This window comes from Atractosteus spatula, chromosome 4, assembly GCF_055471065.1.
Source record: "Atractosteus spatula isolate fAtrSpa1 chromosome 4, fAtrSpa1.hap1, whole genome shotgun sequence".
NCBI classification, from domain to species: domain Eukaryota; kingdom Metazoa; phylum Chordata; class Actinopteri; order Semionotiformes; family Lepisosteidae; genus Atractosteus; species Atractosteus spatula.
This window is the reverse complement of record NC_142709.1, coordinates 72,699,293-72,843,471: the sequence shown is the minus strand read 5'-3', so window position 1 is coordinate 72,843,471 and position 144,179 is coordinate 72,699,293. Positions and strand designations below refer to the sequence as shown.

Sequence of the window (144,179 nt, the reverse complement as noted above, 5' to 3'; positions counted from 1 at the left end):
ACAGTTAGCTGGGGGCATTAGAGGCCAGATTTAAGCACAAATATGTAGATATAACCCACAGAGGGTATACTGGGGACAAGAGAACAGCAATGGGTGGCTTTCTGAAATGACCAGGGAAGAATCATGTCAGGATAGAAGAGAATACGTGAAGCAAAATCGAAGTGGGGCTTCTGCAGGGGAGTAATGGGCCAGCCAGAGGACAACAGCCCAAGAGACCTCCTGAGTCGTTTCCACCCAGGCGTCCCAAGCATGCCAGAAGGGTTGAAATGAGCACTAACTCCAGCCCCCAGGAGCCTCGTCTCCGAGTACCCCTACAGGTGAGGACAGAAGATAGCAGAGAGCTCTCCCCCCCACCCCCGCCTCTGAGATTGACAGCAGCTCTTCTCACAGCTCAGCTGAGGGCGACAGTACGAGCCAGCCGACCCCTCCTGGAACCTGGCATTTCCACTCAGCACCATCGTGGGACCAAGAGTCACTTGCAAAGGAAGCAGATTGCAGATTATCTTTAAGGCTTGAAGAAAATTATCAAAGCAGCAATAGTAAAGATTTTTCTTCTGATAGTTCTTAAAAAAACATTGAACTTTTGTTCACTTGTGCTCTTCCTAGTAGAGCAGCAATCAGTTGCTGAATTACAGTGCTATTAGGCCAAACCTTTGACCAGCTAGTGATGCACACCAGTCCAGAGTCACAGACACATTATCATTCACCTCTAAGGGTGCTAACAGACTTCTGGTTGATTTCTTGGTGTTAATTAATTAAGTTAATTTAATTCATCTGTGCATTGATAATGGAGTGAAATTAAGAAATTACTCCTGGAGTTTGGAAATTAGGTCCCTGTGTCAGTTGTTTGCACAGATTATTTTTGTTACATTTCTCTAAGTGCACTGAGCTGGAACGGTAGAGATAATAGGTTATGATAGCGATGTCTGGGCTTGATGTTCTCTGTGTATCTTTCAAATCAATTACATCTACTCTGTCAGAGACATGGAGTAGTAGCTTCCTGTGGTTTTATTGGAAACATGCTGCAATTATTGCAGCGAAGCTGCTGCTAATAAGATAATTGTTACATTTTGAGGATGCTGAATCTGTGCCGTAATGGAAGGATGGGTTTAGAGAGGCTGCAGGGTTTCCTTCTGGAGTTGCTTTACAAGCAAGAACCTTTCATTGTGCATGAAAAGGAGCTCATTAACTAGTTTAAAACCAAAAAGAATAGCCTGTTTACTACGTTTTTTATCTTGATCTGATCGTAAAATTCCTCCAAGCTAAGTTTCTTAGATTTGTCTACTTTTTATTCCCTTGTACTTTCTTAAACATAAATTCCTTGGTCAGAAGAGTCATTCTCCACTTGAGTGGAGCAGCTGAATGTCACAGAGAGCATAACTCCTAGAAAGGTCTGAAGAGTTAATTCTGTGCATTCATTCTAAGTGAACTTTTAAACACACACTGCTTACTGTATTTACAAATTGATGTATTTCTTTAATTTATTACAGGTCCATTTTGTCTTTTTTTAATAGATGGGAGAGAGAAGATGGAAAGTCTTGTTTTTTATTATTAATAAAAGATGCCAAGTACGTCTGCTTTAAAATGCACAGCAAATGAGGGAGTTGCAGTGTATAAATCTGTTTTTGAAATTGTACATGAGAAATGACATGCCGTAAATGAAAACTAGCAAATTTCTGGACTGTGAAGCTTATTACAGCGAAATTTATAACGAAATAATTTGATTTAGATAGCAGATTGCTACTAGACCATTCTTGTGTTATCTGAACTATGGATTTATAGTCATTTTAGATGTAGAGTGTCCTCTCTTTCCTAATAACCACTGATTCTAATTTATCACTCAAAGTCTGCTGACATGAACCAATGTGGTGTTTCATAATTTGGGACAGGGAAAAAACAGAAATATTCAGACTTTGACTTTTAGATTCAATCATTTGCTTTTGCTTTGTGTCTTTTATTTAGCAAAGAAAAGAAATCACTTCATATCTGAGCCCTAGAAGGTGTGCACTTCTGTTCTAGGCAGTGGGGGCTCGTGTAACATGTTAGAAGCATGGCTATGAAGTGCGGTCTCTGTTTATTTGGGTTTTGGCTGCAGTGGATTGAGATGTGAGGCCAGGATACACACATTCTTTCAAGACTGGTCAGTCTGCTTTGGTTCTAATTCTGTACTGGAACATGCCACGTTGACAACATTAACCCAAGGCTCAAGGTGCTCAACAGCAGTGGCCCAGCACGTTTGTCCTTCTGTTGTCATGACTCGTGCAGAATTACATATTTTATGTAACCTGGGTTTTATGTGAACCTTTGAAACTGCTAGGAAGAAACGACTGCATTGCAATGAAAGCTACTGTGTGAGCCGAGTGCTTATGGATGAGAAAAAAAAGTCAAGTTTGTTGTGTGTGGAGAGAAAGGGTCTGGAGGCTTGAGCGCCAGGATTGTGTCCCCTTGTGGGCCAAACAGCTGTTGTCCGCACACAGCTGTGGGCACCACTGTCGCAGCCCAACAGGGCTGATGATACTTTGGAAGTGGTGAGAGCTTTACTGACCAATGGCCTCAGAAGGAGGAGTGATTGACAGAGCCCACACACATGCCCAATCCCTGAAGGATGAGTCGCCTGTTCGCACTGGTGGAGAAGAAGGTGCACTAGGTAACCAGAGAGATCTGATATAGGGACTGCTGGTTCTGTCTATTCTCTTGTGGAGACGCCCGTAATTACCTTCAGTTTCAGGACATCACACACACAGCGTTAGCGAAATACAGAGCAGGAGCAGCATATATCCAAGTGTTTAACCATCAGCAAGGTTATTTTCATGGCTCGTGAAAGAACAGAATGAAAAGAGGAAAGATTTGGTTTAATTATTCACACAATAATTGTGGACCAGTGGATTCAGGCAGTGACCCGTTAACAAAGCTGTACGGATAAGGAGAAACACCTGAAAGCCAGAAAGTTTTCAGAAGGCACCTTCTGAAATGAAGCTAAACGAAGTGAGAGGCGAGTGTATTGACAAAGAGGTCGAGGAATTTGGAACACAAAAATTACATCTGAAGGCAGACAGAAAGAGAAGAAAATTGAAGTAGATGTGTGCAGTATTTGAAAAATCAATATAGATACAGAAAAAGAAATTATAGCAAAGACAAAAAAAATGTCAAATCTATTGGCAGCCTGGCCAGGAGATGTAAACCGCAGAAACAAAATATTGCAACCTTACATGGATCTTCAGAAGACAGGGCAAAATGAGAGAGGAGAGAGGAGCATCAATTCAAGCACATTTCATCCTGAGTTATTAGGAAGCCTAGAAGCCCTGTTCTTTGTGTGGTAGATGGTTAGAAATCTGGAGCTTAAAGTGTCATAACAGACGTCTCTCTGTTGCTTCTCTCAGCTGAAGAAAGCTGCAGAGGAGACTCAGTCTTTTCACAGACTCTTACTGTTTGGCATAATATGCCACTAAGTAATTATACTTCTGAGAGTGCTTGACATCTGCAACATCATACTGTGAAGGTCGTCATTAATAACCTTTTGTATTTTCCCTAAGAGCTTGAATCCAGAAAATTGTCATTGCTCCCAGATGTTTTTACAGCAGAAGCAAAATATTTAATTGTGAAGACAGTAAGCCTGCGAATAATATTACAAGTATTTGTGGTATTTAGAGGAGTCATGTCTTACCTTACGGCACATTGTTTTGGCCCATAACAAGCATCGTGCATACCTTTGCCATTTTTAAACAGAAAAGATTTAAATTCTTTCTCCAATTGTTGATAGAGGCTTCAACTTGGCACAGTCCGGGCCTGTAATCACAGGTGTCCTGTTGTCTCTGGGTATTCCTGCAGTGCGCAATTTGGTATTCTTATGACTGTGGAATGTAGCACAGTTGGAACTTGGCTTCAGCCTCAAGACAGGCTACACAGAAGCAGACAATTACTGGCAAACTCTTCACTTCTGTCCTTTAGCGTCAGGGAATTTTTTCCTTTATCTGTTATTAAGTAGATGAAGATCTAATTTTGCCAAAAAAGCACATACTGCATTGTCATAAATTATTTTTGAGAATGAAACCTGGCAGGCGATACAGTAACATATAGCTGTATATTTGTAGCTTACTAGGTCACACATCAAACACTGTTAAATGCTGGACAGTCCTGCTCAGGTTGAAGGAATGCTCAAGGACAAGGTGAAAGCTGTTTTATTTAGCTTCCCTGCCTTGCATTGTTGGGGCTCTGGGTTCAAATCTGGACCTGGGATGGTGTCTCCATGGAGTTTGTGTGCGTTTCCTCTGGGCTCTGGTAACCTACATACTGGTGGGTCTTGGGAAAAGTGGCCCTATGGCCCTAGTGTGTGTGTGTCTGTGTCTGTGTGTGCCCTGTGATGGACTGGTGTCCCGCCCAGGGTGTATCCTGACTTGCACACTTTGCATGCTGGGATAGGCTCCGACTTCCCAGTGACCTTGAACTGGAAGAAGTGGTTAGGAAATGGAAGGATGGATTTTTTTTCCCTTTTTCCCCCATCTTGCGGAAGTTAATTAAGAAACATTTCCTCCATCCAATAGAGCATAACCCGTTTCTTTGTTTTAAATGTTGATTGACCATATTGGCGGTCAAAGCCCTGAATATGTTTTTTCAGACTTGAAAGTGCTTTTCAGCTGCATCTGAAGTTGTCGGTTTCTCGAGTGCTGAACTCTGCTCCCCCTGACACAAGCCAGGGTAATCTGTACAGCAGCCTTGTGCGTCAGCTCAGACTGAATGGCCAGAATTCGGAGTGACCAGTTGGTGCCATTGAACATCAGATCCCTGCTGCCCAGATCTGTCTAAAGAAGCGAGTCCATGCCTGGGAACACCCAAGATCTCCACAGCAGAATAGGTAACGGAGCTGGAGCCTTTTCCAAACAAACTCAAGTTAAAAAAGTTAAAACAGCTGTTACAGTGCAGGTTTAAATGTCGGTTTGGTGATATGCCTGTAATTGTAACCAAATAAAAAGATTAAAATTGTAAGTGTAACACATTTAAATATGAAGCTTCACCACAAACAACTCGCGTGTCAACTCGAATCTGACATCAGCACCTCATGACAGCAGTGACTACAGGCATGACCAACCTCAGCTCAGACCCAACCAAACGAGTCACGAATCCTTCTGTTTCAGCACCTTGTGTTCTTGCACACAGTTTCTAGGAAAGCTTTTTAAATGAATAAAAAAGCTTTAAAAGCAACATTTGCTAAACAAAAGTCTGTTTTGAGGATGGATTCCCATCTGCCAGTTCCCAAAATATTCTTCAAGGCTAGTCTTACTTTTTCAAGGCACCAAAGCTGGCAGCTCATCTATTCTGCAGCTAATTCAAAGCCCTTAATTATGGAGGTGTGAATTAATATGTTTATTAAGTGTGTGCCAATTCATTCTTGGCTTAAAATAGAGGAGAGGAGAAGGTATGAGAAGTTACTCCTGGATTTGGTCCATGAAGACTGCGGAGCGCTGACTGCCTGCGGATTTGTCACCCTCATCTTCTTAGCCGCGTTGTCCTGGTGCTGTTGTCCTGGCCTCTTGCCTCGGTACGGTTTTGAACGTGGTGCTGTTATAGTCGGACTCCGAAGGCATTAAAGGCAGCTGAGCAGGAGTCAGCGGGTCTGCCTGTCCTCAGAGCCCTTTATTGTTCTGTTCGTCTCTTGCTGGGCCAAAGCTAGTTTCCATGGAAACTAGGTTAGATCTGGAAGCTAAATAATACAAGCACGTGCCTTCATACAGTATTTTCAGCAAAGTAGTACGTTTATTTTTGAAAGGATTATATATACTGTATATACTGACTGTAATCAACAGCTACAAGAAATCTTTCCATTTTGTTTCCTGTTCTTAAGCTTTTTAAAACATACTATAGACACTGCTTCAATATTGAAACATCAGTACATCAGTTCTGTAATATCGCATGATGCTTTGTCAATACAACTCTTAAAAAATAAGATTCCATAAAATAAAGTGGTGTTTTCTCCTCTGTTTAACCGACTCCTAATACCTCACTCACCCGAAGTTTTGGTTTCTAATTCTGTCATTCGTATATGTTGATAATTGGTACCCCTGGGACCTTTTGTTTTTGCTGAAGAAGTATCACAGCCTTGTTTGACACACAGAGCTCTGTCATGTGTAACACCTGCAGTTCGTCAAGCCTCACAAAGGTTCTTTTGATAGGATGGTAAATAATGTTAAAGAAGTGCTTTACAAAGCTGTAGCTGTCTGATACTCTTCCTCTTTCTGCAAGCGTCTGTTTTTCAGGTGACAGAAAGAAGATCTGGAGACTCTGTCAATATAAATCATCTTTTGAAAAAAAATGAATAGGAATTAAAAATAAATTAAAACTAATGTAGGAACTAAATGTCAGGCACTTTTGGGCTAAGAAATGTTTAGCCATATAGCCAAGCTGTCGCTGGCTATATTTAATGTTTTTACTGTCGATGATTTACTGGCAACAATGAGCAACAACGAGTTGCATGTTTTTAATACCAGTGCTGCAGTCTCTTGTGTATAAGCGAGACAGTTCGATGACCCTTAGAGGCTAATTTGGAGGCTACAGTACCGCAGGCAGAGCCGATAGGTGTCCACAATGCAGTTGATCGCATTTAAGCAGCTGCAGAGAAAGACCCGTGCCAGTTCTCATTTCCAAAACAATAAACTGGTTTCATACTCAAAGATAAAAGAGTTGACTTCTCTGGATCAGACATTATATATTCTTATACACAGAAATGTTTTTATCTATTTAAATATGGTCTTCAAGCCCCTGATTTGCAGTTTGTCTAACATTTTGTGTGGGGGCATGGATTTCACCAACCAGACTACATCTATGAGAGCCCACACACAGTCCTGCTCCCCCTGGAGTGCTGGAGCTCCAGGAAGATGGAGAGCACCGCGAGAGGGGGGAGACGGGTTGGTGTGTGTCCCCTAGATCATCAGAGCAGCAGCACAAAGGAACCAGCTGAGAGGGGCTTGTGGGGGGGGGAGATCAAGTACAGCAGCCCTGCCCATCCCATCCTCCCCCACACCTTGACATCAGTCCAGCACCTTCGCTGCCCCAGAGGAGCTCAGGATCCAGCCAGTGCAGGAGCTGAGGCCCAGGCACCAGTCAGTTAATGAACACCTGCAAGTCCCCAGCACCGCCACTTCAGTCAGAATCGGCGACGCTGAGCTTAGATGGCTGGAGACACTGTTCTCAGCAGCACCATGTGCATTCAGAAGTGTCAAGTGTATCGTGGACTCGATGAGGAAACAGGCTGGAGCCGAGATGGCAGATATTGTCCAAAGAGCAGACTCTTCCAGTAAAGACCCAGCTGTTATTGTCCACGTTGAACAGACAACAATTGGCATAAGCAGCACACGCTCTTGTTAGAAACAAAACCCGAGCTCTTGGAAACAAACTGAAGAGCATGACCAGATTAGTGGTTTCCCCAGGGATGCTGCCTATGCCACACAAAGCTGAACCACTGCAAGTGTTAATCTGTAAATGCAACACTTGGCCCCAGACCTGCAGTGTGGAGGACGGCTTCATCTCTCACAGTCGCTGGATGCTTCATCGTGGCACAGGCCAGCCGCGCAGACATGATGGATTACACCACAGTGAGATGGATACCAGCTGGCTTGGGGCAAGGAGACACAGAGAACTGCAAAAACAGTCAAACTGGAACAGAAGGAGGGGTAGCAATCTGAAGAACATCTGCCTCCTGGTGTAAAAAAAAATGTCAGAGAAGCAGGTAATTACATGGCTGTACCTAAAGGCCAGGAGTATTAAGGACGCAATACAGTAGAAGCAGTAGCAGGTGATTACAATGGAAAAGGACTCACTGACACGTGACTCACAAAGTGGTGACGTTGAATCCAACAGTACTGGCACAGCACTCCGAAGAGAGAGGGAAGGACAGGGAGGACAGAGAAGTTAAAGGGTCATCAGTGTCCTTGTGAACGAGCATTAAGGTGTTTCAGGTGTATCACTGTACTTCTGAAAGACCAGCCAGGGAACAAGAACATAACCTAGAAGAATCAATCTTTAAACAAGTGTTAGGAGTATGCTGCAGTCCATTATAACATCAGTTATAGTGCAGTCTTCTAAAGTGGATTGCAGGATGTGTAAAGGAAGCAGTTATCATGGGAGATTTTCAGTTTGCTCATGTGGATTGGGGAAAATCCCAACAGACATGTCAGTTCCTCAGCTGAGCTGGTAGGCAGAGCTAACGATTACTTCCCTATTCTGAATCAGCACACCTGCAGGGGGGATGGGCATGCTTGTATGAATGTAGTCTTAAAATCAAGATAGAGAATAAAACAGGGGTAGGAGAACCATGAGGGAGCCGTGATCACATGGTGGGTGTGATTTCATGTACATTTTATACCTGAAACTAACCCAGTGGCATCTGGAGCCCTTAAATAAACAATCTGGCCTTGTGCTAACAAACACCTGCAAGTCTACAGAGCTGCTCCAGCCTCTGCTAGATCCTCCTGTATCTCAGATACAATCAGCTCCGGACTGGGAAATCATAAAGTTCTTTTCAAGTCTGTGTGTAGAAGCGTCTCTTGTACCCCTTGTTGTCTCTTTTCTTCGGCCATATTCCAGATGTTCCTGATGTGTGATTACTAATATTCCTCTTTCACAGCACTTCATCAACTCTTTTTTTTTCCTGTAACATCTTGAAATTGTCTGAAAAGTGGAAAAAAGATTTGGACACCACAGAATGCAAAAGACTTGGAAGCTGCAAAAGTGACTTGAACCAAAGTCTTTTCTTTTCTTGTCCTGCCAAGGCGATAAAACTAGAGATTAGCCAAAACCCTTGTGGTAGATGGAATTGGATCTGTGCGGCTCACTGTTAGTGTCGCGCCGGACGCCTAAATATTTCTGATGTCTGCTGTTGGCTTATCTCTCTGTTCTATCAGCCTCGAGGGATAAAACTGAAAGCCATTTGCAATGTTTTTTTTTCTTCCTTCTGGTTTTCACCTGCTGTAGAAATAAATCAAAAGGAATTGAATCGCTCCTCTGTCAGCACAGGTTAGCACTGTCTTGCAGCAGAAAATGAGAAGATTCTCAGTGCGCACACTGCACTGTGCCTGCACTTTGTGCATAGTCCAAGTCTTTCTCCATTGCTTTAATAGTTTCACAATTCCAACAGCACATGCAATAGGTCTTGAAAAATAAAAATCCATGAAGACATGAAGGAAGATAAAGATGAATATAAGGGTGTTACAATATGATATTGTATCAGTTTGAGCCTGAGAAAACATGAGCTGCCTCCTGGCACTTTTGCCAGTTAACACCTAGAATCGTCTGTCTGACTGTTGTGGGACTTCTGCTTGTATCAATAAAAAGGGCCAAGGCTGTGTGCTCAGGACTTCATCTTTCTTTTCTGCAGGCCTGTATAGTACATATAGTACTGTATATACAGTATAGTATAGTACATTTATACAGTACTCTCCTGCAACAGCAATGCCGTGTCAGAGAGGCTTGGGTTGAGCTTAAGAGCTTTGCCAACGACTGGAAGAGGAGAAAGTTACTAAAATAAACAGCAGGAAGTAAAACTGTTTTTATGGACTTTCATATGTTTTTTATAGAAGATACCGTTGTGTCATTAGATTAACAACTTTACAGGTACAAAGCTTGTTTTGGTTTAATATTTAAGGCTTAGACTATTCCTTGAAAGAGAAAACAAAAAACCCAGGAAACAACACAGAGGAACTGTAGATATACTTTAATGAAGAACCGCTGACAGACGTCAGTCATTCCGGGCTCAGAATGTGCTCTGAATCTGCGAGCTCCAGAGGTTATCTCTGTGACACAAGGAAAACTCTGAGGCCTGTGGAGTGTGTTTGATGAGCACTAGACAAAGGAAAACCCTCATGTCACTCAGAACCAAGCTGACAGGTCTGTGTCTCGAGATGACGTGGGGGGACTGAGCGGGAGCTGGTGTGGGCTGTGTAAGATTTATGGAGTCAGACCCCTCCCTGTCATCTTGTCCCCATTTGTCATAGACTCTGCGCGGCTCTCGATCTCCGGCTCCCTGGGCCTTTGGCTTCTCTGGGATTAGAGATATTAAACGAGCAATACCTGCATGTGGTTCTGGAATTGGAATATGCTCGTCTCTGCTGTTCCCGGAAAAGGAAAGGGAGGCCTACGTCATCATATCGTGTCCTTTATTTTAGTCCGGTATGCCTACAAGACTGGAATAAATGCGTCAAGTAGTTTATTTCAGTGATTTTGCTGTAAAAATGTGTGTTCATTAGTTGGACCATTTTTGTGAATAAATGTCAGGTGTTGTGGTGTGCTGAAACTGAGATGGGATGGGGTGTTTTATAAAGGTTTGTGGATGACAAGAATCAACACAACATTCAAATCCAGACCCTCAGCACTAATAATGAATAGTTGTATAACAGACTGACTTAAAAACTGTTATTAAACTGCTAGTACCCACAGTCAAAGAGATTCATGCTCTCTGTAGTCAGATGGATGTATTTGCTCCAGAAAACCTTTAACCTTCAAATGATATCAAAGAATGCTCTTGTGCAATTGTGTGACGTACAGTAGAGCATTATTTTTAAAGAAAAGAAGAAATCTGTTTGCTAAGTTTCTCATTTGCCAGACATTTCTGTTTTTATTTTAGTAGGATGTATTGTTGAAATCTGCATGTGTCAAAAGTGTTTTAGAATAAATTCCTGGTCCTTTTGTATGACTGAGACTGAACAGTACAGCAATTGAAATGAAAGAGTTTTCTTTTCCCTGCTTTCTTCATTGAGGATATTTATCTGTTGCTAGTTTATATTTAGATCCGGGCTTGTGCATCGTGTGGCATGAGGGAAAGAAAATGAATATTAACCTGACATTTTGAAACTGGTGTGTCTCAGATTCAAATATCATTTCACTTGTTTCTCAGGGGGCTGGATGAGGTGGTTTTGAATGTTAATTTCTAGAAATATCACAACTGTTTGTGTATGAATGCTTTGCAGAAAAACATAAATTGCCTTTAAACTATCTTAAAATGGTGGCCTTCTATTTATTTCTTATTTAGCTGGTATGTGTTTCCTTAGAAGCTTCAATACAGTGAGGGACATTTAAATCATAGAAAATATAATATAACTCAACATACAATGCCAGGTGACTGTGAGATGCAGAAATTGTTGTAATTCTGAGATGAAGATTTAAAAGTACAGCCTGCAAGCCCCTGAAACAAAATCAGAAACATAAAACTTGCATTTGTGATCAATGCATAATGATCAACAGGTGGGTTGAAATGATGTTGAAATGACGGGATCTGGCTCAATGGCAGCAAGTGCATGGTTCATGTTGATTTCTTTTGGTTCGTCTTTGAGATGAGGTGGGACTTTATTTTTCATCATGAGGGAATGGAGGTATCTGGCGGACAGCAAGGTCACAGTGCCTGGGTCAACTAAGAGAATTCGGCATTGCTATAAACTTTACCATTGTCCATACCTTCTCATAAAGAACAGGGCTTCGACATCGTGGCTTCGACACCATGGCTGGGCAGTTTGTTCCGTACTCTCGCAACTCTACTGTATGTGTAAAGAAGTTCTTCCTGTTTTCCTGTCTAACCACACTTCCCTATTGTTTCTGTGTCCTTTGGGTCATGACACACCGTTGATTCTGAAGAAACCTTGGAAAAGACTTTGAGAATTCGAATACCTGAATCAGCACTCCCTTTCAGTCTTTGATGTCCACGACTAAAAAGATTCAGCTGTTCGGCTGCCAGTGTAGGACGTTCAATTGAGCAAGTGACTGCAGCCACTGTAGCTGCTTTTCCCTTGACTGATCCCATAGTAGCACTATCATTACTGTAACAGTCACAATACAGCTTTACAGTGACGCCTTCAAGTGGGCTTCTACAGCCATCTGTATACAGAGAGTCTAGGATGAAGGACAGCACACAGCCCTGAGGAGAACCAGTGAAGAACAAACCTACTCTAATGTAAGACCATTTGCCCTCACTCCCTGTGATCTGTTGGATACAATACGAGAGTCTGGATCAAAATGTGAGAGTAATCTCTCCTCTAACAAATGTGGCTGAATTGTGTTAAAGGCTGATGAGAAATCTGTAAATAAAAGCCTTGCATGTGTCTTAGCACCTTCTAGATGTGAAAAGAAGAGATTCAGTAATGTCAGGGAAGCATCTTCGACTCCTCTTTCAGCCCTGTAGGCCAACTGCGTGGGATCCAGTAGAGGCTGCCTGTGTATTCTTTTTACAGTATAGTGTCCTCGTCAGTATACTGCGCCAGCATCTATATCACTCTGCAACTCACAACTGGCAGCCCACTGAAGATCAGCAGGTGTGAGCCTGGTCAGTACCGGGATGGGAGACTCTTGGGAAAACTAAGGCCACTGCTCACCCTGCAGTCCATGTGGGTCCTAATACCCCAGTATAGCGACAGGGACACTATACTGTAAAAAGGCGCCGTCCTTCGAATGAAACGTAAAACCGAGGTCCTGACTCTCTGTGGTCATAAAAATCCCAGGGAGTTTCTTGAAAAGAGTAGGGGTGTTACCCCGGTGTCCTGGCCAAATTTCCCCCGGCCTTTACCAATCATGGCCTCCTGATAATCCCCATCTCTGAACTGCCTTCATCACTCTGTTCTCCTCCCCACTGAGAGCTGATGAGTTTCCATACAATTAAAAATGGTGGCCTTCTATTTATTGCTTACTATCAGAATCTAGAACACTGATATCAAATAGGAAGATGAGAAGTCCTAATGCAGATCCCTGTGGTTCTCCTGTAATTACATCTGTACTGTACTGTGTGTTTTGTTCACAGAGATATGTAGTTTCGGTTGAGATATAGACTGAACAGTGGAAACATCATTGAACTAAGCTATACAGTATTTGAATTTCAGCTGCTTTTAATATACTCTCAAGTTCACCTTGAAAAAGTGGCTGTTGAGTCAAGTGAGTCTTTATTTTTTACATTAAAGGCGAGTGTGGTAGTTTGCAGAGTGTGGAATTTGCTGATTGTAGTTTCAACACTGGATTGTTATTAATGTATTTTCTGTGCATTAGAGACTGTGCTGCGTATACAATGTAAAGGCCATTGTGCTAGAAGCTCTTTAGAGTCAGGGTCTTTCTTGATTTCCAGTCTCCTTAATGACCACTTTCTGAACAGTGTGCAATTTGCATTTCTTTATGTAAAACATACAGTGCTGTGGGGAGCACAACTAGGGAAGTCATTATGTAGATTTACTGTTGTAACTAGTCCTCTGTGTTCCTGCATTTGTGGTAAATAAAAAGCCACAAACCGTAAAATAATACAGTGAATCGCTCCAAAAAAAAAAAACGTCTGCACATAACACGTCTAGCGGATCATCAGAAACATTGTTTTGAATATTTCCCGTTTTGTAGCCCTCGTTCGGCATTTTATTGCATATCATCCGTTTCAGCACCCTGAGTCTGAGATCATTTTATCGATTTAATTCATATTTTAATCTGCATTTTCAGCTCCTAGTTCTGAGATGTCTCAGCGTGGACCCAACAGAGCTCATCCAGGGTTTTAGATTGTAATTTGCACGGAGCTCTGCCTGTGGGGCTGTGACTGAGACAGTGCCATCAGCCGGGAAATTTGTGATCTAATTTAGGGGCAGTGAGGCGTTCAGCCCTCTCTCTGCGGGCCGGAAGCGCCGAGTTCCCTTCCCTCCGTACAACACAGAAAGAAGGTTCGCCGCTTGTGCGATATGTGCTGCGCGGGAGCTGCGTGATTCTGAGAAGAAAAGGACAGCATTTGGAGATGTTTTTGTGCGGCAGAGTAAACCAGGTCTTCGTGCGAGTCAATTACCATTGCAGTGACCGGCTGCCAGCCTCCGCCTGCGCTTGTGGATCATAACACGTCTGCTTTGTGCGTGTGAAAAATCAGGAAATGGGGGAGAAATACTACCAGATGTATATTTGGTGCACTGAAAGAACTCAGCACAGCCTTTTCATATACATATATTTAAAAAATGCACTCTAGCAAAAAACTTTGTGAGATCTCTTGCTTTTCAGTTCCTCCATATTCTACCACCTTCTCATGGAGGCTGAAGGCTTCTCTTCTGGAGACCGCTGTTCACGCACTGAGGTCCAGACCGTGGCAGCAGAGTGTCATGCCCATACCTTCATTGCCCGGTGCTGAAGTTTAAACCGGACAGTAGCCAGGACTGAGGTCATGAAGAAACAAACACTCCACACGGGAAACACGCGTTTATTTCAAAACTCAGCAGCCTGTCCCAGATTCCGATTCACCAGATATGATGTTTAGATGGATCTGGCAATAAAACAATCAGCTTGGTGCATCAATACATACTCTGGTATTCTTTTTTTATAATATCTGAGCCTAAATGTGTGCCTTTACTTCCCCCTGCTGCAATAAATATCCCTAAATAGTACGATTCAGCAGATAGCGCGCTATCATTGAGAATCTTGTCATAATTTTTTATCTTTGCCTGGAGGTTTAAATTGTCCTTTCTGAGCCTCAAATTGACAGTTGACATTCACTGTTGTGCTGTTTTCAGTAGCCAGCGCAATACACTTAATGAATAATTCACATTCACAATCAGATATTGCATCCAACATTCAATTTATGGGTACAGTAATTTATATTATGTGCTTAACTGAAAGTGCAGAGTACAGCAGAGCAGACATAACATAAACTCCTGTGATTTATGATTTACATGTGAAGGACTGTAGAATGGGCACAGCTCCTTAGGAAAGCCACAGTAATAATCCCAGGGACATGAACATCGTGCGTAACAAACCCGTGCCTTTAACTGCCATTGGAGGAGACAGCCAGTGCTCTGACGATATTGTAACCCCAGGAACACAGTTTTGAACTTGCTCTGGCCAGTGCCGGGGGTCCTCTTTAAAGATCAGCCCTCCTCTTCGGAGCTCAAGTACATCATTTTGTTTTATGCTGAAATGTCATAACAATCTATCCCTCGAGTCAGGCTTGGCCTTTAAAACTTCACCTTTGAGTTTCTGGAACCCAGAGGATGAGCGTTGCTTACGGGCTGCATTCAGCGAACCAGGGGCGAACGAGAATGAGCAGCGAGTCTTCGAGGGGTCGGCTTTCAGAGCCCCTGACTGCACAACACCCTGGAGCACAGGGGCACAGGGGCACACGACCACACGGGCACAGACATGCGTGGAAACAAGGCTGTCGATTTCATCAGATGTTCTCGTTTTCTTGTTGGCTGAAGGGGGGTTGGCTGTATTGCCAGGTGTGCAATATCACACATGGCAATACATGCCAGACTTTGTATGCTGTTACAATAGGTTATAGGTTTGTTTGCAACAAGTGACATTATTGGAGCTCGCTCTCTGTAATTTCAGGCCAGGTGACGTTTTTAGAGTCTTTTTACCCGCAGCTTGTAAATTAGCCTTTGTAGTTTGAGAGTAATTGCTCGTAAGGGTACATAGAGAACAGCTTCAAAATCTGCAGGCTGTTGTGCATTTACATATGTCAGCAGTATTCAGAGGACTTTGTCATCATCATTATATGTCTGGTGAGATGCAAATGACACTTAGGAGCTAATTTGACATTATATATATATGGTTTTTTGATTTTTTGTTTTTAGCTCATTCGAATCAAGGGCTCTGTCTGTGACTCACGGCCTGTGCTTGGACTAGAAGTGCTGGTATTGCAGATGACTGTGGCTCCGAAGGCCTACAGTGCCCCCCAGTGGAACACTTGCTGCATTCCTAAGAGATCACCTCTTGCTTGTTTTGTCTTTTGTGTTCGGATATTCCAACCACTGGCCCCAGAATCTTTCACGCCTGGAAACAATCAACAAATTCACGAGGAAAAGGCACTCGCCTTCGAGAAACCCTGCACATCCCTGAGCCTGACAGCCCAAACACCTTCTCCTCCGTCCACAGGGAGGGCGTTTGTGGGCTCATGGCTCGCTCGGGGCCGGGAGGCTTGGCCCTGGCAGACCCAGTCCGGGACACAGGCAGTCTAACAGAAACTGTAGCAAGAAGCAGGAATCCTTTCTGACAGATCTGCCAGTCCTGCAAAAGAAGCAAAGTGTGTTTCTTAAAACACAGCTAATGGCGATGTTTGTGCCCAAAGTGTTTTACAGCCACAGATTTCAACATGAGGATACATCTGTCTCACAGAAGAGGAGTGTGTGTGTGGAGATGAAAGTGTACCATGTGTCTGACCACCACGGAAATAATAATAATAATAATAATAATAATAATAATAATAATAATTTCCTACACTTACATAGCGCTTTTCTGGACACTCCACTCAAAGTGATTTGCAGGTAATGGGGATCCCCTCCACCACCACCAGTGTGCAGCCCCACCTGGATGATGCTCCAGTCCGCTCCCCACACACCAGCTCTCAGTGGGGAGGAGAGCAGAGTGATGAAGCCAGTTCAGAGATGGGGGTTATTAGGAGGCCATGGCTGGTGAAGGCCAGGATACTGGGGTAACACCCCTACTCTTTTCAAGAAACGCCCTGTGATTTTTAATGACCATAGAGAGTCAGGACCTCGGTTTTACATCTCATCCAGAGGATGGCGCCTTTTTACAGTCTAGAGTCCCCGTCACTATACTGGGGCATTAGGACCCACACAGAGCACCTCCTACTGGTCCCACTAACACCTCTTCCAGCAGCAGCCTCAGCTTTCCCAGGAGTATCCCATCCAGGTACTGATCAGGCCTATTGCTGCTGAGCTCCAGTGGGCTGCCAGCGGTGAATTACTGCGCAGCGAGGTAGCAGGTCAGCCCAGTTCTCACATGCTGTGCCGGTGAGGAGAAGGGTCCGTTCGGGACACAGCTGAGTGAGTCCCTCCCAATTAAATGAGCAGCGCGCTGCTTGCGGCTCTTTACAAATCCACCTTGCATCACTGTGATGGAAATAAATCCTCTGGAGATAAAGATTGCATCTGTGAAGGCCCTCTTTTCAGACAATTTCCCAGTGTCTTTTGTGGAAGCAGATGAAATATTCATACATGTAACGAACACTGCCACTCTAATGGGACATTTGCCTTGAATTAGGGAACTGGACCGCAAATCTCCACATAGTAAGAACAGCAGTTTCTTTATTTTTTAAACAAACTGAAACTGAAGACGAAAGGTGGGGGAATTAACCCCCTAAATTTACTGAACAGTGGCAATGAAAGCTGGAGTATGCCGCCAGGTGTTTCTTTATTATTTATCGCACTGAAGCTGTGGTTTACAGGGACCAGGGGTTGTACCTCCTTAGCTTTTATTCAATGGATGTAGTTAACTAACAGATACTGGAATTGCTTGAGAACAGAAAGATTGGAGTCCATGTTCAGTGTAGTCTGCACAACATAAAGAAGCAGTTCTAAAAAAACAAACAGAATTGTAGGCCACAGAGCCACAAATGTGGACTGACAAATAGCGGATCAAGCTCCGATTGCTCTCTGGTGTTTTTCCGAAAATCTAAGTCTAAATGGCTCTCTAAAAGGGTGAAAAACACAGGACTCAACCTGCCCTAGGACTAACTGAAGGTGAATTCTAAGCTGAAAGAAAGGAAGAAAAGAAACAAATAAACAAAAGGGGAGAGTAGGCATTTAGCAAATAAAGGCTATTGTTATCATGTAAATTACTCTGTGGCAGGACAGGCATAAAAATCCCACTGCTACTACCAATGTGCTGCACAATTCCCAAACAATCTGTGGAGCAGGCAGTGGTTTTACTCATTCAGACAGCCTTCCTTCTCAAGCTTTGTTCGTCTTAATCAGAGGAAAACAAGATGGCAGAGTGGTGCCAAAATCCAACAGGCATTTCAAATGCTATCCCACAACTCAGAACAGCAAAAGCAACATAAGTGTCATTCTATTTTCCTTTAGAGGGAGGAAAAAACAAATAGGTACAAGCATTTCTGACTGCCAAGTTCCACGTTGGTGAGCAGTCTCAGTCTACCCAGACAATAAAATTGTTCTAACAAGGAAGTAACAATAGACGAGGCTTGATAGACCAGCACTTTCTGACACTTTTTTCTTGCTTATACATCTCCGAAGTTGGGGTGTTCCCCAGACATGCTGCAGCTGCCTTGTACAATGCCACCATGGGAGCTCCAGTGAACATAATATTTAGAAAAACAATCCTCACCACAACAGTGCGTGTATAATAAGAAGCCACTGTTCTTCTTATCTTTTACAAAAACACAGCAAATCAAGCAGAGCACTTAAATTCTATAAATATATCTGTACTCCTTGGGTGGATGTGAGTTATACAAAACCTCTCCAATCTAAATCTCACACCTTTCCAGTCATAGAGGGCAGTCTACGTTTGTCTAAGAGGCTACCTCACCTAGATGTTATCTCACATTGATTGTGCAGTTTTAAGGTGTTTCCTGGCAACACTTTAACCCCCTGCTGTTTTGATTTTGATAAAGTCGCACTTTAGGTCAGAAGTGCGCTCAGAACTCTGTGGGAAAGGAAGAAAGAGAGGATAAATTCCAGTTATATCACGAAAACACATGAAGAGGATGAAGTAAAGTGTGAATTATAAGTTAACCATTTCTTTGACAGACTGCCGACCTGGAATCAGTGGTATGTTGTGCCAGGTTTCTTCACATCAGACATTCTGGTGATCCAGAGCTGCTCTGTGTTTCCTGCCCATTTCTCGAACACCGCTGTGCTCTGTGGATGGGCTCCGTGGCCACTAGAATCGCCGATCAGCCACGTGACAGAGACGCTCCTGCCTCTGCCATTGCAGCCCCCTCTGGCCAGCTGTGCTGTTGCTGCAGAGGCCTCAACCTGCGAGAGCTCATCCTCGCCGAGAGCCCGCTCTTATACAGCACCGCTGTCAGCTTGCACCGGCTCACTTCAAATCATTTTTCGGCAGGACACAATTCTAGAGTGACAGTGGCATTGTAGGACCCCCGGCTCTGGGTGAATTCTCCAATTCGCCTTCCAGAGGGACCCACCTGCACAGTTAATCCAGGGTTCTCTCCTCCTCTCAGGAGTGTTTTACAGACAAGTCCGTCTTCCACCTGAAAGCAGCAGCCAGCACTAGGCTGAAGGCAGTATCTCACAGACTATTTCATCTGACTTGGAAAAAAACACCAAGCTTTAAAAAACAATAGCAAGTAAACAAGAGAACCGGAACTATGCCAATCCAGTGGTAATTAAAAATATTTCACTGCCCAGTAATTTTTTGACCACATGCCAACTGTCAAAGTGGGTTAATATTTTTGCTTTTCTATAATCCAAGTCCAAATCCTCAGCAGCTGTGGATATCATTTGTCTGGAATGCTGAGCAGCACTTGGGAATGCTTTCCGATGACCTTTTGGCAGGAAATGATAGTGGGAGTGGAGAGTTAATGGTCAGGAATGACGTCGGCACACTCCCTGCTGAATGTCTGTGCATGTGTGCAGAAGGTTTGAGATCACTGTGCGCTTGTTAGTTTTAAAAACTGTTGCTTGTTCTCTCTGTGCTCTTCTAAATGTGCAATGTATAAAGTCGCAGGTTTTGCAGAAAATTATGTAGCAGTATCAGTACTCGTTCTGACTGGCAGGATGAACTGAGATCTTTATTGATATCATTTTTGTGACAGTTTTATTGCTGGTGAAGGGTTCTGCAGTAGCACACGAGTTTTGGAAAGAGGTTAAGTACAGCGGACTTGAAGCCAGTACAATGAATACTGCAGGAAGTCAAGACAAGAGAGCAATTAGTCAGAAGTCATGGTGTGGACATAGTACAGGAAAGGATTTGGGAGAGAACATTCAAAGTGAATGAAAGATCAGTGCTGTTTGCAGGAGGCTTTAATTAAACTACATTAGTACTGCATGCATGTTGGCTGATACTGACAGAAGGATAAAGACAATTGAAACATTATATTGAATTGAATTTTAAAATACAAATTTGGTTGGATGGAAATTGGTTTGTCTTTTTTATTGAATCATGACATGTTTTAAATAATAACGGATATTAAAGCTGTTACCCTGGAGTTCAAATACTTACATTTGCAAAATTAAAATTTGCACTGAAGTCCAGGAAAGAAATTAGCTCCAGACTTTGCCTGTTTGTCTCTGACCCCTTTCTTATCTTTAATCATGACTTTGAATCGTGACCAGGGAGTGTTGTAGCTGATTGCCAGTGGAGCAGCAGGCTCGTGCTTCATAGCAACCAGCTCATGTCGATCTGCACAATTTTGTATCTGAACTATAAGAAAACTGCATGAATATCACCGTGGCTCTGTGGTCTGTGGATGCTGGGTTTGTGTGCCACAGACCTCTCTGGCTGGCATGCACACTCAGAACCTGAACCTCACTCAGAACCTGAACCTCACTCAGAACCTGCACACCGTGCCATAGGTTCGGGTGACTGGGCTGTGCTGCTAGAAGGGACCACGTTCGGGAGTGCGTTGTTAAATGAGATCTTGGGTGGCATCAAAAACTTGTCGCCGAGCAAATTACAGCAGCACTGCCGTTAAATCTGACCCCTTTTCTCTGTCTTTCTGAAAGCAAGCAGGGTTGATTTCATGTGCTGCTGTTTGGAGCATGTTTTGACTGAGCTCATTGTTTATGGATCTGAACACACACTGTATCTGAGTGTGGTGCACACCGCCTTACCTAAAGTGTTATCATCTACGCCTGTACATGTATCTGTCATCACTGTCCTCAGGTTAAATGGGTTTAGCAACACAGATCAGCACCTTAGTACTAAAAAATGCCTATATATCTTTACATTTTAACACTGAAACCTTTGAAGTATTGGCAAATAAAACTGTTACATGTAAAACACATTCTGTAATCAAGAATGGAGCTGTCATTAAATACCCATTACATTTTTAAAAAACTTAAATTTTCATTTAAATTTCATAAAATTTCAGAGGAATTTTAATTATAAAGAATAGTTTTATGGCGTTTTTTTGTCACTGTACTCCACTCAAGGTAGTACTTGGTGTCCAGAATGAATCGCTAAATGAACTCATTAGTGCAAAATGCTGCACAGCTCTTTGTGAGTGTTAATGTTCAGTTGCCTCTGGCTGAATAATTTATTTTGAAGTTTGAGCCAGTGTAGTAGCCTGGTTACAGAATTGTCTCAAAGAATCTGCAGTAAAAAAAATTAATAAGCATCTGAAAACAAATCATGCAGTGTATCACAGCCCATCCTGTGCCCTTATTTGTTGCATTATAGCAATCATTTTTTAATAAAGATTTAACAGTAGGAGGAGAATACCATTAATTCCTCATCTGAAGATTTTATCACATCATTAATATAGAAAGGCAACAGTAATCTAATAGTTTGAATTGTTGTTTGAGAAAAGGAGTATAAATACTGTAGAAACAAGATCTGACACTTTTAATGGAATACTTCACCATTTAATTTTTTAATTTGCTTTGCTGTGCATAATTTGTTTTTCTCCTTTACTCTTCAGTTGTAGCTGATGTTTTGGTGAACACAATGCACAATGCGTGAGGTGATACACAAAAAAGGTGAGAACCTGTTACCTCTTTTCTTTTTAATCTCCAACATTAAAAACTGTAAATTGCTGGGAGCGTTTTTTCCTGCCTCTTTAAAAGTGTTTCATCTTTTCCGTCTCAGTTTGAGATTGGGAGAGTTCTCTTGCTGGATCACAAGCTGTGTCAGTGGCAAAACATTCTTTCATCCATGATTACAAAACTGAAATTGCTAAAAAATCTAAGCCAAGAACTCACTAGGTAGTGGAAAGCCCCAGGTACAGTATTTCTGGGTAGGTTCCTAGCAGCTCTGCAGTCTGTGTAGGTGCGTCGCTTGCTCATTGTTTTGGCGGATTGGCTCAAGCTCTCTCGTGTTGGAAGTTGAAGACCACTTGGGGAAACTCCTTCTGCAGCTGCGAAGGCAGAGCTTCTCTGTAACATCTGAGGGTACTTCTGTCCATTTAAACCTTGTGTGTAACACAGAAGCATCCTTTTGTTTCTCAGCATATTTAATTGAAGGGTGCTAAATTCAGTCTGCTCCGAAACAGTGGTTGTTAATCTTGGGGCTGTGGATCCCAGAGTGGTTGCATCATGATCTTAGGGGGTCATGTGAATTGTGTCTTAAAATAAATAAATCAGTGTAATACTACAATAAATTTTGAGATAAGTGCAATGAAGAGTAATTGTGAAAAACAGCACCACAGTTTTCGTTTTTCGAACCAGTTTTGCTGTCCTGTTCCCAGATGCGCTACCGCTGAAAAGCATCTGCTTGTGCTGGACTTGTTTGTACGAAAGCATTTTATTGATTGGCAGAAATGTGTGGGTATCTGCACCGACGGAGCTTAGCTAATAACTATTCAGATGCAAAATGGTTTGCCCTTTTAACCTACTCAGCAGATATTTTCGGTTGGCAAATGACCTGAATGCAGCACTTTCATGGGGAAAAAACACTCTTCAATCTTTCTGACAAAATTCAGTGGTGGATCAGACATCATGCATTACGGCAAACACGTCTGGGAAATACACGTGAGCACGTGTGCCAAAAGCTGATTTAAAGACCGCTAGCGGGGCACATTCGGATGCACCTAAAAGACAGTTTTGCGAGCATTTTCCTGAAAACATGGTGGTCTCCACCACAGACGGATGGATTAGAAATCCATGTTCGGGGACAGCTTGCACAGGATTACCGCCTGAATGTGACGAATCATTGCTTGGTCTCACAAGGGACTTGGCTCTGAAGCAGATGTTCGCGGAGTTTGGCTGCTTGTTTGGATCTCAGTGCGAGGAGAACGCCAAGGCCTGAGTAACAAGACCTTGAAAACAAAGTCTCCCGTTCGCTTCAGCCTCTCTTTGTGCGTCAGGCTACCCAGTGCCAATGTGCATGAAGAACAAATCCAGAGATCCTTTCAGGGTCGGAGGTGAGCTGTGTCTTTGACTCAGCCCAGCAAATCCCCAGCATAGTCGTCTTCTCTGCCTCTAGGCAAGTGCAACTATCTCATTGAGTGAGGGGGTCGCACTCACAGAAAAGGTTACGAACAACAGCTCTAAAACGTATATGCGTTAAGAGAAAGAATACTAATGGGCTCTGCCCATTATATGTTAATTGAATGAATATAATTAGCTCTGGCCTTTTGTCATCATTCATTCTGGAGGCTGGACTCCAAGTAGGTTAGATGTCTGATCCCATTGAGTTTCACAATGCTGGGAGGCAGGATTGTCTGAGCGGAATTCTAATTGCACCTTTTACATGCAGTAAACCATTGGCGCTCATCAGCAGAGCATATCTAACTTTGACCAGTGAAAGTGGCCTATACATGTATCTGACAAGGAGCTTCTTTCAGGGTTACGAGGTCACAGCAGTTGCTATGAATAATGAGAATGAATATTAAGGAAGTTTACAGATGAGGTCATTTGTCCATCCACAGGGCATGGACAAGAGTTTCTCCCTTGCTAGTTAATATTCATCATCAATTTTATTTCCAAGATGTAAGTTTCCTCTTACATCACCATATCCCTGAAACATCTCTTGTAAGATGTACTGTGTATATATATACACACACACACACACACGAAGGAACCTCCAAATTAGTCATATACGTATACTGAGCTGTAAATACAAGAGGATTTAGCATGGAAACCCAGATGTATTTTGGTGCACCAAAAACTGAAGACTTCCATGACTTTCAGTCACATTGTATGAATAAATAAGACTGAAGTAGCTGGAGTAGGGAGTTGCGTCAGCATGCGTAGGCTGCAAAGGAACAAGTAAAGGTTTATTCCTGCTGAAAAGAGAAGAAAAGAAAGACAATGTTTCGGCTGTGGAGCCGTCTTCGACTCGTAAACACTCACACCCGAAGAAGGCTCCACAGCCAAAACATTGTCTTTTTCTTCTCCTTTCAGCAGGGAGTAAACCTTTACTTGTTCCTAAGTAGAACGCACTCTAGTAACCATAGTGTTTACTGCCTTTCACTCCAGCTGAGCCCTCATTTACTTAATTAAAACTCTTCATTGAACCAATTATTTGCTTAATGAGGCATTTGTCATCCTATAAAGCTTCTTAAAAGTTTGTTTCAAATTGTATTTACTTACAAACTCTAAATGTTAACTAGAGTACAGTTAAGTTAGAATAGTAAAAAAGATATAGATATATAAAGGTATGCATAAAGATGTATAATATTATAGCTGATCTATAGGATAAGAGAATATTTAAGTGGAGGTGAGCATCTCAAACAAATGCTTAAAAGAATAGAAAGTGTGAGTAATGCAATTGTTCAATACAGGGATCTGTTAGTAATGAAAAGCTAGAAAACACTGGGCTCACCCAGTTGAACATGTTCACTGCTGGCGTGAGGCACAGCCAGGCCCTGCATTTGTAGGATAACTATTATTTTGCGCGTAAGACGCCATGAACACACGAGCGCAAACGGAAGCAGAGGTCGATGCGGGAGACGAGCTCCTTGCAGTTTTCTCCGGTGCCGCCAGTCAAAGCGGCTTCTTTCTCGTTAGACTCCAAGGTTAGTTCCTCTTTGTTAGTCGTTCTGCTGTAAGGAGCATTGTTTAGGTACGTACTTTGAACTCCGCACTCGGGAATCAAGTTGCATTGTGAAATATTCGCGTAAAAATATTTTGCATAAAACGAGTCGATACTGTAGTTTGTTTTTACCAACAACATGCGATTCCCTGACTGACCTGCTTTAAACATCATCATCATCATCATCATCTTACTGAGAAGACCAATCCAATCTGGTTTTATGTGGTGCAGCAGGTTGGTGCTTTAGTACCTCGGTCTTATTGTGAAACGTGTAACACATTTTCAGGGTGGGCTCCTATAGTAGTATATTATCATCTGTTTAAGGTGCAATGGGACTTATTGGAGCTCATGGTTGGCGTGGTGCACACTCAGTATACATGTGTTATTCATGTTCTAGGTATGCAAGTGTTTTATTTCAGCTGTACATCAAATGTATATAGTGGGATGGCTAAATGATTTTCGAAACAGTAATAAAAGACATCTTATTGCAAAGCAATGGATAAAAGTGGAAGCTTGTGACTTTTTGCCCCCAGTACTAAATGGAAGCATCCTGGGCATCGTCACTCCTGTTGATCTGCACTGAGGAGGGGGTTGTCTGGAGACAGTTTCCACTTCCACTCCATGTCCAACGGTTACTTGCAGGCCTTACACTTAAAAGGCTATAAAACTAACTGCCAAGGGCCGGTGGAAAGGACCGGGACCTTGAAAAGGCTAAGCAGTCCTTGACATTAAAGGGCTGACCCAGCCAGCGACCTGTGGCTGAGAGGAGGAAATATATCATTTCCAGTTCATTATCCTTCAGGACAGAAGTCTCTTTCCGTCTGCGTGCACGCTTTCAGGTCTCCCTCCCGCTCCAGGCGTCTGAAGTGCACAAAATAAAAAAAGGTTTTGATGTGGTTGTTTTTCAGTTCTGCCTGGAGATGAAAATCCCTGCTTCCTGCTCCTGATGCAGACACCTGCCCTTGGCGGCGCTCGGCACCAATCGGTCATTCTGTCTGCGTTGTCACTGGCCTGTTGGCTTTCTCTTGGCAGTGGGGTACAGTGTCATCCGCACCCTGCCTCTTCTGACTGGACAGACCCGGTCCTGCCTGCCCAACATCTCCATCGGGCGCATGAGGTCATGCAGTCTCCATCGGCAGCTGGAAATACTGCGGATCTTATGCAATTAAAGGTGATGTATTTTCCTGGCCTAAGCCTTCTTAAAAGCATCCTTGTACAAGAGTCACAGCTGAGAACAGCCCTCATTATCTGACACTTCCATCCCTTTTTAAATCATCCTTGAAGTGCCGTACAGCTCTGCTGCACATTTTAACAAAGCCCATTTCAGCTCATAAAGGCAAGTTATTACAATAATGGCTTCACACTACACTTCAGAAACAAAAGCAAGCCACGTAATGAATAAGATTCCATCAGTGGTTTTATACAAAGATGTACTCTGCTCTATTGTACTTGTAATTTTTTAATGCACAGGAGATTATTTGCTATGCATGTTCTAGCAACTTTAGTAAACAGAGTTGTGGCCCTTTGTGAATATATGCATGTGCACTTCCGTTTACCAACTGCTCACTGGATTTGCGCTGGACGAACACAGTGCAGGATACAGGCACTTACTCCCTGTTTCACAGTGCCGCGTCAAGACCTCAGCTGCCCCACATGCTGGCCTCTGTGAAGCGGATACACTGAATTATCGGCTGCATTGCAACACCGCGCAGCCAGGTGGCCCCTGAGTGAGAGAGCTGGAACAGGAGCCCTTTCCTCCACTGTCAGTCCTCCTTTCCCACAGTCTGGCCACTAAGTGGAGTAACGTCCCTGGAGCACAACATGAAAGGACACTGGAAGAAGCTTCAGTGATGCCGCACCGATGTTAAAAAGGAAACCACTGAGATAATATCAAAATATATTTTATTCTGGACTTCTTTTCAGATCTGAATCAAATTACAACTGTCAGATCAATACAATGCAAAGGGAATCTGCAACAAAAAGTGATTTCTTTTAAGAGAAAACAAAGGGTGGGCGTGGGCAACTATTATGCAACGTGGAACCCAAAATCTTTAATCTTGTGTGATATTTACATGATTCAAGATAGTACGGTACACCTAATATTTTCTCTTTTGCTTCGACAGCTACAAAGAAATCATAATTATAAAAGTTTTCAGAGTACAAAACTGTCCTGGGCCTGGTTGCACACCTCATAAACGTAGGGGGAGAGAACAGGGGAGGCAGACACTGAACTCCAGTGTAGAAAGCATGTTCATTTAAAAAACAAAATTATAAAATACCATTCCACTGCCATAGACTGCAAACAGAAGTGTCCAGATGATACTATCCACGTTGAAGTAGACAAAATTAAAGCACATTTCAAAATACTATTTGTATAAAATTTAAAAGACTGTAAAATTAAATGATATTCTAACAGAACACATCATAAGGCATACAAAAACAAATGTCGCAGTAGTTGTGTGCTCATTACAGTAACATGGAATGCTGCTATGTAGAAGAAGTGCATTCCGTCCCACATCTTAAAGGAAAAACCTATCTAGTAAGACCTCTGACTTGAAAGTATACATAATTATTTCAACAGAAAATACAGGGGCCATAAATGAGTATGGTGACTCAGCCTGACAGACAATTGAAGTGCTTTTTCTTCAGGCAAATATAATTAAAACACCAAGGCTGAACCCAACACTGGGACATTTAATTCAAGCAGTATTAATTCACTATGGGTGGCTCTATAGTAAGAAGGGGGGGGAAATCATAAAAGATAAACCAGGATTTTTAGGACTTTGTTCACATTTAATAAAAGGGTGTTGTTTTGCTATGACTGTCTAATGGTATTTTATAAAGGCGATCCTCAGATAAGCTTGCAATCGCATGGTAAAGACTTCATGTCCACATAATGCATATAGCACACAGTAAAGTGTGTTCATTAAAAGGTAACAATACAGAGTTTAATTTAAAAACTACCCTTACATATGAGTAGTATATAAAATCATATCCTGTGATAACTCGGACATATATAATTACATTGTTGTTCCATGTCACAATTACCAATTACACACATTCTCCCTGCCCAACACCCAGACTTGCTTTAAGTGTCATTTTTTATTCTTCAAAAAAGTTATTACTGAGTAAAGCTTTGTTTCAACAACACTAAAGATGCAAGGACTGATTAAAATAAAAGTGGATTCCAGTTCTTACTAAGCACAATGTTTTAGAGCTGATCAAGAAGGTACAGTGCTGGCTAAGTAAAAATAAGGTTGTTAAAACAAAAGACGAAACATTTTAAGCACAAGAAAAGAATGCTACAAGTTATTTATCATAATTAAGCAAAACTTCTGGATCATGAAAATTTACTGAAAATAAAAGCTAGAGTATACAAAAATGCAAGACCCCAACACCAGTCCAAAATGCATAAAATACTGTCGGTCATAAAAAAAGAAACTTAGAGCAAGTCTTCCCTTTTCTTCATGATGTACTGAGAGGGACCACAAACTGTGGATGTCACCTATTCTTGTGGACATCTTTTTAAAAGTTACCAATGTCATCAGTCATTAATACTGGAGTCTAGTTACTCACTGACTAAAGTCATCTGCAGTTTACTAATGAATGGTGCATTCTAGTAACAGCTACAGCAGTCAACCTTTGTCCAGAAAGATCGATGAACATTTTTTTAATAATGTCGCTCTATCAATAGTGCACAATCCAACCATAATTATGGTTTTAAAGCAAAATGATGCAGATTGCATCTTCTCTAATTTTTTGTGCCCATTTTATTTTTGTAATCCTTTAAATCTGGCTGAATAAATGTCCCCTTTAAAAAAAACTACTGCATTTAGATGTCACCAGTAAAACCATAGCATCAAAACTACCATTGAAGAATAAGTAAAAGTGAAACTGATCATTTTAAAACCTTGGAGTCCCCCACAATGTTAAGAACCATAAAACAAAGTACCAAAGACATTTCTGTTTTTTCATTTAACGTCTTCTGTCCAAGGAGAAAAGAAACAGAGGAATCCAAATCATTCCTCTACTTCATGCAGCTGTAACCTAAAAAACTGTTAAACGTTTCTAAAGGAAAAAAAAAGAGTTCAACGGCCACGGGATTAAGGGAAGCCGATATGTCTGCACACACAAACTGCTCTACCAAAGAGATTTTTTTTTAAATCATCTCGCTGACTGGTCTGAGAAGGAAAATAAAAAGATCTTTCAGATTTTGGTACTTTTACGGTCTTCAATCGGAAACGTCCCTTTCCTTGTAATTCCGTGTGGGAGGAAACCCTTCCAGCTCCCGGAGAGCCGATCCGGAGGACGCTCCCCTCCGGGCCGTGGTTGCTGGGCTGTAGTGGCTGGCCATGGTTCAGGTGGGACTGTAGCAGTACAGGGGGCAGGGACAGTCATTTTGGCTATGTACACATTCATAGTCGGTCCATGGCTTCCAACTTAGCAGCGTTATTTCCGCAAATCTAACACACAAACCTGCGAAAACAACAAGTATTGCATGTGTGAGGTCACGCTCCTCGTGTGCCTTTATTTTAATAATTAAAAACTTTATCCACATGATCCACAATCATTCCATATTACACTTCCCACACTGAGTACCATGCCACCGACATGAGTGAAAAGCAGGGCACCCTGCCAGCACCTGTGCGAACAGACAGGCAGCAGGTGACCCTCTGTAAATCTTGACAACTTACAGATCCGTCTGATGCGCTTGCTCCCACTTTGTCTCCTGCTGCATTCCAGCAAACTTCAAAGATGCCACCCGTCCCCCTGTAGCTATGGACTAAAGCACCCGTCTGGAAAACAGGTACAACAGAAAATTACTGGAATCCTGCCACCTGGCGCGGCAGACTGAAACAGCTCTTCACACGGTGCGCGCCATCTCAACCAGCACGTGCGACTTCAGAAACACCTGGCACCACAGAGGCCCGCGATGTATCAACACTTTGAGCACCTCTAGAAAATTAAACACCCCTGCCACAGCAGCGGATCTTTTGTAATGATAAATATAAAGGATGTATTAAAATGCTGCGAATAACACAACTGGCACAGGTTTTGCAGAGAGAGTCTACGCGGCGGCAGAGCACGAGCCTACCTGTGTGTTCCAGATGTGGACACATTTGTCGAAGGAGCCGCTGGCCAGGTACCTGCCGTCTGGGCTGAAGGCTACGCTGTACACGGGCTCCTGGTGTTTGGTCAGCGTGTGGATGCAGATGCCTCTGTCTACATCCCATAACCGAACAGTAGAGTCAAACGATGCGCTGCGGGGGAAAAAAACACAGACATGAGCAAATGTTACGCTGAGAAACAAGGAGTCTTCCACTAACAGGACACACAGGCTCTGTCAGCCACCTGCCCTTTGACACTCTGCAGGCGGTCAGTGTTACATGAGCCACGTCTGGGGAAAAAAGAACAGTCCAGCATGAAGTAGACAAGCTCAGTCACACAGACCTGGCTAACATAAGGCTGGCGTTTGGGTTGTTGGTTCCAGGTCCAGTCGGGCTCCATTTGATAGTGTATATTTCTTTGTTGTGCGCTTGCAAATCATGGACACAAGTATCCTGCTTCATACTCCATATCTTAAAAGAAAATAGAAAAAGTAAGATCTCCATCATGTTAAACATAACACGCATAATGCATGACCAACTTCTAAACAAAAGGCGAAAGGAGGAAAAACTCCTTCAGTTTACCTTCAAAGTCATGTCATCAGAACAGGATGCCAGTAAATTGCCAGTAGGATCCCACTTGATTGCATTTACTTCATTCTGGAAATGAAAGAAATGAACACTGAAGCCTGTCGTTGACCGTTCCCACTGCAGAGCACACAAAAGGAAATGACAGGATGCTCACTGTGTGCCCTTGGAATGTCTTGATGGGTCTGTCTTGTCCAAGCTTGCAGACATGGATGCACATGTCTGTACTGCATGACGCAAAGGTGTTGTTGCTCTGCCAGTCCACATCTAGTGCAGGAGCTGTAAGTCATACAAGCAGTACGTCTTCAGGTTATCCAGCATGGAGGACGGAACTGTTACTGTGGGCACTCTGACTGAAACTTTATAACATTCCGCATAAAACAGGTAAGCAAAAGATCATTTATTTCATGCATTTACAGCGTATACACATAGAAATATTTATATAGACCCCTGCAATTACACTGAAGTGCGGTTTTACAGTTCGCAACCAGGAATCCTGCAGCTCACCTGAATGAAAGGGAAACTGCTGTTTTGCCTCTCCTGTGTGCGCATCCCAGATGATTGTAGTCTGTGGGGGGAGAAAAAGCAAGTGCAGCTGATTGAATCTGTCTCAACATCCCTTGTCCGCGAAGTGCTGACCCTGACCAGTAGGAGTCAGACCTCTGCTCTGGGGAAACTACCAGTATAAACACACAGGAAAACATGCCCACACAATAGGGACATGAGCTGCGTAACGCCCAAATCACACAGAATGGAACAAATCTAGCACTTCTCTGCCAAAGCACCAGGCTTGTAGCGAGCTCTGTGACGATTACCCAGTCCCCAGCAGAAACCACGTGTGTTTCAAGGACCAAGGGCCACAACAGACTAAGTGCTGGCAGTGTTGCAGATGATCACTTCTGCACAAGCTGTACCATTTCCTGGGTTAGTATAACAACACTAATACATTTTAGTGTAGAAGTATTTTAAATTCTATCAATAAATTATCTTACCTTATCAACGCCGGCACTAAGGATGAAGTTTCCTTTTTTATTCCATTTTAAAGCAAAAATAGGACCTTTGTGCTGACCCAGGGTACTGGCAAGATTACCTGGAAATTCAAAATAATTTCAGCTGGTGTTCGTGCAGAAAACATTTGTTTCGTATTTACAAAATGTAAGGGGGAACACACCATCTTTTGTCCATATTCTGGCAAATCCATCATAAGAGCCCGTTGCTAGCAGTGTACCTTCACTCTGTGATCAGAAGAACATAGGTCAGTGAGGTGGCACTCCAACAGACAAAAAAAGGACAATGTGAAACGCACTTCAGCATGCGATGTGCACACGGAGCATCTCAGCGCAGGAATCTCCCAGATTAATCTGGGATTCTGGAGTCTAAACGACAGTTCCCTCAGCACTTAAGTTGTAAGCACCTGAGACCTAAATGGGTACGCTTAAAAAAAGCGACATTTATCAAGCCACACTCCTGTACACTGATTTACGAGAGAACTGGCTTCACATATTAATACCTTAACCGAAACGGCACCTGTGGTGGGAAAGGGCTGCCCACTGGCACGGCACTCACATTCCAGTCTAGCGACGTGACGTCCTTGTTGCTGGGCACGTCCTGCCCCCCCTCGCGTATACAGTGCCGCAGGACGAGCTGGGTGGAGCTGCCGGTGCTGTTCTCGCTCAGGTTCCAGATGCGCGCCGTCGAGTCGCCGGACCTGGGGACGCGCGGGTCAACACACGTCAGCGGGCCTGCAGCACACAGCTGGCTGGACCAAAGCCATGATCCTGCCCTCATCCGAAATGGAGCTTGGCTAAGTGATCCCCCCACCCCCCCCATGATCACTTTATTCCGAGTTGTTTTTATATCCAAAAAGATTATTTCGTCTTTGATTTCACATCATGGTGCTGTAACTGCAATACTGAAGCTCACCCTGATGGTGGCAGTGTTGCACCAGATATTAGCACACTAGCACGGTCTCACTTGAAGCCGATTACAGATGCTACATACTTTTTTTTTTTCAGGACTGTAGTTGCAAACCTGGGAGAGAAAAATCAAAGAATGCCAAAATCACTGCGGGCTCAAGTACGTTCAGCCTGGAAAACCTACCCAGAAGCCAGGAGGTCGCTGACTGGGTTCCAAGCACAGATGAAAACCTCTGACTCATGGCCTCGCAAAACCATGGCCTTGTTCTGGGGAATTTCCACATCACCATCCACCTCCATCATATCGGCATGGTTGTCTGGAAAACCGCAGTAAGAACAGTGAGCTCCCTGAGGAAATCGGGATGGCATCGTGTGAAGCCTTATGAAGCCGCAGAACTACTTCAGCTGCAACATACAGCAAACACCTGTTGCCATGTTTGAAATGCTTGTAAGAATCCCATGTGGTTACTGGTGTGCCAACAGGCCAAGCCAACCAGCTGAAGATGGGCCTTGGCATGCTGGCCCTTCAGAGCTCCACACAGCTGGCGTACTCACTGGGCAAGGCGTGGGCTCCGTTCTCTTCCCCGTTGGCGGTGTTTTCGCCGTTCTTCGCCACTCCCTGCTGGTTGGCTGTCGCCGAGGCGGCGGCCGCGGCAGCAGCGGCGGCAGCAGCCTGCTGCTGGGCAAGCTTGTCCCTGTAAGCCTGCTGCCGGGTCTGCACCACGTCGGGCATGACGGCGTCTATCAGAGACAGCGACTCGATCGGCCGGCCATCGAAGAGAGTGCCGTCCTGGGGAACAAACCGCAGGCCGTCAGCCCTCCCCCTTCCGCAGGAGTTTCCAGAAGCCCCTCGGCTGCAGCGCTGGAGGGACACCTCAGCCTGATCTCCCTGCTTTTTAAGACTTAAATACTTCTGAGGTCAAGCAGAATAAAAGGACTCGTCTGCTGGGCGCCTGGAAGGAACGTGAGCACGAGCAAATTCCACCTCGTCTTTCCAGATGAAGATGATAAAAATGTCCCTCAGCCTAGACCCTACATGTCTGTGCGTTTTCCGATCTGCATGGCTGGACACGAACACACGAGCTGACCCGACTGGAGGACAGGAGCCTCACCTCGTTGATGCTGACTTCTGCTTCCACATACTGCAGGCCTTTCTGGATGATCGAAATAAGAGCAGCGGGGGGCACCAGGGCGCCGTTAATGTTGGACTGGCTGATGTGGCTCTCTATGCCAAAGGTGAATGCCGAATGGGAAAACCCTGCCAGAGGCACCAGAACAATTAGTGTGGAATCAGTTACCTGTTCACAGACAAATAGAGCTCTTAGCCATCTTTATTTCTGCTTGAATGTACATTTGGTGGCACACAAGTATTTGGTTAAAATTAAAATGAAAATCTGCGTCCCTCATTATAAAACAAAAGGTCATGACTAAATCTGCGATGGAATTGAACTGTTTTTGTGTTGATATCTTAACTTTTCATAGCCCCAGCCAACAGTACAGAACCAAGAAGGGTTTTCTGCTTCCTGGGTGCGGATGTCAACATCAGCAGACAATGAACTGCTTCATCAGACAGCTCACAAGTCACCTTCAATATTGTAGCCAGTTCATTATGGTTAGAAATTCTAACTGAAAGAAATGGCATGCATATAAAGTCTGATAAAAAGTCCCGCCGCACTCTAAAATAACCGTCGGCATTAGCAAACATGGAATCTAATAAAGTCCGTCATTTCCCTGCGCAGATTTTCAGTGTTTCTTTAGAAAATGAAACCCAGTTGTGGTGGGCCTACCTGACTCCTGTAGGTATCTGTACACCAAGAAATTGACCTCATCACTGCTTATGCTCATCTTTACTCCTGGTTAAACCATGAGGTCAGCACAAGGGTCCCTGGCCTGCAGGCAGAGAAACCCCTGTATCAGATACATTCCATGAATGGACAGCAGCAGGTTATAGATATGAATTACAAAACATTATTCAAAAATTATTATACAATTTCTTACTAATTAAAAAAAGTAGTTGAGTCCCTCCTGTTTTGTAAATTGTGTTGCAATGTAAAAAAATTCTTCTATATTACGTTTTCATTATGTAGCTTGCAAACATTAATTTTCACAAATGTACAAAGGTGGCAGACACATTAAATACTTCCTGCTTAAGTTCCTTTTCAGAGTACACAAAGCCACTGTCAGAAGTGGACAACCAAGTAACACCTCTTCAAAAACAAAACTGCAGCGCCCACTGCCACTAGAACGTCGTGGCAGAATATCAGTTCTAAAACCCATGTATTAAGTATTATCAAGTTGTTTCTAAGGATTCGAAAATCATCCAGCATTATTTGTTTTTACCCCTGAATCGTCAAAGTATGAACACTGATGCTTGTGGTCAATTCTAAAAACGGTGATTATCCCTAGTACAGCAAGCAAGCTAAAAACGTGCAGCAATGCACAGAGGACCTGTGCTGGGGGAGTTTGTACCATAAGGATGGAGGTTCCCTTCAGCTGCTATGGACACACCTTCATTGTAGCGATAATCTCTTCACAAGTACAAGAAACAGGTATGAAAATGCACTGGTGTTCAGAAATTGAAGGATGGGTGGGTGTACTTGAACTGACTTAGTGCCACAAACAAACCCTAAAACACATAAAACAGCAGCAGGTGTTTTAGCCATTGTGATGATCGTACTTATCTATGCACAGATGCCTTTCCAAACAAGCATTTGAGCCAATTACCAGTTCTTGCATAAGATCAGGTAGAAGTTAAGTGTCATGTTATATCACATTATTTCAAGCTATCACACTTCATGCTTTCAAATGCTTACAGCAAGGTAGCTAGCAGAACACCATTAAGATTAACCCACTTGTTCTCAGAAAAAGCAAAAAACAGCAGTTTTAAGTTCACTTTTCTAAGACAGAAATAGAAAAAAGATATATGAGCATAACAAAGATTGCAGATAAAAACAGGATATAAATCCCATTTTGCTCATGTGGCGGCTTAGTAGCGGAGTGTTAAACTTTGTCCAGCTATTTCTGGAATGACCGCAGAGTTTGGTCCTCTGCCACTTGACCAGGAACTCTGTTCAAGACAAGTACAACACTGTGCGTAAAGAAGCCTGTCCTGTATTTATAGCCTGCATTGTCCGTTTTAGAAGTAAAATCATGGTTAATTCAATTTCAGACAAACGGTATATCAGGAAACAGAGATCAGCATGATATTACACAACTATAAAGCTATAAAACTATATTATCATCACGATAATATTTCAGTAAACCTCCTATTACAAACCGGAAGCACTGTTCTGTAGCTCCCGGGAGCACGCTGTGCATCTCTCATGTTTGTCAGGTGGTTCCTAAACAAGGGCCAACTGTTGTCCTATGAGGCTGATGCAGCTCCAGAGGCACGGACTTCTCCCTGCTAATGGCACTGCCTGCACAGCCCTTCAGGCTCTTGGGCAGCAAAAGGCTTTTAAAAACTGGAACAATAGGCCTCAGAATCACTACAAACGGTTACATCAGTGGAAAAAGTGCTGCTGAAAATGAGCAGAAACCCAAACATGTTTCCTTTTTTCTGCAAAAAATACACAGCTGATAAAATAAGAAAAAAAGCTCAAGGGAATTCTAAATGTTAGTGATGAGATTAAGTGCTATCTATATTTAGACATTAAGCTTCCTATAAATAATGTGACATTTTAATACTCTATTATATTACGAAGACATCTCTACAGTTGGAACCACTACTCGACGGACAGATTGTGCGTTAAATGACGGATGTGGTGCCGTAGCCGACGCAAACGTCTTCCTGCCAGGCTTATACTGAGCATGACTTGTAGTTCTCACAGGATATTCACAGGTAACTTTTAGTACCTGAGCAACAGAATCACTCATAGCAAAAGACACTTCCGGAAGATGATGCACGATGTGCAAAATATGACACTGATTACAAATGGACTGTCTGCTTGTATCAGACATCACTCATTCATGTTATGTTTCAGTAGCGCACAGATACAGATCCCATACACCACAGAAGGATCTGAATCACCAAACAGTGCTGCCAAAGACAGAATTTTTTTGTGTCTACCAGGTGGTCCAGTAACAACTGAAATATTAAGCAAAAGGTCATTTGATCCTAAAAAATAAACATTCCAGATAAACGATTTTAAAAATGCGAAATTAATATATTTGTCTAAACCAAACCGTATTAAGAGCTCCACATTTCAGAATCAACTCGAGTACCTGAATCAGTGCATTTTACCTCCAAGTACGCTTGCATTAAATCCCCATCAGCGTGGTGTTTATCCTTATCCTACTGACCACATTCCTCAGTTAAGAGTGCTGTTCCGTTCAAAAGGGAAACGACTTTCTACATCTGCTGTCACATGTATCAATATAAGCCTTCAAGCACTGCAATGTTGTGGCTTTACAATGATGCGCCTACTGTCTAATTTACAGTATATTACAGAATCAAAGACTACCTTGCCTAACAGTAGCCATGTGGCTACTTTTTATTCGTTTGCTCAGGAACTGCCCTTTTAGTTAATATTGTAGTGCATTAAGAAATGACTGGTTTTTAATTCACGCCTGGCAAAACATCCCACAGGACATGAGCTGAAAAAGACATTGTTAAGAGAGCAGCTATGTTAGAGCTCTAAGCTTCTGGCTGGAGAGAGTGCAATTAATCTGTTTACGAACAGCCCTAGAAGATGATGCAACGGCATCCACAGAGCCCAACTGTCAACAGCAAACATTCCCGGCAGATTAACTTGATTTGGGACCATTATTCAGTTATATATCATGTATATTGTATATAAACGTACTGATAAGCCCACTAACCTTATCTGAACGATCAGAAAAGACAAGGAAAGCATCGAGCAGAACACAGACATCTTCTACAGGATTAGGAAGGAGAGGAAGATTAGCAACAGGAAGAGACCAAATTAATTTAGTAATTATACATGGTTTTTAGCTGCCTTTAACAGCACTTCATTCAAAAACGCACAAATTAAAAATGAAACTTGTGACGTAGCATTTTTGAGGAATGCATCTCCAAGGTCAATCCATTTGCATAATTTTGCCATTTAACCCTTTTAATTTAATTTAAACTGGCTTCAGAGACAACAGAACACTTGCAAAACAAATCTTATCATAAGCACTTAAAACAGAAAAAAAGGTTAAAAGATAACTAGGAAACAAAATAAGGCAAGTGCTTTTATGATTAATGTGAAATACGAAGTTGAACACTAGAACTGTTGTTACAGTGATACACCAAGAATTTAGGGATATGATTAGGGTGCAGACGAAACAGGCAAGCCCCAGTAATGAGGTTGCAAGAACAGTCTTTACTGATATCTGGACATATATCAGGGGGGAAACTAAAAAATAAACTCAAACTTAAATATGACAGGGCAGGGAAACGCGCGTTTTGTAAACTGCTCACAGGTGAACGCAGCAGGACTCCTGACAAGGCGCTATACTGAGGTCACTGACACTGCGCTTGACCGGGTTCGAGACCACTGCACCACTGAAAGAGCACCTCATGGCACAGCAAAAAAAGCCGCCTCCCCACACGGTTTCATTCTGATTACATTTTCAAACTACACCCTCTCCACCAACCTCCTGCACAGGCAGGTAGGTCAATACTTTCCACCGAAAACAACTGGAAATAATTAGTTTCTTTTAGGAGACAAAGCTGTGATCAAGGCCGACAAATAACTGGAGGGCATTTTTCTTCCACCCAGTAAATAAAACCTGATGTGTCCAAGATTAACCATCTTTCCGCCCAACCTGTTGAAATTTAATTTAAGTCCATATAAAGCGACTAGAACAGTGACAGCGACATATTTTTGTACTTCCAAAAGCTATGTACTCTCTTGGAGATGTTTATTTTTAAGCTTCTGAAATAACCATTACACAGTATTTCACTCACGCAGACCTGTAGTCTGCGTAGTATGCTAAGAAAAAAATCTATAGTGAGTGAGCTGAATCATATGAAGGTCCACACGCTCAATTCTAATCTGCCATCTTTGTTTGCTGGCTGACACGCTCTTGCAGGTCAGTGCTGGTGAGCGAGGCTCGGTCCCTCTCGAACCGCCTGGGGAAGGCAGGGGCGATCGCCAAGGTGAGCAGCTCTCACCACACCTGCCGCGTCAGCTCTGGCAATCCCCACGAGCCTCACGGACTGCCGTGCTCACAGCTGCGCCCATGACATTTAGTGAAATCACTGCACTGCTGTTTCATATGTACCTGTAACCAATTCAGAAAACTTTTTCCACACTATGAAACATGTCCTTAGCATTTCGTTTTCAATACAAACCGACAACAGAAGTGACAAAAGAAATCACTGGATGTTTTTCCTTAAAACTACTTCACTGCATTATTGTCTGTGTCCAGTCTAATATTCACATATTCATCTTTCAGGCGACAGATCTACACATTACATACACATAATGTATATATAATTATATACACATAATGTAATTTAAACCCAAGACCAGAATCAGGCACATTCAGGTCTGGTGATACTGCTAACATGTCATGACAAAGTGTGTTACAAGTGACTGTTTAAAACACATTTAGTCAGGGTGTAAAACAAAACAGAGTTAACAATTAGTTAAGAGTTAGAGGTTGTAATTATTAATAACAATTGAAGTACTGTGAGTACTTAAAAGTTCAACATAAAATCTACTTTTTAAACCAAATACAGTCTATATATTCTACAACAGGTATTGTGCTGTTTAAGCTTTACATTTACATTTTAAAACAATGTTCAGCATGCGCAAACCACCAGCCTGCAAAACCACACATGAATTCTGATCAACCAACTAAAGAAGTCAAACCGTGGTACGACAGCTGAACAGCACAGCAGCTAAACCATACTCAACTCTCATTTGCAGTACAATTTGATTAAAAATGTCAAGAGAGAATTAAGTAGCAGGAGCTTTTAATTTGTTTCCTGAACTTCTGTTTATAAAATCCAAAGCAGTGTTTACATGTCAGAGTGCAGCTGACAGCCTGTTATTTTACTATGCACGTCTTGAATGTGCAAGAAGAGGGGTGGAGGTGAATTAACAGGATGTGAAGACTCCTGCTTATCCTCAAATTAAAGCAGACTAAACGAACGGAAAATCTGCAAGTCATAAAGGTCTGGATCAACTTGCCCCTGCAGATAAAGCCTAATTCCTACCCGCCTTTTCCAGGAGGTTTGTTTATTCTTCAGAGTGCTTCCATTTACCCATCTGGACATCTTCAGTGACCTACTAAGCGAAAGCTCTTGCTGAGCAAACTCTCGATCGAGTAATTTTCCATGAGGTTCTGGAGGTAACCATGAGAAAACAGAGCATGAAGAGCACTAATGGACATTACATCATAACGCCCCTCCAGCTGGAGCCAACACCTGCACTGCTGCTGCCCCGGCAGCACAGCCATCCTGCTCTGAGGGTACCCAGGGGAGGGCAGGAGGCCAGTGGTAAGCAGACATTAAAGCCCCTGCTCCACCTCTGACTCACCGTCACCCTGAGCGAGCTCCCCAAGCTCAGTCTGACATCAAACCAATCGCACAGCTCTCACTGTTCTTCCAACCTCCTCTAAGTCACTTTCATTAAATGCACTGCTCACCAATTAAAGGTTCATCTGATCTCAAACGGTACCATCATGTGAAGTCTTGGTCTTTATTTAAAAAAAAACGTGCATCTTTGCATTGCCTGTGTCAGAATTCAGGCATGTCACCTTATAGCACTTGTGTCATCTGTGCAGATACCAGTAATAAGGCAGCACATGGACAGTTTGGTTATTTTACTTGACCCTGATCACAAGGCAACCCTGGGGCTCTTGTATTTCTAATGTCAGAGCAGTTGAAAGGGAAAGCCCAACTATACAAATATAAACTATTTCCATTGTACCACGATATGCTTTTCAAAATAAAGCTCATCTTAATAATTGATTGTGATAATAGTTCACATCGGTGTACTCTTTTTTTATTCATTAACAGCAGCATCAATGGCAGAGTGCCAACATGTAAAATTGCTTTTTAACTGCCCAAGAATAAAATGATTAAGACACACCATCATCAACCCCAGCAGCATCATAGCTATTACAGTCTGGCACCTCCAAGCCTGTCATTTACAATTCTGACACGGAAAAACAACCCTCCATCAGCTCAACCAGTTCGGCTGCCAGTAGAGCAATACAACACAGTACCAGTAAATGGCAGAAATGTACCAAGCATACATACGCATGTCTTGTTAAACTGTACTCTCTCCCCCTGCCCAGTGGGTATGGTACTGACACCGCTGTACTTTATGCTGGGTTAATGCAAGAGCAGGTAGCGTCCATAGAAAAATCGAGTGGTTTTAACACCAGCTGAATGCTGCCGTTAGTAACTGGCATGATGTTTCCAGCGGGACAGAAATCAGTCCTTGTTCACACACAGTAGCTGTACTGTTCGCACTCGGAGGTTTGTACCGCGAAAGTAAAGCTTTCACATCCTTCAGAATGATCTGAGTGGGGCGGCACAGGGACACAGCGAGCACTGCCACCTCACAGCTCTTGGGTCCCCGGTTTGACTCCATGCCGAGGTGCCCACTGTGGAGTTGGCATGTTCAACCCCATTCCCACTGAGCTTTCAGTGGGGGCTTCCTTCTCCTCACGCCTTCCAGATACGCCTCAGACTGAAGTTACGCCCTTGGCATGAACAAGCAGCTTTCTTATATCGAACAGAGTGCGAGTCTGTAGCCTTCGTCTTTCTCACACTCTTCCAGGAGAGGCAGCACTGAACCAGTTGGAACCAACGCTTTCAGATTTTAAAGACTGAAATAATTAGCCTAAGTAAAAAATTGACCCTTTTCTTTTTACAAAGGAAAAGTGAAGCTGCAATTCATCAAAAAATCTTCCAATATATAAATTTGAAAGCCCTGCCCTGAATCTCTTTCAGTTTTGTATCACTTGGAGACGTTCAGATTGTTCTGGCTTTTACAGAAACAAGTGGTGCAACTCCAGGGCGGCAGAAGAACCTCACTGATGAAGCTCACAGCAATATCAGCAGGAGCCTGGACATTAGGGATGTGCGGGTCAGCTGTTTTATGACCCGCAACCCACCCGTGGATGTGAGAAAGGAACCCGAGCCCGCCCGACCCGAGGGTGCGAGTCAACCCGCGCATCACTGCCGGAGATGCAATAAAACAGCTGATCACAAAGTGATCGATAAAAACCGAAAACCGACAGACGTACAGTGGCTCAGGCAGCTTTATGTGTCTGTTCTCTAGACCTGAACTAAACACAAAATGCCAAACTTTTATAACAGACAAATGTTAGTTTCTCTCTGCCCCTCCACTTTATGTCTTTATCCCTCCAGCAAAAGCAACCTTGTCACTGACAAGTCACTGACCAGCAGAGGGCAGAGCATCCTCTCTCAAGCACTGCAAGAAGAGCTGCTGTAGTATCCATCTCTACAGCACAAAAGACTTGAAGTCATAGGAAAATAAAGAGAACTACCAATACTGTTTATCTTTGCATACGTAAATATAGGATAGGGTGAAAACAACAGGAAGTCTTTCATCATAAAATTAATGAGTAATTGCATGTTTAATAAATGACAGAAAAACAAAAGACTGGTATGGGGTGTTGTGTTGATGTGAAAAGGCTATATTAAGCTGGTAATTACATTTTAATTCACATTAAAAAAATATTTTTTGAAAACCTTTCAGGGTCACAGAAATGTAACAGCTTTCTCCTGCCATTTACCTATTTTTTGGTTTTCGCTTAAGGTCAGAAAAAAATTTTAAACAACTACTTTACCAGGCAGCCATTCAATTCACAAAATCTAAACAATCATCTCCTTTACACAGATGAAAAAAAATATTTTAAAGCTGAGCTGAAAAGAAGGAAGATGAGTTCATCGAGGAGTAAATGAATGCAGAATGTGTGGTTCTTTGGATTGCCTGTGTCAGAATTCAGGCATGTCACTTAAGCAAGATGTAAAGAAAAAACAGAAGCTCAGATTGTAAGCTTAAAAACAGATGCAAACATTTACAGACCAAAATGCTGGGTTTAAATCTAACCGCAATACATACCATTTGATCATGAAAATAACATCTGATAAAAGGAATATATCTGACAGGAAAACAAATCCATGCATAATCCTGTACATTCCAATGTGTGAGAAATTAAGTTTAATCAACTACAGCTCATATTTTAAGAGATTTTCTTCCAAATTTATGCTTCAGACTACCAGATGTAAGAACTAAAAGCAAAGATTCTAAAGCCTCAATTGTCGTCCTACTTCACACAGTAGCCTTGTACATTTCACTGAAATGCTAGAATTCCCAGTCTATGCTTTAGCCCTGCTCACTGCTTTTTCTCACCTCTCTTTACAGATAGACCTGTACCACCCATTTTGATGCATGCAATTTAACACTCACTTTCCTGTTTAACAAGGATGTCTTAAGTCACAGGCCTCCGAATGCAGACAAATCCAGCACACGCCAACATTTATTAACCAAGGAATTATGTACAGTTCTGGCAATTATTTGCTTCCAAAATGAGCCTGTTACATAACTCCTGGAGTACTACAGAGCTGAAACAAAGAGCACAGTAACACAGCTGAAATAACAACAGACTTCATCATGCAGCTCAGTTCAGGACTCGCAGTCAGATAATTGGTTAATAGGGCTCAGAGACCCAGTGAATTATGTTAATCAAAGTTCAATGTGCAATGGTTATGTCACAACAAAATACCAGGGCTTCATCTCTGTGTAATGCATTGTTTGCTTAGTGATAAATTTCATCTTGCAGTGCTCCGAAGAAAAAGATGCCCCTTTCAAAAACACATGCTATGCAACAAATGCTTAGCCAGCACATCAGAAAAAAGCAGATTGGCCTGACAAGGTCAACCCATTTCAACCCAAAGATCAAGAGAACCCACATTTCTAGGAGACCAAAGAGGTCTGTAAACACAGAGGGCAAGGTCACCTATACCCCATCACAGTAGACAGCGATAGCCATTTAGCTATTTCTTCAGCAGAAGAAGGGCTGTGTCACACCTATTGTGAAGCAGCTGGACCGAAAAGGAGCAAACTGGCGTTCCAGTTCAGCACAGACAGTAAGGCAAGGACAGGAGAATGGAGTCCTTCACAGTTTGAGTGCAGAGCTCTCGCGCTGGACCTGGAACACACAGCAGGCTGCTGTGCTCTTGGTCACTGCACACCCTCGATAGTCTTTGTCTTCTGAGAGTTGTGGAAAATTGTTCCAATTAATAAATGTGCAATGGCATGTCTTTAATTCCTAAAAACACTGACTTTTCCATTATTGTTGTTATAATCTGTAAACATCCCTTGAACAGTTCGAACTAAAACATTTGCCTGCTTAAGGCTTTCATCCACAGATTCAACTAAACAGTCCATAAACCAGAAACAAAATGTCAGAGGCAAAAAAGGCAGCTGTATTCCTCAAATTCTACAGAATGTCACAGTACATTTCCTATTACTTCCAGACATCCATATCTAGTTTTCTAATGTATTAAAATGTTTCTTATATGTCTAGGAGAGAAAAATGCTTTTATTCCCTGAAACTGTAATCCCACTAGACATAGCAACTACCCACAATATTATGTTTGGTCATCACTCACACATTTAAGTGCTCAGATGGATTGTTAAAAGCTGCATGAAACCTTATCCTCAACTGCTCAATGTGGACAAAAATGCTATAAATGTATTTTGAAGAGGCAAAAAATGGTTTTGTACATCAAATATGCTTCAACAACACTAATATTTATTTGAATTGCATATGCCTATGAACACTGCTGGTGAGTCTGTGCTTTGGAGACAGCTCTGTTAGGAGTCAACGGACCAGGGAAAACCTATAGATTTGATGTCACCATAGATTAGCCATTACAAATTTTAGTATTTAAGCTGCTAGAGGGAGATTAAAAACTCCTTGTGGCCAACAGGATGGTGGCTGGAAAGGGGTTTAACAAGGATTTCCTGGCTGCCGAACTGACAGAACAATCAATAATAAATTTGCTTTAATCCTTCACAAAGTCAGGAGCTCAAAGAGAAATCTGCTTGCTGTTTGAAGACTGATTTTTAGTAACCACAACAAAACATCTAAATTACTGAATATATAAGCAAATGGGAAAATTAAAAGGTGCATACTCTTTTCCTCGGCTGATCAGTAAGGTACACGCAGGGTAATGCACAGGTTATATAAATAAAGAGATTGTTATCTGAAATGGCTTGGGAAAGTCTGCTATCCTGAGGCACTTGAAGAACAGGCCTGTGCATTCACCCCATATACATGAGCACAAGAACAGAACATGACTTCATTTCTGTAACAAAAATAAAGCCATCATTACTCTGTTTCTCTAAACAATTGTCATAAAGTTATTCAATGAAGTCACACTAGTCATACTCTTATTTCAGCTTTTATTTCCAATCAATGCTAAACCTATTTAGGCAGTTCTTATTATATTCATTTACTCCAGAGCTAAACAATGAATAACAATACATAGGAAAGCAGTCACTTTACAGTGAGACATTCTTTACTGCCAAACGATTTTTATGATTTTACCAGTTCTAATGAAAAATATTCAGTTTAAATCTTACCACAGTATTAGCTCTGAGGTTTCCACAACACAAAGGTTTAACAAGGGTACTGTCCAAAAGTCTGAGCACCTGTAAAGACAAAAGATAAAGTAAACCTAATGCAGCATCCAGTGAGAATAAGCAAAACATTTAATGGCAGCTACATCTTACTAATCATTCAAAGAACTGGCATATTAAAGAAACCTTCAGGAACTCAAGTAATCCTCATATCCCTGCTACACATCAATTTTGCATTGAGTAGGTATAAAACAGCCATTCCTTTACAGTCCATTCCATCTGAGATTCGCACCTAAAAACGTTTTGTGCCTTTTCACTAGTAAAATAGAGGCTGCTTCTTGTATCAATGAGTTTAAACTCTCTGCCATCACATGCATGGTCACATTCACAAAAACATCAGTAAACATTTTTAAGGTATTGCGATATTGTAACGGCTGTGAAAAACAACACACCAAGAGCATCAATAATTAATAAAAGTGCCACACCTAGCATTCACCCTTTCTAATGCGAGGATGAAAAACTGGAGTGAATTTCTCACATCTTCTATTTTAAAACGGAATGGTAATATTTCAGCACATCCAGCTTTCTTTTCAATTTCAAAGTGAAAAACATTGACTACAATTTGCAGTCAGCCCCCATTTCCAACTGTGCAGTGTTCATATGGGCTTCACACTTTTTCCCCAGTTTTCTGACAGAACGTTCAGTTTTTAATCAAGGTGGTTTTTTACTGACTTTCAACCCCCGGCACGCGAAGCACTCTTTTCAACTCCAGCTAAGAGCACGTAAGAGAGAAACATCGGCATCGGTGTGACATGCAGGCAGGATAACCAAACTAGGAATATAAAACTGGAAGCAATGACCTGGGAAACAAACTTATGAAAAAGACTTTAAATCTTGTAGGCAATGTGGAGAACTCACTTAAAACCAAAGGCAGAGAGAAAGTCAACCCAGTGGCATTCTTCGGAACCAACTGAACTGAAACATGAACTGAAAACAGCAGGTACTTCTTCACAAAAAAGCTGTGCAAATAGGGGGAACGCTACCCAGCCATGCTGATACTCTGGTTTCTTTCTAAAAGTAGGGTTTAAATTAGGAGTACTCGTTAGGATGACGCAATTTTCAGCAAACCATAAGGACGTGTGATTGTTACACTCGTTTAACAAGCATTACTGCCACTGCCATGCCACTGGTGCAAAGGAAGGGCGTCCGCTGGTGACGCACGACGGCTGCATTTTCCACTGCTGACAACACTCCTCCCTTCAGGTTTCACACTAACACCAGTTTGAAAGGGACCTGCAGGACAACTATATAAACATCACTCGTGAATAAGTGTGTAACTTATTAGGGGGTTCAGCCATCTGTCAGAGAGCGGACTCAGAACACACACACCCAATATACATGCATTCTTAAGGGAAATTCATTTTTATTTTACACCACCATTTTTAGGAAGACAAGAGCTGTGTAACTCAAGCATTACCTGTATTTATTCAAGGTAAATTATGTGGTCTATATATTTCCAGATATTAACACTAATGTCTTTTCTGAATACATAAACAGTTTCATAAAGGTCTACAAAAAGACAATTCTGAAATCCGAAAAATAAACAATCTTTAAATCAACATTTTACTCAAAATGTAGGATAGTTAAAAGCATAAAAGTTTTGATCTTGTGACTAATTTGTTATTCAAATTGACAGTGTCCTGCATCAGACAAGACACATAAATTATAAACTTAATAAATTACTCTTACATTTTTAACTGTGTTCCTAGTTTTGGCACAGTATTAGAGACTAACCCTTTACCCTGTGAGGGCTTAATAAGAGTTTTCATCAAGCAGCAACATCTTCATATGAATACCAGCCTACAGACTGAGCTTTACCATCGCTGTTCCCATTCCAGTTACAATGCATCATTAAGTCATCTGCACATGGCAGCCTTATCACACTCGGAGCACCTGAAGGAGCTCATTTTCCTGGCAGCACTGAACACAGCACTACTGCGAGATTAATTATTCTGGAAGCAGACAGTTAAACTGATAAAAGATGACCAAGTAAGGACATCCGTTTGGGGGTAATTGCACATTTCAGTGGCCCCTTTTACTCTGCAAAGTTAGGCTTACAAACATGTCTTTCTGGTGGACATGGTGGCCTGGGATATCTGCCACTTCCTTTAAATCTGGGACATCCTACAACACAATCTTCTGCAGATCTAAGATTTCTTTGTAAAGCTGCACCTGCTACATGGATATCCTTAACAGCAGCCCTTTGAAACGAAACTAAATCAAGTTGAGCTTTCATTCTCGTGATTTGCAACACAAATAAGGCAGGTGTCTATTCTTAAGTGCTAACTTGACCCTGGCCAAGCAGTTTCTGGCCCGGATATACTGAACCTGGAACTTCATTCCGAACTGTGTTCTATACAAATAATGTGATTGTCACCCACCCGACCATAGAAAATGACTAAAATGTGCAACAGAAACCATCCAGCTCTTTCACTACTACAGTAAGATGAGAATCAGTAGAAGGCGTAAATCTAATAATGCTGTTACCTACTTTACCTTTTAGTCAGAACATTCTAGGATCTCAAATCTCCAGGAGTAATGCAAAACTATCCAAAATAAATAGATTTTTAAACAATATTTTTAGCTGTTGCCGAGTCAATGCAACAGGGAAAACAGATGGCATTAAATCAAAAATCTTGCTGATGTGGACAGTGGTTAAGATTAAAGGCAACATACTGTAGAAATGTCAAAGAGAAGTCAGACGGATTTGTTAACAGCTAGCATGTTTCAACGCCAAAGGTACAGCACACAGCCTGCCATGTAAACAGATGATCATATTGCACTGCTACCCTCATCGGCAACACGTGCAACAAGTGCCCAGGTCACAGCCCGTTAGCGGTTCCCCATCCATCCTAATCCAGGAACAAACAACTGTTCGACTCGGGTCTAAGTCTGAAAGACTGCACTTTATTTTATTAATGGGAACCAATCCAGACTCTCAGTTTAAAAACAAACCTGACCTGCCTTGCAGCCTGCAGAAGAGCTCAGGACAGACTGTACTGTACACATGACTCCACACAAGAGAAAGGGCCTCTTAAGTACCTGAAACATGTTCAGCTTCTGACATCATTAAATTAAAAATCAGATCAGCTCTGAAAAATCTGCACATTTGTTATTGAAAAATGCGTCCTGGAACTCTACAAAACAATTTTTTTGTAGAGTTAATTTTTTGGTTGCCTGTCCTGACACTGACGTCCTCTGCCACAAAACCTGAAACATCTGTTAAAAAATACCAGATAGGCCAAAAGGGCTCCTCTCATTCCAAACACTTCCTGTGCTCTTTAGGAGGTAGGCTTATCTACCTCTTACAAATGAACTATAAAATCAATTTAATCTCCCTTTCTGCCTTTTTTTTAAATTGTGCCTCTACAGAAATATAGGTAAGACAATCACTATGGAGGCAGCATATGTAAAACATACGCTGACACCTGAAGATGGCTCCACGGCCGAAACGTTGTGTTTTCTTTCTTCCCCTTTCAGCTCGGAATAAACCTGTTACTTGTTCCTTTGCAGCCTACGCATGCTGACGCAGCTACCCACCTGAACTATGTAATACAAGGTCAGTTTTCAGATTCTCTGTGGAATTCCAAAGTTTAAGGATGATTACTATTGACACTGCTAGTACTATATCAGAAGTATATTCCCTATGAGATTAGTCACAGAGAAAAACTCACTGAAGCCCAGGGCTATAATGGATTTTTAGCTTCAGTCTGTACCTTTCACCCACATTAAACAAATACTTGGAAGGTGGAAAAAAGCAGCTCAAAGGTTATAAATCTGTTATGTAGGATGGCAAAACTGTATTGCTCACTCCAAACAGAGAGTCTAAGAAGAGAAAGGTCCAGCTTTTGTTAAAAAAAAAAATACTAGCACATTAAATACTGACATTCACTATAGCAATAATGACTCTCTCTCCACATATACATATAGATAATTCATAGTGACAGCTTGCTCTTAAAAGGAACCATAACCCACAAATGTGTACACTGTAAGATATAAAAATAAACTCTCTCCTTTAGTATATAGCCTTTAACCTGGTATCACCTTAGCTATATTAACATACAGTCATCTCTCCCAGATGACAGGGTTGCCATATTCCTGTAAACTGAACACCACACAAAAACAGTCCTGAACGAAGTCTCTGAGCAAAAGAAAATACATACAAATCCAGGGGGGCAAATACCCAGAATTCAAATCAGATCATTTAGACTTTAAAGACTGGTATTATCCCTGATCATAATGGTATACAATTTTCTATTTCTGTTTCACTAAACTAATTCAATGCTTTCTCCATCCTGTCTGGTAACATGTGAAAAGCCCTAGGATTTAGGTTCTTGTCACATATTCTCCAATATTAGACAAGTGTCTTTCTCTCTTTGCATGTAATACTACATTGGATTGAATTTCAGCATGTCAGATCTAGGTCTCTCACAGGCATTCTGGTATCACAGACAATCTGAAGTTATGCCAATAGTTTTTTCACAATATGCAAATATGAGCAGACATGGGTGAACCCGACTGATGCCAGTAACCTCCTCATTCACAGAACCACACCTGTATGAAGACCTCAATAAGGTGCACATCACAGAATGTGTGCACAAAACAAATTTTGATTTTTATAACTTGCCTTTTTTCGTAACTGACTGGATAAACTGTAACAAATTACTTGTCTACAGAAAAGTTGACCTTTTTTTGTCAAATCAAACGAACAATCTCTTTTCTGCACAGCATGCAATGTCAAAGCATGTCACGACAAAGGAAAACGGGTCCTCTTGCAACGGACCAGTACAGTGCCTGAAAGCCTGTGAACACCAACAAAAACTGCAGCTGAATGCTGATATTCTCCTAAAACAAAACAGTTGAGTAACCATCGTGAACAAGTAAAAAAACAATAGCTGGGAACCCCCAGGGCTCACGTCACACAGATAATCAGACAAAAAAACTGACAAGTCCCTGACAAGGAACAGGAAGATAATGCGACACTAGAAACATGACTATACTGCAGCCTAAGCATGTAATGCTTTGAGGTCGTTACCTAAGTTCCCAAAAGACAGTGACATAAAAAAAGTCTCTTCTTTTTGTTAGTTTCTTTGAAAAAAAAACTACTACAGGCTAATCTACATTTTTACAAATCAGCTGTAAAAGTTTTCTGCACAAACTTACAAAATGCCCGTTACTGCAATACCACAAGTATAATCGCCTTTCTGTACATTTTTTGTATTACTAATCGATCATTTTTAAGCCAGATATTACTGTACAGATCAATTTACTTATTTATAAGGTTAAGAAATGGATGCCATTTTTAGTCTGGCATAATAGATTTTATTCCTGGTTAACAGGGTGAAAGGGAGGTTCAGGAACTATATACGTGGGCAATAAAACTCAAGAAGCATTTCCTAAATGCCCGTTGATCATTTCTTAAAATATGTGCTACAACAGTTTCTAATTCACACAAAATGTTAAGAGCACTGTAATACATACATGCTTTATGTGTCCAAAATGGAAATTCACAGCCAGTTTCATAATAATTAATGCACAAAAATCATTTAGAGAATCTAATCCATAAAAATACATGCTGAAATGACAGCCATGTGTAAAATTGACTAGATTTTCTTTTTAAATGAAGCCTGATGACTATGCAGCAGATATCATCAATAAACATTTTCTGTCTATTTCCATGAGCGTCTATCTATATTTTGGTCATTCATGTGGCATGTGGCAATTTCAACAGACAAAATAGCTACTGCTCTGCAGGCACTCTCAGCTCTTCTTTAATACGGTATTCTTCTCAGTGGGGCAATTACGACTCCTTCTGCAGCAGAACTGCAGATGATACTGACAAATGCCCCTTTAAAAAATCGCAATGAAATTCTGGAAAATAAGTCCAGTAAAATAGGAAACCTTGTTAAGCTACTTTAGCCTGAATTTGAACAATGGCTTAAATCGGAAGCTGTCATTTCTGCACAGACCGCATTACCATCCACCACTGTTCTTTCTTAAGATCAGAAGAAGTGGCAAAAAAGACCGGGGTATTAGTATTTCAAAAATCTCATCTTTTGCTTTCCCAAGGATAGGGTGGAGTTGCAAGGGAAACACTAACTTGACATTTGATCTGTGTTTCCTTTTGGATCTTGAAAGGAAAGTTTCATTTCTCTTGGGTTAAAGGCTGGGTAACCCAACACACACAACTGAATGCCTTCCTTAGGAAGTATTTTAAGGACAAAAATATGGAGAAAAAATGTTTGTCTTGGCATCAGACTGTAACACAGAAATAAGATTTCAAATCCTTTGTAATGCCTTGTCATGGCAGTAAATTAAAATCCTTCACCGATTTTGTAATTAGACCTATATACCAATCTGTAATGGGCCCAGGACTACATGTTTTGAGCATCTCTACTGTCACTCCAATGTCCTCAGAAATCCTTGCAGATTATACAACAATATTGTTCCACTTCATCAAGAGATCCACGGTGCAAGTCAAAATTAGCTTCATGTAACTATGATTTGATTATTTAGATGTGTTTATGAGGAGCTGATTAGTAACTGGTGGACGTTTTTGCACTGTTTTATTAGTCATCTGGTTGTTACAACATGGGATCCAAAATATTCAAAAGCCACTGGCTCTGGCCAATTAAAATGAGCCTGTTTAGAGCTGCCAATCACACCTAGCCTGATCTTTGGGAAGTGAGTGGTAACTGTCCGCGCAGAAGGTTCCCCAGCCTGGAAGCAAACTCATTTCCAAGAGCTGTGAGGCAGTAGTTTAGCTAACTGCCAAACAAATGCAATGGCGCAAAAAACATTTTTTCATCTTTCACTTGGTTGGGACCAACAAATAAAATGTAAAAACACAGCTATATTTCACTTTCTCCTCTCACCAGGTGTAATCAGCTTCTTTCATTTCTAGCCACAAAAGAACTGATTTATCACTACCGAGATGCACTGCTGCTCTTCAATTTTAAATGCTCATCTCCTCGCGTCAGTGTCATTCAAACCGCCCTTTGGAAAACACCACCTGGTGAATCACTGAAAGCCCATCTCCTGGCAGCTCCACAGTCACGCCACCCTATTGCACACAGGTAGGTCAGCGGACTGCAGGAGAGAAATCAATTAACAATGCCTTTATTGTAATCCATCTCTAAGAGCTAGTGGCCCCAAAGCGCACACCAGCGAGCTGCAACAGCTGCTCCGAGCCGAGACTCGGGGCTTCTCTGCGACACGCTGCTGCTGGACGTGGCAGCAAGGTTTCAAAGCATAGCAACCGAGCAGCAAAGAACGGTGCTGAGCTCATAATGGCAGGAAGTTAGACAGTCGCTTTTCCTTTTCGTGCTAGTTTTGGTGTTTTTATAGCAAAAAAAACACTCATCTGGAGTGAAGTCCATCTAGATTGGATACATGCAAAGGGGGGGGGGGAATGCCGCAACGTGAAACCAACTCAGATCTTACATGAGCTTATTCTTGTCATCAGTCAAATGCGTTTACTGAAGGAAACATGAGAGCTCCAGTGCCCATGACCATAACACTGGTGACTCACCATCTTTTCAGATTAGAACACACATAAAACACTCGAGACCTTGCCTGCAGATGTAAAAGGGCTTTCCTTACCATGTGACCAGGTGTCCTTCAGATGTTCACCAACAACCCCAAGGTACTGAGGAGTACCTCTCTCCTACCTGGGGGAGAAGAAGAGATTACATTAGGGTATAACATCCCAAACTCTTCCGCAACACTCAACCGTTTCTTCTACCCATTTCAAGCTCTTGTAATTTAGCTATCCCTGCTAAATCTATAATGGTAATAAATTCACAGCAGAACGATGAAGCAAAGGTCACCAGGTTTCCGAGAGGAAATGGACAACAGAAGCCTAAACCCATCTATGCTCATATGAGCCACCAACAGTCAAGACTCAGTACTATTCATCGGAGGCTGATGATCGCAAGAGATGCATGCTTTGGCTCCTGTGCACTCATATATTAACCCTTAACATCACTTAAGGGAACGACTTGCAAAAAAGCACAAGTCACGAATGGGCAGGGTTTTTATTCAGTTGGACTGGATGAATGGTTTACAACCTTTTATTAAACTAAAGTTGATGCTTAGCACTGGGCTCTCTTGTTTGTCATTTATCGCTTAAACAGTCCTTGAAAGACAAAAGAATAGATAGCTCAAATTGGACTACCTCTGGGCACCTTCTTAGGAACTGTATATTGTAATGAGTGAGAGTGCCTTCTGTTCATTTAGAATAACTGATTCATAGGTCTTTCAATATAGATGCACAAAATAATCTAATTGTTTAAAAATAACACTACAAACAACACAGTGCTGTGATACCAAAAGGCCACTAAATTACAGTAATAATCAGGCAGAAGAGACAGGAGACTGTACTGTTTGTACAGTATATTTACTTCAATCACAATCAATATATCAATCAGCGAGTAAAACCAGGAGACACCTTGGATACACTGTACAATAAAACCATGTCACACAAAGCTTAGACAACCTGCACAAACTTGCAGTCAAACAGTTCTTAATAGCTTGTGCAATATCAGAAAAGCTCTCATATTACTCGTATTGAAAAGTATGAAAGCCAGATTCCACTGTACAATCCTCTTATAATTTTAAATTTGTACCCTCTCGGCACCAGAGAATGTTCTCAGACTGGCTGGGCATCAGGAACAGTTCAGACTACCAGGCATGAGCCACCCGGGTCTTCATCTGCCAAAACTAGCCTGTTCAGGGCTCAACCTTCCTTATAAGAGTGTTAATCGAACAGCTTTAAAGTAGCCTCAGGCAAGTTTCAAGCAGTAAAAACATTTATGCCTTTACTACTTTTGCAGGTATAGCTCTTATAAAATCAGGTAACCGAATCAAAAAATTTGCCCAAATCAGATGGTAAAATTCTGAAAATGATCTAAGAATGTGGTTTGGGTGGAGCTGGCCCCATTTAACCCTGGCAACAAATGCTGTGCTGGAGCTGCTCTGGTCCCTCCATCGCTCTCAAGAGTCTCTCGGTATTGATCGAGCCTCACCAGCGCCAAGAGAAGAGAAGCGGTTCTTCAGAGTTGCCTGGCTTGTTGACTCATGGCCAAGTTTTTGGCTTTGGTTCAACAGGAAATGCTTTTTCCCCATCATAAGATGGTCACGACTGATATTCAGGCTGTAAAGACACTGTTTCCTGTACAACGAACTTCAGGGCTCCATGAAGCCCGAACTTGACTTGAGGTGGTCGCAACCTCTACATGCAAACGTCTGTCAAAAAAAGAGCCTTAGTGCAGAATTTCCTCTCAACTGGAGCACTGAACGCACAGACACTAAGCCTACAGCCTAAGAGAGGAGCTTGATTTTGAGAGAACTGGGCCCAGCCAATGCAATCTCCAGACATCCTGAAGATCTGATTTGGTTTTCTTTCATTATTCTGGTCCAGCATGTTAGAAGTGACTGTTCAGATTCAAGAATCCTGAGGGATAACTGCTACCTTTGCACTGCTGTGTCATCAGATAGCCCCTTCACTCAGTATATTGGGCACAGAGCAATATTTGTTGTTGTTTTGGCCTGAAGGCAAATGTTTTTTTTACCCTGTCCTATTTTTTTCCACCTAGTCCCGTTAGTTTTTCTTCAGTGGTTCTGGATGATCACATTTTCTCAGGATTCCCAAAGAATTCTAAAAACCTAAGACCTAAGAATTACAACAATAATGAACCTCATATAGCACTTTTCATGACAATCTCAAGTAACTTTATAATAGAATAATAATAGAAAAGTACTGTTGTACCCCTCAATCATATCTGACAGACAATGAAAAACACTCTTACACTACTGCAAATATTCATGAAAGGTTACTTGTTGGCTTTTAGGTTTTTTGTTTACTTGCACACAAACCATCCTGGTCCTACAGTCATAAAACCTACCTGTTTTACAGATCACCTTTAAATCAAATTGTAGAGACTGGGAAAAAATAGTGCTGCCAATTTAAGCTAGTGGGTTGCTAAACTAAGTAGTTTAAGGATTGTTTGTTTTTTTAAATACTGACTTGTGTTCCAAGTCTTTAAAAACTGATGATTTCAAGGTGACCTATGCTACCCACTGAAATATGGCTTTTCAGGACTATGGCTGGCCACCTATGGTATATATTTTTGGTATGCTCTTGTTTTTGGGTTAAGGCCACTTTTACCAAGCATCACAAAACTTCTCTTAAACTGCGACTTGTAACTGAAGATTTTATGCTACACTATTTCTCTAGCCTTCTCACTAAATTAACAGCTAAGACGGTCTCTCTACCTCAGATGCTAAATTTGGTTTCCCCATCTGTAACAGTCATAACACATGAAGCCTATTAATTAGACAATATGATGTCCCACTTCTGACTGCTGACACCTTCTCTTGCAGAATTAATCAGACCTCGGCTCTATGCAAACCTGTTTAGGCTTATTTCAGTACAACATAATTTAATCACAATGATGAACAGCACAACTTCTCATTCTGTTTTACAGCACATTTATATACACAACAGTTAATGTTTCTTCCTAGTCTTTATGAAGCAACTATAAATATGTAAAATACTGAACCTCTTTTCAAACATATCAATATTTTGAGAGAACTGAAATAAATTGTAATTGTGGCAACAGCCACACAGGACATAAGCAAAGAGATTTAGCAGCAGGAAATATTCATCACAAACAGCCTACAGGAAAGGAATAGGAGACAATGTGTAGCCCGCTTAACTGCAGTTGATTCTGATAAATTCCACTTTCTCATCACCAAAATAAATAGCTTCCTTTTTCAGATAGGTGCATACACCATCAATTCCCTGAGATCTCAGTGCTTCAGATTTGACAATGATCTGTGACATGCATGTCTGTGCCTATGACCTGTAAACAAACATACAGTATATATGCTATGACACTGGTACAGGCTGCTGCAACATGACTGAAGCAAATTTCAGTGAATTCAAATAGAAATGGAAGATAACCTTTTCTCACAATCTTATTTTCACACCCATTTAATTCGCAAGAGACTGTAGTCACATTTCACCAGCAAAACAACACGGTTTGTGTCACGTTATGAAAACACAAATGAAGTGATTAAATGGTGAATTTACTATTGATAACGAGCTAGACCGCTGTATGGTGTTGACTTGCTTTTTACTTTGACAAAATCTGGGACACACATGTTTTGAGGATGTGTCTACTGTGATTCTCACAGTGGCAGCACTCAGCTCTCGGGATCCCCTCACACATGCAATGCTGAGGGCGTTTGGTCCTTCCTCTAGAAATACTCCAGCACTTACCCATCTGTCTTTTATGGTCAAATATTTCAAAATGTGTATCAAGCTACGCGGTGGCAATGATCAGGGCAGCCCTGTTGCAGAGACTGCACAGGGCGGAGCTGTACTGAAGGGTAAGCTGTGGTTTTCAATGGGCACGTGGAGAAGAAAACTGCTGTGCTGTTACTATCAATCCCCTGGCGATGCTAGACAATGAACTCCTGACAGTAAATTAAAGAAAGGGGTGTTGCAGTTGAAATTTAAAATTTACTGTTACAAACCACAAACTATCTTAGATATGCAGGTGAAAGTGCAATAGACGTTACCTACAGTACAACTCTTTGACGGTTCGCAGAAACACACACCCAGGCAGGAAACCACGACGTTCAATTGTCAGCTTCTGCGTGCTCCCGTACACGCTACAGTAGCTGTTCTTTTCCACTTTTCTCCAGCTATGCACAGAGAATCATCCAAACAGGTGCCAGAGGAGACATCCTCATACGATGGTCACCTTCCCGACAATGCAGTTCCAGCAGGGAGCTGCGCCTGCATGCGTAGGCTGCAAAGGAACAAGTAAAGGTTTATTCCTGCTGAAAAGAGAGGAAAATAAATACAAAGTTTCAGCTGTGGAGCCTTCTTCGGGTGTGGAAGAAGGCTCCACAGCTGAAACTTTGTATTTCTTTTCCTCTCTGTTCAGCATGTAATAAACCTCTACTATCCCAAAAGGACATGCTGGAAATACATATTTATTCTCTCCTTCAGTCAAACTGATGATTTCATCAAGATGAAATCAAGGCCCCACATATTTCACCTGTATATAGCCAACAGAGCTTCCACTGTTACTGCTATAATCCTGACACAGGGAAGCTTACTTATGAACAGCCTATAAAGCCAATCTTTCAGCAGGGGCAATGGCTTCGACACGGTTTGGTTGGACTGCTCCACTCTCATGTCGAGTATCGGGAGCTCCTTCACCAGCCCGAGGAGCTCTCCCGTGCGTCGTCTTTCACCTGCTCCTTCATGCGTGCGTTATGCGCTGCCGAGCGCGTGTGGCAAGTCAGCTTGACACCCATGTCTGGTGTGCACAGTGCTGCCCTGCGCACGGTCCACAGCCACACGTGTCACAGGAAGAGCGGGAGACTTCCGACAAAATCGCGTGAGCAGCGCTCCTGATAACTAGCAAAACGCAGGAGCAGCATGGCAGGGTCATGCTGAAATACGTGAGCCACAGCTAGGAGGCCTTTTGGGAAAAATAAGCGGTTTGCGTATTTAGAACAACTGCAAAACCGAAATGATGGACATGGCCGATGTACCAAAGCAAAGTATAGTAATGGACAGTGTGGGTGAGACCTTGTCTCAGGCCTGGGTGATATTCTGCTCGCAACAAAATGAGCCAGAGGGCTGACTGGCCTCTGTTTGGATCTTCTCACACTCTTCTGAGCAGAAACAACATACATCAGCCTAGTCACAAATACTGCAGGCTTCACAGTTTAAATGTACTTGGGCATATAATGATTACCTCAGTGTCTTGACTACTGCTCGAGAAACAGGAACAGTAAAACTGCAGTGGGTGAATCCTGCTGAGCCTACTGTGACGTTTCCGGTTGGAGCTACTGTAGTTCCCTGCACAAGCTCATATAATTAACCGTATTTTACACACGAGTTGATCAAACTGATTATGTCTTAAGAAAAAGACCAAAAACCTCTTAAGCACCAAAAACTCCAGAAACCATGACCGACTATCATTTGAAAACAGAAACTGATCCATTCCTACCAGGCCTTAACCAAGGAGACCCGACTTCTTTCCAGAACACAGAAACTGCAAAGGTAGAGTTTCGAGAGGTTTTGCAGACACAGTAAGTGTCTATATAGTTGCAACATTTAAAGAGTTAAATTTAGATGCACAGAGATCTCAGGATACACAATGATTGCACATTCCAGAAGAACAATGTTTGAAAAATACACAAAACATCCTTTTCACCTTCACATAACCTTTGTTTAAATAAGTCTCCTTGCAGGAGAGTAAACCTTGAAATGCTTAGAGAAAATGAATCTGGGTTGTTAAGTAGCTTTCCTGGAACACCTCCTTTAAAATAAACTGAACAGGAACTTAAAAGGGCGCAGTCATTGACATTCAAAGAAATCTGCAGAACAGATCCTTTCATCTGCCCCGATAATGAAAACATTTGACCCATTCTGTTCCTGCAATGTAATGTCCTTTAAAATAACTAAACACTTCGCACAAACATTTAAATGACTTTTACTCAGTGAAGAGCGAGTCACTCCCACCTTAAATACTGAAATTTAAATAAATGGATCTTCAAATATCCATTTGAATAAAAATGTGAAAATCAATAGTAATGTATTTTTTTAAAGAATGAAGATTAATGAATGAAATTAAGAAATTAAAATAAATTATATTCCTTGAAAAATGTTTCCACATACTCCTTCTGGGGCAGTATATTCATAATGTAGCTGCATCAAGCCAATCAGGTTAAAAAAAGTTTTCTTCAAAAAGACATTTCTCACAGTAACCAATGCAGAAATTGACAAGAGTATTTTATTTCTTTGTGTCATCCGTGACCTAAAATCAGTGAAGCCAAGGCAGTAAGATCAATTTGAAAGTTGCAATTCACTTCGTAATCATGATCTCTGTAGTGTCCTTGGCACTGACTCATCCTCATAAAAAATGTGTGTTGCAGTAGCTTCTGCATAATTAAAGGAAAGCAAAGCAATCAAATTTTCTGGCAGGAGGCTAACAAAGACTGCTTTGTATGAACATTAGTGTGAAGTTGTGTAGTAAACACATGGCTCAGTGAAAAAGCCTCACAACAATGCGTTTTAATGAAGCATCAAGATGTGGCATTACCACCAACAAAACCTATCTCTAATCACCCTATGAAAAAACAGCACGCAGATGTCTTGTTTCAGTGCACATCTTATTTATGGCAAGATATTCCATATGCCAGTTTGCAGAACACTAGAGGCACTACAACTTTCTAGCTCTCCTGCTTTTCTTGTTTTCACCCATCAAAATATGCTACCACAATAATACACAACTGGGGGCCCACCGGTATTTCCATTGAAATTCCTTAAACTGGGCGCTCAGCTCCACCCTACTGGAATTAAAATCTGGGGTACAGATCAGGAGAACAACCAAGTGTGACACTGGGAATACTTCTAACTGCGATCAAAGACTCTCGTATATGGACTAGATTTTCTGTCCTGGGGACTAATTGAAAAGATGCACAATAAGACAGGAACAAAAAGAACACGGCTCTGGTCATTGCCGAGGAAAGGATTCAGCCCCGATAAAAAGATCCCATCTCTGCAATACTCTCCTGTTGAGGAATGCAGCGCTCAGATTTCCGCTGCATTTTGTTCACGCAAATATGTCTTCCACTTCATATTGTTTAAGGTGTAAGCAACAATACTGTTTTTGTCCTTTTGATCCAGAATTGTTTTTAAAGTAGCAGGTCTCCAGTGACAATCAACCTTCTTTGATAGCCAACAGCAGTGATTATATTTAAGGATTAAAGCAACTTGGCAATGACAAATCTCTCAGTGCATTCGACTATTTAGTTCAGTGGAAAACAATTGTTTCAGGAATCCAAAATGATCAATCAAAACACAGCTCTTGCTTAAGCCAACTGCAAACAATAGTGCCTCAATATGGTTAATACAGTATTGAAGAAGCAGCTAATTAATCTGTCATGATCAATCTCGCACTGCCAGTGCAAACACACTGCCAGGGACGTATTCCGCCTGTGCACATACATCTCCCCACTCAACACAGTCATAGCAAACACCCTTACCTAGAAACAGAAACTAGCACGCAAGACTCTTTTGCTAAAATAATTTAGTGGAAAAGAACTCTAATAAAATTATTTTCACTTTAAATGACAAAAGGCAAGGGTGATCCAGTGCAATGCCTCTGTTCTGCTCCCTGCACCCTGGATGTAATTGCACAACAATCAGTTCTGTTTGAACAAGGCTGTGGAAAGATAATACAACAGGCATTTCAATAATTTTACAGTTTGCGATACGTTAACGGTTTTTCTGTTGTGTATAATGAAATTCCATTACTTGCTGAAGTCACTTCAGATAAACTGCTACCACTAACAACACCAAGGTGTTGAAAAGTGAATCAAATATATCCACAGGCACTAAAATGCACACCTATCACATACTCATACAATGGTAAATATGCTTCGCTGTACTAGACAGAGGTTCAGTGGATCCAACAGTGTCAGATAGGCACAGGATGTGGCAGACAAGTTTTATATGTAAGGGAGGCTGAAAAGAAAGCATGCAGCAGCAGTTTACTCCTGATTGTCAGAACATCTAACCCTGGATTCAATTGCATGCCGGGGTGCTGGGGTAGAGATATAACCAGTTATGTGGGGGGAAAAAAGTTTTTCACAGACAATATTACAGTACCAAGGTCGTCTATTCCAATTAGAGTAGCAAAGCAATACTCTGATCGTGTTTGTAAATTAGATGACATTGTATAATTTGGGTTGTGTTTTAGAAGGCTCCTCACAGTGCAAGAGTTCAACAGTTCTATATCCTGCTCCCTCGATACCGGACTGTTTGTGGATGGTGGGCCATTACGAGTTTGTCTGGGGTCAAGGTTCACTTTCCAGTGTCTAGCTTAGAATTTTGAATTCTTCTGCCCTGTTTTTAATTTCATCACATTTACTTCATACCAACTGCACTCTTCCTGTTGGCTGACATTTGTATTTACAACTAAACCAAGGCAACACAGGCAGACCTCTCCTCCCACACGTGCACGTATCAAAGGGGAAAAAGCCTTAATAAACTATTTCACAAGAACAGAGGTTTAACCTGCAATATTTAAAGATTTTCCCCATCACCTTCTATGTCTGCTTTCTCTGGTTTCTGCAGCTCAGGTTCAGCTTTGCAAGGAAAAGGAAAGCAACATACCTCTCTGAGGTGGTTCGTGAGGCCTGAACACTTGGAAAGAGGAACACTGTGCAAGGAGATTTCTTTCTACAATATACACAACTGACAACCTGCTTAAACAGCCCCAACACCAACCATCACTGTGAATCCATTTATATACCAGCCAAACCTACCCTAAATTAAACACATGTGAGAATGTGGCTCGGCCCTTTACCAATTTATCACTAATGCACCACATGTGAACCTATTTACACACAGTACAGGCCCAAACGCACTCCAGTGGCAGGTCAACTAGTACTGGCCGGATTACCGCTGGCCCATAGATGTGCCTTCAGCGGAGCTGGCTCCTTCACCAGTACATCGCTGTACTCACACTGCTCTGCAATTACTCCTACATGCCCAGCTGCACATTGCTACAGCTATTTCATACGCTGGGAACTGATCATTTCTAGTAACACCTGCTGAATGGGGGCTCTCCAGGACAAAGCCTGATCAGCCTAGTCATAGGGGGCATTCCTACTGTAGATGGGTATAGAAGGAAAATAATGAGAAACTACAGAACGATTAATTGAAAGAAACCACCACAGGAAATACATGAACTGAAAATTCACCCCCTTTCTCAACACCTGGGTGTAATGCAATACAGGATTTAGAAAGACCATGAGAAATGCAATTTCCTGTTGCTTACAGGCAAAAGTTCATAAAATATTTGAAAGTAATAAAACAATTAGCTCTGCTAATTTCACAATGATAGAAAGCAGAACATACAAAGACTGCTTTTGGTAATGGAGCAATTTTCGCCCCCACCTCTGATGTATGTATATGCTGCGATGGCCTGTTGAATCAACAAGGAATGACCCGGCTACACGCTGTAATTCACCGACATCGCACTCCTCAAACGAATTCTCATCTGCGGTCGGATCAAGGTACGTTTTGATAAACAACCGCGTGAGTAAACCAGCGAGAGCAGCTCCTTATGCAGTCTCCTCACACTGCAGTTTGCCAGATACCAACGTGCTCTGGAAGGCATCCTCAGCTAGGACGCTCTCCCAGGGGGGCGTACACTGCGCGGGGGGGGCCAGCGCCGGCACCAGTAAACAGCTCTCGGAAAGACAGGATTCCTCCCGAGGAGCCCTGGAGCGGCGTGAACACAGGAGCAGGAGAGAGGAGCAGCAACCTGCAGCCTGCAATTTGTCACAATTAACTACAGTACAGCGCACTGCAAATCTTAGCAGGGGGAAGTTTAAATTTCAGTCTTCTAATCCAGCATCCTGTTTTTTTCAATGACCTTATACTGTAGTCAGTCATCAGCAGCCAAAAAGTCCTCCTTCTCATTATCTAAGAAAAGCTCTCCGAGCTCCTCCTGCCCGTGTGGGTTCTGCAGCGCCTGGGTGGTTCAGCCAGCGACGTGCACACTGGCTGAATCACCACCAGTTTTTTTCTGCACTACTTCCACTACTTCACACAATGGAACTGTTGTGTTTCAGTTTCACCCCGTTTATTCACAGTGAGCTCCGATGTCTGTTTTCCATTTAGTTAAAGGGGAACTGTAATGTTTTTTTTATATATGTATTTCAGGGTTAGAAAGAATCAGCAATGATAAATGCATTTCAAACCGCACTAAGATTAAAATAAAATGTACAGTAACTTCTCAGTAAATCCTTCTAACTCAGAAATCAGAAATCCTTCTAAATCCTCTAATTTACATTACATTTCCAGGTATGCACCATGTTCTGCGATTCAGAATGAGGCAACAAAACCTCCGGTGATGTGAAAAGGCGCTACTACATTGTAAACAAGCAGGCTTGTGAACACATCTCTTTTAATCCAACAGAAATATTGCTCTCGACTTTGAGACAGCTTTGCCAAATACAAATACTACTTACCTGTTAACTCTACATGCAAATCACATTGGAGCATTTCTGCTGCACAACCTGTACTGATTCGCTAGACCATCACATTACATCCGCCATTACAGTGATTAGTGAGCAGGAAGGGCTGCTTCACGTCACGATTCATGGGAACTCTTGCTCTCGCCCGTGGGGAGACCAGGGGTTTGCGCCAACATGGAGACTTACAGTACTTTCACAAAGTTCATGAATTTGTGCTTAATTTGAAATTTGTAAAATTTTTCTCTAGTGCCAACTTATTTATTTGGTAACCGAGATTTAATAACTGGTCTGAGAAACTGAGACTGCAGTTCCCCTTTAACAAGTAAAAACATCGAAGTGAGGGAGTAAAAAAAAATTAAAAAGTTCAACTTAAATTCCAGGTTTATACAGTTTTACTTCTGGTTTTCACAAGATTCAATGTCAAACACACAAACCCACACTTCACTGATACAATAAGCAACAATTCTAAGGCTTTTCCAGACCAAAAAGCACCTTCGCCACAGGTCACTGGTTTCCTTTTATGAGAGTAAAAACCATTAAAAGATAGAAAACTGCAATTTACATTTATTTTTTTCCACAAAATTAGGTACTAATATGTTAACAGCTGTAATGCAAACATTCCTGTTGTTGCATCTCATAATTTACCACAACATTTATAAAACTGGAGATCAGCAAACATTTTTACCCAAAGTGACAATGTTGGCAGTTGACTGTGGTATGAAAGGGCAGCTGATGCTTCTAGCCCCAGTCAAACCGAGATGCCGGAGTAACTAACTCGTGTTTTGCACATGCCAGCTGGTTTAGAAGTCGAGACGACTCTATTGTTTGTCAATCACAGACAGGATATGGGAGCCCCTAATAGATCAGAATCTGTCGGGACTCATGTGTTTCACTGTGACTTGTCATAGCAGACAGTCTTCTGGCTTCAGAGAGGCTCTCACCAAAAAGTAGTCTGTGATTTCTGGATTTTCATTCTTAGAGAACACATTCATCAGATACACTCCTGACAAGCTTTCCCTAAAAACACTGTCAGGCCAAAGGGCAGCTGTGCAGGAGATGCTCAGTTTTAGCAAGCACTGCTCAATGCTTCCCCTTCGATAGCATCACACTGATATTCAAGTACACAAATTCTTAGCATATTCCTCCTTATGTAGAATTTATGTAAATTAAATTATAGGTTAATACAACTAGCATCTAATATTTATGCATCACAAACAGTCCACATTATTAAAAATTATAAGTCACCAATACACTGAAAATAAGTATATTTTCCTTTGTGTTTTTATCAGGCATGAAAGTCCACTAAAAATGGTAAACAGTATAAAAAACAGACCCTACCAGTCTGTAGCTACAGAAATGAATGCAGACATTACAGATGCAGAACTACTGAATGCTAACACTGAGTCACAGAACACACCATAGAATCATTAAAAAGCCACCAGAAACACTCAGCTATTTTTCCCCTCACCGATAAAAAAAAGAATCCTGCAAAATCATAAAAAACAATGTTTAACAGTTTCTTTAAATAACCACGAAGACAAAAATAGCATCAAATTTGCACTACACAATCCTGCAGTGTGGTAAAACCACAGTGCATATTCGGACAGTCACATTCCATCAGAATTTCACGGCAAGACACATGTATTTGTGCCTGTTCTAACACTGCACTGAACTAATACCTATGCAACAGCCAGAGGTCCTCTGGACGTCAGCGGAGAGCACTTACCTTCTTCAGGTATTAGAAGGTACACTGTCACTGACTGATCCCCAGAGCCCGTCCCAGAAGACCTTCTCGGCTCAAAACAAATGGGTTTAATATACCTCAGATAGCACTACGCTTTCAACACAACCAGCCTGTGAACCAAGCCCGTTTCCAAATGCTCACACTAGCCCATGGACAATTAAATTCACCTTTCTGACTGAGCAGAAGAAAAAAATCTCAAAATACTAAACAAACAAGCTGCCAGCTCAAGATGTCCTTACGAACAGCTTGTATACAGCCATCTTACTGGGCCTCCTCAGATCACACATTCATCTACTTCTCCCTCCATTTAATCTACAAGCTTAAAAACAGCACCATGCTGAGGCATTCCATCTCACACTTTTACAGCATTCTGAAATACAGGAGAGATGTGGCTGTAGTCATTTTCACATGCTTAGTACTGAAAGTTCCAATTACTCGAAATACAGAGTCATCTCTAAAACAAAACTAAGCTGTATTTTTTAACATTGCCATTTAAGGTCTTCGTGATTGAGTTTAGCCCTGAAAGATTGCAGACTGACTAATTTTGAGTTGATCTTTTCAAGAAACACATTCATCTGGCAATTGTGTATAGACTTGGAAATGTATGATAAAAACTGAGATTTTGTTTTTGCTTGCCAGTAATTTGAAAAGTACCACATCCATGGCAAAAACGTCTAGTCTCTATACACTGAGAGGGTCGCTACAAGTCTGTCTGTAAAAGTGACTGTCACTGGGAAAAACTGAGTGAAAACGCACCAACCCTAAGGAACTCTAAAAGGTGACTCTGGGAGAGGTAATATCAGGGCTTGAATGACCGTTCTACCTAGAGTTAAAATTCTGAATATTAATAACGATAACGACACAACCATGTCTAGTCTGCTATATTTTTGCTCATCTTCTAAGGTCACCCCTGGCAGCAGTAAGCCCCTGGGAATAGTCGTTTTCATCTATGTGGAGCGTTCCTGTTACAGATCTGCGGCGGTGAGAGGATCCCAAGTCACCGTTCGGCAGCTGGACAGGCGCAACAACACCTTCAGCTCCAGCACATCCGACAGGCAGCCTGCAGTTCCCTGCGTTTGCGGCTTCAGCGTTATTTACTAGTTACAATTATTAACTTGCAAATCGGTTTAAGGGAACAAACGGACTGCAGGCATCTGGAAACAAAGCTGACCTCTGAATCTCTACTACAGACCCGCTTCGTGTGGCACACAGGCCCACGGAGAGCTCCTTCCTCCGTCCTCCGTCCTCCGTCCTCGGGAACACGTTGTGGCTCGATCCAGGAGACACTGATCTTGGCCAGCTCATCGACCTCCAGGCCTTCCAGGCTCTTTCGCCTTGCGGTGTCTATCTGATCGGGGTTCATTCTCAGAACATGGCAAAGCCAACAAAATTGACAGGTGCCGATATCCGGCACGATATCCTGGCTTCTGGTCTCTCTGGAAAGCTCACTGTTGGGAGATTCTGTTTGGCCTGAAGATGCAGCACCGCAGTGGAAGGATGGAGGCATTCTCGTGTCGGACTTAATGACACGCCAGCGCTCTGAGCCATACAGCACAGTGGATCTCAAATTACTGTTGTAACTGATAAACACACACCTATGACTGTAGACCAGAACGCGACTGCAGTCCTCGCTAGGCCCACAGAAACGCAGCGCACTGTAACTGCCTGATGTTCCCCCAAATGGCCCTAGATCACCGTACCACTGGCCAACAACAAAGAAAGCTTTAGATCACTGAGCCCTCCAACCTCCCAAACCAACGGGGCACTGCTGGCCAGAAGAAATCGGGGAATCCTCCTGATGGAAATAATACTTTAACACCAGTGTCCCTAGAGACAACACATGGCATGCTGGGCTGCAGAAATGAGACTGTCTGGGCTTTGAACAGAACAGAGGAAAACTGCTGAGTCATGAAATGTATTTTCCTTAACGGTGTATTTAAACACATTTTAAGTGCAGTATTGAAAGAGGAAATGCATTTTCATAACATTTCGATTTAGTTTTTACATTAGTCATTACTTTTACCTAAATGGATTTGCAACAGCAATGAGGATATAAATCATCTGAGCAGAATAAAAAAAAACAATGCTTGCAACTCAAGATTTCCTCAGCACTTCCTGGGTATCTACTACTTTAAAAATGATTCAATTTATGATCTTCACGCTTTCACAGGACTAAGGTTTCGTGTTTTTCATTAAAATCTGAATTTTAGAACAGACAGAAAAATTGACAGCAACTTGTGCTTTTTTTAAATAAAAGCTGCATCTAAATGCTGTCTGTGCACCCGTATCACTGTTTTAATCACCAAAATGATATCTCCTGGAATAACAGAAATGCACAGTCTAACCTGAGCAGTTCTGAAACAGTCTAATGGAAACAAAATCCTCATCTTGACTGACCCACTGACATGGAGGAGATAATTACACATTTAAAGCTATGTCACCACTTTAATTTCACTCCATTAAACATGCTCTTCTTTTCTTAGGAAATGTAATTCAGGAGGGAATATGCTTACACCAGGCATGTCAGATTCAACCGTACCAAGAACAAAATGTTTATTTAATCCCAATACAGAATTTTCCACGGGTTCTGCAGTTCTCAGATACAGCACATTGTAGAATGTCTGTTCGAAGTCCTACAGTCCAGCAAAATAGACAAACCCTTCTGCTCTCCTTAACTAGCCGCTGTCTTTTATCACATGGAGTGTCAGCAGCTGATACCTCTCTCAAAGCCCTCGCCCTGCTAATTACTAAGGGCAAGAAACCCCTGTGAACCTGCAGTCCTGCTGCTGCTTCTACTTCTCCATCCACAGGCACCTCTCTGAGGAAATTAGGAACGACCGCTACAGCACTTTAATAATAATAATACTGAAATTCAAGCACTGGAACACAGAACATAACAGCCAGTGCTGGCTTGGTTTTCACTAGAACACGTTCCAGTCCCGACTAAGAGTACTACTTCAAAAACATACAGGACATTATTCTGAACAATGAACAAACAAGAGAAGATACACAACACATGCAGAACACGATTGAGGCAGCAGGCAACTTTTTAATAAAATCTGATTTATGCAAGTCGAGAAGTACCTGTACTATTTTTCTGCTTGGCCTGAATTGGATTTCCCCTGTTTACACACGCATACTTGACAATCCAGAGATCTGTTTTGAATACATAACACACCAAGACATTCTGAAGGCATAAGAAAATAAAAGAGGACAACACTGAGTCTCTAAGGGAGAAAGGAAAAAAGTCCATGAACTCAAGAAAAACAGGAGAGCTGACAAGAGAAACACTCAGAAACAGCATGGGCCATCAAGGGCATTTCTGCAGTAAACGCAGCTGTCACAGCACAGTCAGTGTGACAATATCCATATCTTAATGACTGTGGAATTGTTTTATTCTCTCTACACAGCTGATGAATAGAAAAAAGCACATTAAGGAACAAAAAGCAAGCGTGTCTATGCTTTGTACTGCAACCTGAAAGAAAGGGCGCCCCAGTCCTGCCGGTGATGCCAGACGCTCTCCGGCTGGGGCCGACAGGGACTGTGGGAAAGGCTGGGGCGTGTCTAAACCGGCTGGGCCGCACACACTCCCGAGGCGCGCAGGTCCTGACCCTGACAACACTGCCGAGCACGAATGAGGCTTCAATGTGATAAAGCAAGCAAAAAGTGACTGAAGCACAGCAGGAAACAGGGTACTCTTCCAGACCTGCAGATGGCTCACCTGACAGAGCTCAGCTGCACCAGATCTAAAATACTTCCAAGCAGGGGAAAATGCTGGGATAGAGATGGGAAGAAAAAGAGAGGAGAGACTGGTCTTCCTCAGATGAAGGAATCTGACAAACGACAAGGGATGCACACATAGAAATCAGTCCCACGCTGAAGGGATGCGATTCCTTGAACTTTATAACCTATTTAATGGCCATGATTAATGTTAAATTTAGTTTATATCTTAAAGGCTAAGAAAGCCACAAGAAACACATGTAAGTTTCAGAAGACTCTCTATTAGTCCACTTACATCATGTGGGAGCGTGGAACAAGCTCCCCAGCCATGTTGCTGAAGCCGATGCCCTGGCTCTCCTCAAGAATGAAAAAGGCTGGATAAAGATCCTTGGACCAAATAGCTACTCAATTCCAAAGGGATCAGATGAGCCGAATGGCCTCTTTTCAGTGGTAATTAGGTTTCCCGATGGTTATACATTTAAAATGCTAAGATGCTGAAAAAATATATAATGCTGGTTTTAGCCTCATTTGTTGTTGATAATATAACAACAACAAAAATTATATTTATATAATTTATATCTATATATTTATATTTATTAAATTATACCAGCTTGATAAAACGTCTGGAATACTGGAGCCCCGGGACGGCAGGGTGACAAGAAACCAGCACCCCTGGAAGGCAGGGGCCACGTGTCTCAGTGCCTGTGGAGATGTTCAAAACCCGTGGCAGAAGCCGCCTGTAAGCCTCCTGTCACCACTGCTGGTCTGTGCTGGTTAGTGCCGCAGCAGTACATCTGATCTACAACTCACAACACACACTAACTCACTGTCAACCAGCCGGCCCGTGCTGACACAACCCCATTAACTCTCCCCTCCTGCAAGAACATGACTCATCAGAGCCATCCGCTGCCATTCCTTTGACCGGGAGCCCCAGCACTGGAAAACAGTGGAAGTGGAAGGAGCTGTTTATAAAACATTAAGTTCAGAAGGAATTTTCAATCGCACACTGGTATCATTCCTGAGACTTCCTCTTCTTCAACGCCATTCAAAATCAAAAGCACACCAAGCTGAAGAGCTGTGTAAAGCAGCAAAATACTCGAAGAGTGGCTCAATTATCAGGTAAAAATACCCCCATACAGAATATTGTTCAACAGTTTATGGATTCCATTGAATATTCTCTTCCAGAGCCACAGGAGAACTTGGCAGTACATATACATCACCTGTAAAGTGATGTATATCACTTGAGTAGAGTGTCCAGAAAAGCGCTATATAAGTGTGTAAGCAATTATTGTTATTATTATAAAAGACTTTCTTTTATTGCACACAAAAGAAAAAACATTATTTAGCAAATACTAACCAAATCAAATTTAGAACATCAAGTAAAACTGTCTCTTGCAGTTGTAGGAGTAGAATGTTAGTGCTTCAGATAGGTCATCCTGAATCCTGTTCAGTGTCCCAGGAGGAAAGTCAGGAATTCCAGATGTGGAAGGAGCAAGGTGGTCTAACTCATTAATGACGTTACCAGAACATTTCCAGGAAAGGAGCCGTCCAGAGAAAGAGCAGTGGCAGGCAGTAGGTGCGTGCGTGCAATGGCTGAAATGATGTGTAAATTGCAAAAGGAAAAATGTTATTTTATTTAACTCTGAACTACTTCTGAATGCATGCAATGCCATGTCATCTGCTCTAGAAAAGGTAGCTGAGGTTATGGAACTGTTAAGCCATGTTATGAAAAAGATGTATTTCAAAGTGATGTAAAACTACACTTTCAAATATTGAAGGGGCTATGTGAAATATATTAAAAAACCTTTCAGATTTCTTAAGCAACAGAGAACTTATCAATTAGTTGGAGCATACCTAGAATTGGTTACAATTATTAGTATTTATTAGTAATTATCTGTCACCTTACCCTTTCTGACCTTCATGTCCCATCTCTGGTTCCTGAAACAATACACTTCAGTCCCTACAGATGGGTCTTCTACTTCATTATCTTCCAAAACATCTCTGAACCGAAGTTCAGTTTTCTTCAGTCTAGTTCTTAGCATGTGAGCGTCAGGGCTCGAAGGTTGTTTCAGTGGGTTTTTCCCACACTCACTCACAGTATATCAGGGGACTCCAATCATTTGGGAGGCAGAGAATAAAACTGAAGAAAAATCAGCTAAAATCCTTCCTACAATTCAAAGTTTCATGGGTTTATCTAGATTACAAAAATTTAACTTTCCAAAAAGTACCACAGAGTTTCTCCTCAATGTCTGACAGCTGTCTTGCAGTGTAACAAAGATTCCGAACCATAAATGTGACAACAGTGACCAGTTATAACTCACGTAACAACTGCTGTTACTGTTACAGCTGCTTTAACTCACGGTACCACTGACCACTGACAACTGGAGTTGTCCGTCAATGATGTAGACTCTCCACTCTATAGTGGTGATTTGTTTTTGTTTTTTTAAAGTGGATGAGTGCAAAGTATTTTTACGGGGATCTTCTTCTCATATAACATAAGATAAATCTGGTAGAACAGCTGAAAATATGTATGATTCTCACAATCCTTTACCACTGTACATGCCCAGACAATTCCCATCATCTCTATACAGTTAGCACTGTTTGCATCTTCCCAAGTACAGTGTTAATTTCATTCAAAGTGCTGTAATGGTAACAAGCGACATGGCTCACTTGGCTGGACAAGCATGTAACAACTTGTATGCATTCAATGTTCATTCCTGTACTTTATATGGCACTCATTCTCATAAACAAGCAGCAATTAAATTCTATAACATGAGAGCACACATATTTTTAAAGGACTGACACCGATGCCTGTCACAAATTCCACAGAATTCAGAAAGGCAATGAAGTAGGAATGAGCACAGCAGCAGGATGACACCGTGAAATGAGCCAGAGAGCTCAGACACAAACATGCACGGCAGCTTTACTGGACAACTTTCTGTCCTTTACACTTGTCAGCTAGGACAATAACCCATATTAATATTCTGTGCTCAAGAACTTATTGTTCATAGAAAAAAAACATCTTGATAGTGCTTTGTGACAGCCCAGATTATAAGAGCGAAATCTGCTCATTAACTGAAAAACAGGTTAGAATGACTGCATCCCATATAAAAATATAAAAAACTTCTATAGCAATTGTTTGTATAGTTAAGGATGACTGTCAATCCTGCGCGACTGTTCCGAACAAAAGTGTAGTGGCTTCTATTTTCTCGAAGACATGCAAGGATTACATTATACATATATACCGATGGGGATGCAAAATTTCAATAACCCAACTACGTTACACAGGAAAACCAGAAAATTGAACAGTACTTCTCCACCTTGGCTTTGTTTCATCCAAACCAGTGCAGTTAGTTTCGTAAATGTTTATTCGGGCAGAACTGGGCAGTATTAAGTGCATCCCAGCACCTCACAGAAAAAAACCCAGTCCAATTTTTGTGTCCTATTCACTCACTGTACACACCCCTTAATTAGATAAATGATCTGTGAAAGTAGAGCAAAAAGCCCATCTTTTTAATGAATTCTAAACCTCTGACCGTTTAACCACTACGAATGAAGTTCACGATTAAGATGTGGGAAAGTATTCTCTGCAGTGCACATACTGCCTGGACACGTGTGGCGACAGCTGACCTAGAGCCTCACTCACCACCACCCACCCTGCGCCTTTCTGGAGGGAAGAGACACCCTCTAAATAAGCAGCTAGGCTGTGCTGCATAATTAAGGACACTTTATATTAGTTTTTGTGCCGTGGACAGGTTCTAAAAATCTCACGAAACCACAGAGCCTTCTGGAAACCAGTTGAATATTTAACAACTTTACAGCTGCAGTTAAACTCACCCAAAATTGCCACACTTCCTGTAATGTTCAGTAATTCAGATTTGTTATCACTTGGCTCCAACATGCATTCGATGACATCAGTGTGAAACGAAATCGCACATTGCTGAATATGTATAGTACAGCAGATGTTTTTATGGTCTTGAAACTGAGCACTGTAAAAACATTTCAGTGTGATTTAAGATCTCATGAACATGACCGTTAATTCCAGAATTGGATCACTCCAGTTATAAGTGTGAAATCATCCCAATTGAACTGACTCAGCACATCCTAATGGTCAGGCAAAGGCCAAAATCATCAAACAGAAAACACCATCAGATCACACATTGAGCACCAAAGTGTAAAGGTCAAAGGTCACATTGCAACACCAGGGCAGAATTTCTCATGATGCCAGTAGAGGAAACGTACTATCAAATTAATCTAACACAACTTTTTAAGAAGAGAAAGAAAACAGCAGCCAGACTAAGGCTGCTTGAGATAACTTGCAAGAAGGAGTACAGGAAACCAGTGTCGTGTCTTTGTCACCCTGCTCTGGAAGGAAACCCTACCCAACCAGAACCTGGAGGAGGTCAGCGACTAACAGAAGGTGCTGTAGAACAGGCCAAAAATCTGGAGAGAAATATTAGAAAGGTTGCAAACAAGAGCACTCCATACGGCCCAACTGGGTCATTGGGTTGTAAGCAGCTAAGTGATCTAAGTAACGTGTCCAGCTGTTCAAATAAGCCAGGATATCAGCTTTAACAACAGGACGTTTATTTCAGACCCCCAAAACCCCCAAAAAGCTCCTCATGTTCTGAGTTTTAAATGCGCTTCCCTACAGATGGGGGTTCGTGCTTCACTGTTCCTTCTAAAGAAGTCCATTGTGTTGAAAATGCATTTGAGGACTTTGACAACTTCAATCTTATCTCCTTTAATGTTCAAGACTAAAAAGTTTAATTTCTTTTATCTTACGGGAATAAAACACTCCAGTGAGCCCATGAATGTATCTGCTTAAATCCTCTCTAGAACTGATTCAAGATTAGCAGTATTTTCTTGAAACAGACATTACAACCCAAAGTGACAACTACTGTACAGCATGATTATGTAAGACGCCAGATCATTTAAGTGCTGTGGCATTAATAGTGGGAAGCCACTTCACAGACTAATCTACTGGATTTCACCTACAAGCAGAATAGATGCCATATCGCCCATCACTTGGGACATGCTTGTAACAGTCCCTAATACCTTCACCAGTCAACCCCTTGGACCCTGATCCGAAACTGGCACAGAAAATTGAGTCATCACTAATGTACAACCTCTGGGGAAGCAACACAAAAACATGCACAGAGGCAACACCAACAACACACACAGTTCTTAATTATGTCCATTCGGGTAGCTGTTCACTGCTTTGAAATAAACTGTACTGCTCCAACTCCAGCCTTTCTACAAGATATTCTGATACAAGGATTAAGCTTTGGGTGAATATTTTTAAATTTCAACTGTTTGTAGGAAGTATTCTCATGGTGACAGTAATTAGTTTAAAACACAGCCTGCAACAGTTGAGAAAAATACTGCCTAATCTTTTTTAATAACTTAATCTAAAATCTTAATCACAACACAGTCAAGAGACCAAAGCAAATCTTTTACATAAAAAATCATAACTATTATACTTTGATATAGTTTTCAACTTTTCATTTGTATTTATAACATCTATATAAAGCAGGAAATTAGAGAACTTTAACTCTTATACTGCAAAACTTTTATCTAAACTACTTCATTTCCTTAATTGGCCCTTAATTGCATAATTGACCCTGCTGCAGAGCAACGATTAAATAATTAAGAATTAGCTGGAAAAAAGGACCTTGATGTAATGTAAGGGGTGATGTTGCCTAGATGCTGGTGTGCCACAGTTGTGAACACTGCTATTAAAAAGTGGGTCATCAAAATTACACAAGCCAAAAACTGGTCTTAACAGCTGTAAAAACTACCCCCTTTCCCATTCCACTGGTACCAGCTAACAAAACATTGCAAGTCACAGGAAAGTCAATATTCTGAACGTTCCTTTAAAAAAGCAAGAGCACAGCTGAAGAGTCATACTCCATAGACTACCGTGGACTAAAAACGACATAATCCAGCCGTCTGATGATAAACACCAGCAGAATCTCCGTGCTTCAGGACAAGTGATCGATCCACATCAGGGCAGGGTGGCCAATAGAAAGACAACACAAACATAATAACATTCACCACAACAAAAAGACTGGACCTACCCCTGTGCCACACAGCAGCAAATATTCAGACCAGGAGAGGACAACTAACATTTGATCAAATACTGTAGGGATCGGTGTAAAAACATTACAGTGTTCTGCAGGCTACTCTTTCAAAACTCAACTGATTCACACCATGAATGCACATGATCTCCTCTGGAAATAAACAGTCTAAGAGAATTAAAGATGTGAACACTCCAGTGAAAACCGGACAATTACAAAGTTAAAGCAGGAGCATTAAAAGAGGCAGGAGCAAAGTGGGCTCAACCGACTGCAGCCCCTGGTGAATTCGGAGGAGGCTCAGCGTCTCCGGTCCGGACAGGCGGCTCTCACCCACGTGGAAGCCAGGCCCCTCTGCCCACCAGCTCCCCAGCCAGGGCTCTGGTGCCGAACGCTCAGCCTGCGCCAATTTACATCTCCGCCACGCTCCCTTCCCCCACCGCACAGCTCTATTTAAAGCGACCGCAACACATTCCACTCTGCTGCTTTGTTTTTTTCTTAAAGAGATAATTCTTCAAATGTCCGGGCAGTTAAACTGTTCCTTATCTGCACTATTAGACTTCAGATTTTATTTAGTAATCCTCCTGGTCCACTATAACCTTTTAACCATAGAAACGTGGAAAGCTTATAAAATGTAACATAAAGTAGTTCACCTCCATGCTTTCTGACAATTTATTTTGGAATAGTTTTATATAGAAAAATTATTATTAGAAATAATTATTAAATTATTGGAGACTGTAAAACTGGAACAAATAAAACGAACTATAATACCCACACACAACACTTCCTGAAGTTGAATAAGGCCTCTTGTGTGATTTTTATCAATCACATACCATCTTGTGGAAACAAAAGAGAGACATGGCATTTCGGCTCTTCACTGGATTTCAAACAAGAGCTCGGAAACTATCCCAGGCCAAAGGGCAGAGCTTCCATCAGAAACAGGTCGGCACACGTGGCTCAGCAGACAGATCCTGCGCAGCTGAAAGCCGGAAGGGTATTTCCCCAGTCAAGGCCAGGGCACAGCCAGACTGACTGGCAGCTTCCACTCACTGTCAGGTCTGTATTTAACTATGAAATTCAAGGACAAAGCACAGCGACACTGAAAAGGTGCAGCCCTGGTGAACGCGGAGAGAAAGGGCTTTCCTGATCGCTGTCCAAGACCACCAAAAAACAAACAGAAAACACATGCTTCCCTAACTGATGAGACTCCTTAAGTTACGTCTACACCACACTGCCGGCTGAGCCTCCCAAGCCTTCCTAAGGTCAGGGGAGTTCATCTGCTGCAGTGTCTAGATTAACCTGAATCAGTCCCACACAGTGAAACCTGTTTTTCCAAATTCCTTCATCTTGCCCCAGGCATGGCGATTACACCTGTGGAAAAGTAGGCCAAGGTGTAATCAAGTTAGAACCACATACAGCTGTTAACTTACGAAGGCGTTATAAATCCAGAATTCAGTTATGAGGTCAAAGAATGTCTTAATGGTGAACAAACGCTTTAAAAAAAAGGATAGCATCACAGGCAACAAAATGCAGTCTTGTACAAACTGTACTCAAGAAGCAGAAAGGAAATATTTTAGGATTTAAACTCATCGGTGTCTTGCCTGTTCCAGTCTTCTTAAACTAGGTTAAAGCATGAAATACCAAGGACCTCACAGTGCCTAGAAACGAGAGCCCTCAGCTTCTGAAATATGAACTGGCTCAGACAACCGCAATGCTGAAAGAAGCCTTATGCCCATCCTTGTACTTTTGTTGCTTTTCCCATTTGCTTGCCTCCCACCACACTTCTAAGTGTAAATCCACCTTTATAGTGCAAAACGCTGTTATAGGCGCTGTGGAGTTTCTCCAAAATCCTCTTCTCTCACAGATCTCTCGAGGCCTGGAACACACAGCTGTGGAGCCCAGGGCTACAGAAAAGATGCTACCTGCCACTCATCTTCCTTTCCCAGAGGTTGTCTGTTGTGGACATGCAATCAATCAGTAAAAGACCGCAACAATTTTACTGGACAAAAAATTACCTTTTGAGTTTACATCCTTATCATGCCTTGACATCTATATGTTCTTGCTAAACACTCGCCAATGGGGTCATGTAAAAACATCCCCACACTTACAAAAAGACCCAAGGTCCCTATAATCAACATTCTGATTAATCTGCCATCTGCAAATTCCAGTCCCGATGCTTGCTGGCTGGTTCTCTCTTGGGTCGAACCAACGATCCCCAGACCACCAAGCTGGCATCCTCAAGCACTCTTTGGATTTGGGAATTTGCGAGCACATGGTGGGTTTTGAGAGGAAATCCAGACAAAGTTCAGGCACCAAACACTTCCTTTAAACAAGCCTGTGCTTCAATTAAACATACCCAGAACACGATCATTTAAAAACAAGATAATTTTGTTTCCTCACCTGCACAGTATATCATGCATATTGAATGTACTCTGCACATGGTTTCTGGGGGTACCAGATTTTCTGATCAATTATAATTAAGCCACTGTTTATCATAAACACTTCTGGATTACTCTGGAGATCGTTCTGCTGCATTTTTTGTGCTACTCTGCTGATTTTCCATCTTGCCTCTTCCTCGGATTACTCACCTACACCACAGGGGGGCCAGGCTTGTTCCACCCACACAGAAGACAGAAAATACATTGAAGAATACTGCTTCAGTTACATAACAGATCTGCCGTAATTCACTTTTCCTGGGAGAGAAAAAAATCTAATGATGTAAATTTTACCTGAATAATGGAAATGTATACGAGTTCACCCTGCCTTGATTCAACGTGTGAAATATTGTAACTTATGCAAGTTACGAATGACAAATACTACTGGGACATCTTTGTGCACCTAATGCCAATGATACCTGGCTGTGCAGCTCTTGTAGAAAACAAGAGCTGCACAGCTCATTCGCAGCAATGACTTCAAGATTCCTTCGTAGTCTTATCCATACATTCGGTGAATCTCAGGCCCAGCAGCCCACTTAAGGAATCCTTGTGAATTTGCTACACTCAACCTTATGCCACAACAGCACTAACAAAATGTCAGGTCCCAGGAGATATCTGCTGATCCAGATTCCAACCAGGACCTCCTAGACGCAGCCAAGGGCGCGGGGGTTCAATCGAACGTCAGCCTTGCCCCCAGCCAGGGTGGACTCAGGGCCTCTGCCAGGCCGGGAACAGGCGGCCGGCCCACCTCCGGACTCGCTCCGTGCCTGGGGCTGAGGTGGAGGACCCGTGAGGCGCAGCCCGGCTCTTCTGCGGTCGCGCGCGGCAAGAGGCACCTGAAGCTACACACTGCCAAAGGCAGCAGCGTGGGCAAAGATAACAAGCTTGGCTCTAATTTTCAGGCAGGGCAGAGCAAAGAAGGTGCAAATATATTTTTAAAAAGATGGTGCTATTTTCTTGGGCACAGCCCTGTAATATGATCCCCCGATAGAAACAGTGCTGCCTGTCCTGGGGCTCGTACACCACATCGCATTCCGAAAACGTGACCACCTGAACTGATTTCACTTTATACAAAGCAAAGCTCACCAACATCCTTCAGAACAATTCCCAGTGCGATTTGCTTAGGAGCTCGCGACAATGCACCACCTGGACTTCAGGGTCTGCTCCAGATTGACTGTGTTTATTCATGTGTTCTTTACGGCACATAAAGCAGTGTGCATGTCATCCACTCACACATCACTATTTATCAGTCCAGCAGAAGGTCTGGCTAGGAGGAAAAATACACATTCTCTGCGCCCTTCTGAAACTGAAAACAATGCAAGTCAGATTACATTCATAAGCCACCACGTTTGCACCTGTTTTCCGTTAGATTGGTGCACCTGATACAAAGTCTGAATAACCAGAAAACAGGAAGTACATCACTACAATATACTTTCCATATAGAAAATACACAACCTAGACAGTGCAAATGTCACTCATTTCTGTTCATCAGTGGCATATAAATGCACGTAAGAGGATGTCCACAGCAACCAGCTGCCCAACACCTGATAATGACAGCAGACCGGGAGCCATGAACACAGACTCTGACCCCCAGTGACCCCAGAGCCCCTCCAGACATCTGAAGAACTACAGCACCTGTGATTTCTGCAACACTAACCTTAGTACAGAAAGCTATTTCGCAGGTAAGTGTTACAGAAGACGCTCAAAAGGCAAGATTCCTCTACTATTTCCTGGTAAAGTGGAGATTCAGATACTACAGTGTTGCTCGTAAATGACAAATAGCTTTCGTACAATTAAGTAGATTAAGATATTTGACTACCACTATTTTATATCAAGAAGTTAAAATCATATACTATACCAGCCAGATAGACATCTCTCCTCACAATATCCCTCATTTGGATAAGACAATTAGGTCTAATGCTAAAATAAACTTTTCACTACACTGCCAACTTAAATACTTGGCTTAACTACCCTACCTACTCAGTAACAATAAGCGTCCAGCATCAGGATATCCCAGCCGAGTCCACCATTACTTCAATCTCAAACTGCAAAAAATATTTATCAAAGAACTTGAAATATAAGCATCCACGCTCCCTTCTCTGAACAGATTTCATCTTTTTTGTAACAAAACTACATAGATGTAACACTCTGCACTTGTCTATGTTAAATGTTATCAGATATTTGGCCAGATTCCACGGTCAGTTAATCCCTCTTATTTGGTGTTGTATGTGAACGTGACCAGTCTGCTAACTGCACCAGAATTTAGATCATTCACATGAGTGAGGAAGAACAGTGGTCCCAGGACAGATCTCTGCGGTACTCCACTAATTACATCACCCCAGTCTGAGCATTCACCCCTTAACTGAACTCGTTTTCTGTCCATTAAATACTTCTCAATCAAAATACATCTCTTTGAATGCCTACAGCCTGCAATTTAAAAACAAGCCTATTACAAGGAGGTTTATCAAAGTCCTCCTGATCTAAATATCTAAAATACGATGTCATATGCGGTCTGCACCCATTACTGCGCCGTGAACCCCTATCGCTTCCAGCACCCTAAATGAGAACAGCAGCCACCCAAACACCCGCCCTGCCTTCACAGCTCTACAGACAAGACCCACACCAGAAGCCCCCATAAGGGCACGGCAGCAAGAGCAGCTTCAGAAACCCGACCGCCTGGCTACGTCAGTCCAGAGGACACGGTGTCGGCTGAAGATAAAACTATTTTTCTAGGCCCCGCCATTACTCCACGAGCGCCGAGATGAATGCAGGAATAAAGCTCAATTCAAACGGCTGGGAGGGACAGCTCCCCAGCACGTGGAGCTCTGACACAGCTGGCCAGGGGGGTGTTGGCTCTCTTGGGACCCCCCGGGGCTGGGGGGGGGGGGGGACACGACTCCCCAGCTAACAGGACCCCCACCCAGGCAGAGTGGGCCGGGGGGTGCCCTGAGGTCAGCGACACCCCTGGCATGAGTCTGGGGTCGTCCCCCCTCGCAGACGCTCCTCTCTGAACTCCATTTCACAAGACGTTTCTCCATCCAGCCTGCAGCTGCGCCCCTCCCCCACGCCTGCCCCAGCGCGCAGCCTAGCAGCAGAATTACATAACAGCGCCTGCTGTAATCCGAGCGCGCGCAGCCCTGGAGCCCCGGAGCCAGCCGCCCGGACCGGGCCTGCTCGCCACGCCCGTCTCTCTCGCAGGAAGACACGGCACGGGCTCCGGACCGGCCGCCCGTCTCCTCGTTAAAGCCCGGACAGACCGACCCCTCGCTGCTCGACGCTGAATGGCCAGCAGCAGGAAAGCAGATCAGGGGACACGCGGCCCCCCGCGGGCTGGCCGAGCCCGAACGGACCCATGAGCAGAACCCGTGAAGCAGCCGGACCTCAGTGAGAAACCCCATCCCGGACCCACGCAGGTCAGGTATCGAGCGAAAGGCATTAGGATAAAGATGTTATTTACAGAAAATAAACACAGAGGGTAAATGAGGACAAGGCCATCGGCTGAGCAAATAAATATATCTCGAGTTCTCCAGGGTCAAACGTAAGAAGGAAAGAGTGGGATGAGAATACCGAGCCCTGCGGCTGACATGCACTAAGAATGTACCTTTTCGGAGGATGTCATCACTTTTCATTAACACCGTAGGAGCATCGGTTTGACCTCAAACACCTGGCTGAACAAAATCCTCACACGTGTATAAATACAGTGTGTGTGACAGGCACCAGGAATAAGCCCGGAAGAGACGTGTGCTGGTCTGCTGAAGACAGTACCCAGCCGTGAGGCCCGGAGTCTCCCCTCCCCCACAGAGCTCAGTGACAACTTTGTTCAGTGTCTGCGAGGGGCGCTCTGTCAGCAGCCAACCGACAGTGAAATCAAACAACGTTCTCCCACCCGAAGAAGAAACAGAACATTGTTCTTTTTTCTACTTCACAAGTCTCCCATTTTTCAGCAAAAATACCTACTAAAGGGTTAACACCTACAGCCCACGTTCGCACCGCATCCACACGAAGGCCAAAACGAACCTGTCGATAAAAATGGCACCTGACAATTGTCTCACTATGCAACTGCATCTCCGGCAGGCACAGGTTGTCCTGTTGTTGTTGTCCTGCAGGAACAGAACAAAGCCTCACTGTAACTGTCAGCACACACCAGTGCCATTACGTATGCCGTATTTGCAATACTCCTTATTTGGAGAAAAGAAAAGGGAGCTGCAGAACTTTTAACTGGAGGGGGTCCTATGCAAGTCGCCCAGTCCTGTGTGAGAAAGCGCACAAACCAGACGGTTACATTCGCCCCAGGCCTGGCCTGGCCCGGCACGTCAGCCAGTGTGCAGTGTGTGTGCAGTGTGTATGTAATGTGTGTGTGTGTGTGCGCGCTGTGCATGCTGTGCGGTGTGTGTACAGTGTGTGTACAGTGTGTGTACAGTGTGTGTGTATACAGTGTGTGTACTGTGTGTATGTAATGTGCACACAGTGTGTGTGTGTGTGTGCACACTGTGCATGCTGTGCAGTGTGTATACAGTATGGATACAGTGTGTACATACAATGTGCGTGTGTAGTGTATAAAAGTGTGTGTACAGTGTTTTTATGTACAGTAAGTGTGTGCAGTGTGTACACTGTGTATATACAGTGTGTGTGTACCATGTGTGTGGAGTGTGTATGTAGTGTGCATTCAGTGTGTACATACAGTGTGTGTATAATGTGTATTTGTACAGTATGTATGTGGACTGTGTGTATACAGTGTATATGTGTACAATGTGTATAGTGTGTGTAGTATGTGTGTATTTAGTGTGTGTGATAGGACCCCCCCTCCACCGCCTATATATACATACAATGTGTGTGTATATACAGTGTGTGTAGTATGTGTGTGTGATAGGACTCCCCTCCACCACCTATAAATGCATATAGTTTAGAGTGTGTGCATAAATACTGTGTGTATATTATGTGTGTAGTATGTGTGTGTATATACAGTGTCTATAAACAGTGTGTGTGATAGGACCCCCCTCCACCGCCAATATATACATATACAGTGTGTGTATACTGTGTGTATAAACAAAGCATATATATAAAGTGTGTACAGTGTATATATATAGTGTGTATATACTGTGTGTGTGATAGGACATATACAGTGTGTGTATATATACTGTGTGTGTATAAATACAGTGTGTGTGATAGGACACCGCCGCCTATATATCCTTAAACAGTGTAGTGCGTGTATAAATACAGTGTGTGTTCTGTGTGTATATATATAGTATGTGTACAGTGCGTGTATAAATACAGTGTGTGTGACAGGACCCCCAGCCGCCTGTATATCGTTATACAGTGTACAGTGTATGTATAAATACAGTGTGTGTACAGTGTGTGTGTGTATATACTGTGTGTATAAATAGTGTGTATATACAGTGTGTGTACAGTGTGTGTGTATATACAGTGTGTATAAATACTGTGTGTATGTGTACAGTGTGTGTGTCAGGACCCCCAGCCGCCTGTATATCCTTATAGTGTGTACAGCGTGTGTACAGTGTGTGTGTGTGTATATATATACAGTGTGTATAAATACTGTGTGTGTATATACAGTGTGTGTGTCAGGACCACCAGCCGCCTGTATATCCATATAGTGTGTACAGTGTGTGTGTATACACTGTGTGTGTGTGTGTATACAGCGTGTGTACAGTGTGTGTGTATACACTGTGTGTGTGTGTATACAGCGTGTGTGCCAGGACTCCAGCGGAACACCGGCCGCTGCCTCCTCGCGGCTCCCCTCGTGCCCTTCCCGTCCCCGGCCTGGGGGCCTCGGGGCCTCGCCGCTCGCGCCGCGTCTCGCGGCGTCTCCCCGCACCGAGCAGAAACCACGCGTCGAAAACGCACCGTCAAATAAAATAAAATAAAATAAAATTTTAAAAAAGAAATACACCGCTCTCTTTTGACGGGCTACCCCTTTCAACACGTTCTGTAGGGTTTTTTTTCTTACCCATGGAGGCGGCGGGTAGTGTGTGTGTGTGTGTGGGGGGGGGGGTCTTTATAAGCGGCGATAACGACAACGACACGGTACCGGCGGGCAGAGGTCACGCACTCGCCCCCCCCCCTCTCCCGGCCGTCCACGGCCGCGGAAACACACGGCACCCACACTCGCCCATCCCCCCCACGCCGCCCGCCCGGCTCCCGCTTCGCCCGCCGTCGCTCCCCCGCAAACTCGCCTGTCGGACCCGCCGCTCCCGTCCCGTCCCGCCCGCAAGCCCCCCACCCGCCACCGGGCGAAGCCCACTTACTGTAATATCCAGATCACACAGGGGGAGCCTGGGCTGCCGTGTGGAATTTCCTCTCCGGAGTGTGTATGTGTGTGTGTGTGGTTTTTTTTTCCCCTTCCTTTCTTTCAAAAAATACGGCCGTAATATCGCGTTATACACCCAGGCGAAAGCGAAGGCGGCGGCGGCGGCAGTTAAAACTCCCAGAGAGGCGCGGCGTGGCGTGGCGTGGCGCTTGCCGTTTGCGTTACCTCGGCTCTTGGATTTTTTTTTTTATATATATATATAATTTTTTTTAAAAAAAACTTTAAGAAATAGAGATTGAGGAGAAATTGAGGAACATGGTAAGGGGCTGTTACGAGAGAAAAAAAGCCAAACGGTTCAGGAGCAGCCAACGGCTTCAGACACTCCAGCGCAAGAGGAGGGTGACCTTCCAGGCAGAAATGGGGCAGGCCTAGGCACGCCGGGGCCGCGCCGTGCAGACGCACCGAGCTAGCGTGAGCCAGTCTGCCGGCTTCACCGCGGAGGGGGCGGGGGTCGCTTTACACACCGTCCTGGAAACGCATTAGTTCCACCCCCCACCCCCAGCCCGCCTCTCTGTAACCCCCCCCCACCACCACCACAAACACCACCCACCGCATCGAAACAAAACACGAGCGCCAGAGAGAGAGCCCCGCTGTCAAGTCCTAAAATGAAGGGAGGGGGGGGGGAGAAAAAATAGGAAAACGATTCATTACGTTTCATTTCCATCGTGAGATTCCGTGATGAATTAGATTCGGGCAGCGCCTGGTGGGTGAGCGGGGCGGTTTCTGGTTTCTGGCGTCTAGCACGCTGCCAGCACCCCGTTCAGTGCAGGTCTGAAATGAGTCGAGGCCTGCTGGTTGTGTGTTTGTGTCTGCGTGCGTCTGGTGGTGGAGGGCAACGTCTTGACTACCCACTCACTACTAAGTCCTTATCCCCGCGTTTCCCTGACCAGTTTTACCATTCCTCCGTGTGGTACTCTTTATCGTATACCAGTCTGTTTTCGGTGCACTGCATCCGAAACTCTGAAGAAATGCCTGCATCCAACATGCAGCCTCACAAAGGAGGCTTCACACTCACAGGAGAACGAGTGAAAGTTTACTCCATGCTGAAAAGAGAAAAGAAACAACAATTCAGCTGTGGAGCCTTCTCCGGGTGCGAGTGTTAGCGAGGGTTAACCCGAAGAAGGCTCCACAGCCGAAATGTTTCTTTTCTTCTCTCTTCAGCAGGGAATATACTTGTTCCTTTGCAGCCTGTGCATGCTGACGCAGCTCCCTGCTGGAACCGCTTCACACCAACACTGCGCCCTGCAGCACTGCCGCAGTTAACTTCCGAGCCTGACGGCATCCATCAGTCAATCAACTGTGTTCCCAGCCCACGGGCTTCCCTGGATTAGCCTGGATTTGTTTAGTCTGAGTTGTCTCCGTGTCAGTCTTGCCGTGTCCTGCAGTACTGGATCACTAGCGCTGGGTATCAGTTTCACTGTGCCCCCTGGCCAGGGTACTGGTTGAAGTGAGTTTCAGTGCAGACACACAACAGTGATTCACTGGTGGCACCTCTGAAAATGGGAACATTAACTGGCCTGACAGCACTGGGCTCGCTGGACCCACAGAACCTCCATTGGTCCTTCTGGACCTAAAGCCTCCCAGCTGGTCCCACTGGACCTACAGCTCCCACACCGATCCTACTGGATCCACAGAGCCTCCACAGCCCCCTTCCTGCTGAGATTTTGCTGAGACCCAGACTTCAAGCAGAGGGCAGATTGTCCTTGTGTTCACCCTCAGTGAGCAGAGCTGGCGCCACATGCCAGCAGACTCCACTTTGAAATGATTACGTATCTAGTCAAGTCTCCTGTAGGTACGACTGGATTACCTGTTCTCTGCGTGTCCCTGTTTGTCTGCAAGAGACCTCTCGCGCCCAGCTCGGCGGACAGCCCCCGCAGGAGAGGGATCTGGGATTGACAACCGGGATCCAGCTGACAATTTTATCCTGGCCTGCTCTGAGATCACACGTTCGATTATGCAAGAACACACACAGAACTCACCTCGAGCAGAGAGCGTAACACTCGTGCTGTACTTGTGTGTCTAACCTGGTCTATGATAAAATGATTATAAACTATGGGGGTTGAATGCTGAAGAGGCGTGTTTTGCTAAAACTCACACACTTATCTACTCTCGAGTTTAGAAACGGGAAACCCTTTCTAGAGAGAAAAAAAAAATCTTGCGTGCTAATTCTTTCCATTGCATCGAAAGTCTTTCATGTCTTCCCCGCCGGAGACGGGTTTAAATAACACACAATGTCATTTCTCTACACAATCCGGGCCAGGGGTCCCTCAGGGAACCCATCTGGTACCTCGACACCTGAGACAGAGACGAGCACCGCGAGATATCCCCCCCCGCACCAGACAGCGCCTCACCTAGGACGGGCAGAACTGGGAGACGCCGAGCAGGGCTCTCGTCTGGGAGCAGAGCTGGGGGTCTGCCTGGGGACACAGTTTACACCTTCACAAACGCACAGGTGAGCCGGGAGCAGGGCACTGCTGGCATGGGGGCCTCAGCCTGACACTGTCACACGCCACTGAGTGGGTTAGACTGTTACCAATTCCTCAAAACAAACTGGGTCTTCCCTTTAAAACCCAACAGATTGGAAGGTTGGAAGGTTTTTTTTTTTAATGTCAAATGCGTAATTAGAAAAACAACAACTTAAAAAAACACAAGCACTGGGGGACAGACTATGAAAGTGCAAATGTTCATGTTGATCAGCAGCCCTTTTAGTCACGGTTCCCCCTTTAAAAAACAGTCTCCGCTTGCTGAGTAGCTGCCATGTCCCACTGCTTGTGTGTCTGTGGGGGCAGGGAGACTCTCCCACGTCACGCCCATCCCCCGCCGTGTCCTCGGAGACAGGAGGAAAGAGCCGGAAAGATGCCCTGACAGTGCCCCCCCCGCCCACAGGCCCGCATGGTGGCCTCCTGCAACATCCGAGACACTTCTGTAGCATCATGGGACACACACACACACCCCTCAGGCCTGCACACTGGTGTCCTGCCTGCCAGCCAGCCGCTGATGTCATTATTAGTGTTGCTGTTGTTGTTGTTGTTGTTGTTGTTGTAACGCTGTGGTACAAACCTGACCAGGACGAGTGCCGGAGAGCAGCACGCTCCCGGAACCGAAGAGCAAGGCGAGTGAAGGAGTCCAGCGGGCAGCTGCACCACACCAGGCCCTCATGGTTGACACGCAGCTCAATGGTTTTTACTCACTGTGGTCATTTCCTTCTCTTTGTGCCCCTTGTAAATTGTGGTTCACATTTCGGAATCCCTGCCTTTAGAAGACTCCAGTTTTAAATCTGTGGGAATAGGAATAGCTGTCGGGAATGCAACGAAAATATTTGCTGTCCCAAGCCGCCGTGTCTACACCAGGGGCTGGACCAGCACCACTCTTATTCTTATTAATGGCTGTTTAATGGGCAGGGCAGTGAACTCTCACAGTGCTGCGAAGAACGCACCGATAAGGCGCCTTTGGTCCTGTAGAAATGTAACCTAGATCATTCAGATTAAGGACACTGCCAGAGAAAATCGTCTGAATTATTCAGCACTGAGCTGTGCCCATGTTCTGTGCCCATTTTCTGTGCCCGTAGGTGACTTGTTTCAGACAATCTATGCAAAATTTTCAGTTTCATTTTTCAATCAACTGAGCCTCATATTCATTTACATTAAAATGGGAGGTCTTAGTTTAAACAATTAACTTCCTTCCTGAGAGAAGTGTCGTGGAACAGCAGGGCAGCTTGTTTGGGACTAGGATGCAGTTAGTGTTGTTAAAAATCAGTGTACACATTTTAACAGGTTTATCTCAAGAAACTATTGTTTAGAAAATCACATCTCAGCACACGCAGTAATCTCATATGCACATCCACAAATTCCTCAGCAAAATCCTGACATCTGACAAACGATTCCCACAGCAGGTAGCAATCCCACTGCTCCGGCTCCTGGTGTGAGCAAGAAGAGAGAGGCCCTGAGCGACTCTCCAGCTTTTCCAGTTTAGGAGCGTATCTGCTTCTGACCTGGAAGCCAGACATGTACAGTACCGAGACAAAACAATTCACATGCATTCATGCTCAACATTTACGTACAGGAGCCCATTATTCTGAGTGCTCATCAGGTGAAACGGTACTGCAAAAGAGTTTGCCACAAGTTTCTAGGTTTGCCTTCAACGGCGTCGTTTCATTAGATCTGGACATACAGCATGATGTCTTGTGGGCAGAGACCACCGCCCGGCCCTCAGGGTGTCCGGAGCACAGTGACGAGGGGGGTATCAGGCTCCTTAAATCCAGTGTAGCTGCCAGAGACGGGCTTAGTCAGGCGAATCTCCGGGGGGTTCGCGCTACCACTGAAGATGAGGATGACAGGGGGAAGGAAAGTTACTGGAAACAGGGAGTTATCTCTGGGGTTGGGGGTCTGGCACTTGTCTGTGCAGGAAAGGGGGGGGGGGGGGCATCAGTGCGCTCAGCCTGTGAAGAAACTTCTGAAACCATCCCTCTTCCCTCCACTGTGCGGCGGGGGCTGGGGCTTGGCTGCAAGGCGAGAGAGAGAGAGAAGCCTTTCCTGGCGTTATGTAATCGGTGATTTTGAGACGCGTGTTCTGGGTCATAGCGAGGGGGGGCTGAACAGGTGGCACGATCGCGCTGATGGTGTATGTGTGCGCGGTGTGCGCGGTGGGGCGGGGGAGTATGCGTCACCCCTATCTGTTCCGCCATTATTTCCTCTCTCAAAAAACGGTTCCACTGCAAGTCGAACCCGGCTCTCGCCGATTGTGCGCCCAGGCGGCTGTAAAATACCGTGAAGCTGCGCAGCTCTGGAAGCGGACGGTGTCTGCGCATCGCCCTTCCCCCACGGCCGGCCGGCGGAGTTATTTTCGCCTGGCTGGGCACCGGCTCCTGACGGATAGATTCCACCCCCAATCCTTTGCTCAGTCATTCAGACTCGGAAAGTCAATAACAAGCTGACATCATCGGGGGTTTGTGTATTACACCGCTCCATCCAGGCTACCCACGATCTCCTAAGAGAGGAGCACCCTCGTTTGAGAATCGGGGGCAGGGAGGGCTCAATGCGCACAGTAAAAAAAAAAACAACACTTTAGGTTTTGCGAGGGTACCAGCGACTGTGGGAAAGAGCTGCTCTCTCTTCCCGAATTGCACCGCACCAGGAATGTGGTTGATTGAAATGGCGAAGCAGGGCTCACACGGTGCCTGGCGAAAGTGTCGACATCCTCCCAGTGCTGTGCCATTGTGTGGTCGCCATGTAACGTGCCCAGGCTTTTTTTTTAAGCACGGGGACGAGTTAAAAGGTTTATTCCCTGCTGAAAAGAGAAGAAAGGAAACAACGTTTCAGCTGTGGAGCCTTCTTTGGGTGTTTTTTTAAACACGTAGGGTTGAAACGTTCGCCTTGAAATAATGCAGACACGTCACACAACAAAAGCAGAAGGGGGTGAATACTTTTGCAAGGTTTTCTTTCTCCTAATAATCCCCCTCTCAGAACTGGCTTCATCCCTCTGCTCTCCTCCCCACTGAGAGCTGGTGTGTGGGGAGCGGACTGGAGCACCATCCAGGTGGGGCTGCACACTGGGGGTGGTGGAGGGGATCCCCATGACCTGTAAAGAGCATTGAGGGGAGTGTCCAGAAAATAGCTATATACGTGTAAGCAATTATTTTTATTCATTCATTTTTTAATTCATTCTCATCTTTCTTATTATGTCTTTGTTCTAAAATGTCCAGACTGCTTTCTATATCCACAGAGGGCGGTGTAATTGATCTCCGGACTGGGTGAGGCGAAGCTTCGCGAGAGGTTTAATCCCTGGGGGAGGCGGCGATATCTAATCGAGCAGGAGGCGGCGGCGACCTCCGGGCCCTGGGCTGTACCAGGAGGACGAGCGCGGGGCCGGACTGTGAGGAGCAGGGCTCAGTGCACTTCGCCAGCTACAGCTACAGGACTGGCGTCGCCCCCTCTGAAATCCAGACAGTGTGAGACCCTGCTGAGCAGAGGCTGTGCCCTGTCCGGGGGGCACTGTGTGTGCTGGGAGCCCGGGATCGAATCCCAGCAGGGGCAGGGTAGCGCCGCAGTCGTCACATCGGTGACATCAGAGACCCCACACCCCACTGTCCAGGTGTGCTGAAATCAGAGCAGAGATTATTTACATCCCTGAAGCTGATCAAACATTCAACAATAGGTCTTCAGAACAAAAGCTTAGGAGCGCATCTGATTGACAGCCCTGCCCCCCCAAATCTGCAGCGTGCTCTCGGTGTGGCCGGACTGGGGGTGCGTACTGGCGTAGAGGGCACCGTGACAGCAGCGGGGAAAAGCGACCCTTCGTAGCGATCTCACTCTTCGGCGCGCCCGTGGAGACCTTCGCGGGACCCTGTGCTCCGCGGACGCCACATCAGGGTCGCTCTCTGGGCCGCACCGGGGTCATTCTCTGTGGTCGTTGGGGTCATGACCTCACGCGGGACCGGACAGGGCGCTGTGCTTTGACGGGCTGTGTTTTCCTCTTTTCTTAATTACTATGCACAGTGGCCTTGAGTTCATAAAGGTGATTTATAAATAAAACTGTGTTATTATTATTAATTTGCTATGCGAGTTTTTTTCGCCAGGTACCTTTTCGTCCTATTGGTCGTGGGTCTCCCCGAAAACCCTAAGGCTGCTGGGTAATGTCAGCCCCCACCCCCTGTGTAACAGTCGCGCTCTCCATCTCAGGAATCGGAGCAGGGACGCAGATCCCCGCAGGCCCAGCAGGAGGATCCTCTCCGTGGCCTGGAGGAGCAGGGCTGCGGCCTCCCGCACCGCGCCGAGCTGGCCAGAGGCCTCCTGCGGCACCTGGTCCTCTCTGGAGAGCAGTCCGGACCCGCGCTGGCTCCCCAGCCATAGCGACGCCCAGCGCTTCGCCATCTCCAACACGTGCTCTGCACCCGTGTGTGTCTGTGTCTGTGTGTGAGAGCGTGCGCGTGTGTGGGTGTGTGTGTGAGTGTGAGTGTGTGTGTCTGTGTGTGTGAGAGCGTGCGCGCGTGTGTGTGTGAGTGTGTGTGTGTCTGTGTGTGTGAGAGTGTGCGCGCATGTGTGTGTGAGTGCGTGTGTGTGTGTCTGTGTGTGTGAGAGCGTGCGTGTGTGTGTGTGAGTGTGTGTGTCTGTGTGTGTGAGAGCGTGCGTGTGTGTGTGTGAGTGTGTGTGTGTCTGTGTGTGTGAGAACGTGAGCGCGCGTGTGTGTGAGTGTGTGTGAGAGCGTGTGCGCGTGTGTGTGTGAGTGCGTGTGTGTGTGAGTGTGTGTGTGTGAGTGTGTGTCTGTGTGTGTGAGAGCGTGCGCGTGTGTGTGTGTCTGTGTGTGTGAGTGTGTGTGTGTCTGTGTGTGTGTGAGAGCGTGCGCGTGTGTGTGTTTTGTGTGGAAGGGAAAATCGGGGGCTTTCTGAATCTGAACGCAGCCGCTGTTTGAAAACAAGAGGTTGGGTGTCTGCGCCATGGCAACGCCACCCTGTGAGTCTTCACACTCTCGGGAGTGCAGTCCCACAGGGGCCAGCCAGTGCTGGGCCTTCGATGGCAGGCGCCTCGTGAAAACCTCCTCACAAATAACACCTCTTGTTTCAGACACTAGCCACAGATGTGAATCTGCAAGCGCAGGGCACTAAGAAGAAGAAAAATCACTCAAATCCAGGATATTGTTTGTTTTTGTAAGCAAGTGAAGTTATTTTAAAGCTCCAGGCCTGTGGTTTACACTCTTACAGGAAGTGTAAATAATACAGTCTTGCCTTTTGTTACGTCACCCAGATATCAGAGAGCTTTCTTCACGAGCATAGAGCTGTTTTTTATGAAAGTGCAGGAAAAGATGTAAAAACGAGCTAACAGCAACCTGTAATCTGCTACAGTAAGCTGGCTGTGCAACTGGTTTGATTTTGCACTTTCAGCTTCAGGAAAACGAAACACCTTATCAAAAAACAATCTAATCAATGTTTTTTTGACAGTCTAATTAGTTTTTTTGACAGCATTGTTTATGTTGCTTACATTATATATGATTTTCTACAAGCATGAAAAAGTAAGTCACTGTACTGCCTTTGTTTGCAAGAATAAAGTATGCTTCTGAGTGCTAAAGGTGCTTTCAAAACAATCGATTTTACAGACAGTAGTGCATTTTTTGGGGTTTTGTCTGAATCTTTGGAGGAAAATCAGAAAGATTTAGACAATAATAATAATAAACTTTGTTTTATATAGCGCCTTTAAAGGTGGCTTCTCAAAGCGCTTTACAGAATTAATTAGACAAATTCAAAAGAAAAATTCAAGAGCATGTGGCCAAACATTTGACAGAAGACATTTGATGTAGACAACTAATATCATGTGTTGGCTGTGAAAACACATATTATAAATGTACATAATATTTTAGATATTATTATTTGGATAAGTAATGCTAAGCAATAAAAAGGCAAAAACAATGTACAGTATATTGTATGTACATAGTAAAAAGCATACAGTTTTCATAGGATATTACATTAAAAAATAATTCCTTAGTAAGATATTTTTGAGAATATCATAAACAATTTGGGTTACCACATTACAAAAATCAATTACTACTCAGTCCATGGTAGAACTGCCAGAAACATTATTTTAGACTCACGGGTTAAAAGACTAACCTTTTTAGCCTTAAACAGTGGAGACTGCAAAGGCACCTAATCCAATTATTTATGTCCCTAAGGTTTATTGATTAAGTCATCAATCAATAAACTGGATTGTGGACATCTACAGAATCCACAGCAAAGCCCAAATCAAAGTATAGAAAAAACTACAGGAAAGTGTGTTTAAAACAGAACAAGAGGCACTTCTTTACATGAAGGGCGGCAGGAGTCTGGAACAAGCAGCCCAGCCATAGAGGTGCCATCTGGGCTTCTTTCAAGTAGGGGCTGGGTAAGATCCTCTGATCGATTAATTACTAACTACCAAACGAGATACATGGGCCACAGTGGGGCTCTCGTTTTCAGCCCTTCTCAGGTAATACACCCATCCCTCGATTTACAGATGTAATTCATTCCTTGAAAACTGTAAATCGGAAAGAAAATTGCCATTACTTTGTGTAAAAACCCTCGCTCCTTTCCCAAAGTGTGGAAAATCACCCAGCATTACTTATTTTCGCCCTAACAGAACATCTGACAACCAAAGTAAGGAGAGTATTGCTTGTTTATGATAGTGAATTGCCCTATTTATCATAGTACAGTACCTGAAATGATAAATAAAACGTAAAAACTCTTGGAGCGCAGATGGCTGGGGGCCTGTGTTGTGGGAGGTCATGCTATGAGGAGGGGGCATTCTTTTTTGGCTGAACGACTTGTCTTCATCCTGTCGAAAATCTCTCCCTAAATGCGAAAAACAGGTATGAAAATAGAAACTTTGTTAGAGTGAAAAATCTGTAAACCAGGTGTTTTCTGAAATCGAGGATTGGGTGTACCTTGCCAGCAGTTTGATCCAAAGTATTGTGAACTTCTGCTGTAAGAGGAACGAATACACTCTCCTGCCTGCATGTTTAAGAGCCCTTTCTGATCACAGTGTGAGCCAGCAGCTACAGCACCCTGTAATTCACAGCTGGCAGCCCCACTGGAGCTCAGCAGGGAGAGCCTGGCCAGTACCTGGATGGGAGACTCCTGGGAAAGCTAAGGCTGCTGGTGGAAGTGGTGTTAGTGGGACCAGTTGGTTTTGTAAAGCCTCCGCACACAGGGGTCAGGAGGTCAGCGCTCCTCCGAGCTGGCTGGCAGCCTGCCCGCTGGCGACCTGGACAGTGGTCCATAAGGGCAGGAAGGCACAGGCAGAGAGGGACAGCTGCCGTCCCAGACTGCCCTGCAGGAACAGAACTCCTGACCCTCTGGCCAGACACCGCCGTCATGGAGAGAGAGGCTGGGGCTTTACCAGCTCACCAGCAATGAGAGCTGCTCAAGCCGGGCATCACGCAATATGTCATTCACTCTGTGTCTGTATGTCACGCTGTGACCGTTTCCCCCACCTACAGGGACGGACAGAGAGGAGCACACTGTTCGTGCCACACGCCATGAATTAATCTGCAGTAAGGGAACACGTGGAAATGCAACTAAATTATTTTTGTTGTTCAATTTATTGCGTCTTTTAATATCATCCTAGAATGTGAATTTGGCTTTTAATGCTCTGTATATTCCTTACTTTGCTTGTTTTACACAGAAGAGAAGATCCGTTCATGTCTGACTACAGGCTGTATCTGAGCGAATGTGTGTGCTGTGTGTAAATTAATATTCTTCTTCCTGAACGGCTCTTCATGCACAGGAAGCTTTGGCATGACCTGTCCTTTGTGACCGTGTCCAGGGAGCTTGGGATGGGTTAGGGGTTCCTTAAACATTGATGAGCACTTGGGTGTGGCTCTCGCTGATTTTATTCAGGGATATAATTGGAATTTGAGTCACATCCTGAGGGATAAGGAAGTCATTATGTGCCTGAGGTTAACCAGGGCAGAATTAGGTAGCCAGAAAACACAACTGTATCCTTCTAGAGTAATTTGGCACAATGCAGAATACAGCTGAAAAAGAGAAGCTTTGTTTCAGAGACACGTGTTCTTAAAAAGGCACTGCGAAACCCGCCAATGGCCTCTATATAATATCAACACCCAGAATCCCTTCACCTGCCACCTCCACTGTTTGGGTGAGTAATTCTGCTCCGGTCACTTTGCAATTTACAAATTTCTTTTAAATATAATGACGTCACCCAAGAAAGAAAGTGCTTTTAAAACCTAATGTAATTGTAATATAACCACTGAGGTATTAATCCTAAAACACATGTCTGCTGTATTAAATACGTGTACTGTAGCACTTAAGCAACACTACAGCAAATATTTCTTGGCAAACTATAGTGTCAAATGTTCTGTGCTTTCTAATAATCTATTGTCAAGACAGTGTTATGCAGCTCTGTCATTGCTCATTGCTGGCAGGTAATGCAGTTCCAGTAGTTTCCAGTGCTGTTTGTTTTACAAATTAGAGCATCAGAAAGGCCTGACAGGATGACAGGAGGCCATGTGGCCCACCATGCCCATGTGATCGTCTTTCTCGCAGTCCAGAATCCAGAACTGGGATCAAAGCCATGTCAAGCCTGACTGATTCAGACAAGCTGCTATATTGCAATGTGTAGCTTCACAGTTAGCTAAGCACCCTACAGAAAAACAGACAAGCTGTTTGAAGGTGCAGTAAAAAAAAAACACAGGAAAGCAAACTAATGCAGGGGTTTCTCACTAAGGAAGGTTCAAGCAGCCGTAGAGTCTGTATGCACTGTTCAAGGAAAGATCCCCATTTCTATCAATCTTCATGTGCAGTACTTATAGTATGTGCTTGGATAATTAGTGTGTTATGAAAGTATAAATGCAATTATTTTTAATTATCAAGAAATCTATTAGATGCTGCATATTGCAGCCTATGCAGGTGTGGCTGACTGTCACTTTACTGTGTCTGCAATGTTGATTAAAATAATCTGCCATTTTAAGGGCGCAAGGTGAAATAAGTCCATATTTTTTGTATTTAGCTCTTCAAAATGAAAAAAACACATCTGTGATTGTGTATATCTGCTTACTAAGTTTATCCAGATGGCAGTACTGCATTGACCTACTTTAGCATGAGCTGAAAGCATTTAAACTCCCATGTGGCCTTACAATTACAAACCCTGATGCAAAATCCTTTATTAAAGAGAAAAAGTGAAGTAGCTTTCTTTTAGTTTAAAACGTGGCGCTGAATGAGAACAATGTCTTTATTTGATCTAAAATTGCACAAGACTTTGAAGCAAACTCAATGTGCTCCAATGTTTGCAAATTAAATTGATATCATATCCCCATCCCACTCATTAATGATCTTGATCTGATTTTAAAATTATTTCTCTTCTGCTAGTATGATTTTAGAAGGATCAAGCTATTTTTTATTGGAAAGAGCTGATCAAAGGAAGTGCACTGCTGAACAGAATGGTTCTGGCCATGAAGAAGGCAAAGATACTGTGTATCAGCCAGGCTGAATTTTAAATCTTTTCTCTGGTTTTCCTTGTAGTTCTTTGTTTCTTAGTTCGGCTGCTTAAAATAAAAGTGGCCAAAAACAGGCTGTCCATTACCTGAACCACGGATTCGAAAATGGACATGCTTCAATATCCAAGGTGTCATGCTACACAGGATAACTGTACACTTGTGCACAGCAGGAAGTGCTGCAGGTGCATCACAGAGGCACCGCGAACTCCACGTGCTCAGAGGTGGCTCAGCCAGGCCGTTCCAGCTGCACCGGAGCACCACATCACTGCGACTTCTTGGCGACCGCTGTTGCTGGGAAAGCCCAGCGAGGACCTGCAGGGCCATAGCCTGTGTGTGAACCTGCACGAAGATCGCCGTCCTGCCAGCGGGCCGCAGCTGGCGGAGAGGGGTGACGGGCTTCACCTCGGGCTCGGCCTCAGCCGCATCCGACAGACACACCCCAGCACGCGCCAGGGGTCCAGCGGCGCCAGGGAGGTCGGAAACAGGTTCAGACGTTGTGCTGCTTGTTAGGTACTGACTGAGGCTTCCCAGTCGAAGCAGCAGAGCTGTGTGAGTGTTGTGTTTGTCTGCACACAAAGCAGCGGAGTAATTAGGGACTCGTGCGCACGGCACTGCCTCCGCTGATCACAGCAACAGAGCGCTTTTAAAGGGCACTGGCTGGCTGGCGGCAAAAGAGCAGCAAGCCAGCCACAGAGCAGCAGGAGGGGTGCAACTGCCCCTGTGTGTTTCAGCCTTTAAAAACGTCCCCTGGAGTCTGAAAGAGGCAGACCTGACCGGTGGGGACAGGAGGCACTCTGGTCTTCCTCAAGCGTTTCCACCTCAGCTTGTCTCCGAGCCCAGGGCACCCCGTTCCGATTTCGTTTTCAATTTGCCGGGAGTAAGGCGGGGATACATGGGGAATGATAACATTCTTGTGTTGGGCCAAAGCCAAAACACCTATGGGTCACGGTCAGGAGTCCCAACACGTGGATGTGGTATAACCAATCACTGATGCTCACAGAGGCTCCTGAGGGGTCACATGACGCCTCTCGGAGCCCGCAGGCAAAGATCAATACCGGCTGTGTCCGGGTTCATGCCAATCAATAAGCCATTTCTTGTTTCCAGATAGAACCCCGGCCTTTAAAATCGCACCCCTGGGCCCTCTGGGTCCCAGTGTCTTCTGCTTTTTGCTCTCGGCCACTTAATTGAGAGCTTGATTGAATAAATAAATAATTTGCCCGATAGGAATTTTTGACTTAAAACGTCTAGCAGATCCAATTTAAAAAATGCTTAACGCAAATTAAAATATCCTTTTCAGCAAATTATTGCTACTGGCATGTTATCCCTGTCTTTGTGTGTCAGTGGGCAAGGAAGGTTTTTGCTCCAGAAAATTCGAAGGGTTGAGCTGGAGAGCCGCTGCGTATCTGGGAAGTCCTCAGATTCTCTCTGATCTCAGTAGACCTGACATTAACACACTTTAAGCCCTGCAAGCAGATTTTTCCTCTGGTGTGTGTTGAGTCCACTCCCTTTGCAGCTAATTATACTGAGCAACCACATGAAATATTGAACGTTATGCTGTTTTTCTTTTATATGCATGTGGGCATGTTTGTTGGTTTGGGCACATGTGTGTGTTTCTGCTCTTTGTGATCAAGTGGTGGGGAAAACTGAAGAATCTTAAGAACTTCAACCATTTTTTTTGCCCTTAATGGAAACCAGAAGACAATATGGTCTCAATTTGGGTTTTTTTTTTTGTTGTTGCTAGTAAAATACACCAGAAGAAAATATTACTTTAGGGTAAAGTCCCACACTTCACTGCTTTTCACAATGTAGTTGTACTAATGATTCTCTCTGTTTCATTTCTTTTTGGAAAGCAGAAATGAAGATTTGAATTGGTCTTGACAGATGTTTCCTTCAAGAACCACATATAGACAATATAAAAATACACACTGTATCCTTTTTTTGGGGGTGCACAATTTATCTTCAGCTCCATATAGGTGTTTTGTTTTAGGAATGGGTCGTTTCTTCTAAGGGTTTTCTTATTGTGTGATCAGTGAAACCGCATGAGAAGACTCCGTGTGGACCTGTGCAGCTATCTCTTTTGTGAAGATTTTTATTGAAGCCTCAGATGGTGCTGTACCAGTGGGATACAGTAATTGAAGCACAGACCTTCTGAAGATACACAATCCCCTGATGAGAGTGGGCAGGCTTCTCTTCAAGAGCAGCAGCCAGAGTGATTCTGTGCAAAAGGACAGAGAGGCATCTGGGGATTAGGCACACTGGTTATGAAATTCTTACGTAAAAAAATAATCTTTGTTTATTGCTTTCTTATTTATTGCAGGGAAAAAGAAAATTACATACAAGTGCGCACCTTTTAAATTAAGTGTGTGTAAGTATTGATTATTCAACTAACCTTACGCAAAACAAAAAAACAATCAAGCAGGACTGCCCAGGACTGCCCTATCTAATCTGCTCCAACACAGATATTTTCTCCAGCAGGCCCCTACATCATTGAGCTGGAAATGTTACTGTAATGTTACGCCGGTGTTACTGAGTGACCCAAAGCAGCACCTGCCTTGAAATTTTGATCTCATCGAACAGCTATATCTCCAACCTAGACCATAACAGGGTTAGCCACTTGGTTCCTTCTGCGTATACAGTATGTCCACAGACCGCAGAGGCACATGGAGATATACTGCTATTACCTCCACAAGTAAATGCGTCGTGCCCTGGCCAGCCGCAGACAGAGCCTGCCCAGCCGTGGGGTCATACTGCACGAGGAAAGGGGGGCTGCGGCGTGGACGTGGGCCGGTGACCCCAAGTTCTGAACCAGGATGTGGAATGCAGCGCTGATCCCCACTGCCCCCATGGGGAGGAGGGGTCACAGAACCCCAAGAACACCACGCCGCCAACTTGAATCGCCCATCTCGAAAATCGCCCTTGTCCCGCTGCAGACCGCAGCCGTCAAGCAAGGCAGGAAGTCCTGCCCTGGCAACCGTCAATACAGGCGTGTGCTTCTGCACTCGGTCCCAGGACTGCAGCGGCGCTTGTGCCGCAGGTGGAGGGGTCCAGCCGTGAGCTCGGCCCGTTAACGCCACAGGAGTGACCGCCAGCCCTGAGGGATAGTGAGATGAGCGCTGTGTTTCTGCAGCCGGTGGAGGATCCTCTGCGCTGTTCATGTATTTTAGAAAAGGCACTTCTGAGGCCAGCCCCCGGCAGTGCTGCTGCTCACGTAAAGGAAAAAAAAAGGCAGTTTTTCGCAGTGTGAAAATGAAGGTGCCTGCAACGCAGAGTGTGGTTTCCCTTTTGTGGCGGATGAAGAATGTGGGTTTGTAACGACCGCGAGATATTTTAATCCAGCAGAAAGAATGGGTGTAACTGACACAGGCCTGCCAAGCTTCCTGTGGCCCGATGATGGTGATTAAATAAGGAAAACAGGACCTTTTCTTTGCTTCATGTTTATATTAGAGGAGTGTCTCTGGACCCAGGGCGAAGTGTGCTCACAGAGCCCGAGCAGACTCCTGCTGCTCAGTTTCATTCTCTTTATGAGGCCTGTGACCAAATCAAAACTCACGGCAGCAAACAGGAGGATAAAGAGAAAGAAAGGTGTTCACGTGCCTGAGCATTTTCTCTGCAGCGTCCATCTGCTCAGGATTCAAAAGGAGGACTTTAAAGAAATGATGGACATCATGCTATGGGTTCAGTGCTTGCAAAGGGTCAGGAATATTGTATTCTTCACAGTGGCAAAGCTCAGATCTGCGCTGGGTCCATTATAATTAGTTACTGGTCATTGTTGTCTTTTCATGGTGTCTAAAATGTGAAGACACAAGCTTGGACAGAACAACCAGCATTTCTGTAAAAAAAAAAAACAGATATTCCCATAGTTGTAAAGGCAAAGAATACCACACTGGAATGAATCGGATACACTGGAAAGGACTGTCAGAGCAAGGATGTAGCATCCAGGGAACAGGAGTGGAGCAGCTACAGCAGGGGGACTGAACCAGTGACTGCCTCTGGCTGCTGGAGACGGAGGGGAGCAGGATGTTCTGTAAATGTTCTGCAGCTCCCATTCAAACTGACAGCTCACTGCCGGTGCCCAGCCCTTATATATCATGCTAATGCAGCCATATTCGGGTGTGTATTGATGAAATGAAATGGGGAGGGAGGTGTGGACAAAGAGCTCCTGACATGCTGTCTTGTCAGGGTGTTTTATGTCCGCCTTTGACTGGAAAGCCCGAAGGCCCTGTTTCACAACCTTGCGGAGTAGCTTCAACCAAGTGTCTCAGCGCCAATAAATCAGATCTTAAATAACTAAAGTAAAGGGCACAGAGGTCAGAGCAACTGCTCTGCCAGCACTAGGAGACAAACTCAGCAAGATTCACGTGTGCTCTGCCCCGAGTGAAGCCCTAAGAAAAGATCCACTTGTGCGTTTTTGCTGCAAAGCCCTTCTGTGGTGGTGGGGTTCTGTGCAGGGCTGTGGAAGGACATCTCTGTGTATTGCCATACATAAGAACCTGCAGAGGACTGCCATCGTTGCATTCAAAATGTTAGACATGGATTGGGCAGCTCTGTTTCATAATAGGCTGGAGAAGTGCTGAGTGGGTTTCATTCATATGTGGAGAAAAGCCAAAATACCAATTATACATGTGTTTAAACAACAATAATATATATACGGATAAAATCAGCAATGAGTCCAGGAGATGTCAGACCGGCACTGTTTCCACTCAAGAGGAACAAGAGGCTTGTTAAGGTCAGTGACGGAGTGACAGGGCTAGCCCTTGTAGACATACAGTATTACAATAGTAAAGGCAAATGGTGTCCTTGCAGCTCTCTCACGGTTTTACTGTGTTTGTAGCAGGCATATCCCACAGCGGACACAGTGCTCTAGCCCACAGCTGTCTGCTTGTCCACTCTCAGCTCGTTCCCTTGGTAAACCACAGCAACGTTAGCAGAGGCAGGAGAGGAGATCACATGCCAGGGACAGCAGAAGATGTCCACTCTGCAGCTCAAAAACACAGGCAAGGATTTCTGCTTTGTCATGATCCACCTCAAACCAGATTTCACCACCAAGATAACTTGGACTGAATTAAAGACACAAGAGAGAAAAAAGTAATGCGAAGACTACAATTATTTCTGGGCTTTCCAATTTTCCAAATGCAAACTGCTCTATACCCCATACTGGTATGTTTGCCTCCATTCTGTAATTAGTTGTCTAATAGAGTAAGCTGTTCCCCAGCAAATATTTGCTTTTAATTACACATGATTGCTGTGGAGTGATTGGCTGCATTTAGAGCCTTTATTGGCAGACGTACTCTGCTGCCGAATTTCATTACAGATGTACCCACAGTGCCAGGAGAAAATGATAGCTTTGCAAAGCTTCATATTTAAAGATCCCTCTCAGGTTCTGTTGAAAGTGAAGACAAATTCCTGAGGTCAGGAGGCACAGTGAAAAGAATGTCTTGTTGTGCACCTTCATTTTTGACATTTTTGATTTGATTTGATTTGAGTTATTTTCATGCTCCAGTGTCATATACAGTATAGAGTCCATAGCTGGTGTTGTTTCAAGCCTAGGCGGATGATGAAATAATTTTCTGCAGAAAGAGGCATCATTTTTTTAACCCTAAGAGAGCACATTTAATGTTGAAAAGTTTATTACACAAGTGTGTGAAACTTTGAGCTCCTTTGACCAAATAGTTACTTTATTATGTGGGACAAAGTGCCTGAAATAGCACAGCTTGTATTATATATAGTATTCATATCATATTGCACAATTCTATACTCCCTTGTCCACACTGCCCTTGTTGTGCTTCTGCATACATTTAGCCACCTACAGCCTCAGTCTTTATGATTATTTGAGGAGAAGGCAAATCCAGCATTAGTTTACCATTAATTCAAAAGCACCGTCTGCCTTTTCCTGGAAAGTTCACCCTTCTTTCCAGACCTGATTCCAGACACGCGAGAGGTGTTTCGGCAGCAGTGGGACTATTCACCGTGTCAGAGCCCCACCGCTGTCCCGGATTCTGGCAGACCGGCGCTTCCATGTGCTTGTGGAAGGAAAGAGATTGCTTGCTCAGTTGACTGTGTATTCCTTGGATTGAAACCTCCGCCAACAAAACACACCAGTTATTTTTCCTTTGGCACAAGATGGCTTAGAAGTTGAAAGAAGTTACTTAGGATTGTATACTGGATCTTTATCTCAGAGGATCTACCTGTATTATGCAGAAGTATTAAGATGGAGAAAGGTATACGTGGGGCATACGTTATCGAGCAAAGTTCTTAGAAACTCATGAAAGCCAGTCATTTCAAGAGCTCTACATGCACCAAACAAATTATTATAACAGCCTATTATTTGTGCAAACGTGCCTTCAATCGAATCAATCAGAAGCAAAAAGCACAGTGTGTATTTCTGAGAAATTGGTCAGTGTTCATTTCATTGCAGAATATGAGATTCTGCCAGCTCAGCTTCCTCTCAGGGGGAACAGTGTGATGAACTCAGATATTGCAAGACTTCTTACATTCTGCTCTTGTACTTATTGTGTGAAGAAGAACAGCACCCAGCCTAGAGAAAGTTGACTGTCTAGGCCTGTGCTCTCTTCCCTCTTTCTTTTTTATTTAACAAACAGCATGTGTGGCACATTAAAGCCATCAATGAAATTAAACACTTGATAATTTGTCTGTTTTGACAGTTTTCTGTTATTTTTAATTTAAAATGGTCTGACTTCATCTGCAGAACTAATCAAAATGACAGAAGCAATGGGGTGTTCTAGGAAAATTACAGCATCCTGCCACAGAAACCCTGGACTGGAACAGCTTTCTGCTTTTTGCAGTCTAGAACACCGGGAGATCTGCACTATTACGTCTGTGTGGCTGTAGAAGGCCAGAGAGGGCTCATTATGTCATGTACATTCACACTAAATGCACCTTCACTTGATAACCATGACATCGAGGCAGTGATGCAGAGGTCTCTCCTATCACAGCTCGCTAATCGAAATCCGAACCATCAGCTGTAATGTCACAGCTTTGCCCAACACTCCTCATGCCAGTAACCTGAGACCAGAAAACTAACCCCAGATCGTTTAGAAAGGACATAAGCTGAGCCAACATATGTGACATTTTGTAAAATACCACAGCTCAGTTCGGGAGGCCAAAAGAGAGAAAGGAAATTCCATATAATTACAGTGTTCCATTGCTTCACGAAGCTCGCTGCCTGCCTCGTAATAAGTGCCTGTGTTTATTCATGTTTGGACAGTTGGAATAAGGCAATACTTTAGTTTTCAACAACATATTATCTTAATGACACACAGTCTTAAATCCTAAGCCGTGGATGATTTAAAAAGACTTACAAAAAATGTTGGCCGGCGGCCGAGAGCCGTGACTGAGCTCATGTAATCACAGCGAGCTACCTGGTACCAGACCAATCTATAGGCGTGAGGCTGGCTGGCACTGGCCAGGATACTGGGTTTTAAATTCCATACTGTGCCTGTCGGACAGGGCCTGCATTAGACCAGCTTACTGCCTGGAAACAACATCTCCCATCATCTTGCAGCACAGGAGTTTCTAGTGAGAAACCTGGCACAGACACTGGCTTACTCCGAACCCTCAACAGACAACCCCGGGGTGATGAGCATCTTCCCCCAGTCTTGGCTGCTGTTCGATGCACAGAGAGGGGATGCCGTGACTGCTGCGTTTTCAGCTCAGTGAAGTTGTGCTGCTGTCGCTCATCCTGGTAGGAGACACCGGCGCTCGCGCCTGTTCTCGCAGATCCGCGGGGCGTTTGGATTCCCGTGCCGGTCAGAGCCGAGCGTGGCCGTTTACATCTCAAGGAGCTTGGCCCCCGGGGAATCCGCCGCTGTCGGAGGCATCCCGGTAAATTCCCTGTTATCCAACGGGAAGGTCAGTAAGCTGGAGCTGGAGTCAGCGCCTCCGTGCTCAAGGGGTGCTCTGCTGCCGGCATGTTAAGGAAGATGGCCCTGAGCCTTTCCCAGTCCCGCTCCAACACACACAGGAAACCGCTCCCAGTATCCCAGCGGGACGTAGAGTCAGGGACCGGGCAGCCAGAGAACATCTGCTGCTTCTGTGTTCTTTAGAAATGTCATCCGAACACTCAGCTCAAGCTTTTTCCTGAGAAAGAGAAAAAAGTGCTGTCTGAATCTGTGGAGCAATTGGCTTTCTCTGTTGTGTGGTGTGGGTCCTAGCTGTGAGGCCATCCCTATCCTTCACATCACATTGTTAATCCAGCTTTTCCTAGACAATGCGTTTGTCTTCCATGCCCTTTACAAACCCAAAGATGAAACAGAAATAGAGGCTACAGAGAGTAGCTCTTTCTGAGTTATTGAATTCCTAATCACACACTTATTGTGTTAATTCCCTTGTTTTAACTCAGTGTTAGTCAAATTTGCTGAATAAACTTTGCAGCTCTCAGCAATGACTCGTTTTGATTGCCAATTAGTACATTTATGGGACAGTAGAGGAAAGGTATAAGATCAGCTCTATCACTGCTCACAACTGGCAGCCCACTGCAGCTCAGCAGTGTGAGCCTGGTCAGTACCTGGATGGGAGACCACCTGGGAAAGCCAAGGTTGCTGCTGGAAGAGGTGTTAGTGAGGCCAGTAGGGGGCGCTTTCATAGGAGTCTCCCATCCAGGGTGATATAGCTGCTGGCACTATGTTGTTATGCCATTAGACGGTGTCCTCCAGTGTGGAGGACATCCACATGAAGCCAAGTTGGCTCCCTTCTTTCGCAGAGCGCAGGACTCCAGGAGTTTTCAGGTGTATCAACAGGACCCCTTTAGCAGCTCCACTGCCCAACTTTCCCTCAGCTCTCGACATGAGAATCAGGCTTCCAGGAGAGCAGGAGGAACAAGTCAAAGGGATTCTTGTTTTCAAACGGATGTGATGCACCCACCGCTTCCGAAACCAACTGACTCCACAGGCTGCACAATAAATAGCTTTGCTTCTGCAAAGCTTTCTTTCTGAGCAGAATGCAGGGTAAACGAAGCTACATGTGCATTCCCTGACACCTTGCAGTTCACTGCTTTTCTGTTCACCCTAAACTGGAACGCATTTCCTCTCTCTCTTACTGGGAATTCTGTAACTACACTGGCATCTTCACAGAAACCTACAGTGATTCCCAGAAAACTTGAGCTAACTATCGTGGTGTATAGCTTGTGGATGTGGAGACTTTTCAGCCTTTTTAATGCCACATCCAATTTTATCTCTGTTGACATGTTTACTTGCTGCAGGCTAGCAGCTGGTCTGACCAAACATTTGTCAAGTAAAAAGGGACTGGAATCAGGAGAAATGTTTTTGCACACCCTGATAAATAGCTTTCTCAATAAACTGAAGGGGCATTGAAAGACATTGTCATGAGTCCATACAAAGACAGTGGAAATCAATATGTTCAATCACTTTCTGTTAGTCTGTTGGTGAAAAAGCATGGGAATTTCAAAGAGAAATCTTAAAAGAAATGATAAAAATAATAGATCCATGTAGCTCGGTTTACACAACCACAAAAACAGAAACAACGTTTCTGTACTGAGATCAGGCCGCTATAACACGAAGCCCAATGGCGCAGTGAGGCCGACACGCCAGACACCGGCTCTGCACTCCCAGCGTACAGCACCTGCCATTTTCAAGCAGAAACATCTGCGGCCACATTTCGAAAAGCCCAGACGAGTGTCGCCATGTCTGTGTAAGTCTCTGCAGGGCTTGCAGCCCCAGCAGCCTCTGAGCCGCGTCGCCCCTGAGGCAGGAAAGAAAGACTGAGAGCCAGCCCTGGGATGAAACACATTGTTTGCAGCGAGGGGCATCGTGTCTTGAGCTGGAGAGCCGCCTCCTGCTGCTCGGACACAGGGAAGGACCTCTGAGGAAGACCGGCCAGCTGTAGTTCCTGTTGCTGTGGTTTGGGTTTTGTTATTTGTGTCCTGCGGTGGCAGACGTGTTGTGGTCTCCCATCCTGCATCCTTCCCTGTATTTCAGCTTCACACTGCATCAGCCTCGTCCCGTATCCTATAGTGTGTGAGGCCATACCGCTGGACCACAACAAGCCGCTGTGTGAGCACAATACGCAGGTGTATCGTGTTCTGTTGCATAGGAAGCCGTGTCTGAGAGTGTAAGGTTACTCGAACCAAAAGCTCAACACTGCGGTTTATGAAGAAGAGTCACAAATGAAGTTAAAAGCATATTTAACCCTACAAGCATGTGCGATGTTAGCAGATCCCTCTTCCATCAAGCGTTTATCTAGACCTCCGCAGCTCTGTGCAAAGGCAGCGGGTCAGAGATGCAGCACTGGCCCAGCTCTTGACAGCCGACAGCCCCCCCGGCGTCTCGCTGAAGTCTGAGTCCCAGTGGCCAAGCCATTGCTCAGACGCGCAGGAACTGAACTGTGCTTGTGACCAATTAAACCCCATAATGAGGCCAATTAATTTATTAAGGGGGGGGTAGCTAGACCTAGGGCTGGTAGCACTTTCACATTGTTTTGGATGCTGCTGACATTTATGGAATTTATTTTCATTTTACACACCTTGCGGTTCTAGTAACAATTGCTATTAATCATATTGAATAAATCGAAGGGCTAAAGACAGAACTCGCAGTGTCTTTTTCTCAGATGCTTGGGTCCGTGTTCCAGACACAGGATATTTTTCCTCCGGCTCCTGGACAGCTGCCAGAGTGCCAGGCGGAAAGGAGCACAGGCGAGGAAGGACGGCTCTTCACTGTGTGTCTGTAGCTGAGCTGGGGTTTGCGCTGAAATTTCCTGTCTGACCACGAGACCACACAGCCCCCCTTTCACTGAAGGCAGGAGGACTGCAGGGCCACAGAAAATCACTGGGCTGGACACTGACGTGCTCCAAAGCCCAATTCATCAGGAAATGGTAATGAGGTGTTTATTTTTCCTTCTGTAATTAGTACAAGTAAAATAAGCTTTGGACTAGCCACAAGTGATTTCCATCCTTTTTTTTATAATAAAGAAAAACAAATACAAGCAATGAATCAAAAGCAACGACTCAATGTTAAGCATTAAGGTTAAGTATTGAAACAAGAAAAGTCCACACTGTACATATGAATGCTGGATATGAATATTTGTGATGTTTAAAGTTTGGCTCTTCAGTGAATGCCAAGCAAAGTATATGCCTATAAATATATTATTTATTGTCTTTACTGTTTATTCATGTGAAGTCAATCTGTTTCTTATTCTCATACCTCATTGGATAAGAGGGTTCTGCGAGAACCCAGACTAATACAATGCAACCATGATTACAACACTAACAGGACCTGGTGGTGCTCTACCATCCTATGAGGTGATGCTGTGCAGCCTTTAAAGAGACTGCAGAAGGCACAGTGCAAGAGAACTCACTCTGAATGTATCAGAATGACAGTGTGCTAGTTCTCAGTTTTAAATGGTCTTACATGTTGTTTCCACCTGTGCCCTCTAGTTTGTGTTTCACTGGGGACACAAGTGAAAACTATGAAGAAGGGCTTTATAAATATCCTGAACCCTACACCTGAACCCTACACCTGAGCCCTACACTTGAACCCTATACTTGAAGCTTATACCTGAACCTTACACCTGTACCGTACACTTGAACCTTACATCTGACCTACACCTGAACCTACACCTGAACCATGCACTTGAACCTTACACTTGAACCTACACCTGAACCATACACTTGAACCTTACACCTGACCCTACACCTGAATCTACACCTGAACCATACACTTGAACCTTACACCTGATCCCTACACCTGAACCTACACCTAAACCTAAAAAGCGCTTTGAGAACCCACCTTTAAAGGCGCTATATAAAATAAAGTTTATTATTAGTTTCTTTTAACCTTACACCTGAACCCTACACCTGAACCTTACAACTGGACCTTATACCTGAACCTTTCAATGTTTTTTCGGAAAAGGAAGGCAAACTCACATGTGCTTGAAAGCTCTCTTCATTCCCCTTTCTTCTAAATAAAGAATGAACCCATGGGCTGTTTTTATCCAGGAATGATGGCTGTGCTCTAAAGTTGCTTCTTAGTTCTTAAGGCACTGTCAGCTTTCTTTCACAAACTGGCTTGTTTTTTCTCAAGACCTTGTCAGAGAGGAACTTTCACAAAGACAGCGCTCTCAAGTGTGAAACCTCCTGGCAGCAAGACAGGATCGAAAACTCGGGGAGCTGTTGGTCCGTCCCCAGCAGCGGCCTGCGCAGTAATAAAAGGATTCAGCCAAGCAAAAAAGTATGAAGTTATTAACTGCTGTCTCACACAATGTACTCTATTTATTAGCTGGATAATAATGACAATATCACACAAAATATAAAATTACACACGCAATCATAGTGCACACATTGCAAAGCAATCACCTACTTGATTAGTGATTTATACAAATCAACTAGTATAATAAATTGTATTTTTGTTTAATAGGGATAAGAAGCACCCAGTGAGAAATTCATATTAAATCATTTATTGCTTTAAATCCCTTTTTTCTTAAATGGGAACTGTTATAACAACATAACAGGAGACGGGGGTTTCTATTGTGTGCCTGGTCAGGCAACCTGGGGCTGCAGGAAAATGATTTATTTTTAAATGCATTGGTCCAAGAGTGAGGCAGCCTGACACAACGTCACACATGATTCCAAAATGTTGTCTCTACAGTAACAATGAAGGCGATACAAAGAGTTGAGATACAGGAGGCATTGACAGTTAATGTTGAAAATGTGACTGCTGGAGAAATGTTGTTCTCTAAGACCAGGTCTGGAGAATGTGCCTGGGCAAGAGATTCTTCAATTATAAATTTCAGCACCAAACTGTCATTACATTTTTATTGTATTGCTTTTGACTTCTCTTTGTGGTTTGAATGCACCAGGCGTGTGCACTTAAGAGTTGGCAGCCTGCTGCTCTGTGTGTTTCGGTAATGGTTGCCCAGGGACTGTAGCACTGCCCTGACAGGGGCTGCAGCAGGAAGCACAGAGGAGCCTTTGCCTTACCTGTAACACGACACCAATCGCTCCTGAGGTATTTCAGCACAGAGTAATTGCTGCAGTCACTCAATGCCCCTGCCCTCACTAATCAGTTTTCCTGTACAGCAAAGAGCTCAAACCCTGCTGCTCTTCGAAGAGAGCCAGGCCCTTTCAGCTCGCCCAGGACACGGGGAGAGGGAATGACTTGTGTCAGAAGTGTGAACCGAATAATTAAGATCTGCACTCCTGCAGAATATTGACCTTTTCCTGATTTGAAAAGAGGCCTCTCTCTTACAAGCCTAACATTTCTGGTCCTGTTCCTCACATATGTAATATTGCTAGATTGTAGATTTATTTAATCACTGCCTGTTATCCCAGTGACCTCTGCAGCAGATGTCACTCTGAAAAAAAAAAGGAAATCAGTAATTTAACTTTGGCATATCTGATGGCTCTTTCCTGCGTTAAACAACTTCCTGGACAACAGTGTTGCACAAACAGCAGGTGACGCACTCTTTGGAATGGTGCTGCTATTGATTGTTCATGTAATTTTCCTTCTGTTCGGATTGTTCCGAAGTTCTGGAGAAGTGATTTTTTATTTCAGCTGGGCACATACAGTAATAATGTGTGTGAAGAGAAGAGGACAAATGTGCAGGAAACGGAAGTCTTGAAACACACAGGCTGCTGTCTTTGCAGGAGAAGGAGACTCTTTAACACTGCCTTCCCCTCCCCCAGCCACAGACAGCCCTGGGATGCTCACAGCAGCAATCATCTATATTTTATAACAGGCAGTGCTGGGGGTGGGGGGTCTCTGTCTCTTTAAAGATACAGCTGTCTTTCCTGGGTGACCTAATTCTTTCTGCATGTTACGGGCTGCGCTGCACTTGGTGAGGCATTGTTTTGTCACGAGGAAAAACAGCTGCTAAAACCATCTTGTAAATCAACCTTTTTTAATGTAATCCTTCACTTAAGATGAGGATGAGTCAATTGGGAAAGGATTCTCATTTGCCTCGGCAAGCTGGAGACCCCTGTACTGGGGCAGTCTGTGTGCGCTTCCACACTTGAGGGTATAACGTGAGCAGCACAGGTGGAATTGGAACCCAGGACCCTATAGTCCAGAGTTCACATCCCTTACCGATGTCCTAATCAATAAGAAAGACATGACCTTCCTTTTTCGATGTATGGCATTTTTTTTGTTGCTCTGATGCACTTCAAAGGTTTTCAGAAAGAGGAAAAAAATGTCTTTCTCTTTTTAGCAATAACGTCTCCCACGAATTATTTATTGCCAAGTCGGACAATCACGAGCCAAAGATGAATCAAAATCTGGTCTTCCAGGCAGGGAGTTCTGATGAACACATATTCTGTGCTTTCCGTTCACACACGAGCGTTAAAGATGCCCGTCTTCTCCGACAGACACACTAGACAGCAGACAGGCAAAGTGACATTCCCTGAGCTCGCAGGCCTGCTGCCGGTCAGACAGCAGCAGCAACTGGCCCTGTCTTTGAGCAGCTTGTCATTTTATTTTGATCTCACCAGTCTCTGGGGTCCCATCCTTATTTCCTATCTCCTTCACTTTTCCATGTCCCACTGAAAACGGCTAAATATGTCCACAGAATGTGGAGACTGCAGATTAAAGCACTAAATCGGCTTTCCAAGAAGACACTCCTTCCCCAAGATCCAGAAATAGAATGACAACAGACCCCTCGACCACAGGGCTCTGGTGCTCAGTGCTCCCTCCAATCCATCATCTGCAAGAGCTCAAATATTCCAGGGTCATGCTGGCTGAGGCCAGGGGTGCTTCGCCTGTAGTTCAGAAGTATTATGTTCTGGCACAGCTCAATCCCTTCTTACTTTCAGCACAGTGGGGAGAGGCTTCAGAAGAGTTCTCTTAAAGCTACTGCTCAGCACACCCATTATATTTACTATTTTTATCCAGCTCTCACAAAGAGCATCTCTACGTTAACTGCTTTCAAGCGCTTCCTAAATCAGTTCAGAAGCGTACGGACCTGCTGCCCCTGAGGCACACTAGGAATAAAGTGCGCAGGAGGCAAGTCTCTGGAGAGATTTATCACGTGAATTTAGAGGCCTGCTTTAAGGCTCGCATGTGCAGAGAACTGCTGAATCTAATTGAATAACCCTGACAGCAGTGTGACCACCATGCAGCCTGGTCTCTTCAGGTCTCAGAAGCCTGGGCTTGGTCCTCAGGTGACAGACATCTCAGAAAGACCAAAAAAACGATGTAAGTAGTGGTGAACCTGTAGGAGATGCTCTTCCCTCTGGCCCAGGAGTGTCAGACCAATGCTCCTGTGTGGTGACTGTGCTGTGGGAAGGAAGTGAGTCCTTCTGTATGTGGAGTGTTTGGGGATCGTTCGGGATGAAGAGTTCTCTTCAAACGTAAAGGAATTAGGATTTATTAAATAAAAAGCGACCATGAGAAAATGGGATGTGATATGAGGTAAGAGTTCAAGAAATACGAAGGGACTATTTGCAAAAAATTGTTACAGCTATAGGTAACTACAGAAGAGTCTCTAAATACAATGGGTAACACCTAGTGTCAACATTTCCAGCTTCAAAACAAAGGGATATCTGGCTGAAATGTAGGGGGGCCAGATTCAGTGGTCAATGCAATCGTATAGTTTACCTTAGTTTATTATGTTCCAGGCAAATGATTGTGAAGCAGAGTTGGGCAGAAGGAAGACAATTGATGATCGAAGGGGAGAGCTCTTTGTTTCCAGATCACCTTGAAAGACCAGACTGGAGCTAAGTATTTGAATCTTGTTAAGAGAGCTTGCTATACTTTGGTTTTTAGGGAACTCTGATTTCCTGAGTGAAGAATCCCAGAGTTAAAAACCGACTCTCCTGGTGAGTGGGTGCAGTTTAGAATAGGGAGATGGGTTTCCATTTATTTAGTAGCATCTGGGTCTACAGAGAGATAGATTTAACCACGGGTTGTATTCTGGTTAGTTTATAAGGCAGCTTATCTCTTCTTCGGGCCTGAGTAGGCATTATATAAGAGTCTGAATACTTGGTAACATTCTGCAGTTTTTTGGGGCAGTTAGGATGTTAGGCCTCTGGGACACCTTATTTGTAAATTTGTGTGTTGTATGTTTATGTTGTGTGTTGTTTCGTGTGTGTTGTGTCATTTTTAATAAATATTTGTTTAACCCGGTGTGCCTAAATTATTATTGTTTTCACCAAAGCTGTGCCGGAAAACAAAGAATTCACGTGCCTCCGATTATACCAACCACTTGGGTATATTCTTGACAAAATTATTTACAAATTGGGGGTTACGATTAGTTACTTTACTTATTGATTAATCCGCTACGCTCATTCTTAATTTCTCCATTTTCGTTGTTACAAACCCCCCGTTTTGTAACAATATTATAGACTCGTATCAAGGTGTCTGTTTTTCTGGTTTGGCGGAAGTTGCTGTGTTGCAGGCCTGCCATGTGGCAGTAATCATGCTCCACCTCTATGGAAACTTAGTCACAGGCTGCCCTCCTGCAGTGATGCCTTAACACTCTGTTCACAGCTTTGTTCCTAGTTTCGCGTTGCCGTCAATTCCGAAAACCTCTTCCCGGATCGTCGTTTTGGACTGATGCAGCTGTGTGGGCTCATGATTCGGACACGCTGACTCTACTGCCTCCCCTTGCCAATGAACTGTTCCAGCTGAGGGGGCTTTCGGCTCACAGTTAGTGTCTGCTGTCCTGAGAGTCCTGGATGGAAATGCAACATCCTACGCTGGGTGCCATTCATGCACACACTGCTCTCAGGGAGCACTCGCTTGCTGGGACAGTATGTTGATGGATGACCTCCAGATACACACGAGGTGTGGCTCCAGGCCTCGGGCTCTTCAGGGATCCAGTTCCGTGTTTTGTGTGCTGTGATTTTTTGGTCCGTCTTGAAATCCTTGCCAGACACACCTCGGGAATCAGGGCTGCAGGATGGCTGCCGATGGCTCCTCTGGGAGCTGTTGACCGAGCTCAGCTGCTGAGGGGCTGTTGGGACAGTCGAGGCTTCATGGCCACCAGCTGTGGAAACCCCTGCACCTCATTATCACTAATGTCTGCTGCAGAGCTAGAAGGCTCACATATCCGATATAATGATCTATTGGCCAGCAGCCATGTCACCCTGCAGCCCACAGCTGGCAGCCCACTGGAGCTCAGCAGGTGTGAGCCTGGCCAGTAGCTGGATGGGAGACTCCTGGGAAAGCTAAGGCTGCTGCTGGAAGAGGTGTTAGTGGGGCCAGTATGGGGAGCTCACCCTTCAGTCTGTGTGGGTCCTAATGCCTCAGAATAGGGACACCAGACTGTAAAAAGGCTCCGTCCTTCAGATGAGACATAAAACCAAGGTTCTGACTCTCTGTGGTCATTAAAAATCCCAGGGCGTTTCTCGAAGAGAGTAGGGGTGTTACCCTGGTGTCCTGGCCAAATTTCCCCCAGTCCTTTACCCATCATGGGCTCCTAATAACCCCCATCTCTGAACTGGCTTCATCACTCTGCTCTCCTCCCCACTGAGAGCTGATGTGTGGGGAGCGGACTGGCGCATTGTCCAGGTGGGGCTTCACACTGGTGGTGGTGGAGGGGATCTCCATTACCTGTAAAGTGGTTTGAGTGGAGAATCCAGAAAAGCGCTATATAAGTGAAAGCCATTATTATTATTGATCTGTATAACATCACTATGTCTCTGAAAATAACTAACATTCTGACAGGGTAGTTTCTTTATCGGCATTTCCACCCTGACTTTTTTATTCACCTCCTCTTCATTTCATGCTGCTGAAGTAAAAAAAACCTCATGCAAGGCTGCTGTCTCATGGAAAAACGAGCTGCTTGCGGAAGATCAGATGTCTTTGTTTACACAAGGAGGTGACAGGATGCACAGAGCCTTTTGTCTCTGTTTTAACCGTCGGAGTACAGCTGAGGACGTGCTGCAGAGTTGCTCTGCAAGGTGCACTTTCATTGCTGCATGGCACACAGACTGGTGCTGCTGGAGTGCCCAGCTGGCCCTCAGACTCTCTGGCAGCCTCTCCCTTTCCTCACTGTCCGGTGCCGGGCCTCCGCCTTACAGCCGGTGACTGCTGAGGAGAGTCTGTGTCCCACAGGCCAAGATTAGACCAGACCTGAGAGCAAAGCTTTCTAGACACTGATTGAGCGTAGAGCACCTGACACACATAACACATTGTGCATTGTGAAGGGCATTGTCAATTAAGATAGATGGATGGATGGATGGATGGATGGATGGATGGATTGATTGATTGACTGATTAATTGATTGATTAATTGATTGATTGATTTGTGGGTTCAGCAGAATTCCACTTCCATAAATCCAATGCCACCTCAAAACAGTTCCTCAAAACAACTGTATTTTTCAAATTCTCTTCACCCTCCTCCCCTCAAGCCCCCACCTGTCTTTAAACTCCCCTTCTCTGGGGGCACTCAGGAGTTACTGTGAGTGCAGCAGGGGCACCCTGAGAGGCAAGACTGAGAGACCTAAAGACTGCAGTGTACTGTTGTAGCACAGCTACAGTCCACATGTCAGAACAGCTATTCTGAGTTCTTCTGAGTGTGTCTGCGGATTTAAAAAAAGAAACATTTAAACTCTTAAACATTTACCATTTGAGGCTGCTCCTTTAAATTTACCAGTGTGTTTTCTCTGATGTGAGATTTTCATGTTTTTTAAAAAAACAAAAAAAAACATTTCAGGCCTTTTAAAAAAAACATTAATGGATGGCACTGAGTCTGAGTGCATTCCACCTTAAGGAAACGGGAAACGCAGCAAGGTCACCTTAAAAGGAGCCGTGGCAGGCAGCCAGGACAGCTCCTGTGAGCTCTAGAGAAGCTATGAAGGAAATGGAGGAAGCAGGCTGTGTGCGCGGTGGGGGAAGGGCTCAGTGTCTTTCTGCTCAGCCTTGCCAGTCTGGGACGTGGGAAACACACATGGCTGTGGCTTCCTGCGACTGGTGAAGAATCGTACCAAGAGCCGCTCAACGCCGCTGCCCTGCCCTGCCAAGGAGCCTGATCTGGGTTGGCGTTTGTGTAAAATGGAGGCGCAGACACTGGCTGCCGCCATTTCGAAGCAGGAGCCCATTCCAGACATGTTTCTCGGCCGCTGGGGTGAAGGCGACGGGCTGTAAAGTGTTATTGCAGTGCTACAGTAAGTGTTAGGTGCTTCTTGCTATCTGGAACCTCAGCCCCCCCAGAACCATAACAGAGAGAGCATTGTGTACACACACAGTACTTGATAAGAGATGGTAAAAATAGAACAAGCAAGCTGAAAAAAATGAAAGGGAAAGCACCGTGAGAGCCTGAAATAGGCTTCCAAGGGCAGTGCGACAGAACAGCGAGGCATGGAGAGGAAAGCAAAACCTCTGAGGCTGTAAAATATTCAATTCTTACTGACAACCAGGACAAAAGCAGGAAGACCTTCTAATGGGAATAAACCAATAAAAAAGCTGACTAAGAACAGCTGAACTTCAGGGACAGAATGTGTTGAGTTCCTCTACTGTTTTATTACTCATACTCATATACTCATAGCCCAGCTGAGAGAGAGAGACGGATTCTATCACATCAGGCCTGGTATGACAGGGCCAAAAGAAATTGAGATGGTGCCAATAAGTATAACGTAGGGCAACCAAGGGCTAACGCCACAGAAATGCTGTCCTGGTGAACATGTGCCCTCACTCTCCTGCCCTGGTGAAGACATGTGTCCTTACTCTCTTCTGTCCTGGTGATCATGTGTCTTCACCCTCTCCTGTCCTGGTGAGCATGTGTCTTCACCCTCTCCTGTCCTGGTGAGCATGTGTCTTCAATCTCCTGTCCTGGTTTACATGTGTTTTCAATCTCTCCTATCCTGGTGAACATATGTCTTCACTCTCTTCTGTCCTGGTGAACATGTTCCCTCACTCTCCTGCCCTGGTGAAGACATGTGTCTTCACTCTCTCCTGTCCTTGTGAACATGTGTCTTCACTTTCTCCTGTCCTGGTGAACATGTGCCCTCACTCCTCAGATAAACGTGTCCCCTCACTTTCCTGCCGCCATGTACGAACTGTGGGATGAAACCAGCAGAAGCTCAGACAGCCTCTGGACCCTTGTCTGTGTGGTAAAGCCAAGCCAAAATCTGCCTTGCTGGAGCAAGAACACCAGGTGACGCTGACCTTAGTCGACCTCAATCCTTCCAATCCGCCAGCTCAGTGGAGAGTGAGACCGTCTGCTTCTTCGGTAGGAAGCAGGAGAGTGATGCCACAAGCCTGGGCCCTCTGAGAAGCCTTGACGGGGCTCCTTCCAGAAGGTAGGCCATAACAGCCTTTTCCATCACAGCAGTTCATACGGTCAGACAGAGCTCTGTGCCCAGCGAACGCCTCAGGTTCGAGACGCCCCTGCAGCACTTCTCAAGGGGTTTTAGAGTGTATCTAGTCCTAAACTAACTGGGTGACCATGATGGCTGATTACCCACTTCCAAGCTCCAAAAAAACACAACAGCAGGCATCTCCATCCATTATAGGATCAGCTTTCAAATCTAATAGATTCACAGAGAAGTTGCAATCAATTTGCAATTAATACTCCAATTTTACATCCTAAAGTATACTTAAAAAGGTTCCACTGATAAATCCTGGAAAACGATCATACTTTTAGGCAAATTTTCCCATTGTGCTTCTAAATGCTTATTTCTCCACAAGCTCTCCTTACACATCTCTTTGAGGACTTGTGTGAAGCAGCTTAGCTAACAGATGTTAAGTTTTTATCCCTCCATCTATAATTATTTCACAACACCGGCAATTAAATATTCTGTATGTATAAAAAGGAACATTGTGAAATAAAAGCAGAAGTAGGTGTGAAAATGCCTGCGTCCCTTTGTGACTCTCTGTGACTTCAGTGACAGCTATTGCGTAGCAGGTGAGCTGGAGCTGCTGGGGGGTTGTGCTTTGTCTGTACTTCTCTGTTAAATATTAACAGCACTGGGAGGCATTGTTTAACTGCATGGAAACAGCTAAGCCAATAAAAGCCATTGGTTTCCCCTAGCAACAGTATCACTGCTCTTCTAAATGAAGATTCTGAAATTTCTGAAAAAAAGGGAGAGGGAGGGGAAAAAAATCCTTGAAAATTAAATCAATCACAGTCTATTTTTTCTCAGATGTTTTTTTTTTCCACAGATCTGTTTTAAATTATGTACAAAGCTCTCTTCCTCCATGAGGGCCAACTCAATCATATGATATGAAACAAGAATACACACCTGGTTCTACCTTCAACACTTTAACACTTTTAACACTTTAACACTAGCAACACAAATACTTTGTAAACTGCAGGAGCCAATAAGAAATTACATCTCGCTGCCTTGCAATCTGATTTTAATGGATGATCCTAAAAGGCTACGCTATTGTGTTTGTGTCAAAGTGCCGAGCACAGTCAGGCTGACTGGGGTGTGTGTGCTGGGGTGTTCAAGAAAGCAGGTGGCCACTCCAAGGCCAAAGATCAGGGCTAACCAGACCGTCACAGAGCAACAGGCACTTCCTGGGCACCTGCCTACACCAGAGAAACATTGCAGTTAGAGTCCCACTGAAGCAGCTCAGGTGATGCACCTCGCTCAAGAGTACAGCAGCAGCATCTCACCTGGGATTCAACCCTGACCTGCTGGTTTGAGCTGCTGGATCAAGAGGCATCTCCACACCCTCTCAATGTCAGACCCGAACGGGCGCAGTTCTTGTCCTGCAAGTATACAGTGCGCACCACCCTGACTGGTCCAAGCCCGTTTGGAATGCTTCTGTGTTCTGGTCTGGGACCATGACTTCCTTAGCTTCATGAAGGAACATCAATATAAGAAGTAAACAAAGCACATTGTTGCACACAATTACATTTTTATGATTTATGATTATGATTTATGATTACTGGTCTGGCACTCTCCTCCTGAGTGACTTACATGTGCGCATTTCTACAGCCAGGTCTGTAACTAGAGCTGTCTGGATAAAAGCCCAATTAGACTAAAAGGCTCATGGCTGCTTCAGCAGTGTGCCACCCAGGGTCAGGAGCGACCTGTCCCCCGCCGAAAGGCCAGAGCCCAGCCCACTTCTCCCACAGCGCAGCCTTTTCACCAAGAGCTAAAAGATTGCAACACAGTCCACTTCATGACCATGACTAATTTCCTAAAAGCAAATCTTCTCAAACGGTCTGTTTAATTTCCTGGAGCCCCCCAGTAGTGATCAGACTCCAGGCGCAGTCTTGGTCTTTTTTGTGGTTGTTGAGATGCAGTATGATAGAGCCGCTGGACAAAAAACAGGAATACACGAAATGGGCACCAGTCACACAGACTGGAAAAGGAAATGGGATACGAACATTCTCAGCGGGCAGTGTGGTGGTGCAGCGGTTGGCATCACTGCCTCTCAGTGCAGGAGCCCTGGGCCCAATTCCTGGGTGCTGTCTGGGTGGAGTTTGCATGTTCTCCCCGTGTTTGCATGAGTTTCTTCCAGGTGCTCTTGTTTCCTTTCACAGTTCAAAGACATACCGGCAGGTTAACTGGGATCTGGTTTGAGTGGTGTGTGTGCCCAGCGATAGACTGGCATCCCTTCCAGGGTGTACCCTGCTTTATGCCTGCTGCTGGTTGGGATAGACTCTGGTTCCTCTGTGACGCCCGCACATTGGATAAAGCAGGTCGAAAATGGAAGGGAGGACACTCTTAGTTTTTTTCTTTTTGGAAAAAAAATGATTTTGTATTTAAACATTGGGGTTACACTCACACATCAAGTACACAATACAGATCTACTGATTGACCACTGGACTGTCTGGAATTTAATAGCTAAAAAAAAAGTCCTTGAACTCCAGTGGTGTTTACAGAGGCTTACAGAATATTCTTTCTTAAAATGATGATACGGCAGAGGCAGCTTTCTCTTTAAAAACGTTTTCTGAAGGGCTTCTGCGGGCTCTTGGAAGAGCAAGCTCTTCCCTCGCCGAGGGCCGGTGGATGGGCAGAGGAGGTGTCAATGAGTGGCAGCTGGAATATTCCTCTCCTCACACACACACACACACACACACACACACACACACAGCTCCGCGCTGCTGTCCACCTCAGGCCCTGCGTGGGCACAGAGAGCTCCCTGCGGACTGCACAGCGACGAGCTTTCGCCAAGCGCTTAGGGGACGGGTTTATCTCTAGAAATGCCAACGGAAGGCGAGTCTAGGACAGGAAGCTGACACAAAAAACCTTTGGTTGTCACGCAGACTGGAAAAAGTTAGAAAATTCCTGGCCGAATATGTAACATGCCCTTGTGTTTAATGACCACGCTTGCTGTGTACAGCTGTGACAGTCCAATTAGACTAAAAAAATGGGCAATCGCTATAGCTGGTCATTTTAATTTTCACCTATTTATTTTAATAGTTTCTCACCAGGATCTCTCTCCATACACGCTGATAAAAAAAAGTATTTGGCCACCTAAAAAAAGACTTAATTGTGCAATTACTTTTTGAGATGCTGTCTAGACAGAATCCATAAAGCTTTGAAAGCCCTAAAATACGATCAGTTAAATTTTCCGCTCAAGTCCCAGGTTTGGAAATTAAGAGACACTCAGAAATAAAGATGCTGAATCATGCCAGATTCTTGTCCAGCTGGGACCCAGACCCCAGCAGCCGCAGACATACTGTAAAGACACGACAGAAGACGTTCTGCAGCACTCCCTGCTTTCCAGAGACAAACACACTTGATTGTTCTCCTCCAGAAAAACTATCTGAAAATGAGAATATTTCATTTTGTCCTGTGTGAGTAAGAGGGGTTTGCAGGGAGTGAGGAAGCAGGACAGAGACTCTTGAATCCACAGTGATACTCTGCTGTCTCATCCCCCATCTCCCCCTGAGCAGGACCCTTCTCTCAGATTTCTTCTTTAGCATGCCTGCTGGTGTGAATCTCACTGTTACCACCCTAAACAAGACTCTGTTCTCACCCGATTTATCTCGTCAAAATAAAGGAATTTGAGACCCTGTCTTTAAAACGAATGGGATTTTTTTTTAACTGCACACTATAATTTAAAACTGAAACATCTAAAAATCAAGAATGTGTCAAGTCACGTGAGAACTTTCACTGCTGTAGTGACAGGTGACAGAGAAACAGTCTCACACCTGAGTAAAGTACCATGTGCAGTGTTTTAGCAAGTAAAGATCTTAGGTCATTTTTTAAGCTGCTTGCTTACTTAATATCCTTCTGTCGTCACAGACAGTGCAGGCACCAGCCCAACAAGTAAAACTTTGCTTGTGGTTGATTTACAAGGATGAAAAAGAAGAACTCCTGCCAAGCTTTAATGTGTCTGCAAGGCGCTATACTGGAATGTCAAGAAACAATCGTATTTTAGCTCAAACATCTGGAATGTCATTTCAGGCTTTGCTTCGACAGAACATCTTTATTTTAAATCTCTGGTTTCTGGTTTTTCTTTTAAGCATTTTATGTTTATTTCCTTGTTGGTAGACAGTGAAATATACCAAACTAAAGCTGATTTTTTAAATATTTAATGCAAGCAATCTGCGTGGGAGGATTCATGAATATTGAATTACTGGGTAGAAAATGCATTTGGGAGAAACTGCCGGGAGTGAGTTTTGTTCCAACCATGTGGTGATTTTGTAGCTTTGCTAAAATACTCTTTCACCACACATGTTATTTCACACTAAACCTCTTTGCATGTATTTAAATTATAAATGTAAATCTATGTATTTGTAGACTTCAAAAGCAAAAGTTTTATTCTCTGTAATCAAAACTCTTTTTACAGTAAAAAAAAAACAAAACTTTGATTCATGCCTTTAAAAAACTCCCTGCCAAGTCAGAGGGGAACTTCAATACTGGTTTTATATTTCAGGGTTAGAAAGAATCAGCATTAATGAGTGCATTTCAAACAGCACTAAAAGTCAAATGCACACAGTAACTTGTAAAACCTCTAATTTAAATCACAAAATAGATGACATTTCCAGGTCTGTGCAGCACCATGTTCTGCGATTCAGAACCAGGCAACAGGACTTTTGGTGAGGTTAAGCGGCCCTGTGACACTGCAAACAAGCAGGCTTGTGAACACATCTCTTTTAACCCAATAGAAATATTGTTCCCGACTTAGAGGATGTTTTGCCAACAAATACTAATTACTTGTTAACTCTGCATGCAGATCACATTGGAGCATTTCTGCAGTGAAGTGTCTGCTGCACAACCTGTACTGATTCGCTAGACCATCACATTACATGAGTCATCACAGGAACTAGTGAGCAGGAAGGGCTGCTTTGTGGGCTTCACATCACAATTTAGAGGAACTCTCGCTCTCGCCCGTGGGGAGATTGTGTGACATTTATTTTGTTACCAAGATTTAATAACCCCTCTGAGAAATTGGGACTGCAGCTCCCCTTTAAACAATGGAGGTGACTCGTCTTTCTAAAAGAATCATCAAGATACCAGTTAGAGCAGGAACGGAATTACACCTGTTAAGTAATCCTGACTGAGCCACAGAAAAAAATTCCTCATGTGCATCACCCAGTGAAGGACCAGTGGTCATCTCCCCACACTGATACAACAGTGAAGGGCCAGTGGTCATCTCCCCACACTGAGACAGCAGTGAAGGACCAGTGGCCATCTCCCCACACTGAGACAGCAGTGAAGGACCAGTGGCCATCTCCCCACACTGAGACAGCAATTAAGGACCAGTGGTCATCTTCCCCACACTGGGACAGCAGTGAAGGAGCAGTGGGTGGTCATCTTCAAATATTGAGACAATAATCAAAATCAATCATGTTTTAAATTATTGATTCATTGTTTTGTAGTTGATATGAGCTGGGTGTTTTGTGACTGTTTCAGAAGGAGACAGTTTTTTTTTTTAAGTTACAGGATTAGTAATTGGGTTGGATTCATTCCAAAAAATGTAAGGAGCTCACAGCGCTCCGAAAGCATGATCTCTCGGTTTAAAGAATGAACAATCGCTGTCTGGTGTTTTCACTGTGGGTGCAGCTGCTGTGTCTTCACTGTGTCTTTATGATTTGGGGTGATTCTCCTGTCAGAGATACTAGTGACGTCTGCAGACAGGTGAAGGCAAGAGAGTGAAAGAGCAGAAGCCAAATACCCTTCCCCCACGTTCTCGTGGTTAGAACAAGTGGAAAATGTCTATCCGATACAGCCATAAACATCACAAGATCTCATTGACACAGTCTGGCTGTGGTTCATCTCATTCATGACCTCGGTTTTTTTAATATCTACTGTAAGGTTGGTCACAACTCACAGAGGCTGAATGTTTGAATCCATTCCGATGGTTGTGTAGTCCAGGGCTATTGGGAAGAAGAGTGTCACGTCCCCCCCTCGCAAACGCCATTACATTCCCAAACCCACTGTTTCACGCTCTCATTCCTAACTGAGCCCGTCACATTCCCACAGGCACCAGATTCCACAGATTCTCGCTCCTGGACCAATTATCCAACCACGTCCCTCTCCCTTCACTATTTGAAGTTCCCTCATGCACCAAACCTGGCTCGCTATTGAAAAGCCTCCTTTAGAGTTCTCTAGTGCGCGTTTTTGTCTTGTTGGATTTCCCGTTTTTTTAACTTAACTTTTCCCTTTTGATCTCGTCTCTTGGATTTCGCCTTTCGGATTGTCTTCTCAGCTTGTCTCGGCTCTTTCTGGTTTACTGATCTCCAGCTTCTCTTATCAACCTTGCTTCTGGATTATAATTTTGGATTGTTCACGGCTACGCACAGGATCCCCGGAGAACTACCTGCCGCATCCCTGACAAAGAGGCCGAGGCTGCAGGGAAGCCCTCCTAAACCTTTTCCCTCATTACCGCTAAGAACAAACTGCCAAACAGGACAGCTGGGACAAATAGCCTCCTCTCTTTTATGACCTTTATATTCCTATTTTCTTATGCTGTGCAGAACGATTGTAGAACGATTGTAGAAGCCAGTCTACATCTACACTGCCTACTGATTACTTAGTTGATTTGCTTGACTGTTTGGACTTCAATTTAAAATTGTTTCCTCAGCCAGTCCTGTCAAAGATACCCGACTTCGACTCGATAGGTTAATGTTGCCAACAACTTCACCACCCCTGACTTTATGTTACGTCTCTACAGCTGGATGATCGTGGTTTCTGACTAAACAGCTCTTTCTGACCAGTTGCTGAGGAACAGACACAGGTGGGAGGGACACTGCACCAGACACGCCAACAAGCAGCTCTCTTCCTACTGCAGAGGTCCAGTTGCTTAGAATTCAGTCAACAAACCGTTGAAGAAGAAGGACCGTTCTAAAGCCCAAGGCATCGGTACCGGCTTGATAGCAATTACAAATCCCACCTGACCTTTTAAGAGTTGAAAGCAAATTGACAAATATGCCGCATTTAGAAAACTGACACCTACGCGTCTGCGATTAAGAGCTCATCTGGAGCAAGATTCAGAAGAGACAGCGCTCCCCCAGGCACAGGGCTGGAAATCTCAGGAGCAGGGTTCAAGCAGGAGTGTTGTGCCAAGCTGAATGATCAGAAGTGACAGTAAAATGGGGAAGAAGGTAAAAATAATTGCCTCCTCCAGTTTTTTATGAAAGGTTTTTACAAACATCTCTAGCAGTTACACAGTGCATTGATATCTAACCCTCCGATAGCACAAAAGTAGACTGGACTGTCCATATTGTTTGTTCTTATTTCACACCTCCAGCAAGAAGCTTCAATGATGACACTTTCAAAGCCAATGTGGGTCTCATCCCAAATACACTAAAAACACTAAAAACCAAGCAAGGGACACACTGTATGTTTTTTAATGAACGCTGTTTCTTAACACTAAAACATTCACATCTGTTCACCCTTTCCTGCACAAAAAATCATATTGCCAGAAAACGATCATATTGCCAGAGAGGGTGTTGGCTTGTTTAAAATCGAGGATTTTTTGACTCAAATTGAGGAGCACAATTAAACCCCTTGTGCACCTCAGATACAGGGCCCAGAACAGGAACATTCGCCCTGCCTGTGTTAGAATTGGCTGTAACTGAACCATTTGCAGAGTGCTCAGAAACTACTCTGGGGGGGTACTGTATACGTTTATTAAAATCCATCTACAGATGAGCTTGTTAATCTCTCCATTAATACAGTATCTGTATGTACATATATACTCATACTGAGAAACATTATGCTATTGGGTCCCCTGCCTCCCACTACACTGCTCCACTTTCATATACTGTATATAAATCTCGACTCTATAAAGCACAAGTAAATGTGTACCACATACCTGCACCAGCTACAGATTTGTATACATCGATACATATTTACACTACAGAAAGCTGTTGGTCGTCTTTCAAATGTGCTTTCAAGTGAAAACAAAAAACGTCGAGCATCTTTTTCTCCTGCAGCTTGAAAATACCTGCTGTGACTCAGCATTTTATTCTGGGGACTGACGTGATTGTTTACACTCTCAGACTAAGGATGAAAGGCGCTGGCGGGCAGCTCAGGGCTGCTTCTCCTGCAGCAGGAAAACCGTCAGCGACCTGTGAAACAGGGCGCTGCATTCCTGATTCAGGGCTCAGTCAGGGAGATGTTTCCTACATGACATTCAACCTGCAGCTATGCAGGAAAGTGCCATGCTTCTCCTTTCCTGCAGAAGCCTCACGGATGAGCAAAAGTAAAACCTGACAATTATTTAATCACAAAGGCGATAACATCACATGTCTTAACACAGGAAGCGCAAAAGTGCGAGTTCTAAATTGGGATCACTGGAGGTGAAAAATTAAAAGGTCTCATCAAAGAGCTGTCCCACTCCATTACACTAATGGCAGCTATTAAGCCTCTTCATTATTGTTAAATATTTAAGCTAGGGCGTCGAAGCAGCAGTACAGTGCCTATTGCAGACATGAGTGGCTCATTGTTTAGATATAAAAAACAACATTTAAACATCAATGAAGATGATGAAAACTGTAGAGTTTGCTAATGCACAGTTTTATCACTGGTGCAGGTCATGTCATTATGTACCTTGGATTATAACAAAGTGTGGCTCAGAGAAGTTTTTTTTGTTACAATTCATCACATTTGTAAACAATACGCCTTCAAGTTAAGCATTTGTTGGCTTTAAAATGAAACGGCACTTTCTATATAGATCTTTTTTTTCTTTAACAGCAGTTTTTCTCTGTTATCCAGTCAGGATGGAAACAGAGCAATCCCACCCATAATGCTGCACGTCCTCTTCGGAGTCAGTGTCCGGAGCTGCAGAGGAGGCCTGAGTTAGGAGCAGGAGAGTCAGTGTCCGGAGCTGCAGAGGAGGCCTGAGTTAGGAGCAGGAGAGTCAGTGTCCGGAGCTGCAGAGGAGGCCTGAGTTAGGAGCAAGAGAGTCAGTGTCCGGAGCTGCAGAGGAGGCCTGAGTTAGGAGCAAGAGAGTCAGTGTCCGGAGCTGCAGAGGAGGCCTGAGTTAGGAGCAGGAGAGTCAGTGTCCGGAGCTGCAGAGGAGGCCTGAGTTAGGAGCAAGAGAGTCAGTGTCCGGAGCTGCAGAGGAGGCCTGAGTTAGGAGCAGGAGAGTCAGTGTCCGGAGCTGCAGAGGAGGCCTGAGTTAGGAGCAGGAGAGTCAGTGTCCGGAGCTGCAGAGGAGGCCTGAGTTAGGAGCAGGAGAGTCAGTGTCCTGAGCTGCAGAGGAGGCCTGAGTTAGGAGCAGGAGAGTCAGTGTCCGGAGCTGCAGAGGAGGCCTGAGTTAGGAGCAGGAGAGTCAGTGTCCGGAGCTGCAGAGGAGGCCTGAGTTAGGAGCAGGAGAGTCAGTGTCCGGAGCTGCAGAGGAGGCCTGAGTTAGGAGCAGGAGAGTCAGTGTCTGGAGCTGCAGAGGAGGCCTGAGTTAGGAGCAGTGCGATTCTTCCTACACTCTTCCCTCTGTGCTCAGAGCTTATAGTCACTTCACACAGCAGGTGCTGCGGCTTGGGACTAGAGCCATTTCCTACAAATCTGGGACACACAACTGCTCTATTTTTACCGGGCATTTAAGCTGTTTTGTATGCCAACACCTGCTTCACAATTTCAAACAAACAATTCCCTGTTGTAAAATAAAGGAGGCAGGAGATTAATATACTCTCTTCGCAACTTTTTTTTTTTTGACTTAACACATCTGACCTTTTAAAAACTAAAATACGAGAACAAGAAAGGGAGAGATGTTGGGGCCTTTCCTGTGAAGGTCTGTTTCAGTTACAGCTATGAGTCTCTCCCTGTGTCAAGCTTAAGCTTTTGCCATCCATTCTCCACTGATTACATACCTGTCCTGTCCCATTCTGTTCCTCTCAATAATCTTCTTTCCTGAAATGCTAAACATTCGTTTTGGACTTTGCCTGCGTGTACGGTTTGAAAATTCAAACCGCATTATCATCACTGTCACCTCATACAGTACTTCTCTCCTCTCTGCTTTTTACTCACACTTGAGCGTTTGAAAAGACGAGATCCAAGCAGGCACTCCCTCGAGCAGGCGCTGTGACAAACTGAGCAGGAGAGTTGTTAGCCACGTCTACCATTTCTCTTTCTGGCTCTTATATTTCTCAGGGTGTGTTTCCAATTTAAGTGAAGAAAATTGTAATCTCCCATAACAAACACATTTCCTTTTTACATATAGCATTGTATTGTACTTGACGTCAGACTTCGGTGGTGTGTAGCATACTGATAACACTATGCCCTTGGACTTTTTCATCATCACATGTAGAGTCTTGATGGCTGTGGGTTAAGTCCCTGTGCCCCAGTGCTCTGTTTGAGACAACCTGCTTAGTCTCTACCATTCCCGGTCTTCAGGATGCTGTGTGTCCACGAAGGTATTCTGCATTCTGCTGTTATCACCACACAGGTGTGGTTCAGATTACTTCATAGTTACCTGCCATCTGCTGCATTGTGGTCCTCATGCTTCTGGCATTCAGGTACTGAAATTAAGCGCTTAATCACAGTATGTATTTCTCTGATCTTTTCTTTCTGTCTCTGCTGCCTACAGTATTTATCTCCTTTGCAGCTCTGCCTTGGTATCTCCCCCTTCCATCTCTGACAGAAAGATTTGCAAATTAACCAACATGACCCATCATAATAAGCCACTCGGCGCACTGTCAGATGTACAACCATGTGGCTGATGAAGGGTTGGGTTCGGGGTCTGATAAGCTCCGGGGCAGAAGAATCTCACCAAACAAGCTCTGAAGATAAGAAACCAACAAATGATTCACATGCTGTTAGAGAGGTGCTTGATAATATGAGTCCGATGTTTATTTAGTATCATTTGTTCTTGTCTGGACTGCGTATCTCAGGGTCCCAGACAGGCTTTATGGGAAAAGGTCGTGCTGCCGATTTTCTGCAGTCTGCTGAGCAATAGCAGGTTTGAAAGAGCACAGATCACTAAGGGTGTTTCTAGACACTTACAAGAGAAAGGAAAAAAAAAGTTTTCTGCCCAATGGCACGGACATTCATGCTGAAAAGAATTAGTCACATAAAGCTGCAGTAGTTTCAGATCACTCAAAGGCACGATCATATGAGTAACAAGGTTGAACTGCCGCACTACAAAACAAAGGAGATCGAATTCCTATTGATTTCCTGCTCCACCACAGATGACCTTACAAAATCCATTTCATTTTTTATTATGAAGGAGCGGTGCTGTATTTATCCAGTGTCAGACATAATTTAATCATTATCTTTAAAGAGAACTAATTGCACGCAAGCACAAGGAAAGCAAAATTCAGGACTTAGTACAGGCTAATTATAAGAAGGTGCTGTTGAATTATACACTACTATTGCAGAAATGTACCACAGGATGATAAATTCTCTGGCTGGAGACAAGGTTAATCAGAGAAGGGCAATGATTCAAACTGTATGTGAGTTCTGGTCTGAATCATTCAGTGATGGCTGCAGATTCTTTTTTCTGTAAATAAACAACCAGTAGTATTAATGCAGAGAAGTGCAGCCTGTCTGTTACACCTTCTTTTTTGGGAAGACCCTGATTTTTACTCTGATTTTTCACTTTGCACCTGAAGGAAAGTTGATTGTTATATCTACTGTTCAACAAGTTACACACCTAACATTTGCTGCCCACTGCGTTAAACCAAGCCTATATCTCAGTTAACTATCTGCCTGCTGTATGTTTCCCATTTCTTGTCTTGTCTCCCCAGGCATTGCAATGACTTCACTGTGCTTCATTGTCATCTTTTGGGCAGACCCTGATCGATATGGCCAGCAGCCATATTGCCCTGCAACTCAAAACTGATAACCCAAGAAGAGAAGCAGGTGTGAGCCTGGATGGGAGACTCCTGGGAAAGCTAAGGTTGCTGCTGGAAGAGGTGTTAGTGATGCCAGTAGGGAGCGCTCACCCTGCAGTCTGTGTGGGTCCTAATGCCCCAGTATAGTGGCGGGGACACTGTACTGTAAAAAGGCACCGTCCTTCAGATGAAACTTAAAACCAAAGTCCTGACTCTTTGTGGTCATTAAAAATCCCAGGGTGTTTCTCAAAAAGAATAGGGGTGTTACCCCTGGTGTCCTAGCCAAATTCCCCCCTGGCCTTAACCAGTCATGCTCTCCTAATAATCCCCCTCTCTGAACTGGCTTCATCACTCTGTTCTCCTCCCCACTGATGGCTGGAGTGTGGGGAGTGGACTGGCGCAGTATGGCTGCTGTCGCATCATCCAGGTGGGGCTGCACACTGGTGGTGGAAGGGATCCCCATTACCTGTAAAGCGCCTTGAGTGGAGTGTCCAGAAAAGCGCTATATAAGGAATTATTGATCATTATTATCTTTTATAGGAGTTGTAAAGATACTCATTTAAAATTTAACAAAATTCCTCACCCAAGTGTCATGGTTATTTTTCAGATGGAACCTTCAGGGTCAACAGTGACATGTGAGCCAGTGGGCATGAGGGGAACTGCAGAGCACTGTGCTTAAATTTAGAAGGGGGTGCACTTCTTTACACCAAAGATTGTGAGAGTTGAGAACAAGCTACCCTGCCATGCTGTCAAAGCTGATACCATGGCCTCTTTCAAGAAACGGCTGGATGATCAACAGCTCAGATGGGCCAAATGGCCTCCTCTTGTTTGCAAACTTTCTGAAATTCCAGTGCTTAACTATGAGCACTCAGGCCCTTTATGTGTGTCAAGTCTGCCTTATCTATGCTTGTCTCTTGACTGCTTGAAGTGGTATGTCAGACCCTTTCCTGCAATAATTGTTTTCACCTAGTCCAGATAACCTAAGAGGAAGTTAACGGTCTTCATGCTTCTCCAGACTTTCCTGTACAACTCCGCAGACAAAGGTGTCTGTTACTGTCGTGTTGATTTTCATGAGGGAAACCAATTCCACCAACCAAACGTCTGTCTGTTGGCTATGGAATGGATCCTGAAGGAATCACAAAGGCTCAACCAAAACTAAATCCTTGTATTGACTTTAGAAAGATAAAGACAAAGCTTGAGAAGCTAAGTAAATATTAACAGAAGCACCGAGTGTCCAACATTCAGAACTGTTCAGTCTGCACAGACTACTTATGTTTCAGCGTAGTATGTTGCAAACCCAGATCATTTGTATCCCAAAGCTTCAGCCATACCTTCTATGAAATGAACATCAGATTCAGTATGCATTGCAGCACAGGAGTGTGAATTACGCGCTCATGGTCACAGAAATTGCTCAGTGAACAGAAAGCAGACATAAGAATGTTGCAAAGCAAGACATCTATTTATAGTCAAGGAGCCCTCCAGAGCAGAATGATTCACAATTAATGTTGTTCATGGTGTAATGCTGAAATCTTTAAGACCCTGGGTGGAAGAAATGCAATAACAAAAAAAAACGATTTTCGCCGAGACAGTTTATTAAAAGGGTCCTCTGTGCTCAGTTGTGTCTGATAATGAAAGCTGACAGGATATTGAGGTTATTTTAGGTCACTCTGTCTCCTAGGATTGTAAGCCTGGTGTTTTGCATTGTTAATCCAGGCAGCCATTCCACTGGGTAGTTACATAAATAGGGCAAGCAGCTCAGAACACACTTTTTCCATTTGAAGTCAGGGTAAGACAAGCGAGATGAATAATACACTGTCAAGAAAGCTCTGAATATTATAAACCACCTGTGACTACAGGACAACGCCATTCTACAGTCTTCCAAAAATGTGCTAAATGCAAAACACAGAGAGGAATACTTTTACTCATTTCAATTTGTGAGTCCAAGCTTCGATACCAATGAACCAATCAATCGTTCTACATGTACTATTGACCCAGCGCGGCTAGAGAGAGATAACGCTCTTTGAAGAGGGATTTGAACAATTGTTTTGTGATTGATTGTTTAACGTGGCTTGTCTCTTCCACTGTCAGAGATGCTGAATGTCTTTTTTTAGTTACTGTATATGCCACAGGCAGGAATTGTAAGTTCACCGATTAACAAAGTGAAGACATCACAATGCAGACTCGGGTGATGGGTTCCTATTGGCAGAAGTGATGTTTCCCAGTCAGTCACACGAGTTGAAATTTTTCTTCCCATCTCGGTGCATCGGGTTTTCAAGGTTAACCTTTAACTTACTTCAGCGCCTTCCGATACAGTTCTGCTATCCACAGCAGACTCACGAGTTTTCATCATAGTTTGTTGTCTGAAACCACTCACAGAGCTTCACCAGCTACTGGAGCAGACCAAACACACCCTCCGAAACCTCAGGGATCTTCAAGCACATAAGTTCATCGTGATCAGGTTCCATGTTTTAACTCTAATGCGTCACCTAAGTTTGGCCTTTATGGTTTATGTGGTTTTTGCATTTGTCGCTGTTGAATGAGAATCACAAAAACACGATGGCGCTATAAGTGCTTTTCACAAGTAAAACAACACCCAAGACTCTGACGCATTTGAGCAAGTTAGAGTGTTTCGATATTGAGAGATTTGGCCGCAGGACAAGCAGGCAGGGACCCCCTGCAGAGTGACCAGTAACCGAAGGGTATTGGTGGTTATTTTTCAGATGGAACCATCAGGGTCAGCAGTGACACGTGAGCCCGTGGGCGTGAGGGGGACTGCAGAGCACTGTGCTTTAACCTAGAAGGTGAGGCACTTCTTACACCAAAGACCGTGGGAGTCTCGACTGCGGTCAAAGCTCACTTCCACCAGACTGGTGCAGTAAAATGCCCAGCTGGTTAACTGGGGATAAATGAAAGTTACTTTGGATAAAAGCTTGAGTCAAAATGCCAATAACCGTCTTCCTCCTTGTTGGGTCTAATGTTTCCTTCAGTATCTCACAGTGATTTAGAGATCGGCCGTTCGGTCGAACCCCGATTAAGGTGGAGAAGAGGGGTGATTCACATGGTGAGCTTTATTGGGGTGACTCACCTGGCTCCCTTAAAAGCCCCCTCCTCCCCCCTTTAACGAGGGGTCCAATGAGCCACTGCAGGGGCGAAGGGGAGAAGATGGAGTCCGGGGAGGGGTGCGGAAATGCGCCTCATGAGCCAATCAGCAAGAAGCATGCAGTTTAGGCACAGGTGGGTGAGGCTGGGGCTCGACCTCCTTCTAAACGTTTGTTTGAAACCTCATGAAATAGAATTACAGACCTGTCTCGCAAACATGAAACGTTTTTATCTGATGTCCCAGTTTTTTTTCATTTCTTGCCATTGGAAATCTATCCGATTTGGAAAACGTTACGGATTTCATAACCGGATTTTCAAATGTTTTTTTCTTTAGCACCAACATTAAAATCAGGCCAAATGACATACCCTAGCCACCGTTTGAAGTCCACACCTTCCTGTGTTAGATGTTTTGAAGCTACCAGAAAGACACATGACATATCAGAACACATCACTTCTGCAAAAGTGACAGGGGCTGAGAAATGAAGTGGAAATCTAATACATCAGTCGTGGTTACGAACACATGACCTGAAGTTTTCTTTCCTTCAATTCAAACAGAAAAAAGCCAGTTCCACATAACGACACTAAGTTCTGACCCATCCCCACAGGGAAGACAAAAACAGGACACATTGTCCCCAGTCTGAATTCAGCACACATCCACACTGCACTGTCAGGCCAGGGAGACGCACACAAATGCCTTATTAATTCTCCATTAGAAAACCCACTAGGCTTTGCAGGTCCAGGCTATATTTCTCTGACTAATGTTCATCCCACACAGAGAAGGGTTTATAGCACAATTGTAATGGTAACGGCTGTACGAAAGAGAGACAGAGATAATACACCTTTAATTACACTTCTGAATTAGCAAAAGGCTGATTAACCTTTCGAAGACAAAAAAACCCATCTCTGCCCCCATATTCTTCAGGCATGTATCTAATAATTCTAGGGCTGCGCGGGTCAACTCTCCTTCAGAACATGTAGAGTACATCACTTATATAGTAGGAAGCACACAGATCTGAGCTCTTGAATGTCTAATGCAAAAACAAATACTATACTTTAGGTGGGGAGCTGCATCAGCATGCGTAGTCTGCAAAGGAACAAGTAATAGGTTTATTCCCTGCTGAAAAGAGAAGAGAGAAAACACAACATTTCGTCTGTGAAGCCTTCTTCAGGTGTGAGGGTGAATACAGGTGAATACTATACTTTGATGCACATCTAACTGAGAAACATAGAAAAATATTCAATTTCCAGATATACGACTTTTTAGCACAGTCCATCTGTGTGACTCTGTTTCTGTGTTAATATTAAAAGACTGTGCTAACAATATTGTGGACAGTATTTCTGCTTCAACGCATAACAGTGCATAGATTCACATTGCATCTTGCGCTCTGCTGAGCACTACACCTACTGTAACTTCCTGTAGTACTTATATATTCAAAATATATACTGTACTGTGATTCTATATTTAACAATGTGTTGCCCTTAATAAATGTAATGGCCCAGAGATATTTTTACCAGTACGTGATCTGCAACTGAATCATTTTCCTGTGCATCAGAGTATTATGAGACATATTGACACACTAGATTTTTTTAAACATCTGACAGGAAATGACTGGAATATTAATGCACGACTATTGTTTATTTTAGAGTCTTCCTGATTGTATAAATCCTGACAAAGGAAAGTATAACAGCGCAACTAAACGGGAAAATCAACATAAACATATCGACATATTTTATAAGACAAAAATAATAACCCCATCCTGGCCTTTCTGTGTTTTCTCAATTAGATATTTGGTAAACAATCAGAATGCCAGCTGGCAGCCATATCCTCAAGTCTCTAAAACAAATTCCCCCATCTGCCAAAGAAAATGTCTGGAATATCTGGAGCAGGGCTCCCAGGGGGCTGGAGGATGTCCTTTTCCACACATGCGGAGCAGGGAGGGGGAGGGGGGCAGCTGTATGGGAATTCGGGAGGCTGGCCTGCGGAGCGGAGCGGCGCTGTTGTCCTCAGACTGGAAACGAAGCGTTCTCGAGCACGGAGTGAGCGCTGCCTTCTGGGATGACCAGGCTCAGGCAGCGCCAGCACTGGAACCCTAAAATCAAGAGCATCTTTAAATGTATTCATCTTTATATATATATATGTACGTTTCCATTTAAACTCACTGTTTAAACATTTATTTTTCAACATATACAGTTTGCATTAAATTATTGTTGTTGCACGTATATAAAATTCTGTTCACTGTATATATTTGTCAATGACACTCTCTCGTGCGCGCATGTATATAATGTATATACTGTATAAATGTAAGAACAAGTAAAGGCTAATTCCGCTTTAAAAATTGGAAGAAAAAACACAGTGTTGTGGCTGTTAAGCCCTCTTCTTGCATGTGTGTAGATATTTATATGTTGAGTGTGTGGCATGTTGTTCAAAGGCAGCCAGATGAACTGACTGGTCCAGAACGACCCGAGACCAAGGTAGAAATATAGGTCTATTAAATAATTCACTCTACTCATCTTGGTAATTTAATAACTGTGTGTACATGATTGCCAGCTTCTTGTAGTATTATTTAGAGTTTGTTTCTTAAGTAAAAGGCTCACACGTTCCACTCACGTTATTGAAGCAAAAATAAATCCAGTACAGCTCCTGATGTTAAACGGTAAGAAAACTGTAGTGCGATGGCTCTTGTCCTGCAGTTGGCTCATGTTTTATGAACAAGCCACAGACTCAGGTCAAGGTCAGCAGGAGCTGACAGAACGTGGCTATTCTTATTGCCAAGGTGGTTTTTGCTCAAGGGTGTCAGGTCAGTCTTATCCTGCAGGAGTGTCTCAGCGTGTCCCCGAACAGAGCAGCAGGGATCACAGCTGTGACAGGCGGCCTCTCTCGCTGGGAGAAACTGCAGTGGCAACCAGCCTGTCTCCCGAGACTCAGCTGAACAGGGCCTCAGAGACTCATCAGGTGTGAGTCTGGCCAGTACCTGGATGGGAGACTCCTGGGAAAGTTAAGGCTGCTGCTGGAAGAGGTGTTAGTGGGTTCAGTAGGGGGGTGTGTTCTGTGTGGGTCCTAATGCCCCAGTATAGTGAAGGGGACACTACTGAAAAAAGGCGCCGTCCTTCGGATGAGACGTAAAACTGAGTTCCTGACTCTCCGTGGTCATTAAAAATCCCAGGACATTACTTGAAGAAGGTAGGGGTAATAATAATTACTAATTATTATTAAATTAATAAATTCTTGCTAATTATATTAGCAATGTAAAACTCTGACTTAGAACATCTTCGGAAAATTGTCGGCAATACATTTTTTTGTAACTTATTCACCATTTATTACACGTAGTGTCAGGTCATAGAAAAATGTGTGTAAGTAGCACATTATAAACCATGTGTCTGTAATGATGTTGGGGATTAGTCTTGACTTTGCCCATGACAGTTGCATTATAACATTAAGCTGGGTAATTTGCAGAGCTAGGGCAGTTCTCTCTCAAGTACACTGTGGCTATCACACTGCTCTGAGGCTCTTACCCACATGAAATACAGGCTAAAAATAAACAAGCCTTGAGTAATTAGTTACACAGGCACAGTGTAATTCAACTTTATTTTATTTGTCATTATACTTACACGAGTGCATAGTATAGTGAAAAGTGTTTTTCATTAGTCTCTCGGGTGCAGTTTATAAATAGAACAAAAGACAAGACAATAGACAGTAATACAATAATAATAACAGTGTAAACAACAATATGCAAAATCGTTAAAAACTGTGCAAATACGCAGAGAAAAGTATACAAACAGGACAAAAACAGGGCAAAAGTAATTCGGCGAACAGTGCAAAAATAACACGGTGATTAATAAATAGTACAACTAGAACAGTTTTAAGTACAATTTTGGCTTACATTCAGTTGTCGTGTATGTCATGGTGTAGGAGTACAGTCATTGTGGGTACAGGAAGAAGTGAGGAGAGATCATAGTATGATGGGAGGGAGTGGGGGCGTCACCAGCTTGACGGCTCTGGGGAAGAGGCAGTTGTGGAGTGATGTGCAATTCTCAGGTTTCTTCCAGATTCACAACTCATCACATCACTGACTCGTGTACCTGAAGTCTTTTTCGGAGGTATTTAGTGCTTTTTGTTCACTGAGGCCTGGTTTTAATCAACGCCTCAGCCCACACACCAACAGCAAGTGCCACCTGTGCCAGCCGACGCCAGTTTTGTTTGCCTGAAGTTGCTCGTGTGGCCGGCAATGAGACACCAGGCATTACTCCTGCCTCCACGAGCGGGAGCGCCGGGCCCTGCTCTGCTCCTGGAGTATCCGATTATCCAGCTTTTTCCACATGGATTGAGAAACTAGAGCCCATGCAAATATTTAATTTAATCTGGCAGCAGAGGACATCACATGAATAATGAAAAAGAGCAGAGTGATGAAACCGTTCATGAAAACAAGAGCATTTGCCAAACTGAAAATGGAAAATGCCTTTTTTTTCCTCCCCCAATCTTTATTTGTAGAAGTTTGCACCCTTTAGTACTCAACCTAATTCCTCCACTTTAAATACCCTATCTCCCTTTCTGTTCTCCTGAAGCTGACGTCACACCGCTGCAGACTGACATGCTTCGGGCAGTACCGAATTCTCCACAGAGGACGGCCCCTGCTCACCACCCATCTTCCACCCTCGCTGGGAGGACAGGCTCGGTGCCCTCAGCGTGAGGTCAGCACGTTTTCAGGCAGCTCTGCCAGCAGGGAGCAGAAAATCAATTCAAAGCATATTAGAGATCTATAAATGTAACAGGATGCTGGGAAATTACGCTGGCTGAAAAAAAACGGACGGATTACATTGTGTGGCTTCTTGCAAAATTCAACCACGCATTAACAAGAGGAAAATATGCTCCCAGACAAACACAATGTTTAAAATAGGTTTTTGAAGGTTTTATTCTCTTAATTTCAGATTCTTGTTTTGTGTCGCTTTTGTTACAGTTGCCTTACACTTCAGTTTCAGAATTTCTGCATCTCTCTGTTTAGTTTATCAGGTGTGGTCAATTACTGTTAGATTATTGTTTCCAGATTTCTTATTATTTATATGGCTGCATTTATAATGGTTGATTACATGTTTGACATGTAAATCACTCGGATAGATGCATCAGCATAAATTCATAATACAGCCAATGTAACAAAAGAGACAAGAGTATTATTTAACACATGAAATGAAACAGAGGCAAAATTCTTGTTTAGTTCATTTCTTGAACAAAATTCTTGTTCATGCGGTTTCCCCTTCTCTTCTGTTTTTCTTGTGTCACGCATAACTTTTTTTAAGGTGACCTGGAGCTGTTGAAGGTGCTGGATTGACTGATCGGCCAAGCAATAAGTCACATTTTTATGCCGGTCAGTTAAGGCTCCTGAACCAACATGCCTGAAAGTCAGAGAGAAATTCATTGCCCTTTTAGTGGAAGCCCTGTTACAATCCATTTAAAAAAGAATAAATGTTTATAGAAGATGTAGATCACTCTGGCAAGGGCACAGGAAATACTAGTCATTGTTTATACAGCGTGATATGTGTTTCTCCTTCTACAGTAAACAATGCCTATAAAAAAAATGAATGAAGAGAAAACAGTACTTGAAACAGACGAGGAGAGCAGTTCATGACATGTCTGTGACAAACGAGCGCACAGTGAATGCATCTCTGGGAATCTGCATCCCTGCTAGCGTCTCCAGGATGCCTAGCAAGCACAGAGCCCAGGGCACTTATTCTAGTGAGGCGCTGGAGGGAGTGAGCGCTGTGAAGGGGAATAATATTCAGCCAGCTCAATGGGATTGCACTGCTCTGTGAGGGTCAGGCACCTTGCCATGAACTGGCCTCATCACTCTGCTCTCCTCCCCACTGAGAGCTGGTGTGTGGGGAGCGTTCTGGAGCATCATCCAGGTGGGGCTGCACACTGATGGTGGTGGAGGGGATCCCCATTACCTGTAAAGTGCTTTGAGTGGAGTGTTCAGAAAAGCACTATATAAGTGTAGGGAATTATTATTATTATTATTACCTTGCTCTCTAATGGGCCGAGTGGAAGGAGGGAGAGGCTGGAGACCAACAGACAGCAGCACAACACTGAGAATTTCTGAAGCACTTCGTGGCGCAGTGGAGGAGAAGGAATATCAACGTTAACCCCCGCGGGGCGCACATGCGTGGCTTTGAACAGACCATCGCAATGAATTAACTAGACGTGCACACCAGTACGTGGGACGAGAAACCTAAAATCAAACTGTTATTTTAATGATGGTTTTAACTGGTAGAAGAAAAAAGACACCACCACATTTGAAAGTGTTCCAGGCAAGAAGGATGCATAACACAGGTGTACCTTGCAGTCTTATTCATGCACCTGAAGTGGAATGGGAAGCAATGTCCCCGTGAAATGTTCCACGACTTGGGCGTTGTCAGGACTTTTACTATTCTGCTATCAAAATAACTTTTTATCCATCCATCCATCCATCTGCCTGCGTGAGCACACAAGGTCTGGACTGTCTTGAATATCTTTAACGTTTCCCGTCTTATCTCCTAAAATCGTTCTGAGTGAAAATCCTTCCGACCAAAGGATGTTTAAATGTTTTTGCTACCTGATTTGACAATCGTTCATTTCTTATTTCTTATCAGTAAGACATTTTGGCATTTTGGTTTGCAGATGTTGCTTTAGTTACATGCAAACTACTGTACGAGGCTGAGTCCACTACAAAATCTGGCGAACCACAGATACGCTGCACACGCTAGTCATTTATTCCACTCCTATTCGCAGCTGTTGTGAAGCGTGAACCATTTAAACTTAGGGAATTTAATGAATGAATAATGCTGCCAATGAAACAACAAATGCAGAGCCTGCTGACATCTGCCAGATACAGTAGCTACATTCATACAGCGCACACACGGGTACCAGAAATGATAAATATAGATGTGTGTCATTCATTTATAGGTCTCATTACTTACAGCATTTTAATGTGAGTTAATAAATGATGATCTGCACTTGAGGGCTATATATAACAGTGGGAAATGTGCTGTCCTTGCAGCAGAGGGAATGCTTCCTGCACAGCATGACTAGGAAACAATGGAGCCTCGCAGGCTGGTGGGCTCTCGGGTATATGTCCTCACTGAGGAAAAGCATTCTAATCACACCGGTCCTCTCACCTGCGCCGTCAGCATTAGCCCACATCCCTCTGTCTCTGCACCACTGTGCTGCACCACTGTTGCAGACTTCCTCGTCCGTCTCCTGGCGAGCGATTCGTGCGTTCTGCTCCTCGCAGGGGCTGAGATCATGCGATGGCGCGGTATAAATCAGAGCTTCGGTGATTGTTAGTTTTCTGTTTTGCTGCGTTCTGCAGGTCTGTCTTTGGGACACTGTGTCACGCGGCTTGAAATCTTAGTATAGGCCTCGGTGAGGGAGAAGATTTATACATCTCCTACTGATACATGCAGTCTAATCATTTTTTTATGTTTCTGAAGTGCACCTGGGCCAGGGGAACCAGCTGCCCGCTGGGGGCTGGAGGAAGGCAAGAGCAGCAATTTTACAGCCAAGAAGATTTTTGTCCAACGTGATCACTGCATCTCTGTTTCTTCCAGGCTCGCGATTCTGTATTTTAAAATGGATTGCAGATTTTTTTGGAGGTGTTGCAGTTTCTTAACCAAGTGCTTGTCTTCGCAAGAGCTGGCCCGAGACATCGATATCGCACACAGGTGGGAATCAGTCCAAATACTCAGTTCCTCATTTCTATTCATTCATTAGCAGGTCAATTGAATTTGAAGCTAAGTATGGAATTCTGCTTAATCTTCTCTTTTTCAATTAGCAATGCTCTGCATTACCTAGTTAGAATGCCATGGAATAAAAAGGGCTATTAACTTGTCCTTGGCAGAATCAGCACTGGAGAGCTGACACTGAGTGCACCAAATTGTTCATGGAAATAAACTTCATTCCTTACTGGATATTGCTGAAATGACAGGGCTATCAGATGATATCTCAAGAATATTTTGCCAGGTGAACTGAGCAGTGGGCTGCAAAACGCCCTGCTTTTTGGACTGCTCTCTTTCCTCCAGGGGTTATGAGATAATCACTTAATGCGTACACACAGCACAAACAGCTAAATATCATGTGGGCAGGACAACCTTAACAGAGAATCCATTCAGCAGTATCATTAGACAGCAGCTCTTGCCGAATCTGACAGTGGCCATCTCTAGATTCCCTTTCTTCCTGCTGCAATTGAATAGCCTGCTGATGCTCACGGCACACTTTGTCTGAAACCACAATAAGGCCAAACAAGATTGGTCTTTCTTCCCACCGTCTGCAGCAGTATTGTTGTTCTGGGTGCTCTGTTTTGAAGGGGAGGGCAAATCTTAGCGTTTTTACAGATGCAAAGAAAAAACTAAAAAAGAAAGAAATGAAACAGAGAATAATTGCAGAAAAACCAAACAAGAAAAGCCAAAGATGGAAAATAAAATATTTATCTAAGTTTAAGTATTACACAGTCAATCTCAGGGGAACACGCTGTCTAGTTTCATCTCAATCTGCCTCATTCTAACTCAAAACCCTGTCCTTTGTACATAAGAGAAATTACAGCTCCAGAGAATACGAACACAATGAAAAAGATTTACAGCTTTCCTATACGCTGCTGCGAGGCTCATATGTCAACACAAAAGCTTTGCGAGAAACTTTTCTATTAAATGAAACTGCTCTGGAAATCAATCCCTTTTATTACCCCTAAAAACCTATATGCCTATATTTCAGATCTATATACCTAGAAGTAAACCTTCACTGGATTATGGCGTGTGGGTTCAACGTATTTCAACACGATCTCCTGTCAATTTCAGGAGTACTGCTCTGCAGCGACAGAAGGTCTCCTGGCAGAGCCTGTTTTCAAACAGTCAAATAAGTGAATATTCGTGCTCAGGAATAAGTGAAGCAGAGCAGCTGAATATCCCTTTGGACACACTTTTGGGCCCCAGCCAGTCATAAAGAATTCAGGAGCAAATATCATGTGAACAAAGAATATATTTTCCTTTAAATGTCTTTATTATGTAACTGAATATACCTGTGAAGAGGAATTTTAAGGCTCTGGTCCCATGTTTTATGAACACACTAGTACTGTTTCTGCCGACAATGTGCTTTCACTCATGCTGTGACATCCACTCCCCCCTGGCTCCTGAAACAGTCGCTCATTGAAAGTGCAGGAGGAGAGACAATGTGCTTCTGTGTACACTGGTCCCTTCCAGAAGTCCTCTGGCGCAGTAAAATCGCACAAACACACATCAGTGTCTATTGTTTTCTGTCATTTAAAAATGTAAATTTAAAAAATAACAGCTTGTAGCCCACACCACTGTTTTTATTCCTTGCTGTTTGAGAGAACTACAGGTACAGTAAGTTAATGTTAACGTCTATTCATTTAATGATATTAACTATTATTTATAATCATTTACCTTCTTAAATACTCATTTAAAAAACATGTTAAGGATTTTTCAGAAAATGTGAAATGTATGAAAGAAGAGTTTTCACACCAGTTAGTGTCACGCTGCAATGGACACTGTCTCACTCCCATCTCACTCCCACACTCCCATCTCACACCCTTCTCACTCTCATCTCACTCCCTCACTCCCATCTCACACCCCTCTCACTCTCATCTCACTTCAACACTCCCATCTCCCTCCCATCTCACTTCAACACTCCCATCTCACTCCCATCTCACACCCCTCTCACTCCAGGCGTCTTCCAGGAGGGGTTTGCCAACAAGCCAAGGCTCAAGCTCCCCGACTGTAATAGACTGCTTGTAGTCCAGAGGGGAAAATGCATTTCCACATGTCTGCAGTTGCACACTCAGCTCCACTGTGACAGAGGGAAGATGTAGCCTTCTGACACACATCCTTCCTGTTTCACCAGCACATGTGAGGCTGCTCCCATGATCTGAAAGGTGCCAAGTGGAGTAAATCAGATGCGCCACATACTGAGTGCAGTGGGGATGGTAATACTGTCCTTCTGTCTGATGCTGGGAGCTTATGAGCGCGGAGAACACTGACCTCCAGAAGCTCATCCAAAGTGCTGGAACTGTGAAAGAGAAACTTACAGAGAGACAGGTTTGTCAGAACACCTGGGTTCATACAGCCTTGCCCAGGAGTCTGCGACTCCCTTTCTTAATCTTTATTTACTGATGTGTCTAACGATTATCTCCGGCAAGTCCTCATGGTTGACACCGTTATCCGGAAGGACATTCCTCGGTCATTTATTTCATGGTAGAACTGGAGAGATGCTGCTGTCCCTCCAGCAGTGCTCTGGTCCCCATTCTGTTCCTTGACTTCGGCGGATGACACTTCAAAAGTTCATCAATTTTGTATTGATGCGATGTTGAGGCCAAAAAATATTGGAAGTTTATTTGGCGTAACTCGCCAGGCTGAGGGAACAGGGTGAGGCTGACAGGAGCCCTCTCTCGCTGTGAGGAATGAGCCAGGGAGCTGCTCCGAGGGTGAAGATGGAGTTGAGGGAGGGCTGTGAGAGAGATGAGCTTAGGAGTCGAGATTTTTATACACAAGAGAGCAGTAATGGGAGAGAGAGACCCTGTGTGGCCAACAACACACACGTTTTTTAAATTAAAAAGTCCAGCCTTGTATTGGCAGACACTCCACTATTACTTGCCTAATGGAAGAGTAATAACATGCCAGTCTGTTCTGTACTGAAATCGCACTCTTGTCAGGGTTGACAAGCAATGTCGCTGGCAAATATAGAAACACATCGGATCATTATTGTAGAATTAGAGGGTTTAAAATTCAACACACTGAGTGGATTCCTGCTCTGCACACTGCTTCCAGAACGCTGCTTGCTTAAGTCGGCCACAGAAAAAAAAAGTAATTTTCACCTTGTCATCAGCAGTAGGTCCTGAGAAGGAGACGGCTTGGTTAAGCCTAAGAATACTAAGTCATTAAAAGCAAGTCATTTCACTGTCATCAGGTATTATCTGACAAATCGCACCGTTAAAATCTAGAGGAGCCAAATTCTTACCACGCCAAGAGGGAATTAGTCTTTGGCGAGCCCAGTGCTCCAGGCCTGAGCTCTCTATGGGTCAGACTGATCTAAAATACCACAGCCGAGCCCTGTCATCTTCCTCAGGCTGCACTTCCCTGAGTTATACGGTGCTGCTTTGATACAACACACATGGATCAAATAAAGGAAAAAAATAACATTCATGAAAATAACTGTTGGTACTCAAGAGGTCCGACAACATTTAATGAACCTTTTTGCACAGTATACATTTTATGAACGTCAGAGTAATAAGAAATAACTGTGAAAAATGAGTCTGTCCAAAGTAAATAATTCCCTGAATGTCTATGTACTTGTTGTAGTTATTGAAAACGTTCATTTGAGGATTAAGCGGAGCCCTCTTATGAGCAGACAGCATTTTGAAATATTTAATCAATAGCATTGATTAGGCAAGTTCTGGACAGCTATATCTATTGGCTTGTTTCCCATTGCTGGAATGGCGCTGTCCTTTCTCTCTGGCTGTCACTTCAGATTTTGTACAGAAAACATTCCTATTTAAAATAAATGAGCACTCTCGGCTGGTAATTGAACCTTTCTGTGGATAAACAGATCATCACATAGGACGGACAAAGTCTTGTCTCTCTTTTGTAATTGAGTCATCCCAGGCTAATCCTTCTGTTTTAACATTTTGCCATGGTCATTAGAGCTGCTGAGGTATCTTCTTTAGAAACTCAGACGAACACAGATGAGGAAAAGCTGGCAGATCGCAGGATTCAATCAAATGTCAGCACTGGGCCCTGCTAACCTGCTGTCTGTCCGGAGCTGCTGGGATTTCACCTGCAAGCTGGCTGGCTCTCCACCAGGCGCGTCCTGCCCTCAAGCAGAGCGGCACAGTCCAGAAACAAACTGCTCTGTGGTTCCTCGACCTCAGCGGACAGACGGAAACTCGACGTCAAGGCCTGTAGAAGAGGGAGGGGAAGCACTAGCAACTGTCAAGTTCTTTGTTTTGTGATACTGTTGTCAAACAGCCTATTTAGGAGAGCAGCAGTATGAGTAGAATCCGATCAGTTTGGGAGATCTAGTTACCCCTTTGGACTTATATAGAACATTTTCTCTCTTAACTCAGTGAATTGTTTTTCTTATTTCTAGGACTATTTTGGTGCTGGAGGGCTGTGGCTCTTTACCTATGTGCCATAACACATTATTATGGAGTTCATTTCCCTGTGTATCACTGGATGATGGTGCCATTTTGGCGATGGCTATGGCGTAAACTGGTTACTTACTGTTATACAAAAATCACATCAGAATCGTTCCATATTCACTGTCCCAGATATAGTTCCTTATTTTCTGGTGAATAATTCCGAGGATCAAGAGATCCAGCTGCTTCCATAGGGAGGGCAGGGAATCAGTGAAACCGTGGAAGTGGAAATAAATGTTTTTCAGATTTAAGTGAGAATACCATGTATGGATAGCACGACAGATATGTCAGATATGTTAGTGTCCCTGCCAAACATATTGCACATTTGTGTTTCAAATTTCAGGTCATCAAAGAAAAGAGAAAGGGCAGCAGCCAACCTGCAGACACAGGAGCAGCTGGAGAAGATTCACTCCTGCCCCATCAGGGACTCACATAAATCAAAGTTTCTGCAGCCCTTTCTTCTCAGGATGGCCTTGCCTGAGCATCATTCTGCCATGAGGAACACAGTGCTCCGTTTTCGGCACTTTAGGGAAACACACTTGTGGAAATCATTCAGAGCCACGTTAGTAAAACTCCAGGCCAGCCATGAGGTGAAGCTTGTTCCAGGAGGCTTGTGTTGTAAATTTAAAACACGTTTGACAACGTGAACCATAACGTGTGTGTAATGTACAGTAGTTGTGAAAAAGGATGCCTTCTCTCTAATGATGGCACTGCTGTGACTTCTTGGAATTATGTGCATTACGTTGTCGTTCCAGTATCCAGCGTCCTCTCCTCTTTAACGCTGCAGAAACAGAAATATGCTACAATTACATTAGTAAAAAAGGTGTTGTGCTTTCATATTTCCAGGGAAAAATATTTCAAAGCATGTTTTGGACTTCAAGACAGATTTCTGCCTAAGTAATAAGGACTATGCTTGATTCTTCATTCCTAAAAGGATTAAAAAAAACAAATTGTCCCCACAGCTCTTGGTGTGTGTCATCTTTAATTAAGGTGGATGATAAGCTGATTTGGTGTAAATGATTCAGGTGCTAAACTGAAATCCCCTCCCATCAGTACTTTAGTGTTGAGAAGGTGGCACATTGAGGCAAAGCTGAGCCAATATTTATCACCTGGGATCAGCCACCAAGGAAAGGCTCCAGCCCATAAACCTGTGCCTGATATTTCAGCACGTTAGCAATATGCTGCAACACTAAAATAATTACCAAGCAGGGCAAAAAAATCTTAACTGCAGCATTTTAATCGTAAAAATAAAAAAGATGACAAGAAAGCAGATGTTGAGGAAATTTCTAAATAATTAACAAGGACTGGATCTCATCTGCAGGACTGACAGCAGTCGTTGTTAGAGCTGCTGGGAGAAATATGGTTTTTGACTGTGGCCGTGACTTTGAGAAAACACATCCCTCCAGTTCTGTCAGTAAGGCAAAGGCAGTGTCACAGATAAACATCACAGCGTTTCAAAAACAAGTAGAGACACCTGTCAAAAATGCTGTGGGAAGGTTTTGAGGACAGGTGAAGGAATGACACTGTCTTGGTTAGCATGGGCTACATCCTGCTGAACAATACATGTGAGAACACAGGAACACAGGTCAAGCCCAGTTAAAGAATATCCATGCATTCTCAGAGAGTAGCTTGTTCCTGGTGAGGCGGGTCATGACAACAGTGACTCTGGACACACGAGCTCTTGGCATGCCCACAGCGTGCCCACTGACAAGCACACACCTGGAAAATGAGCTGACCCGGGTGGGTACACTATTAAAACTTCAACCCCGATAGCCTCCAATTACCTGGGCTATTTGGGAAGAAAACAGAGAAGATA

At 43.7% G+C, this 144,179-nt stretch overlaps 1 protein-coding gene across 4 annotated transcripts; it reads right to left on the bottom strand.

The window, feature by feature from the left end:
• Nucleotides 1-26,284: 26,284 nt before the first annotated feature.
• Nucleotides 26,285-83,451, bottom strand: tbl1xr1a (TBL1X/Y related 1a). 4 transcript variants are annotated; one of them, XM_088912902.1, is made up of 18 exons: nt 82,967-83,363; nt 52,252-52,319; nt 44,593-44,661; nt 36,830-36,885; nt 33,796-33,898; nt 33,121-33,266; nt 32,564-32,798; nt 32,193-32,325; nt 31,659-31,800; nt 31,264-31,327; nt 31,085-31,182; nt 30,600-30,660; nt 30,250-30,371; nt 30,090-30,164; nt 29,851-29,978; nt 29,495-29,660; nt 29,094-29,195; nt 26,285-28,875 (listed from the first exon to the last, which is right to left on the bottom strand). In XM_088912902.1, the coding sequence occupies exons 5-18, from the start codon at nt 33,851-33,853 to the stop codon at nt 28,849-28,851; spliced, it is 1,557 nt and encodes a 518-aa protein (XP_088769028.1). In that variant the 5' UTR covers nt 33,854-33,898; nt 36,830-36,885; nt 44,593-44,661; nt 52,252-52,319; nt 82,967-83,363; the 3' UTR covers nt 26,285-28,848. The 4 variants fall into 4 exon arrangements, with proteins under 4 accessions (XP_088769028.1, XP_088769025.1, XP_088769026.1 ...); XM_088912899.1 differs by lacking the exon at nt 36,830-36,885 and having other exon boundaries at nt 82,967-83,451; XM_088912900.1 differs by lacking the exon at nt 36,830-36,885 and having other exon boundaries at nt 83,194-83,216.
• Nucleotides 83,452-144,179: the final 60,728 nt, after the last annotated feature.

What these genes read in the sequence shown, in the direction of transcription:
- tbl1xr1a (XM_088912899.1), bottom strand. Translation starts at nt 33,853, where the DNA reads ATGAGCATAAGCAGTGATGAGGTCAATTTCTTGGTGTACAGATACCTA. An exon ending in AGCGACCTCCTGGCTTCTGG is followed by an intron (nt 31,801 to 32,192) that starts GTAGGTTTTCCA and finishes GCGCGTCCCCAG; the next exon opens with GTCCGGCGACTCGACGGCGC. An exon ending in TCCACATCTGGAACACACAG is followed by an intron (nt 29,196 to 29,494) that starts GTAGGCTCGTGC and finishes CCTGTTTTCCAG; the next exon opens with ACGGGTGCTTTAGTCCATAG.